General features: G+C 39.9%; 2 protein-coding genes, 1 non-coding gene and 1 pseudogene across 6 annotated transcripts; 2 read left to right on the top strand and 2 right to left on the bottom strand.

Annotated features, from left to right (window-relative positions):
* The first annotated feature begins 36,809 nt into the window (after positions 1 to 36,809).
* RAB6A (RAB6A, member RAS oncogene family) lies at positions 36,810 to 103,015 on the top strand. Of its 2 annotated transcripts, none has more exons than XM_037148640.2 (8): positions 36,810 to 37,308; positions 63,008 to 63,066; positions 74,914 to 74,967; positions 76,686 to 76,791; positions 78,690 to 78,801; positions 82,368 to 82,461; positions 100,005 to 100,071; positions 101,073 to 103,015. In XM_037148640.2, exons 1-8 carry the CDS (start codon positions 37,239 to 37,241, stop codon positions 101,135 to 101,137), a joined length of 627 nt encoding a protein of 208 aa, XP_037004535.1. In that variant the 5' UTR covers positions 36,810 to 37,238; the 3' UTR covers positions 101,138 to 103,015. The 2 variants fall into 2 exon arrangements, with proteins under 2 accessions (XP_037004535.1, XP_037004536.1); XM_037148641.2 differs by lacking the exon at positions 76,686 to 76,791 and adding an exon at positions 76,524 to 76,629.
* LOC119051761 (uncharacterized) lies at positions 45,977 to 46,073 on the top strand (annotated as a pseudogene).
* Positions 80,727 to 80,860, bottom strand: LOC119051757 (small nucleolar RNA SNORA22). Its single transcript, XR_005082985.2, has one exon. It is a non-coding gene; the product is annotated as a small nucleolar RNA SNORA22 (small nucleolar RNA).
* Positions 103,016 to 111,983: 8,968 nt separating the features above from the next.
* Positions 111,984 to 126,644, bottom strand: PLEKHB1 (pleckstrin homology domain containing B1). 3 transcript variants are annotated; one of them, XM_037148658.2, is made up of 9 exons: positions 126,431 to 126,644; positions 126,232 to 126,314; positions 123,695 to 123,770; positions 122,401 to 122,553; positions 121,721 to 121,823; positions 120,589 to 120,628; positions 117,675 to 117,779; positions 113,800 to 113,899; positions 111,984 to 113,302 (listed from the first exon to the last, which is right to left on the bottom strand). In XM_037148658.2, exons 2-9 carry the CDS (start codon positions 126,247 to 126,249, stop codon positions 113,166 to 113,168), a joined length of 732 nt encoding a protein of 243 aa, XP_037004553.1. In that variant the 5' UTR covers positions 126,250 to 126,314; positions 126,431 to 126,644; the 3' UTR covers positions 111,984 to 113,165. The 3 variants fall into 3 exon arrangements, with proteins under 3 accessions (XP_037004553.1, XP_037004555.1, XP_037004554.1); XM_037148660.2 differs by lacking the exon at positions 117,675 to 117,779 and having other exon boundaries at positions 126,431 to 126,638; XM_037148659.2 differs by lacking the exons at positions 126,232 to 126,314; positions 126,431 to 126,644 and adding an exon at positions 125,014 to 125,159.
* Between the last annotated feature and the right edge of the window lie 256 nt (positions 126,645 to 126,900).

Below are 126,900 nucleotides of genomic sequence, written 5' to 3'. Positions count from 1 at the left end.
CACTAATTTTTGTGAGCCACTTTTTAAACATATATACATTTAAGGTTTACAATATGATGATTTGATATACATACTGGAATTATTGCTTCAGTCAAGCTAGTTAAGATATCATCTCACAAAAAAGTTACCTTTTTTGTGATGCAAGCACCTAAAATCTACTCTCTCCACGTTTTCATTATTCAGTATGGTATTTTAAATTATAGACATCACATTGTACATTAGACTCTAAACTTATTCACCCTGGATAACTGGAACTTTGTACCCTTTGAACATCTCCCATTCTCCCCTTCCACACCTCCCACCCAAAACCCTGGTGACTACCATTCCATACTCTGCCACACTCTGTGAGTGTGACTATATTACGTTCTACACATAGGTGAGATCATGGAGTATTTATCTTTCTGTGCATGGCTTATTTCATTTAGCATAATGTCCTCAGGTTCATCTATGTTGTCCCAAATGACAGATTCTCCTTCTTTTTAAAGGCTGGTAAATCTACCATTATTTATATGTACTGTTTATACTGTTTTCCTTAATGGCTGTACTAATTTACATTCCCACCAATAGTGTGCAAGGGTTTCCTCCTTTCCCCACATGCTTGACAACATTTATAAATGTTACCTCTTCTATTTAGCCTCTTACACCCACCTTACAGGAATGGCGTAGTGCAGTCCTTCTACTGTTATCTGCACAGATCATTATTCATGCTCTTAACGCTGTGTCTTGTAACTATTTGTTTACATTAACTTGATGAAACTTTATCAAAAGATGGATGATGGGTATGTTTTCTCACTTTGTAGTTGAAGGAGAGATGATAGATGGCTTTGCTAAGCTTAAATGACTTGTACATGACCAGGCCAAGGGCAATAGATTTTTCACTCTAGAAGTCCCTTCTTATGGTCAACGATACCAAAAGCACTCTAGAAGCTTTGGTATCCTTCCAGTGCCAACTTTAAATCTCAAATCAGTGAATTGGCACTTACACAGCACACATGAATTTGGGCTACTAGCAATTTTACTGAGCAATTGACAATGAAATCAGCCTTTCCTAGATAAGAATGGAAACTTAATGCACCGAAGCACCAAATTCTTTTTCTTTTTCAAAATATATTTTATTGATCATGCCATTACTGTTGTTCTATTTCCCCCTTCATTCCCCTCCACCCTGCACACCCCCTCCCCCATCATTCCCCCCTTTAGTTCATGTCCATGTGTCATACGTTCTTTAGATTCTGTATTTCCCATACTATTCTTGTCCTCCCCCCTATCTATTTTCTACCTACTGTCAATGCTTCTTATTTTCTGTACTTTCTCCCCCTTCTCCTCCTCCCACTCCCCTGCTGCTAAATCTCCATGTGATCTTCATTTCTGTGGTTCTGCTCCTCATCTAGCTGTCCTCTTAGTTTGCTTTTGTTTTAGGTGTGGTTGTTAATAACTGTGAGGTTGCTGTCCTTTCACTGTTCATCTTTTTTATCTTCTTTTTCTTAGGTAAGTCCCTTTAACGTTTCATATAATAAGGGCTTGGTGATGATGAACTTCTTGAATTTGGTCTTATCTGAGAGGCACTTTATCTGCCCTTCCATTCTAAATGAAAGCTTTGGCCCTGGCTGGCATAGCTTAGTGGATTGAGCAGGGGCCTGCTAACCACACGATTGTGGTTTGATTCCCAGTCAGGGCAGATGCCTGAGTTGCAGGCCAGTTCCCAGCAGGGGACTCACGAGAGGCAACCACACATTGATGTTTCTCTCCTTCTCTCCTTCTCTTCCTCTCTAATAATAAATAAATAAATCTTTAAAAAAATAAATGAAAGCTTTGCTGGATAGATCAATCTTGGATGTAGGTCTTTGGATTTCATGACTTGGAATACCTCTTTCCAGCCCCTTCTTGCCTGTAAGGTCTCTTTTGAGAAATCAGCTGACAGTCTGATGGGAACTCCTTTGTAGGTGACTGTCCCCTTAGCTCTTGCTGCTTCTAGGATTCTCTCCTTCATTTTAATCTTGGGTAATATAATTATGATGTGCCTTGGTGTGTTCCTTCTTGGGTCCAACTTCTTTGGGACTCTCTGAGCTTCCTGGATTTCCTGGAAGTCTATTGCCTTTGCCAGATTGGGGAAGTTCTCCTATATTATTTGTTCAAATAAGTTTTCCACTTGTGGCTATTCCTCTTCCCCTTCTGGTACCCCTATAAGTTGGATGTTGGAACGTTTAAAGATGTCCTGGAGGTTCCTAAGCCTTTCCTCATTTTTTTGAATTCTTGTTTTTTCATATTTTTCTGTTTGGTCATTTTTTTCTACCTTCTGGTCCACTCCATTGATTTGAGTCCCAGTTTCCTTTCCATCACTATTGGTTTCCTGTGTATTTCCCTTCATTTCAATTAGTTTCGCCTTCATATGTTCCTCTAATTTGTGTCTAAAATCAACCAGTTCTGTGAGCATCCTGATCACCAGTGTTTTGAACTGTGCATCTGATAGGTTGGCTATTTCTTGGTTGCTTAGAGTTATGGGCTCTGGGGCTTTGAGTTCTTCTTGAGCCTTGTTTTGGTCTGTTTGTGCCTGTTACGTATGAGGAGCGGAGCCTTAAGTGTTCATCACCAGGGCGGGGCCACTCGGGTCGCTGGTTTGTGACGCTGTATGTGGGCGCATGGTCAAAGAGGGGCAATGGAGGTCCCCTCTGCTACTTCCCGCTGCTGGGGCCTGCGCAGTTTGTCTCACTGCTCGCTCCTTTGCTGGTTTATCTGCGTGCAAATGTATGAACGCGGTCAGACTGCCGCCTGTGCCCTCGCTGGGTCTGCCCATTGCTACCCTGCAATTGGGATCCACGAACAGTTGCTTGAGCACCTGGGTGGGGTCTTGTGGATCTGTCCTGCCCAACCTGCTCTGCTGCTGGCTCCACCCCTCTTACCAGTCTGGTTGAATAGTTTGTTGTTGTTGGACTCTTGTATAGTTCAATTTTCTGTGTTTTGGCTGCATTTTTATTACTAAAACTTTGTTGTCTTTAAACTTGTTTGTGTGAGGAGGTACAGTGTTCCCACCTACGCCTCCATCTTGGCTGGAAGTCTCTTTTTCAATCCTATAAATTTCTTCTCCATTTCCAGACAGCTATCTCCCAATCTTTGCTTATTTTAGACTTAGTCCTGGTAGCATATTCTTAAAGAAGTATTCTTCCCGTCCTCGCCCAGTAGATCAGTTGGTTAGAGCATCATCCCCATACGCTAAGGCTGCTGGTTCAGTCTCTGGCCAGGATACATACAAGAATCAATTAATAAATGCATAAATAAGTGGAACAAATCTCACGCTCTCTCCTCTCCCTCCCTTCTTCTTGCTAACATCAATAAATAAATTTTGAAAAAGGAGTATTCTTCCTTTTTCTATGTGTCCTCAGCATTTGGCACAGGTAATAGAACACAATGGGGCTTTAATAAACATTGAATGGGCCCTGGCCTGGTAGCTCAGCTGGTTAGAACATTGGCCCAATACGCCAAAGTTGCAGGTTCTATGTCTGGTCACAGGGCACACACAAGGAGTAACCAATGAATGCACATATAAGGGGAACAATAAATCAATGTTTCTATCTCTCTGCCTCCCTCTCTATCAAGTCAGTAAAAAATAAAATAACTAAATGTTGAACAAAATAATGAATAGTTAAAAGTTCTTAGATGTTATTACGGAATTTAGATTCTCCAAGATCTTGACCCACAGATAAAAGCATGGAGGAGCTCTGCCTTTCTGGCTTTATTTTGCAGGCCCATTTTCTTTAAAAAGATTTTTAAAAATCCTGTTTCAGTTTTCAGTACAACCACATCAGAGAAAGCTTTAGGAAACAAGGGAGAATAAAGGGAGGCCCTTTAGAAGAATATGTTTGATCCCAGTTAAACTTCCTTTAAAGTAATCCTTCTTTGGTACCTATTATATTATAAAAAGTTTCCCAAGGGTGACATAATAGCTCTACTTTATGACTTAAGTGAAAATATATGTGTTAAACTAACTCCAATTGAAAATTATTTTAGCTTCAGTAGGACATTTCTGCTTCTATATTTTGGTGTGGTTTTAGTACAAAGAAAACCATACTTTAAAAAAAATCAAGGCCATAGGTGCAAGAGATCTGGTTACCCAGGAAAAAACAGAAAGGTGCTGACTCCCCAGCCTGTAGTCTACTAGGAGTTTTTTGATTGTGCAGTTCTAGGCTGGGTGAGTGGGGATTACCTAACACCGGAGAGAGGTAGAAAGGATGATGAAAGAGGCTGCAAGAGGTAAGCTCAAGTGGTTGGTGAGATCACAGGAGCCTGTAGGAAGGGAGGGAGAAACTGTACAAAGAACCACTCACCAAGCAGCAGTGTGTGCAATTCTGCTGAGAATCTTTCTAGATTCAGATCTTGTGTTCAGGGTACTGGGAGAGCATCTGCTGCACAGAGCCCCTCCAGCATAGGGGTACTGGAGTAGTTGGACACCTTAGAGGCTACCTTCACCCTGTTCTGCCCATCCCTTTAAAAAAGTTTTTATTAATTTCAGAGAGACAGAAGAAGGGGGTGAGAGACACTGATTTGTTGTTCCACATGTTTATGCATTTATTAGCTGATCTCCTGCATGTGCCCTGACCAGGGATTGAACCCACAACCTTGGTATATCAGGACCATGCACTAACCAACTCTAATAGCTACTCAGTTAAGGCTGCATCCCTTCTATAGCTTACACCACCTTTTATAGCTTACACCATGACTTGACATAAGAAAAACTTTTCTGATAAACGAGGAAGAATTCTTTGTATTTGCTGCTATCCGAGCCCCAGATATCATATGGGTACTGAAAAAATAGAAACAGAAAACCCATAATTTCACTCTAAAAAACTAGTGGAGTTAACCTGCCTGGCAGTCTGAGATTAAAAGACACAGGTGCAAATTTTACAAAATCATGATGGGGAGACCAATTTTGAAATAAATTCCTTAGGAGTTGGTAATACCTTCCTGACCTACTGAAATAAGAGCTTCTAACCTTCGTCTCAACTATTCTCTCTGTCTCTATTTGAATGCCTCCTCCTCTTTACTTTCAAATCTACTTCTCAAGTCCACTTTCACTGCCTCTCACCCAAACTATTGTGCTAGCTGCTACTCGATCTACCAGCCTTCGGTCTCACCCACATTCCAGTTTATTTCCAAAGGCAGGCTTCCTGAAGCACATATCATGAAGGTCATGATTTCAAAAACAATTATTGACCAAAATAAAGCAAAACCTTCAATAGCTACTACATACAGCCCTCCAACTTAACAACACAGTCTTTACCTCAGCATTCATAGGTTTTATGATCCACCTCCAATTTACCATTCCAGCTACTACTATTCACATACCCCTGGCTTCTACTACACTGATAATGCTATTCAATAATTTTCCTATCCCTCCCTTCTGGAACTTATCATTTTTATTCTGGTTATTTGCAGATGTTTTTTTTTTTTCTGATCACCTGCCCATGCTCCTTGATTTTAGAGTCCTTGTGACTCAGCACTGTGTTTCTCTCAGCATCCCTACAGCATCCCTGCGCAAATGGCAGGCACCAGAGAGTGTCTGTGGACGAACATTGGAACTGCTGAAGAACACTAGCACTTTTGAGCCCAAGGATGGCAAATAAAAATACAAATGGTCTTCATGAGAAGCTACTCCTATTTGAGTTTCTCAGAGCCTTTCCTTAAAAAAAAAAAAAAAAAAAAAAAAAAAAGAGATGACCTGGCTGGCGTAGCACAATGGATTGAGTGCAGGCCTGGGAACCAAAGAATTGCGGCTCAATTCCCAGTCAGGGCACATGCCTGGGTTGCAGGCCAGCTCCCGGCAGGGGACGCATGAGAGGCAACCATACATTGATATTTCTCTGCCCGCTTATTCTCTTCCCCTCTAAAGATAAATAAATAAAAAATCTTAAAAGGAAAAGAGGAACATAGTATAAAATATGTAGAAAAGGCAGAAAAGTAAAGTAAAACAAAACAAAAAAATCTACACCCCCCCAAAGACAGCCAAGATATTAACATTTCATTATATTTCTCCATTTTCCATTTCTTTTAAAAATAGTTGCAATATAGTCTACATCCAATTTTAGAGGCATTTTTGTTTCTAGTATATTATGACAAACTATTCCCTAGTTTATTAAAACTCATGGCAAATATCATTTCTGCACAATATTGTGTTGTAAAGATGTATTATCGGATCCTAACTTTTTTACTTTCAGCATTACAGATTATACTAAATTTTAATGTTAATATTACTTTGTTATGATAGCTAGCATGAGAAGTAGAACTGGTTCTGTATAGATTAATTTTGAGACTGTTGATATATTTTGCCAATTGCAATAACTTTATTTCTATTTCTTGTTTTACCAAACCTTCATAATCATTGAATATTAATATATTTGAAAAATTTCCACATGTGGTAAATAAAAAATTGCATATCAAAAATCTTTGCAAATTTGTAGTTTATAAGTTAAGGAATTTTCATTTTCATTTTCTGTTGTTAATATGATTGAACCTTTCCCCATTTTTTGTTATCCAATTGTATTTCCTTTGTGAATTGCCTAATCATGCCCATTACCTATGTATACCTTTGGATCTTAATGCTTTTATCCCTAATAATTTCAGCCTTTTATATGCACTCTGATTGTGTTTTAAGAAGCAGCTTATATTCAGGGAAAGTACATCATACTGGGGTTTAAGAAATCTGGGCTCAAGTCCACCACTACCACTCTGTGACATGGATGACTTAGATAAAGTCACTTTTTCTCTTCAGACCTCAGCATGCAAATCTGTACACTTGGAGTGATGGACTGGGAGCTCTCAGATCAAGGGACAGGCCAAGTGGACCAGGCTATCATCCAGAACTTTTGCCTTCTGCTTTAATTATAATTTCTAAGGTCCTTTCATCTCTAATAATCTTGGATGCCACTATTCTGCCATCAACAGGCAGTAAACCCAATTAGCTAACATTTCTATTGTTGTTATTTCCATTTACAAATGGAGACTAAGGCTCAACACAAATAAACACACTATTCTTCAAGTCTGAGTAAGAGGAAGACAGACTTCCAATTCTGTTGTGGTCCAGAGCTCCTCCTTTTTTTTTTTCTTTTTTTCATCAATGTGTGGTTACCTCTCATGAGTCCCCTGCTGGGAACTGGCCTGCAACCCAGGCACGTGCCCTGACTGGGAATTGAACCGCGATTGTGTGGTTCGCAGGCCCGCACTCAATCCACTGAGCTATGCCAGCCAGGGATAGAGCTCCTTCTTGAACCCTAGACTACCTTCTCTTTTTTTGAGTCAGTCCTCTTGCTGAAACTGGACTGCTCAGCATTTCTGGTCTTCCAGTACATATAGCCCTAACAACATAATGCTCAACAAATCTCCACCCTAAATCATTTGAGGACTCTCTTCCCTCCAAGCCAAAGAGGCAAATTCTTCTGAGTAAAACAGAAGTTAGCTGAGTTGATAATGCTATCATGGATAAGAAGTGGTCATATAGGTCTAGGAAAGTTACTATACCACTTGACTTTTGCCAGATTTCCTTTCTCAATTATATAAATTATAATGATTCTTTAAAGGTTTCCAAACATTCTTTTGAAAAATTGTATGCCATCCAATAATAACAAAAGACAGCGCCTTCTTTTTTCTAAAACACATTGGTAAACATTTTCTCCATTGCTCTTCATGACAGTCTTTGAAGTAAACAAAGAAAGACTTAATTTCCTCATCTTATGATGAAGAAATTAAAGCTCAGAGGGTTAAAGTGTCTTGCTCAACATCACACTATTAGAAAGTGACCCAGGTTTTAGTCTCCTAGCCCAGTGCTCTTTTATCCAACTTCCACTCAACGCTACCTCCTTTGAGTACTGTTGTTGGACACACACATTTAGGCCAATTTTTCATTATTACAAAATCCCTGAGCAATCAGTCCCTCTCCTTCCATGGTCTCATGGAATGGACCAAAAGAGACCAAAATTTATTTCTCTTCTAGCAAATAAATAAGTGAATAAATCCATATAAAACTCACCCTTCCCTGTCCTGCTTATCTACTTAATTAGAAATGGTAGTGCCAGATACAAAGTACTTAGATATCTAGTTCCTAGTGAAAAAGAAGTTGGGGCTGGAAGTCCCAACTTATTTCTTTTCAGGTCTGTGAAGAATTGTTAGAGCCTTTTTGATACAGGAGAGAGATTGAGTACAGCTAGTAAGAGGTGATATTCTACGTTTAAAGTACTCAACTTTTGAAAAAGCTCTGATTGTTAGATACACCTACATTTGGTGAAAGTTTGGACTTGTTTCTTTAGAGGTCCCTACAACCCTCACAATATTATGATTATGAGTTTCTCAATATTATATGATTAGGGTTATACAGAACCCTAATACTGTAAAGTCTATAAAGGCTCTAAAATCTTGTAGTTCTTGTAGAACAACTTGAGAAAGGGAGGATGAAGTTGTGGACCAGCGAGTTCTTACCTGTCTCTCCTACTCTACCTACCCCACCCCCAATCAGCTATTCACTTAGCGTTCCAAGCGCTTAAACACCCATTGGTTGGGGGATGGGGAGGAAGAACAAAAAAGACCCATTGGGAAAATATGATATAATGTCACATTCATCTGTGGAATACTTTATACTATGCATATAATTAAAATAACAAGGAAAAATACTTAGTATATAACAAACGATACACGACTTTTTTACAGCGTTGTCCCAATTGTGTTAGAAGAAAAAAATAAAAATAACAACGATCAAAGGTTAGTTATCACCATTGCCTATGTTTGGCAAGATAAGCAATTTTTTATTTCATTTTAACATTAATGCTTTTCTCAATTTCCCAACCTTCTAAATTATGCATTTATTTTGTAATAAAAACAAGGTCAAACGTGTCAGGACAACCTGGCGCCGCCAGTTCACCTCCGAGCTGGGAGGTAGACAGTCATCTCAAAGGAGAGGGCGGGAAGAGCTGGGCTTTGACAGGGGCTTTGAAGGGTGCACTGGAAGCACTGGACAGGGTGGGGATTGACCTGCCCCGCCGGAGTTCACCCCGGAAGTGCTGACGGTGGCACCCCACGGGGCAAAATCCAGCCGCAAAAAATGGGAATTACGTGGCAGCTACCACAGTTTACAAGGCCTGCCTGGTCCAGGCCACCACCACGCCCTCTGGCTGAGGTCCCCTCTTCCAATAGTTTCCACCCCCTGCCTCTCCCCATTGGTCCGCGGAACCAAGCTTGGTTACTAGGGACCGCCCCCACTCTCCCAGGCCCAGAGGGGCGGGCTGGCCTCTGCCCCCTCTTTGATGGGCAGGCCCAGCTGTGCTCTGCTGGTGGTGAGAGGGTGGGGCCGTTTGCTCTCACCGCCTCCCTTGTACCTTTCCAGTGTTTCTCCTTACCCGCGGACTCTCAGGCTCAAATAGAGAACGGTTTGCCACTAGGAAGGTGGGCGTTTGTCTGAAGGGACTTCTGCTGCGCTGGCTCCAGTTCCCTGGAGGCCTAGTTTTCCAGAGGTGATGCAATCGCAAAACCTTTATTTGGTCCTAATGCCCGTGATTAAGGTCTCAGAACCATGGAAAATCAGAGATCCTTAAACATGGGGTGACCATGTAATTTATTGTTCAAACGAGGACAACTTTGAGAGTTTATAGGGATACAACTAATAATTACGATTGGTACAACAATCATAAATGAGGACTATTGTGGAACGCATAGCCACCCTACTTAGAAATCACCAGGTCCTGGTCCTAACTCAATTATACTTTTTTTAAGTTGTGGTAAAATGTATACAACATAAAAATTTCCAGTTTAATTATTTTAAGTGTACAATTCAGTGGCATTAACTACTTTCATAATATTGTGCGATCGTTACCATTATTATTTTCCAAAATTTTCTTTTCTTTTATTTTTTTAAAAAATTTTTATTGATTATGCTGTTACAGTTGTTCTACTCCCCCCTTCATTCCCCTCCACCCTACCCCCCCATCCCCACCATTACCCTCCCTTTAGTTTATAACCATGTGTCTCAAGTCCTTTAGATTCTATATTTCCCATGCTATTCTTGCCCCCCCCCATCTATTTTCTATCTACTGTCTGTGCTACTTATTTTCTGTACCTTCTCCCCCATCTCCTCCTCCCACTCCCCTGTTGCTAACCCTCCTTGAGATCTTCATTTCTATGTTTCCACTCCTGGTCTAGCTGTCCTTTTAGTTTGCTTTCGTTTTAGGTGTGGTTGTTAATAACTGTGGGTTTGCTGTCCTTTCACTGTTCATGTTTCTTTAACTTCTTTTTCTTAGATAAGTCCCTTTAACATTTCATATAATAAGGGCTTGGCGATGATGAACTCCTTGAATTTGATTTTATCTGAGAAGCACCTTATCTGTCCTTCCATTCTAAATGAAAGTTTTGCTGGATAGAGCAATCTTGGTTGTAGGTCTTTGGATTTCATGACTTGGAATACCTCTTTCCAGCCCCTTCTTGCCTGTAAGGTCTCTTTTGAGAAATCTGCTGACAGTCTGATGGGGACTCCTTTGTAGGTGACTGTCCCCTTAGCTCTTGCTGCTTCTAGGATTCTCTCCTTCATTTTAATTTTGGCTAATGTAATTATGATGTGCCTTGGTGTGTTCCTTCTTGGGTCCAACTTCTTTGGGACTCTCTGAGCTTCCTGGATTTCCTGGAAGTCTATTTCCTTTGCCAGATTGGGGAAATTCTCCTTTATTATTTGTTCAAATAAGTTTTCCACTGGTGGCTGTGCCTTTCCCCCTTCTGGTACCCCTATAATTCGGATGTTGGAACGTTTAAAGATGTCCTGGAGGTTCCTTAGACTCTCCTCATTTCTTTGAATTCTTGCTTCCTAACTCTTTTCTGTTTGGCCATTATTTGCTTTCTTCTGGTCCACTCCATTGATTTGAGTCCCAGTTTCCTTTTCATTGCTATTGGTGTCCTGTGCAATTCCATTCATTTCAATTAGTTTCGCCTTCATATATTTGTCTAATTTGTGGTTATAATCAACCAATTCTGTGAGGATCCTGATGACCAGTGTTTTAAACTGTGCGTCTGAGAGTTTTGCTATTTCTTCATCGCTTAGATCTATGGGCTCTGGGGCTTTGAGATATTCTTGCGACATTTTTGGTCTGTTCTGGCCCTTTAAGTGTGAGAAGCGGTGCCTTGGACTCCCAGGTTGCTGGGTTGTGACGCTGTATGTGGGGGCGTGGTGAGAGCGGGGAAATGGCGGCGCCCTCCATAGCCGCTGGCCGCGGGGACCCACCGGTCGCCCACTCCCTCGCCTGTCCGCTGGCGCACAAATGCGCGACCACAGTCAACACGCAGCACCGCTTCCCCGCTGTCTCCTCCGCGGTCCCTCGCCTGGTGGCTCGCTTGGTCGCTCACTAGGTCCAACCCTGCACCTGGATTCCGTGTGTCTGGATTCCCGCGTCTGAGTCCCTCTGACCGAGTCCTCCTGTGCAACCCCTCACCAGCAGCTGGTTTCGCTCCTTACCGGTCAGGCTGAAGAATTTGTTGTTAACGGACTTCCGAAAAGTTCAATTTTCCGTGTTCTGGCTGTGTTTTCTGTTGCTAATATTTAGTTGTCTCTAAACTTGGTTGTGTGAGAAGGCCCGGTACATCCACCTATGCCTCCATCTTGGCGGAAGTCCCTCCCAAAATTTTCATCATATCAAACCAAAACTATGCATGAAGCAGTAAGTCCCTTATTAACCCTCCTGCCAACCCCCTGATAAACTCTAGTCAACTTCTGTCTCTTTAATTCTGCCTATTCTAGATATCTCACGTAAGTGGAATCATTTAGTATTCATCCTTTTGTTTAATTTTACTTAGAACGTTTTTAAGATTCTTTCTTGTTGTAGCATGTATCAACCTCCAGAACCCTTCATTTTATTTTATGGCTGAATAATATTTCATTGTATGGATGTACCACAGTTTGTTTGTTTATTTATTCATTTGTTGATAGACACTTGGATTTTCTACCTCTTGGCTTTGTGAATAGTGCTACTATGAACATTCCTATATGAGTACAGGGTGGAGGCAAAAGTAGATTTACAGTGGTGAGTAGGTGAAACACAGTTTATTCTTGTATTATTATTTATTAATTACCATATTATTTTTCACATGAACAACCGTACATCTACTTTTGGCCCACCCTGTATTTGTCAGTCTCTGCTTTCAATTATTTTGAGTATATACTGAAGAGTGGAATTGCTGGGCCATGTAATTCTGTATTTTAACTTTTTGACTGTAGCTGCATCCTTTTACATTCCCACCAGCACTGGAACAAGGGTTCCAATTTCTTCACACCCTCACCAACACTTAATTTTCTGGTTTTTATTTTTATAGCCATCCTAGTAGATGAGAAGTGGTATCTCATAGTTTTGGTTTGTATTTCCCTTATGACTAATGATGGTGAGCATCTTTTCTTGTGCTTGCTGCCCATTTTTATAACTTCTCTGGAGAAACTTCTATTCAAGTCATTTGTCCATTTTTGAAATGTTGAGTTGTAGTAGTTCTTCACATATTCTGGATAGTAAACCCTTACATATATATGATAAGCCAATATTTTCTCTTATTCTGTGGATTGTGTCCTTTGATACACCAAGTTTTTAATTTTAGCCAAGTCCCATTTATCTATTATTTTTCTTTTGTTGCTTTTGGTTTTGGTATCATATTTAAGAAACCATTACCAAATCTGAAGTCATGTGGCCCATCTCATTTTACAGATGGAGAAACTGAAGACCGTAGGGGAGAAGCCTGAAGGCTCGAGGTCACTGGAAGTTAATGACATCTGGGACTAAAATCCAGAGCTCTATTTACAACCAGTGATTAGAAAATAATGATAATACACTTAAAAATTATCAAGTGGAATTTTATTTTTAAGAGTAAAAACAATATAGTAGAGTAAACCTTCAGAACAACTTTGCTCTTAGAATAAACAAAGAAGGTTATATAAATAGTTCAAATTATTGTTACAATACACAACTCTGATTGGGTAATGTTGGGGTTAGTTTTAAAGTAACAAAGAAACAACTGAAAGTTGGTGTCTTTGATAAAGAAACATACAGAAGAATCCTGCCTTACTCCAGACCATAAATTTATAGAATGGCCTTTTAATTCATGGCCTGGGATACTATAATTTTAGAAATCTGAATCTTTTCTAGCTGAGTTAGCTGAGCAGCTCCTTGTTGAAACCAAGAGCCCAAATATCAATTTAACTTGAATTTTTTCACCAGTGTACATTACTAGAAATCCTCTTGCAAAATTTGTTTTTCTAAAAAATAGAGCATACATATATAAAGTTTAAAATTATTTTAGTCAACAACTATTTACAGAGAACTTGAGTTTGTTAAGGTCTTTATTCTTTATACATTAATTTGTAAAGTAAATGTTAAGCATTTCTCTTTCTGTAAGATGACCATGATACACTCTGTTAGGTCCTGAACAAGGTTGGTCCTTGTATCAAGTATACAAGTCCAGATGAATGTGCCGTATAAATAATGCCACTGCTTCCCCGTCACATTTATTTCTGGACATTTGTATTCTCACTATTTTTAATATTAAAAAAAAATTTTATGGGTTGGCCAAAAAGTCTGTTTAGTCTTTTCTATAAAATAAAAGACACATTTTTAAATTGTCACCAATGACTTTGTTGATTTGGACATTTTGTGTATGTCGGCTATCTCCAGTATGGTAGAACGTTGATTGTTTTCCATTAGTGCCTTGATTCGATCATTATCAACTTCAATTAGTATGCCTGACTGTGGAGCATCATCCAGCAAGAAATCTCCAGGATGAAACTTCACAAACTACTTTTGACACGTTCAGTCAGTCACAGCATCTTCTCAATAAACTGCACAAATTTTTGTGTGTGTTTCAGTTGCATTTTTACCTTTCTCAAAATAATAAAGCATGAAATGCTGAATATGTTGCATATTTTCTTCCATCTTCAATATTATAATGGCTGCACAAAAATTCACCAATTTTGATAAGTTTTTTTAATTGCACGCTGGTGTGACAGCTGTCACAAGACAATCTAACAAAATTGTTTCAAACGAAGTGGAAGGCAACTAAGTGCTACTAGAGCCACCTTATGGAAAAAATCAAAAGAACTTTTTAGACAACCCAATAGTTTATTTGGGCCAAACCGATGACATATGGTAGGGAGCAAGATTTCAAATTCTCCTGGACGTTTTTAAATAGCATCATTTTTCCCCCTATAAAACTCTAAGGTTTCAGATAGAGAGCAATTAATTAGAAATCACAGGTTAAGAGGGAGGAGTTCTTAAGTCCTACCCTAACTGGAGTAGTTGGTAATGGCAGTGGGGTCATTAACATATTATGTTGTGTTTTTTAAAAGAATATGGAATCTTTTGCTTTTGGAAATTAAAAAAAGCATTTATCCAAAATAGAAACTGAAATTCACTAAACATTTAATTTTTTTAGTGCAGAAATTGCCAATTATTTCTCCCTCTTTCAAATCTTTCCACCAACTTGCCTGTCCCTTGAGCTAATCTCCTATTAGAACTGCCTTTTTTTAAAAAAATATTTTATTTATTTATCTTTAGAGGGGAAGGGAAGGAGAGAGGGAGAGAAACATCAATGTATGGTTGCCTTTCATGCGTCCCCTGCTGGGAACTGGCCTGCAAGGAACTGGTCTGCAACCCAGGCATGTGCCCTGACTGGGAATCAAACCGCAATTGTCTGGTTCGCAGGCCCGAGCTCAATCCACTGAGCTACACCAGCCAGGGCTAGAACTGCCTTTAAAAATAAACAAGCCTGGGGGGAAAAGTGTATATAAAGATTTTTGTATCTACAGAGCATATCTCTTCTCAGGAACACAAAAAGGCTTAACAAGTATCTTTTTTGCTCCTTCCCAAAATTTCTGCAAAGAATAATGAGTATTGTATTTTATCCTCCCTATAAAAATCAGACCATTCCAGATAACGTGTTTTCTAGCTGTGTCTCTTCTCTTTGCTGAGCATGTAGATCAGTTTATTCTAAAGTTGTTTTCAGATTCGGGTAGTCTCACTGCTAAGGAGAGAAACCCTTAGTCTGTGGAGCTGCAAGATATGATATTTACTAATGAAAGGTTACTTATAATTGGAGTTGCTAGATTTCACAAATAAAAATAAGGATGCTCAATTAAATTTTGAATACAAAATCTTAACAGTTTTAGTTGTGCACCCTGTACTTTATCTGGCAACCCAATTCATAACACACCAATATTATGCATTTGTTATGTCAATTTAACATGTATTAATTGAACACCATTAGAATAAAACATTGGGTTAGGCTTTGCAGGTCAAATTGAAGGTAAAAATTATGTCCTCAAGAAGTATGTGATTATTGGAAGCTATAAAGCAAGACACTGAACTTATATGTAAATAAATAAAAACTGCATATATAATATTACTACATAGAGCTGACTGCCAATCTCTATGTAGTTTGTTTCTTTGAATATTGAGTCTTGATCCCTTCCAGGAATCTGTATTTATTTATAAGAACAACAGAATCCTTCCTCTGTAGTAAAGCTCTGTCTTGGAATCCGTGTGGCTTTGCCCATTCATTACCACCAAAGCATAAACATATGGTATTAAACAAGACTGTCCAATAGTTAACTCTCTGCACCACAGGTGGCAAACATGCAGCCCGCAGGCTGAATCCGGCCCTTCACCTTGTTTTATCCTGCCCCGCACCTTATTTCTACTGGGAGGCAGTGCGGAGCTCTCACTTAACTGTTAAGGAGTAGTTACATTTACACAGTCCTAAAGTTACATTCAGCCCTTTGAAGGCCCCCAGTGAAAATGAGTTTGACACCCCTGCTCTGTACAATAAAGTGAAAAATTAGAAAACTGGACACTTAAATGGACTTATTACTTCATTATAATTTGAAACTTGCTTTATCTTGATTTGTAATTGATATTTAATGAACAGTGTTTGTTATACTTTTGGTTTTTACCTTCTGGTAAAATCTTAATGAAATTTGATGATCCCTATATAAACAGGAGGTGCTACTTAAAGGAACTCTGTGACATGTTTGCAACTAACAGATTGTTTTGCAAAGTGAGTAATTTTATTCTCTAACTTATGAATTTACAAGTAAAATTGTTTAGTAGTTCAGACACTAATGTTAAGTTTTCTATCAAATAATATAAAAGAAATAATATCCCAAGGGTGGTGGGAAGAACAACTGTACAGAAACTTTTAAAAAATATATTTTATTGATTATGGCATTAAAATTGTCCCATTTTCCCCCCTTCATTCCGCTCCACCCTGCACACCCCCTCCCCCACATTTCCCCCTTTAGTTCACGTCCACGTGTCATACGTTCTTTAGCTTCTACATTTCCCACACTATTCTTGCCCTCCCCCTATTTCCTACCTACCATCTATGCTACTTATTCTCTGTACATTTTCCCCCCTTTTCCTCCTCCCACTTCCCTGTTGCTAACCCTCCATGTGATCTCAATTTCTATGGTTCCACTCCTGATCTAGCTGTCCTCTTAGTTTGCTTTTGTTTTAGGTGTGGTTGTTAATAACTGTGAGGTTGCTGTCCTTTCACTGTTAATCTTTTTTATCTTCTTTTTCTTAGGTAAGTCCCTTTAACATTTCATATAATAAGAGCTTGGTGATGATGAACTCCTTGAACTTGACCTTATCTGAGAAGTGCTTTATCTGCTCTTCCATTCTAAATGAAAGTTTTGCTGGATAGAGCAATCTTGGTTGTAGGTCTTTGAATTTCATGACTTGGAATACTCCTTTCCAGTCCCTTCTTGCCTGTAAGGTCTCTTTTGAGAAATCAGCTGACAGTGTGATGGGAACTCCTTTGTAGGTGACTGTCCCCTTAGCTCTTGCTGCTTCTAGGATTCTCTTCTTCATTTTAATCTTGGGTAATGTAATTATGATGTGCCTTGGTGTGTTCCTTCTTGGGTCCAACTTCTTTGGGACTCTCTGAGTTTCCTGGATTTCCTGGAAGTCTACTTCCTTTGCCAGATTGGGGAAATTCTCCTTTATTATTTGTTCAAATAAGTTTTCCACTCGTGGCTATTCCTCTTCCCCTTCTGGTACCGCTATAATTCTGATTTTGGAACATTTAAAGATGTCCTGGAGGTTCCTAAGCCTCTCCTCATTTTTTTGAATTCTTGTGTCTTCATTCTTCTCTAATTACATATTTCTTTCTTCTGGTCCATTCCATTGATTCGAGTCCCAGTTTTCTTTCCATCACTATTGGTTTTCTGTGCATTTTCCTTCATTTCACTTACTGTGGCCTTCATTTTTTCACCTAATTTGCAACCCAAATCAACCAGTTGTGAGCATCTTGATCTCCAGTGTTTTGAACTGTGCATCTGGTAGGTTGGCTATTTCTTTGTCACTTCAAAGTATTGGCTCTGGGGCTTTGATTTGTTCTTCCGTTTGAGCCATTTTTTTTAGGGGGGGGTCTGGTTGTGCCTGTTATGTATGAGGGGGCGGAACCTTAGGTGTTCACCAGGACAGGTCAACCCAGTTGCTGGGTTGTGATGCTGTATGTGGGGGCGGGGTCAGAGAGGGAACAATGGTGCTTGTTCTGCTTTGTCTTGGATTTCTGTCCCCTCTGCCACTTCCCACAAGCAAATTGAGCCCTTCTGGTGCTGGTTCCCATGTGGGTGGGCTTGTGTACATTCTAGGACCCTGTGGGTCTCTCCAACCAACTCTCCTGTGAGGCTGGGAGTCTCTCCCGGCACCTCAACCCCCATGGGTGTTTTCAGTTGGTGATTTTAGGCCTTATTTTCCATTGCTGGGATCCTGGGTTACATGGTCTATCTCACTGTTTGTTTTTGCCTGGTTTATCTGTGTGCGAATGTGTGTCCGGGGTCAGCCAACTGCTTTGCGTGCCTCACTGGGTCTGCTCATTTTCTCCCCAAGCCCAGGATCTGCCAATCACCGCTTTTTTCTCCTGTGACCCCTCTCTGCTGGCTGCCGACTCTGCCCCTCTTACCAGTCTGGATGAATGGTTCTTTGTTGGCTTTTTGTACAGTTCAATTTTGTCTGTTCTGTTTGTGTTTTTGTTTCGAAATCTTTGTTGTCCTTAAATTTGGTTGTGGGAGGAGGCACCATTTTTCCACCTACGCCTCCATCTTGGCCGGAAGTCTGGGACACAATGTTTTAAGTAAAGCTTCCCTTGCCAAGCTCCATCTCTGTCTCTATACAGAAACTTTTTTATTTCATTTCTCTCCTTTCAATGATAGTGACTATTTCTTGAGTTCTTTTCTATGCAGGCATAGAAATGTGCTAAATGCTTTACGAACATCATTTAATTTAATAATTAAATGATTTTAATTTAATGATTTAATGATTTAATTTTTATGGGGAAACCAAGTTTGGAGAGGTTAGAGATGTGGTCCTATATTTTTAGAGGATTTCTGGTGACCTTATTAACACTAGTAATAGAAAACACAATATATGTAACAATTTTTTAAAAAGTTTTAAAGACTCAGTTATGAAATTGAGATAGAATATTTAGGAAAGCTTTGTGATATTGAAGAACTAGAACAGGAAGAGTGGAAAGATTTTCACTATACATACTGAAGAATCAGTTGATATTTATATGCCTAGCAGCTGGTAAAGATGAATAAGCCCTACAGATATTCTCTGAACTCATTAATTCCAGAAAAAGACATTTGCCTGGAGATCAAAAAGGGGATGTATATCTGCTGTGTGCTGCCTTTTCTAGCTTCAACCCCATTCTCACCTATTGTGGAAACTTGTACTAAGCAATCTGCTTCAATTTCTACTTCTAAAACAAAGAGTAATAATTATCTACCTCTGGGTATATGGATTCTTCAAACAGAATATGTTTAAAATTGAACTCACTGTCTTTCTCTCTTTCTTGACCTTACATAACTTTTTAGTTACTACATGTTTTCTTCTTTTCAGAACCAAATTCTTTGAATAAAAGAGTCTTCACTTCTTGCTTTCATTTAAAAAAAAAGATTTTATTTATTTATTTTTAAAGAGAGGGGGATGGAGAAAGAAAGAAAGAGAGAATCAATTGACTGATTTTAACGCATGCCCTAGACCAGGCATCAAATTTGCAACCCCAGCATGTGCCCAGACCTGAAATCAAACCTTTTGCTTTGCGGGACAACGCCCAACCCAGCCAACCACACTGGCCTTGCTTCCATTTCTTAATATCCTATTTCTTTCTAAAATCAAATCTGGCTTCTGTCCTCACTCCATTGAAACTTCTTTAACTCAGGCCACCAGTGACCCTTAAAAAAACAAACACACCTTAATAATATATAATTTACATATGATAAAAGTCACTCATTTGAAGTGCTTAATTTTATGATTTGAAGTAAATTTATAGAATTATACAACCACTGCCACAATCCAATTTTAGAACATTTTTATTGTCCTTTTGTAGTAACTCACTTTTTAAGAACATAATCAGTGAACAGTTTTCAGTTCACAACTTAATAACTGCTCTAACACATTTAGCACTGCTAACCACTCCTTTCTTTTGGAACTTTCTCCTCTGTTCTTTCTGGTCACAACTCTCTCCTGGCTTCCCTCCTAACTTTCTAGTATTTCTTCACAGGTTACTTTCTTTGCCTCAATTTAAATGTTGCTGTTCCAGTAGGTTCTGTCCTGACCTGTCAGCCTGTGCTCTGTTTAGGTAAATCACATCCATTCTCATGACTACAACTGCCACCTGTAAGCTGATGACTCCAAAGTCTCTTATTTCGAGCTCAGACTTGTGCTCTGGGCTCCAGACTGGTATAGTAGTGAAAATACTTACTATCAACAGTGGTTCTTCTCTTGAGTTCTGTCTATAATAAAATGCAAAAATAGAAAACTCACCAAATTAGGATATCAAAACCTGTTCTTCTTGAAGGAATTAAGATTTGCCTATATCTTATTAAATATCAAGTGGTGGATGATATCTGAAGTCTATAGGCCATAATATACTCTTCTTAGTAGATCTTATAAGTTAGTTTTAGTTTATTTGCATCTCTATTATTTACTTTATTCTAGTTTACTTAAAAAATTTTTTTTGGTCTCACTGGGAGATTGATGTAAACTCAAGACCAGGGACCGAATCTTTTCCTACTTTGTGTTTCTGTGGTGGGTAGTTAGGCAGATATGAGGAGAGCAAGGGCCATGGGCCAGGTACAGGAAGACACCAGGGTGGAAAGCCAAGGGTGCCTAGCAACAGGCAAAACTGGGCAAACAAGGACCTTGCCCCCAGGGTGACTTTTCCTCTCCGAGATATCACTGGTGGTGCAGTTTAAAACCTCCAACCTTTCATATCACTGGTCATGAGGTTCAGACCTTCCCCGACCTTTCCTCCTCTGGCATGTTGCTAATTGTGCAAGTTGGACCCCCTTAGAGGGAGAACAGATGAGGGAACAGAGAATAGCCCTTAGCATTAAGCCCCCAGGACAATGAGGTTCTGACCCACATTGAATACAAGTAGGCCTCAGTTGTGATCTATCGAGATACTTCCCTAGGACCTCCCTTAAAATCCCTTAGAACAGAGGACCCAGTGTCCTCCCCCTCTTCAAAGCACGCCTGCAGCTTTCCTGGCCCCCTTTTCCTGCCCTACCAGACTTGTTACTATCACCTTTCTCTCTCCCGAGTTCTAATGGCCCTTCTTTTGCCTCTGTAACTTATTTCTTGAGCCCATTTCTTCCACGTCTGTGACTTTCTAAATCAACTTTCTCTTATAGTTTGAGCCTTGGCTCTGAATTGTTTCTTAGCCAGAACTCAAGTAACAGGATTGCTGAACTAAGGTCCAGTCTGACCTCCCAGTGTAACGCCTGGTGCTGTTCTCGCTGCCAACATTTCCAGTAGGAAAGCACAGTGCTTGGTACACATTAGGTAGGCAAAAGTGCTTGTAAATGAATAAATAAACAAATGAATGCACTGGGTGGGAGCTTACGTGAAACTGAATTGGTGTTATTATAGTGAAAACTGATGGCGGGCTGCTATCATTTTTTATATTTTCCTCTTTATAACAAAATTAGAATTTTATTATAATGATCCATCTTCCTCCACACGGTGTTATGCTTTGTAACCCAGTGACAGGAATCCCATTTCTCTTGCCAGTGACAGATTTAGGATGAGTATGTGAAGAACTTCTGGCCAAAGAGGTGTCATGGGAAGCCTTTGGGAGGACGTTTTCCACTTATAAACAGAGATAGATACCTAAGAAGCATCTCTTTTTTTGGACTTTATAGTGTCTAGATGTGTCAACTTGAATCATGACAGCCATTCTGTGATTATTGAGGAAGGTGGTATCTAAGGACAAAGTCAGTACAAGGAGGAAAGCGGAGCAGAAAGGCAGAAGCACCTGGTGTGTGCAGACATTGCTGAGTGGAAGTGAGCCAACTGAAGCTGTCCCAGTTTGACTTCTTTATGTAGTTTGCCTATTGTTTAAACTATTTAGAGTTGGGTTTTATGTTTCTTTTTTTAAGGTGAAAAATTCCTAAGTGATAATGTCAGTAAGTGGATAGCACAGCAAACAACTTATGCCTTTGTTTTTTCCCCATCCGACGATGGTGGAGCTGGACGTAGGGCACATGTCAGCCCTGAGGTTTTTCCGTTGTGTGTGTTGGGCCACAGCTGCAGTGTAGATGTCCTTGCAAGCCTCCTCTGGAAGACCATTTGCATACACTAACCTTGGTAGTCTCACATCTGGGCAACAAAAACCAACAATTAGCATGTCAGGAAAAGCCAGAAAGACAGATTTTAAAGATCAATGATATAGAAACTAATTGCTTTTACTGATGAAATTAATGAGAATTTTCAGTCTGCCTCTACTACCCCAATGCTGACATTTCAACCCAAGCGGAGAGTCCTGCTAGTAATTTTCAGGAGACTTGAAGATATACAAGCAGAAGTAAGGCTGGCTTGAGTGTGGTTGGTAGGGTAATAATATGGGTATAATAATGTATAGTTTTAATTTGAATATTTCACCTAAAATGGCATATGGTGTGCTTGAGTGTGATATTGTTGTTATAGAATTATGTGCTTATGATTTTGTAATAAAAGATTTTGTAATAAAAAAGTGGGGTTACACATGCCAGGCCCTGTATGTTGACACCGATTCTTTGTAGTTATTACAATAGTCTATGCAAGTTTCAGTGTTTTTACCTTTTTCTCTGCCTCTTTCACCTGCTCACATTCTGCCAGTAAGCCAAGAAGCAGCTGAGGTTTCACCCTGGTCGTAACACAGCACATCATGAAGTAGCCTCTCCCTCCTGTAACTCTTCTTACGGCACTAATTATTTGACAATTGGTCATGCGGTGGTGCTTTGTGAAATCTCTATTTATTGTTTTGAAGTGTTGTTCAAATCTTTATTATTTAACTTTCGTGTTTTTCCTGTTCAACCACATCGTAAGCTCCTCTGTGGCAGAATATACACGAAGTACCAAAAAGTACCCCATTGATTGGAAACCAAACTGTCGATTTATTAAGTTATCCAATAAACAAATAATTGTTTGTTATACATTTTTAATGCATACTGTTAAGAGTGTTTAGAGGTAAGAAATTTAGCAAAGGAGTTAAATATCTCATTAGAAATTTTCTGACCAGAGGGGAGAGGGGAGGGAATTTAAGAGGAAAAAAGGGGAGGGATTTGGAGGAACAAGTATGAAGGACACAAGGACAACAACTAAGGGGGGTAGAAATGGGAGGGAGGTGAAGAGCACAGGGTGGGTTGGGCTGGGATGGGAAAAATAGACAGAAAACTGTACTTGAAAAATAAGTAAAAAAATTAAAAATAAATAAATAAAAAGAAATTTTCTTTGTATTTTGTTGCGGAGTTAAACAGATATTTGGGATTTCAAAAATATCCTTATTTTACTGCCTAAAGTATATAGGCATTCAATGGTTGTGGGTATGGGAACCAAATAAGACAGTATTTGTTTAAGTGTTTATATGAAGTTGAACCCCCATAGTTTATTTGTTCTCCCCCTTCCTTAAAACAAAGCACATTGCCTCATGTTTCATTTGTCCATAATAAATGTCGAAACATATTAACCAATGGATAGTCTTGGGAATAGGTTCATGCGTATTTGTTGTATTATTATTTTTTAACAGACTTTCTATTTTACAGCAGTTTTAAATTCATAGCAGTTTTAGGGAAGGTATAGAGATTTCCCACATCTCTTGCCCCAACACACGTATAGCCTCCCTCGTTATCAATATCCTCAGCCAGAGTGCACTAATTCTTGTTATTGCTGAACCTACACTGGCACCTTATTGTCACCCAAACACCATAGTTTACTCTTGATGTTGTACATTTTATGGATATGTGCAGATGTATAATGACATGTATCCACCATTAGTCCTAAAAATTACCTGTTCAGCCTTCCCTCCCTCTAAACTCTGGCAATATTGATCCTTCTTCTGTCTCCATAGTTTTGGCTTTTCTAGAAACATGAATATTCAACATAAACATCCAGTTAACATGAACATTAGAATCTCTTTTTCACCCTATCGGGATGAAAATAATAAACCATACCTGTGACAATGTACATAACATGATATGTTGGTAGTTATTTATTTTTACTTTTTAAAAATATTTTATTTATTTATTTTTAGATGAGGAGAGGGAAGGGAGAAAGAGAGGGAGAGAAACATCAATGTGTGGTTGCCTCTCACATGCCCCCCATTGGAGACGTGGCCCACAACCCAGGCATGTACCCAGACTAGGAATCCAACTAGCCACCCTTTGATTCACAGGCCAGCACTCAATCCACTGGGCCACACCAGCCAGGGCTACTTTTACTTTTTTTATTAGATATAGTTCATATACCATAAAATTCATCTTTTTAAAGTGTACAATTCAGTCAGTTTTATTATAGTCACAATGTTATGCAACTATTGTGCAACTATAATCACTATCTAATTCCAGATAATTTCATCACCCTCAAATGGAAGGACTAATATGTGACCTTTTGTGTCTGGCTTCTTAGCATAACGTTTTGAAGTTTCACCCATGTTATCTCATGTATCAGCACTTCATTCCTCTTTATGGTTGAATAATAGTCCATTGTATGGATATAGTGGGTTTGGTTACCCATTCATAAATTGAGAATATTTGGGTTGTTTCCATTTGTGGGCTATTAGGAATAAGGCTCCTGTGAACATTTCTGTACAAGGTTTTGTGTGGACATACATTTTCAGTTACCCTGGGCATATATCTAGAAGTAGAATTGCTGATAGCTGTATATTTAACATTGCAAGGATGTGTCAAACCAATTTCCAAAGACATTGCACCATTTTATATTCCCAACAGCAATGTCTGGTAGTCCAAAGTGCTCTACATCTATTTTGATACTTGTTTTTGTCTGTGTTTTTAATTATCAACCATCCTAGTGAGTTTGAAGTAGTATCTCATTGTGGTTTTGATTTGTGTTTTCCCAGTAACTAATTATGTTGAGCATCTTTTCATTTGGTTATTGGTCATTTAATGTCTTCTTTGGAGAAATATCTATTCAATCCTATTTCTGTTTTTAATTGGGTTGTTTTTCTTTTTATTGTTGAGTTGTAAAATTTCTTTATATATTCTGGCCATGACTGGGTTGCTCAGTGAGTTTGGTGTAGCTCCGCAAAGCAAAATGCCACCATTTGATATCAGGTCAGGGCATAAGCTTGTGTTGCAAGCTAGGTCTCCTGTTCAGATTGTGCAAGAGGCAACCAACTGATGTTTTTTTTTTTTGCACATTGATGTTTCTCTCCCTCTCTTTCTCCCTCTCTTCACCTCTCTCTGAAAAGTAAACAAATAAAATCTTTTTTAAAAAGTTGTTATATATTCTGGATACTAGACCCTTATCAGACTTACAATTTGTAAATATTTTTTCCCATTCTGCGTGTTGTCTTTTCATTTTCTTGATAATATGCTTTGGTGCATAAAAGTTTTAATAATGCAGTTTGATTTATCAGTTTTCTTCATTACTTATGTTTTTGTGTCATATCTAAGAGCTCTAATCTAAGGTCACAAAGACTTACACTTGTGTTTTCTTCTAAGAGTTTTATAATTTTAGCTCATATATATATATATATATATATATATATATATGCTGATTTTAGAGAAAGAGAAAGGAATAGACACAGAGAGAGAACCATCACTTCGTTTCACTCATTTATGCATTCATTACTTGTTTCTTGTATGTGCCCTGACTGAGGATCAAACTGCAACCTTGGTGTATTAGGACTAACTAATTGAGCTAGCTGGCCAGGGTGTCTCTGACCCATTTTGAGTCAATTTTTGTATATGATATGAGATAGAAGGTCAAGATAATTCTTTAGCAAGTGGACGTCAGTTGTCAAAGCACCAATTATTGAAAAAAACTATGCTCTTGCCCTGTAAATTGTCTTGGCACCATGTTGAAAATCGATTGACCATAGTGTATGGGTTTATTTTTGTAATGTCAGTTTTATTCCATTGATCTATATATGTGTCCTTATGGTGGTACTACACTGTTCATTGTTTGCACTATTCTGGGTTCTTTGAATTTCCATATGAATTGCAGGAGTAGCTTGAAAATTTCTGCAGCTGGTATTTGACTAAGGAATGTGTTGAATCTGTAGATCAATTTGGAGAATATTTCAATCTATTTTTATTTGTTTTTATATATGTTTAGATAGAGGGGAAGGGAGGGAGAGCCACATCAATGTGCAAGGTAAACATCTGTCGGTTGCCTTTTCCTCACCCCAACCTGGGGACCTGGCCCACAACCCAGACATGTGCCCTGACTGGGAATAAAACCAGTGACCCTTCGTTTCACAGGGCAACACTCAATCCACTGGGCCACACCAGCCAGAGCAGTCTTTCCATCTTAATATTAAGTCTACCAATCAGTGAATGAGGGATCTCTTTCCACTTGGTTAGGTTTTCTTTAATTTCTTTCTATGGTATTGTGTAGTTTTCAGCATAACTATCTTGTATTTCTTTCATTAAATTTATTTTAAATACTTTATTCTTTCTGATGTATTGTAAATACAACAGAGTTGTTTCCTAAATTTCAGATTCTATTGTTATTACTAGTGAATAGAAGATTTTTGTATGTTTTTTGTTTTCTGCAACCTCAATGAACTAATTTATTATCAGCTCTGAAAGATTGTGTGTGTGTGTGTGCATGTAAGAATTGCATATGTACAAGATCATGTCATCTGCAAATAAAGATGGTTATATTTTATATTTATTCCTTTCCGATCAGTATGCCTTTTATTTCTTTTCATTACTTAACTGGCATGACTAGAATTTTGACTATGAGGTTGAATACAAGTCGTCAGAGTGGTCATTCTTGTTCCTGATTTTGGATGGAAATCATTCTGTCTTTAAACTCTAAGTGTGATTTTAGCTTTGGGTTTTTCATAGACATGCTTTATGAGGTTGAGGAAATTCCCTCCTGTTACTAGTTTGTTGAGTATTTTTCTTATGAAAGGGTGTTGGATTTTGTCAAATGATTATTCTGTGTCTATTGAGATTATCCTGTATTTTTGTGCTTTATTCAACTCATATGGTATATGATATTCATTGATTTTTCATATTTCAACACAACAGACCTTGCCTTCCTGGGCTAAATCTTACTTGGTTGTGGTGCATACTTCTTTTTACATGCTGCTGGATTAGGTATGCTAGTGGCTTTTTTTGAGGAATGGGTGTCTATATTCATAATGAGTATTGTTCTATAGTTTTCTTTTCATTAGAAGTCTTCATGTAGTTTTAATATCAGGTTAATACTGGCCTCATAGAATGAGTTGAGAAGTGTTACCTCATCATCTACATTTTGGAGCAATCTGTGAAGGATTAGTACTAATTCAAATTTAAATGTTTGACAGAATTCATCAGTGCAGATACCTGGTTCTTGGAACATTTTTTATTATTAATTTTTATCTCTTTACTTGTTATAGCTGTATTCAGATTTCCTGTTTTGTCAGTTTTGGTAGTTGTGTATTTCTTGGAATTTGATCATCTCATCTAGGTGATCTAATTTTTTTTCAAATTTAAGAAAAAGTTTATTTAGAAAGTTGCAGAGGTAGTAGAAGTCAGCCAGCTGGGCTGAGCGGGCTCAGGAAAGAAGTTAGAGAAACAAAAGAGGGGCCTTTGGAGTTTAGGAGAAAGGCAAAATAAGGCACCTGGTGGGGGGGGTGGTAAGGAAAGGCGAGGGTGTGCTCCAGGGAGGGGACTTCATCTAGGTTATCTGCTTTGTATGATCATTTTTATTTCTATAGTTTTGGTAACAATGTCCCCTCTTTACTCCTGATTTTAGTAATTTGAGTCTTCTCCTTTTATTCTTGATTAGTCTAGCCAAAGGTTAATTTTGTTACTTTTCAAAGATTAACTTTTGACTTCATTGATTTTTCTGTATGGTTTTCTATTCTTATTTCACATATTTCTACTGTAATCAGTATTATATCCTTCTTTCTTATCCCTTGTGTGTTCTTCTTTTTTGTTTAGGTTTTTTTAAGATTTTATTTTTTAGAGAGGGGAAGGGAGAGAGGAAGGGAGGGAAAGAAATATCAATGTGTGGTTGCCTCTCATGTACCCCCTACCCCCTGGGGACCTGGCCCACAACCCAGGCACATGTCCTGAGTAGGAATCACACCAGTAACCTTTGATTTGCAGGCCAGCACTCAATCCACTGAGCCATACCAGCCAGGGCTTTTTTTAGTTTCTTAAGGTAGAAGGTTAAGCTATTGTTTTGAGGTCTGTCTTTTTAAAAATATAGGAATCTACAGCTGTAAATTTCTAAGTACTGCTTTTGCTGCATCCCATGAGTTTTGGTATGTTGTGTTTCCTTTTTCATTTGTCTTCATATATTTTCTAATTTGCCCTGTGCTTTCTTCTTTGACCTGTTCTTCATTTAAAAGTGTTGTACCCTGGCTGGTGTAGTTCAGTGGATTGAGTGTGGGCCTGTGAACCAAAGAATCCCAGTTCAATTCCAAGTCAGGGGTTGCAGGCCAGTTCCCAGCAGGGGACACATGAGAGGCAACCATACATTGATATTTCTCTCCCTAACCCTTCCCCTCTGAAGATAAATAAAGAAAATTAAAAAGAAAGTCTGGTGTTTAATTTTCACATTTGTGTGGGTTTCCCCAACTTCCTTCTGTTATTGATTTCTGATTTCGTTCCATTGTGATTAAGGAGCCTAGTTTGTGTGATTTCAGTTTTTTAAAATGCACTGTTCCTTGTTTTATTATCTAAGATATGGTCTATCCTGGAGAATATTTCATGTGCACTTGAGTTATTACACACACTTTGCTGTGATTGGATGTAGCATTCCACAGATGTCCGTAAGGGCTAGTTAACGTAGACCGTTGTTCAACTCTCTTTTTTAATGACTAAGCTTCCTGCCTTCTGACAGCACCTCACCCTAGTACTCTATTATACTTAGTTATCTGAGTCCAGAGCCTCTTGCACTCAATTCCTCCGCAGAGAGGGATTTTATAACTGCTGTTTGTATAGTCTTCGATACAATTCCCTTGTTTTCGAGCCCTGTCCTTAGCTCTGCCTTTTGTGGTACCTGGTGCCTCACACTCCCGAGCCTTTCTGGGGTTCTGCTTGGCTGATTTGGTTGCTTCTTTTTACTTTCCTCTTCCATAAGCATTTTCTGTGCTCCATTTAGTCAGTTACCACTGCTCTATCTTTGTCTCCCAACTTAAAATATTATGGTTCTGCATTACAGATGTCAAAGACAGAGTTTCCATTTTTATTTTTTACTTTTGTGTTGAAATAATTTCAGAAAAGGAAAGAGGCAGAAACATCTTTAATCTACCATTCTAAAACTTGAAGTTTGCTGAATTTTTCTGAGTAATGTGGTTTATTATCTCGCTGGATAATAAACTACAGAAATAATATTGATATCTTTTGATTTTTACATAGAATAAAGTTTGCATCACTTTATGCTATCCAAAAATCTGAAGAAACATTCACAAAAGGATGGTTTCTCTTGGCATCTTAGAAAATGAGCATTTGGCTGTATGGTCTGTTGGCATTTCAGGGCAAACAATATTGGTCTCACGTTTCTGTCCTAAGATGCGTTGTTCTTATACAAACAACAGTGAAAGCAATTGTTCTCTTCCACTCAGGGAGTGATATCTCCCAGTAGGAGGTGGAGTGATTCACTCTTCTGTACATCTTTGGGGAGACTTTATTATTTGTGGGGGAGAGAGTATGAGAGGAGAGCTCCAGCAATGTGTCAGGTATTACACACTCTAGACTAGTGTAAAAAGCAGCAACCTCTTCCCCCACTGCAGTTTCAAAGCTTGGAAGTAACACCCCACATCTGAGGCTCTGAGAAATCACATTATTCACAAAAAGGACCATGATTCACATGAACAGAACAAAATGGAATTATCAAAAAATAGATTCTGTAGATCAATCTGTAACAAAAATACCTTCCGACTTACCTTATAAATCGTCTATAATCAGAGGAAGGACCATTCCTTCTCCTGCTTAACTAAATGTACTTCTTTCATGTAGGTCCAAGTATTTGGAAAATGGGTTTTGTCATAAGGCCCTCCCTCTTTTTTCTTATAATCTTTCAAAAGTAAGAGTTGCTTAAACATACTGTAGTGCCCTTTTAATTGGTCACCTTGAATTATTGAGCATTTGTCATTTTTATGCTTTGTATATTGACCCACCATTATTTTTAGTAGCAATGATTATAATAACCAACATAGTGAGTTAGAAGGGCTTCACATTTGATGGGATTTGAATTCTTGCCAAAGCTATTTTTGTTTCCAATATGAGCAATATGATTTCAGTCCTTTTACCTGGATAGTTTTTCTCATTCTATTGATTTCTTGCCTCTCCAAGAATAATAAATCCTTTTTTTAAGGAGTAGTAAAAAAAGGGGGCAATTCTAGTTTGATAAAGTTTACTGTATTACACACACATACACAGTATCAAGTGCCTAATGTGCAAGGAACTGTCCAAAATGTTTTAAAGGATCAAAAGATGAGAATGTCAGATGCTTTCTGCTACAAATAACAATGACAAAGACATATTCTGAAGATGTTATTAAATATAAAGACATTTATTACTTTGCTAAAAAGTTCAGAAGAAGGCCAGTTTCAGGGGTGGTACAGTGGCTCACCAATGCCTTTAAAAAGTTGCTACTTACATATCAACAGTGGGTTGGCTTTTTCCTCCAGGAATACATATTAATGTTCAACAGATTTCTTAGCTCTCTCTATATAGCCCTATATAACCATATCCAATGGTAGAAAAATGGCGGTTTTTCCTCATGTATCCTTTTTCAACAGGGAAGAAAATTTATCTTAGAAGTCTCCAGAATACTTCCTTCATCTGCCAGTGGCTCAGGTCAAGTTAGGTGCCTGTAGCTTAGCTAAAGGGACCCTGAAGAGTATCTGTCATTTCCAGTACATATTGTGGAAGTACGTATGTGTGTATTGTTGGAGAGACAACCACTGTGTCTGCCACAGGAATACGATGAAATCTCAGTCCTCCTTCAAGAAGCTTTGTATCTCTTGGGGCAGAAAGAAAAGCTGTAACATTACAATTTCTGCATGGTAGCTCCTGGACACACTAATGGGCTTCAAATTAACAATCCACTTTAAATTGATAGAAGAAATATGCTCTGGTTACTTTCGATTTGGAGCTGCCAAAAGCTGTCCTCTCTCACTAGTGGTGGTAAATACACAATACTATATACAGATAATGTATTATATTGTGTGGACCAAAAAGTCCGTTCAGTTCCATAAAATAAAAGACGCTTTTCATTTTCACCAATAACTTCATTGATTTGGATATTTTGACCATGTTGGCTATATCTCATGTGGTACAACATTGATTGTTCTCAATTAATGTCTCAATTTGATCATTATGCACTTCAAATGGTCTACCCGACCGTGGAGCATCATCCAGCAAGAAATCTCCAGCATGAAACTTCACAAACTACTTTTGACATGTTTGAGCAGTTATAGCAACTTCTCCATAAACTGCACAAATCTTTTCTTGCCTTTCAGTTGTGTTTTTACCTTTCTCAAAATAATAAAGCATGATATGCCAAAAATATTGTGTATTTTCTTCCATCTTCAGTATTAAAGTGGCTACACAAAAATTCACCAATTTTGATGTTATTTTTTTAAATGCATGCTGATATGACAGCTGTCACAATACAAATGAACAAAATTGTTTAGAATGAAGTTAAAGAAAACAAAGTGCTACCAGACCATCTTACAGAAAAAAACAAATGAACTTTTCGGCCAACCCAATAGAATTGTATACCTGAAAGCTATATAATTTTATTAACCAATGTCATCCCAATATGTTCAATAAAAAAGTCAATAATAACAGCAACAAAACACTGTCCTCTCTCATGGATTTTAAGTGGTGTTGCTTTCTCCAAAGTGCCTTTGCCCTTCTATCTCCACGTACCCAAATTCTACTCAAACCTTTAAAGAAAGCTAAAAATAATCCCTTTCATTTATTTCATTTATTCAGGAAATATCTGTTGCATGCTTACTATGCAGCAAGCATTCTGAAGTGTTAGGGATACAGGACCTGAATTTTGACCTCATGGAGCTCACAGTCAGGTGGGGTAGACTGACAACTGATAATAATTAAGTGTTGGGGAACAATAGGTACAATGGGAGGACATGTAGAGGCACTTACACTATTGTTTGGGATAGGAGAAGAAAGAGAAGTCTTCTTGAAGACTTTTCAAAGATGATGTCTGCAAGATGAGTCAGAATTGGGGAATGGAAGGAAAGGGAAAAGAGAACAAACTATGGAAATACAGCTTCAGAAGAGAATGAGACTCTTTTGTGTCAATGTAAAATGTGTATGTGTCAATGTAAAATGTTACATTAAAACAAAAAAAATTCTCAGATAAGGTGGATTATACTACACTTCTCTTCAAAATAATGATAATATCATCTCTTGTCTAGGACTACAGAGACCAAAGCAGCAGAGACGAATTGATTCATAAAGTTCTGAAGGAAATACAATGTAATTATAATTTCAATCCTCATATGTTACTTCAAAAGTTATTTCAGAGCTTCTAACCAAGATGGAGGTGTAGGTAGATATGCTTTTCTCCCTCACACAACCAAAAGAAGGATAACAACCAATTTAAAAATAAGAAAACAACCAGAACTGCCTGAAAATCAAACTGTGTGGAAGTCTAACAACTAAGGAGTTAAAGAAGAAACGTTCATCCAGACTGGTAGGAGGGGTGGAGATGGGTGGGCAGCTGGGGTAGAGAGGATGCGCTGCAGGGCAATGGCTGGCAGACCAGGCAGTCCCACATTTGTGTGTGGATAAAGTGGGAGGAGCAACTGGGGAGCAAGAAACTGCTCAACTTAGGCGTCCAGCATGGGAAAATACAGCCTTAAAACATCTGGCTGTAAAAATCTGTGGGGGTTGTGGCATCGGGAGAATCTGCCATTCTCACAGGAGAGTCTGTTGGTGGGGCCCACATGGTCCTGGAATTCACACAAGCCCACCCACCTGGGAATCAGAACCAGAACAGCGCGTGAAAGGGCAGAATTCATCTGTGGGAAGTGGGGGAAGTGACTGAAAGGGGGGCAAGAGCCAAGCAAGCAGCATTTTTCCCTCTCTGACCCCTCCCTCACATATAGTGACACAACACAGCAAAGCGGGTTGCCCTGCCCTGGTGAATACCTAAGACTCTGCCCCTTACCATGTAATGTGTGTGCCAAGACAAAGTAAGATGGCCCAAATGAAAGAACAGATTAAAACTCCAGAAAGAGAACTAAGTGACAAGGAGATAGCCAACCTATCAAATGCAGAGTTCAAAACACTGGTAATCAGGACGCTCATAGAAACGACTGAGCATAGCCACAAAATAAAGGAAGAAGTGAAGGCTATAGCAAGTGAAATAAAGAAAAGTATACAGGGAACCAACAGTGATGGGAAGGAAACTGGGACTCAATGGTTTGGAGCAGAAGGAAGAAACAAACATTTAACCAGAACAGAATGAAGAAGCAAGACCTCAAAAAAAATGGGAAGAGGCTTAGGAATCTCTGGGACATCTTGAAACTTTCCAACATTTGAATCATAGGGTTGCCAGAAGGTGAAGAGGAAGAGCAACAAACTGAAAACTCATTTGAAAAAATATTGAAGGAGAAATTTCCCAATCTAGCAAAGGAAATAGACTTCCAGGAAGTCCAAGAAGCTCAGAGAGTCTCAAAGAAGTCGGACCCAAGGAGGAACACACCAAGGCACATCATAATTTTATTACCCAAAATTAAAAATAAGGAGAGAATCTTAGAAGCAGCAAGAGAAAAGGAGACAGTTACCTACAAAGGAGTTTCCATAAGACTATCAGATGATTTCTCAAAAAGAACCTTATAGGCAAGAAGGGGCCAGGAAGTAATATTCAAAGTCATGAAAAGCAAGGACCTACATCCAAGATTACTCTATCCAGTAAAGCTTTCATTTAGAATGGAAGGGCAGATAAAGTGCTTCCCAGATAAGGTCAAGTTAAAGGAGTTCATCATCACCAAGCCCTTATATGAAATGTTAAAGGGACTTATCTAAGAATAAGAAGAAAATCAAACCTGTAACAGTAAAATGATGACAAACTCACAACTATCAACAACCAAACCTATAAAAATAAAATAAAACAAAACAAAGCATACAAGTAGAACAGGAACAGAATTACAGAAATGAGGATCACAGGGAGGGTTGTCAGTGGGGAGAGGTACAGGGAATAAGAAGCATATATGGTAGGTAGAAAATAGACAGGGGGAGGTTAAGAATAGAATAGAAAATGGAGAAGCCAAAGAACTTATATGTACTACCATGGACATGAACTAAGATGGGGGGAATGCTGGAGGAAATAGGAACACCAGGCAGAGGAGAATAAAGGGGAGAAAAAATGGGACAACTGTAATAGCATAATCAATAAAATATACTTAAAAAGTTATTTAATCTCTGGTTGGTGTGCCTCATTGGATTGAACGCAGCCTAGGAAAGGTCGTGGATTCCATTCTTGGTCAGGCAGGGTACTTGCCTGGGTTTCAGGCCAGGTCCCCAGTTGCAGGTGTGTGGGAGGCAACCAATCAATATTTCTCTTCCTTTTTCCCCCTCCTTTCCCCTCCTTCCTCTCTCTCTAAACATAATAAATAGAATCTTTAAAAATTTTTTTCAGGAAACAAGGAAAACCTGGTACCCATCAGAGAAAAAAAAAACTATTATTGTTTGCAAGAGCTTTTCTTTGTAAATAGTCTCTTGGCATTTATTGTTCTTTGTGTGTGCCAGGCAGGGTTCTGGTTTATTGGTTGGGAAAGCCCTCCAAAACCTGACAAGCTACTTTTAAGAACAAATATAAAAAAATCCAGTGTTCACTTGCCATGGCTCGGCATCTCAGTTAGAGCATCGTCCTAATATGCCAAGGTTGTGGGTTGGATCCCCAGACAGGGAACATACAAGAATCAAGCAATGAATGAATCACTAAGTGGAACAACAAATCAATATTTTTCTCTCTCTCACTCCCCAATCAATAAATAGAAAAATAAATCAAATGTGTATAGCACAACTCAGATTTTTACCATTTTATTTTAGATGCATGTTCCAAATTCTTTCTGCCACTTAGCTGAGAGAAGATGGTTTGAGAAAATAACTGTTGTCTTGATAGCCCAGAATAGATGACATTTTATGAACTCTGTTCCTCCCTTTAATTGATTCTAGTTTAGCAATTTATTCTTAGTTTGAGAAGGCACTTATTTGATTCTGCCATTTCTATAGCTAAGTAAATAATAATCCCCGAGTAATGAGAAAATGTATATAAATGTACTTTGGATATGGTAACACGCTATCTACAAAAATAAGGAGTTTTTTTAATTCACTTGGAAAGTATTTTTGATACCTGTTTTTAAGTGTCCTCTTCAAGGGCAGAGATTACTTTTTTGGATGCTATCCCAGAGCATGGTGAGGTGTGGCTGAAGCATGGTGAAATGTGGATACAAAATTCTCTAATTCAGTGATTCTTAACCATTTATTTATTCTTTTTTATTAATAGGGTTTGTTTTTTAAAGTTTCAGATTTACAGAAAAATTGAGTAGATGTTACAGAAAGTTCCCATATACCTCTTCACCAGGTTCTTCTATTATCTTACATTAGTACATGTTACAGTTAATGAACCAATATTGTTAAATGGTTATCAGCTCAACAACTGACAACTGTTTTTTTTATTAGATTTCCTTTTTTATTCATATTTCCTTTTTTTCCCTAATGTTCTTCTTCTATTCCAGGATCCCACTCAACTTAAAACTTATGTTCAACAAATAAGCAAGCAAAATAAAAACAAAGACACTGCAATAGAGAACAAGAGGACAGCAACCAGAGGGGAGAGGGGAGGGAATTTAAGGGGAAAAAATGGGAGGGATTTAGAGGAACAAGTATAAAGAACACAGGGACAATAACTAAGGGGGGTGGATATGGGAAGGAGGTGGGGAGCAAGGGGCAGGGCGGGCTGGGATGGGAGAAATAGACAGAAAACTACTTGAAAAATAACTAAATTAAAAAAAAAACAACTTATGTTCAGTTGTCATGTTATATCCACATTTCACTTAGTTGTCATGTCTCCTTAGGCTCCTTTTGGCTGTGACACAAACCTTCATATTTTGGGTCATGAACTGGGTTGAAAATCTGCTGAAAACTATGGATTCTCTCCAAAGAAAAATGCATGTTTCAAATGTCTAATTTAAGGGAGGTCCACCTATAGCCAATTTAGAAGCCCTGCTTTAGGAGGAACAGGTGATCTTTAAAACATCCCCTTCCGTCATATTTGGGGTCAATCAGGCTCTACCTCTAATTTATTGCGTGACCTTTTTGCAAAGTTTCCCCTCCACCCCTCTATGTGTGCCTCCATTTCACCACCTGTGCAGTGAAAGCTTTGCTTTTAGTGATGGCAAAGGAGAAGGTGGGAGCCTCCTGGAGCTGTCAATATCTGAGGAACAAAGACTAATAACATAAAACCAAGTCAGGTCAAACCAGGGGAGTGATTCGCTTATAATAAAGAGGTTGCCGTTTCATTGGGGCGGGTGGCGGGTAGGGCAGACAAAACCTGGGCTCTACTTTGTCTCTGTGGCCTCTGTAAAGTCATTTCCTTCCTTTGAGCTTTAGTTTCCTCATCTGCAGAAGTGGGGAGGCCCCTGCTTCTGGCAGTTAAACTCCTGCGAGCAACAGCTGAGAATGTACCTAGCAAGTTATCCTGTGACGATTTATAAGAAAGAACAGGGAGAAGGTAGGTAGGTGCAAGGGTGAAGGGCAGATCTGAGAAATGTGAAGCAGGCTGAGATCCAGATAGAGGAACATAGTACACATATCAGCTCCCTGACCACATGTGTACCTTGCTGGGCAATTCCACTTCCATTCCCGCCCCGCCTTTGCCACACCTTCCTTCCCCTCCCTCAGGCTGTGACGCACCACGTTTCCCTTTGCAGACACCGTAGGCGGCCTTCCGGCGAGCGAGAGCCAGGCGCGCTCTCGCTCCGCCACCTCACTCCTGTTGCGTCCCGCCTCTTCTCTCTCCCGATTGGCTCATCACGTAAGTGACGTACTCGACCCCGTATTCCATTCCCTCCACACTTCTCCCGGGTTGCGCCCCGCCTCCTCTTAACCTCCACTGACGCAAGTCGAAAGCAAACAAGTCTTAGTCTCAGCTGCGCGGGAGAGCAGGGAGAGCAGGAAAAAGCAGGATGACGCTGGCTGCGACGCGCACGCGCACGCGCACGCACGCACGCCTGCACGCCAATGGCCGGCGGGGCGGCAGGCTCGCGCCCGGCTCGCCCAGTGCCGCGCCAGAGGCACGCGCACTCAGCAGATTGGGCTGCGGCGGTGGCGGCGGCGGCGGGTGCTGTGGGAGCTGAGGCGCTGCGTGTCAAAGGTCCCAGACGTCTGCGGCTCCAGCTCCGCCACCCTCAGCCTCTCACCTCAGTATCCGTGCCGGGTGCTGAAAACGAAACGGCGCTAGCCTTGGGAATCCAGAGCATACTGCTAGGCTTCTTCCGAAACCACGCTCCTTCCCTACCCAGCCGTGGGCCTCGCTCTGTGCTAGGCGACTCCGCGGGGAGGCGGCGGCGACAGTTGCTTGTCTGTGGAAAGCAGTCCTGCCCCCCAGCCTTGCTCCGCCGCCGGGCCCTGCAGGGGCCGAGAAAGCTCGGTGCCCGTCCTTCCTTGAGCCCTTTTCATCAGCCGGTTGGAGCAGTGTCGGTCCGGGAGGTCTCTGGGCTGAGGCGGCGGTAGCTCCTCCGGCTCCATCATGTCCGCGGGCGGAGACTTCGGGAATCCGCTGAGGAAATTCAAGCTGGTGTTCCTCGGAGAGCAGAGCGGTGAGTGAGTGGTTCCCCCACTCCTGGCAGCTGGCCTCAGCTTCCCCGCACCGCCCCCAGTGCGGCTGTTCTGTCCGCGGAGGCTCCTGCCGGCCTCGCCTTTGCTCTCGGTTCCATCTCCTACCCTTGCCCGGGTTTCCTTCGCCTTGATCGATCTTTTGGTCGGATTTTGACCTTTTCGTCCCGACTCCGGCGTCTCCTTTCCCCGCAGCTCGGCCCTTTTCCGTCGATCTGCCCTCCCCGGTCCCCACCCCGCCCAGCCTCTTGTCCATCCCTTTCTTCCTCCTGTCGCCTTGGTCTCCCCACCCCAGCCCCCTTCCTTGAGCCCCACCCTTGTTCCTTGCTCATATCCCAGTTTGTTAGCTCTTGGAGGCCCACCGCGGCCAGTCCCATTCCAGAGAACGGGGAACCAGCCCTCTTTCAACCTTGGGCAAGGAGGGGATCTGGGCGTTGTTTTCCCTGGAGGCTTGACCCTGAGAAGTGCGAATCTAATGGAGGTGGAGGTCGTATAAAATTCTTGAATGGTTTTCACCCGGGTGGGTATAGATCTGAATTGGAGGCGACTTGAGGATGGAGTGGTTGGGGGTGGGGGACGGGGGTAGCGGCGGCAGTGGCGATTTTTCCCCCTTGGTTTGGGCTCTGGCTTGTTGGAAAACCTCATTTTCTCCACTTCACTTTCAACCCTGACAATTCTTTTGGCGGTGTTGATGCTTTCCCGATCTCTGCCAGATGCTATGTCATGATCGTTTTACTTGGAATTTTTCACATCTCACCTCTCCTTTCAACATGAAGCAGTGTCTGATTCTCCTCATGGTGGTGCAGACAGGAATTACTGGGGAAATGTAAATTATTCCATTTCTTGAGTATTTTCCAATTGTATGTTTATGATTCCTGTGAGACAAGGCTTGAGAATAACGAACATCTTTGGAGTTAGAGAGTATTGGAGTAGAGTAGGAATCGATTCATCATCTAGTTTTCTAATTAGATTTAAATATGTAATACTGCTTCCGCTAAATGACTTTTATGGTTTATATTTCATAGTATCTGGTAAGTGAAATTGTTAGCTCATTGACCTGGTCAGGCTTCTGCAGTCGCCTATAGTTTGTATTAGATACAAGATCCTAATTTTGTGATGGCTGTCTCTAAAATTACTTCTTGTGGTAATTCCAATTTTATGCTGCATTATGCAAGACTTGATACTTGGCAATTTAGAGATTGTCATCCTTTGTTTTTCTCACACTTCACGACCATTTAAAAAATTGTCATTGAGAGGTTAGTCATCAAACGTTGAGTTAGGCACTATGTCTCAGGTTAAGTTATAGCAAAACGTTTGTTATCTTTTGATTGGAAAGAAGATAACTGATAAAGTTCAGAGTTCAGTATATTAGTACTTATATACTAATACTAACTAGGTTAATACTAGTTGCAAAATCACTTCCAGTTGGACCTGAGAAATTATTTTTCTCCTTTCATACATAATCTTTTCCCTCACCCCAACCAAGGAAAAAATGTAGTCTGCTCTTTGCTTATGAATTTTCCTGAACTAAGTATACGCTTGTTTCTTTAAGTAACTTGGTGAGACCTATGTAAGAGACCTACTTAATAGGTGAGACCTATTGATCTTTGTTGAGGTATTTCATGGCAATTTCAGGACGGTGCCATATGTAAAATATATCCTATTGATCATTATTGATAAATAGAATCTAAAGTGCATATTGTACACTCTAGGGATGTTATTGCCTGCCTCATGTTGCGATGCAGAGCTATTTAGTTTTCATGAAAAATCCATTAATATTTGTCCTAGAAAGATTTTAGTATGCATAGAGATTATACTAGTATCTGCAGGTTTGCTTTGAATTTCTTAAATATTTATGTTCTAATTCATATTACAGTGTTATGGCTTCTTATTTCTTTTTTTCTTTTTCTTTTTAAGTCTTTAAGTCCTCTCCTTCCCCATTCTTGGATTCACCTTAGATTTTTTTAAAAATAGACTTTATTTTATAGAACAGTTTTAGATTTATAGAAAAATTGAGATCATGCAGAGGGTTCCCATGTAGCCCCACCCAGTTTTCCATATTATTAATATTTTACATTAGTATGGCACATTTGTTACAATTAATGAACATTTCAGGATTACACATTACATTTAGTTGTCCTGTCTGTCTTCTTAGGCTCCTTTTAGAATTATTTTAGGATTGTTTACATGCTTTTTAACTCTGTGAAACTGTGAGGTTAAAATCTTTTTGAGGATACTATGTTGCTAAACAATGCCATCCAGTGGGTTTGACAATGAAAGGTTGATCTCTTTTTATGGGCAGTGTCTGTAGTTTTCTTGTATATTAGCAAAGGTCTGTAGAATCCATGCCATCTTGATGTAACTCTTCATGATTATTTATCTTCAGGTTTTAGGATTCCACATTCAGCTTCAAAGACTATTATGTTTCAAAGCCTTGTTTGTCTCCCAAATAGCATTTCCACATTTATAATTCTTATTTTTATGTGTTTGTTTTTGTCTGTTTTCCACAGCAGAATGCAAGTCCCATGAAAATTAAAAACTATTATTTTTTTGTTCATTGTATACCTAGTACCTAGTATAGTGCCAAGGTTGTAGTAGGTACTTAGAAATATTTGGGGAATGAATCATTGTTGAATCTAAAAGTAACCAAAGCTGGTTACTTTTATTAATCTTTAGTAGGCCGTATTAATCTCTTCTACAGAAAGGTCTACATTTTCTTCCTTATAAAGTTAATAGTTTAATAGTAACATTTTATGCTTACATTATTTGATTGTATGTAAGGATACTGCAGATACACAGGAGTGCAGGGAACTGAATAATTTATAGTCTTCAACATTTCGTTAAAAAAAAAAAAGGACTGGCCAAGATTTTGTACTTTTTTAGAGTTGAGCAAAATTAGTTTTATTTTGTTAAAGCTATTGCTAAATTATTTGTTACTAGGGTAGCACTGCATCATATGTCAAGTGATATATTAAAAGCATATTCTGGGAACTGATATGAAGTAGACTGTTTTATTTAGCTTAAAAATTTAAGGTTCGGCCCTGACTGGTGTGTTTCAGTTGGATCACAAAATGAAAGGTCACCTCAGTTGGATTCCTAGTTGGGACACAGGCCTGGGTTGTGCAGTTCCCCCAGTCTGTGCATGGGTGAAAAACAACCAATCGATATTTCTCTCCCTTTCTTTTTCCCTTCCCCTCTCTCTAAAAATAAATAAACAAAATCTTTAAAGAATTTAAGATTCTGTGTTTTAAAATTAAGATAAGTCGTTTTAGTACATGAAGCTTCAGATTGAATCAGTGACATCAGTCTTGTTAATCAATCTCCCTGTAAACTTACAGTTTCTTTATATTTCAGTAGTTTACATAGTTTAATAAAGGAATTGTGTTGAAATACACAATCTGAATCTGAACTTTCTTTGAGGAATCTCTCTCTTTTTTTTTTTTTTTTTTTTACTACCTGTCACTATCTTCTTGAAATGCAGGGGTATGTTTAAGAATGTCATTTTGGTTTACAGTAGGTTATTACTATAAACAAATGTTATCAGTTATAACCTAAGAACTGTTATCAGTGAGAAGCACATACCTGGCCTACTACTCTATCTAGTACTGCTTATTTTTCATGGTATATGACTTTTTTTTTTTTTAATTCCAGAGAGAGGAAGAGGGAGGGAGAGAGAAAGGGAGGGGTAGAGAGAAACATGCATGTGAGAGAAACTTAGATAAGTTGCCTCCCATATGTTCCCAGACCAGAGACTGACCAACAATCTCAGGCATGTGCCCTAAACCTGTGACCTTTTGGTTTAGGCAGTCATACTCCAACCATATGAGCCACACTGGCCAAGGATACATCTGTTCTTTTAACTCGACCTGGAGTAATGAACACTTTAGATTGGCTAGATCAGTGATCTTAAACTTTTTCTTAGGTGTTGGTTATGTGATAACATTGTTGAGGCCTCTGAAGAGCTTTGTTTATGTGACTTACATCAATATTTACTGTATTGAAAGTTAACTGAGAAAATTTTTAAATATTTCATTTACTTAAACGTAATAGTATTTAGCCTATTACTTATTAATCTGATCATTTTTAATGGAAGAAAACTTATTTCCAGACAAAATTAAGTGAGAGTAGCACTTTTTACATATTTGCAAATTTCTTTAATGTCTGACTTAGTAGGAGATACTTGGATTCTTAAAGTTGTTTCTGCATTCAGTCTGTTATAATATCACATGTCATGTAGACTCGGAAACTCCACTGTATATTCATGAAAGAATGAGAGTGGGAAAGCTAAATAATATCTTAATAATTATGAGAATTGTTTTGACCACCCAGGAGGGAGTGGATCCTCTGAAGGTGTCTTTGGGGTCAAAAATTCATACTTTGAGAATTACTGGGTTAGATATACCAAGCCATTTATATTGCTGTTTCATATTGCAAGTTAGGACAATCAAGGGGAATGTTTTCCATATTCTTTTGAAGACTTTTAACAGTGGAGCTAGTGATTAATAGCACAGAGTCTGGGTTTCATATTTTAGCACTGGCCACTGACCTTGGGCAAATTATTTGGCCTCTTTATGTTTCTACCTCTTTTTTAAAAAATTGTATTTATTGATTTGGGGGATGTGAGAGAGAGAGAGAGAAAAAAAAAAACATTGGTTTGTTCTACTTACTTTACACATTCATTGTTTGATTCTTATATATGCCCTGATGGGAGATGGAACCTGCAACCTTGGAGTAGAGGGATGGCTCTCTAACCAACTGAACTACCTGACCAGGGCCATGTTTCAGTTTCTTTATCTAAAAATAAAGATAATAGGGCCTATCATGTAAATTTTTTTTTAAGATTTTATTTATCTTTAGAGGGAAAGGGAAGGAGAGAGGGAGGGAAACATCAGTGTATGGTTGCCTTTTGTGCATCCCCTGCTGGGAACTGGCCTGCAGGGAACCAGCCTGCAACCCAGGCATGTGCCCTGACTGGGAATCGAACCACCATTGTCTGGTTCCTATCATGTAAATTTATTGTAAAGATTAAACTAGTTAGTAAGTATAAAACATTACAAGAGTGCTTGGCATATGAGAAGTACTCAGCATATATTTTAATTTAACAAATGTTAACCAAAAACTCTTCTTCTGTCAAGTTGTTTGGTAGAACCTACTCTAAAGAAATTTACATTTCATTGAGGGAAGAAATATAAAATACCTAATATAATATAGTGTGATGAGTACAGCTGCTTTGAAAAGTAGAATTATGAAAGACAAATACCATATGATCTCACCTTTAACAGGAACCTAAACAGCAAAACAAATAAGCAAGCAAAATATAACCAAAGACACTCAAATAGAGAACAGGCTGACAGAGACCAGAGGGGAGAGGGGAGGGAATTTCAGGGGAAAGGGGGAAGGGTTTACAGAAACTAGTATAAAGGACACATGGACAAAAACTAAGGGGCCACTAAGGTGGAAATGGGAGGGAGGTGGGGAACACTAGGGGGGAGGGCTGGGATGGGAGTAAAAGACAGAAAACTGTACTTGAACAACAATTATTAAATAAATTTTGAAAAAGAAAAGTAGAATTAAAAGGTACAGAGAAGTGACAGGAGAGCATGGAGTTTTACTGAAGGCACATTACAAATATGGCTAATACTTTGAGCACCTTTAGTTGAATTTCTTTCATTAGAATGTTCCATAGGTAGAAGAGACTTTGAGAAATCATCTAATCCATTTCTCATAAGGCTTTAAACTGGACTGCTTTTTTCCTCCTCAACTTTGTTTTTAATGGGTAATTCAATCATATATTTTACAAATTAAAATTATATAAAAAGATATACTCTGAGAAAATGTAGTATCACCCCTGTTCCTATGACCCCATTTCTCATCTACCCCCTCCCTTTGTGTATATTCTGGGATGTCTTGATGCAGACAAAAGCAAGTGTGAATGTAATTTCTTTTTCCCCTTACATAAGATGTATCAAACTTTATTCTGCACCTTGCTTTTTCCACTTAACAGTGTACCCTAATATTTAGGGTACACTGTTAATATTAGTACATAGAGAGCTTTCCCATTCTATTTGTTGAATAAAATTTTTGTTATAGAATAGTTTTAGACTTACAGACAAATTACAGAGGTAATAGAGTTTCCATAAACTCTACACCCAGTTTCTTCCATAGTTAACATCTCACATGTACATTTTTACAATTAATAAACCAATACCGATATATTATTATTAACCTAAGTTTATAATTTATATATTTAGCATGGAAGCAAGGTTTTATTAGTAATACATTCTCGGAGAAGAGAACAGGCCTGGCCGTGGTGGATGAGAAAGGATTAGGGGCTCAGTCTCTTGGTCGTATTTTATTTAGATTTAAACATTTTTATCTAATGTCTTTTTTCTGTTTTAAAATCCCATTTGGGATACTGTATTTCATTTACATGTTAGGTCTCCTTAGGCTGTTCTTGGCTGTGACAGTTAAATCGGACTACACTTAAATTTCTTCTAGGTCTAGAAGACTTAAAAGCTATACACATTTTGTAGTTTTTAATATCAAACACATTTGGTATTAAGTAAAACACATTTTATAGTTTTTAATATCAAACTTCCCTGTTTTGAAATTCTCAAATCTATTCCTATGCTATATAGTATGAAGCTTTTCTTTCTTGGGGAGGCAGTATATAGAAAGACAGCTCCAGAGACAATCAAATCAGGCTATGGTTCTAATCCTGACCCCAGTATTTACAGTGTGATCTTGGACAGTTTGTTTAACTGTTTTAAGCTTTTTTCATTTCTGATAGAATAATACTGACCTGGTATGTTATTTACCCCATCCTCTAAATATAGATTTTATACGTTTTGGTTAGATTGATATTTAATCTTTACATTATTGTTAGGTAAATGGTATTCACAGCTGAGCCATGTAGTGTACTGATTAACTTATATTCTTGCATAGTTTTTGTTTTCCTTAGTGTTATTATTTAACTTGCTTCTTTCCTTTGTTTAATTTATATGCATACCATTCATTCATTCCAAAATTCTACCAACACTGTAAATCGCCTTTCAGTGTAAGGAATGTATCAGGTTTTCCCTCAGTTTGATTTCCTTAGGACATCTCTGTTTCTGCCTGTCTTTCTTTCTCTCTCTCTCTCTTTCTCTCTCTCTTTAATTTTATTGATGTGAGAGAGAGGGAAGGAGGGAGGGAGAGAGAGAGGTAGAGAGAGAGATACCGATTTTTCATTCCACTTATTTATGCATTCATTGGTTGATTCTCAATTGTCGCCCTGACCAGGGATTGAACCCACAACCTTGTGGGATGATGCTCTAACCAACTGAGCTGCTCAGCTAAGGTTGACCTTTTCTATTTATATAAGTTATCCTCTATGATTGGTGTACACCTGTTAACTTGGGATCTACCTTTAACATCAGTTTGAAGATTTCCTTCTCTTTATGTTGGATGGCTTCCTTGTTTCTCAGATTACATTTTTTTTTCTTTGCTTACTTCCTCACTACATTGACTATATCCAGCAGTAGGTAGTTTCCTAATGAAAGGAAGACAGGAAGAAGGGTTGTGTGTGTTTGTGTGTGTGTGTCTGTTTAAGGATTTTATTTATTTATCTTTAGAGAGAAGAGAAGGGAAGGAGAAAGAGAGGGAGAGAAATATCAGTGTGTGGTTGTCTCTCAGGTACCCCCATCTGATGACTGGCCCACAACCCAGTCATGTGCCCTTACTGGGAGTTGAACGGGCGACCCTTTGATTTGCAGGCCCAAGCTCAATCTAAGGAGCTACCAGCCAGGGAAGGAGGAACTTTTTTGAGACTTCATGTACCTGAAAATGTATTTGTACAACCCTTACACTGGAAGTTTGGTAGAGTTTAGAATTAATGTATTGCCTTGTAGATTGTAGTAGTGCCATTATGACTCTTCTTCTTTTCATCTTTCATAATGATGTACCTGTTTTTATTTTATGTGATGAATAATAGGTATTTGTCCTTTCATACTGGAAACTAATATTCTTAAGTTTCAGGAAAGTTTCTTAACTAGAATGATATCCTCTTCTCCATTTTCGGTTCTCTCAGAAATTTGTATTAGACTTCCTGGATTGATCCTCTAATTTTATCTTTTATGTTGCCTCTTTTTTTATTTCTTTATTTTTCTGATTTAATTCTCAAAAGATTTCTCACCCTGACTGGTGTGGCTCAGTGAGTTGGCGTTATTCTGCAGACTAAAAGGTAGCTGGTTCGATTCTTGGTCAGTGCGCAAGCCTGGGTTTCAACTCAGGTCCCTGGTTGAGGGAGTGCAAAAGGAAACAGATTGATGTTTCTCTCCCTCTCTTTCTTGTTCCCTTCTACTCTCTCTAAAAATAAATAAAATATTTAAAAAATTATTTTCTTAACTTTCTTCCATCCTGTCAAGTTTTATTTCTGCTATCATTTTTATTTCAAAGAGCTCCATGTTTTCTCATTGTTCCTTGTCTGTAGCATCGTTTTTTTTCCAGCTTCGTGTTATTTGAGAATATTAATGAGATATATGACTTTCTTTTCAGTACATTTTTGGTAAACTGCTTTATGTCTCTATTTTAGTTTCTCTATTTCTTGTTTGATATGGTCCTCAAAAAACTAGTAGTTCTTGGTTATCAGCTTCTATTTAAAAATTGAGCATTGTGCTCACTTTGGCAGAACATACACTAAAATTGGAACAATACAGAGATTAGTAGGGCCCCCGTGCAAGAAAACAAAAGAGTTGAGCACTAAAACTTTGATTTTAAGCTCTTGTGTGGATTTATGGGACTTTTGTGTGGGTTTATGGGACTTCTCTGTAGGACAGTGTATCTGAGTTCTTTTTTGAGGCAGTCTCTAATGTAAGGTCTTTTATGTCTTTTTACTGGTCAGATTTCCTGCTGGAGAATATAAGCATAGTTGCCAGCTTTCTAGGAGCTGAATGGAGAGGCGGTTGGAAGGTAATATAGAGTAAATAGATTAATTTCCTTGTTTTTAGTACCGTTTTTACTCTAGCCCCTGTACCTTATATTTATCCCCCAGTCCAGAAACCCTCTGTTTTCCTTTTTTCATAGCATAATTCTCCAATATTTTGATGCGGATGGAGAGGGATCTGGCTGTGTGGAATAGAAGGGGATGTAGCAGAGTGTCATTTACATTTTAAAACAAATTTTCATCCAGTCCTTCTGTTTTCAGTACTTTCTTTACCCTTTTTTCTAGATGCCCTTGGTGCCAAGAGTTTCTGAGCCATTTGAGGGGTCTCTGGCCTGAATCAGATTATATCTTAGCTTTTCCTCTTGTTAGTTTAAAACTGATTTTTATAGAATCTGTTGGGTCAATTACCATGTTTTCATTTGCTGTCTAGCTTCTAAACTTAGATGATTTAGAGTTTCTGAGAACCAACACTTGCATTTCAGACATTTAGAATTGCTTAGGGTTTTCGGTTTCCTTCTTTTTGAAAAGTACATTTTATAAAATTAAAACTTGGTATACCCATATTTATAGCAGCATTTTTCACAGTAACCCAAGGGGAGAAGCAACCCAAGTGTTCATCAGTGGGTGTATGGATAAGCAGAATGTAATATATATGTAGTTTGTATAGTGGAATATTACTTAGCCATAAAAAGATTGAAACCTTGCCATTCGTGACAACATGGATGGACCTAGAGGGTATTATACTAAGTGAAATAAGTCAGACAGAGGAAGATAAATATTGTATGCTTTCACTATGTGGTGAAAAAGCAAAACAAATGAACAAACGAAACAAATAGACTGAGGTCCTGGCCAGTGATTCAGTTGGTTGGGTGTCATCCTGCCAACCAAAAGGTCATGGGTTTGATTCCCAGTCAGGGCACATACGTACATTGCAGGTTCAATCCCCAGTCAGGTTGCATACAGGAGGCAGCTGATTATTATTTCTTTCTCTGTGTGTCCACCTCCACCCCACCCCCAAATCAGTAAGCATATCCTCAGGTAAGGATTTAAAAAGGAATGAAATTCTGACACATGCTACAACATCGATGAACCTTGACGTTATCCTAAGTGCAATAATCCCATCACAAAAGGCAAATATAGTATGATTTTTAAAAAGATTTTATATATTTATCTTTAGAGGGAAGGAGAGGGGGGAAGAAACGTCAATGTATGGTTGCCTCTAGTGCACCCCCCCCCCACCCGGGAACTGGCCTGCAGGGAACTGGCCTGCAACCCAGGCATTTGCCCTGACTGGGAATCAAACCAGGATCCTCTGGTTCACCGGCCTGTGCTCAATCGACTGAGCTACACCAACCAGGGCTGATTTTCTAATTAAGTGATAATAAGCATCACTGGTATCCTATCCTGGTATTGTGAGATTTCATAAAACCTTGCCCAGACACCCCATATAGACTTCATTAAGGTGTTACATGCTATACAAAACACATGTTTTTGCTTTTTAAAGCTTCCATTCTAAGAATTGTAGAATTTTATAGGTCATTTATTCATTTAACAGATGCCCATCATGTACCAGGGATAGAGCTATATCCCTGGTGATAGGGCTGTTAACAAATGAGATATAATGAAATATAATCTTTGTTCTCTTGCTTATAGTCTAGCAGGGAACAATAAATCCTCTTGGATCTCTCCTCCCCCAAATCCATTCTCTACATGATGTCAGAGTGAATTTTATAAAAATGTAAATCAGAGTTACTTCCTTAACAAAACATTGTGAATGTACGTAATTCCATGGCATTTATACTTAAAATTGTTGAAAAGGTAAATTTTATGTTATATGCAATTTAAATTTTCTTTAAAACTCAAAAAACTCTTACATTTGTATTTTTTTATTATTCTTTGAATGAACTCTTAAAATCTCTCTTGATGATCTGTTGGGTAGGTCTAAGAGTTCATTTGGTTTTTTCCATAAGATGGCTCTATTAGCACTTCATTTTCTTTCACTTAGTTTGAAACAATTTTGTTAGATTGTGTTGTGACAGCTGTCATATCAGCGTGAATTTTTAAATCAAAATTGGTGAATTTTTGTGTAGCCATTGTAATACTGAAGATGGAAGAAAATATGCAACATTTTCAGCATATTGTCTATTATTTCCAGAAATGTAAAAACATAACTGAAATGCACAAAAAGATTTGTACACCTTCTGGTGCTGTGACTGATAGAACATGTCAAAAGTAGTTTGCGAGAGAAGCAACTGTTTGGGAAAACATATTTGCCAATGATACCTCAGACAAAGGTTTAATCTCCAAAATATACAAAGAACTTACACAACTCCACTCTAAGAAGACAAGCAAACCAATTAAAAAATGGGCAAAGGACTTGAACAGACACTTCTCCAAGGAGGACATACAGAGGATTCAGTGACACAGGAAAAGATGCTCAATATCGCTAGCTATCAGAGAGATGCAAATTAAAACCACAGTGAGGTACCACTTTACACCGGTCAGAATGGCCATCATAAACAAAGCAACAAACAACAAATGTTGGAGAGATTGTGGGGAAAAGGGATCCCTAGTTCATTGTTGGTGGGATTGCAGACTGGTACAACCACTATGGAAAACAGTATGGAATTTTCTAAGAAAACTAAAAATGAACATGCCTTTTGACCGAGCAATTCCACTGCTAGGATTATATCCTAAGAACCCTGAAACACCAATTCAAAAGAACTTATGCACCCCAATGTTCATAGCAGCACAATTTACAATAGCCAAGAGTTGAAAGCAACCTAGATGCCCATCAGTGAATGAATGGATCAAAAAACTATGGTACATTTACAAAATGGAATTCTATGCAACAGAAAGAAGCTACTACCCTTTGCAACAGCATGGATGGAACTGGAAAGCATTATGCTGAGTGAAATAAGCCAGGCGGTGAAAGACAAATACCATATGATCTCACCTTCAACAGGAGCCTAAACAACAAAACAAACAAGCAAGCAAAATGTGACTAAAGACACTGAAATACAGAACAGGCTGACAGGGACCAGAGGGGAGAGGGGAGAGAATCACAGGGGAAAGGGGGAAGGATTCACAGGAACAAGTATAAAGGACACATGGACAAAAACTAAGGTGGGGGGGGGGGAACACTGGGGGTGGGCAGGGTTGGGACTACAAGACAGAAAACTGTACTTGAACAATAATTAAATAAATCTTAAAGAAAAATCTTTTTTAAGTAGTTTGCGAAGTTTCATGCTGGAGATTTCTTGCTGGGTGATGCTCCACAGTCAGGTAGACCCATTGCAGTGCATAGCAATCAAATTGAGACATTAATTGAGAACAATGAACGTTCTACCATGTGAGAGATAGCTGACATACTCAGAATATCCAAATCAATAAAGTTATTGGTAAAAATGAAAAATGGGACTTTTATTTTACAGAAAAACCTAATGGACTTTTTGGCCAACCCAGTATATGGTCCACACTGTGTAATACGGCTCCTCTTGCCCATTCTTACCTTGAACACATCTCCCACCATCTCTTTTTCAGCCATAGTGGCCATTTTCCCCCATTTTTTTTAGCTCTTCACTAATCTCCATCTTGTTATATACTCCCTCTCCCCCTCTGCCTGGTTAACTCCAGTTTATCCTTTAGACTTCAGTTTCAAGTCATTTCTTCAAAGAAGCCTTTGCTGAGTTCCTCAGAGTAGTTTAGGTTCCCAGAATTCTTTGTGTTCTCAGCACTGTGTACTTCTTGCTGCCTTTAATACAGTTGTAATTTGTCTATTAAAATTTTTGTTTCCCATTTGATCTGTAAGTTCTACAAGGGTTGTGTTCATGAGTTTGTTCATTGCTGTATTTTAAGCACATTGCACAGTGATTGTTTTTGAATAAGTAAATGTTCACTAAATGTTTTTGAATAAGTAAATGATATATTATTTTTTTACCCTACTTAGTTTCAGAAAGGTCTTGAGGTTTCCCACAATAATAAATACACACAAAAGAGGATAATTAAAGGAAAAACAGAATAAAAGAAAATGAAAAGCGTAGGAGGAAAAAGGTTTGATATGCTAAGTACTGGGCTCAAGTTGAGGAAACTGATGCATCAGAAAAGGTCATTGGATTTATCCGGAACTAATCAATAATTTTTTTAAATGGTTTCAGTAGAGTTTCAGAGTCAAGAAAGATTCAAAAGGCCCTGGCCAAGTAGCTTAGTTGGTTAGAACATTGTCCTGATACGCCGAGGTTGCAGGTTCCATTCCTGGTCAGGACACCTACAAGAAGCAACCAATAAATGCATGAATGGGTGAAACAGGAAATCGATGTTTCTCTTTTCCCCATGCCCTCTAATTCCCTTTCACTCTCATATCAATAATTTCTTTAAAAGACTGAGAAGTAGGCAATAAGTATAAATGGCATATTTAAAAGTGAATTTGTGGTTTAACTAAATATGCTTCTGGGTTCTTAAAATACTATTTTAACCTCTTTATTATGGGAAATTTTAAGCATATAAGGAAGTACAGAGGATAGCATCATGAAACCCCATAAACTGTTACTCAGCTTCAACAATTACCAGCCTACAACAGGTTGCATCTTTTGCACATAATTTTACTCCCCACACTCTCCACCACCACCACCACCAAAGTGGTTTGAAGCAATCCCAAATATACTGTTGCTGCAAGTATTTTGGTATGACTGCTAAAAGATGAGGACCTTCTTATTGGTATATTTTTGACATTTATTTATATAGTTACCCACAGAGGCCTTTATTTTGAGGATACTTTTCATTGTGCAGTTTTGAGATTTAGTATTTCAGGATCTATAGATCATTGTTATTCAACTGAATTTTTTGTAGTGGTGGAACTGTCCTATATTTGTGCCGTTTGATATGTTGATGACTAGGGTAACCGACGAACTGATTTATAAATTTTATTTCATTTTAATGCATTTTAATTTCAGTAGTCTCATGTGGCTAGTTAGCCCTTTATCTGGCCTTAACCATTGTCTTAAAACTGAAGACTGTCTCTCAGAAATGTATGCATGGATACCTTAATTATTTACATAATGAAGGTGAATTAAGTTGATTTTAATAGGGAAATAGAGAGTGTGATACCTCACAGATTTAGACGGATTTTAGGCCACCTCTGGACTATAGATATTTTGATGTGTAGTATATAGCCTGCACAAAATCTGCTCTTAGGTCTTTTAGATCTCTGTGTTGGTGTCTAGCATAATATCCCTCATATAGGTGACCACAAGTGTTAACTGTTCAGTCTTTAGAAAGCTGGATAATGGTCTTTCTTCTTTAGGAAAGTAACAGAAGCATCATCATGTTGATATTAAATAAATAGGCAAAAACTAGATGACTACTGAAACTATTTATTTTTATATTTATCCTTGTTTAATATGGAACATTCCTTTAGTCAGGAAAACTGAACTGTGGTCTTTGTGCTGCCACCTTATAAATTGTGTACCCTTTAAGACTTCACTTTAACCTCTCTGTGCCTTAGTTTCTTCCTGTGTAAAATAAGACTCTTTTCTCCCCCTTATAGTAATGGCCTGCATAGATGGTCCTCTGCAGGCTCCACCAAGTGACTGTCAGCACCCTCTCATATTTTCCTACCTATTTAATGTTCACAAAACTCCTAGGAATTCCAAGTAGTTCTTTACAAAGTGACTGAATACATTTAGATTTAAATCCAACATTCCTTTGTATTCTCAAAATTCTTTAGTTGAACTTTGCTCTTCAAAATATTGTACATTTGTTTTCAAAATCTCTGATATTACAATAATTATAGTCTTGCCTGTAAAACAACCTACTTATTTCAATCTCAATTGTGATTGATATTCTAAATACTGATAATTATTTTTATTTTTCAGGAGTTTTACATCTGTGCTTTGTTATATGTTGAGTTATATTCTCCTCAACTTCATATTTTGAAGTTTAACCTCTAGTACCTCATATGAAGTTAAGATAAGGTCATATGGAGTAGGATGGGCCTCTATACAGTATGGCTAGTGGGTGTCCTTATAAAAGGGGAAGTTTGGACACAGGTATAAACAGAAAATGCCAGGTGAAAATGAAGGCAAAGATGAGGGTGATGTTTCTGCACACCCAGGAATGTCAGAAGCTAAGGAAGAGGCTTGGGACAGTTTTTCCTCACAGCCCTTAGAAGGAACTAATTGCCAACCCCTTGATTTTGGATCTGTAGCCTCCAGAACTGTGAGACAATACATTTCTATTGTTTTAACCCTTCGGTTCGTAGTACTTTATGGTAGCACCCCTAGTAAACAAATACAGTGCTTAATACCCTTTTGCAACCAAACACAAAACTCGGTACACTTCTGATAACTTTAATGGACAATGTGTATTTTCTGTTTCAACTGAATTTTTTGAATAGACTATCATAATTTTGTGAGTAAATCCATTTTTGTGGCTTTCTGACATTAGTGTATTTGTTTGAATACATAATGATAGTATCATTGATTGACATTTGATTATTAGTACTTACTACTTAACAGGTCTTGTACGTACTTTACAGTCTTAACTAGTTTAATCCTTATAACAGCTCTGTGAGCTCCTTGGAGAAGTGGTTGATTTCAGGGGTGGGATAGGGAAAATACAAAATGAGCATGGAGTGTTCTGGTGCTAGAAAGTAAGGAAATATTTAAGAGAGGATGATGGCATGTTGAAAGGGCACAGGAGCCAGTGGGAAAGAGCTTTCATTGGGGAAGGTTAGAATAATTTGAGCAACAAAATAAATAATGATGATATTGGAAAACCCACAGAATTAGGATACCCATGAATCCATACTTAAGTAGGTAGGTAGTTAGATAGGACTGTTCTTCATTACAGAAGAATTTACATTGGAATACCGCAGTAATAATCACTGCATGCCTGCCCTATCTAGTCTGGCTCAGTGGATTGACTGCCCAGGTGTGTACCACGGGTCCCTGATTCAATTCCCAGTCTAGGGCACATGCCTGGGTTACTGGTCAAGTCCCCAGTAGGGGGTGCGTGAGAAGCAACCACACACTGATGTCTCTCTCCATCTCTTTCTCCCTCTCTTCCCCTCTCTCTAAAAATAAGTAAATAAAATTTTTTAAAAAATAATTAGTACAGGCAAGATCCCTTTTGGCAAATGCTAAATTTAGTGGGCAAAAGTTTGAGAGGATATATAACATTTGTATAGTCTCAAAGTATCTCCCCAAGGCATTTGTTATTTACAAAGTAAATAATAAATAATAAAACAGTAAACTTACAGTAGAGAAACAGTAGAGATTATAACCAAATAAAGAAGGTTAATATCACTAGGATTAAGACATAAATAGGATATCATGGTCTCCCTGTGCACCCGAGAGAGACACTTTAGTCCTGTGGTAGTCTTGCCAAAAATGCATGACCTGAATCTAATGAGAAAAATGACAAACCTAAATTGAGAAACATTATACAAAACAACTGACCTGTATTCTTTAAGCATCAAGGCCATGAAAACAAGGAAAGACAGGAAGTGTTACATAGAGAGGAGACTAAGGAAGCATGACAACTAAATGCATTGTGGAATCCTGATTTGGATTTTGGGACAGAAAAAGGGAATTTTTCACCAGTAGAAAAACTGGTGAAACCCAAATGAGTTCTGTAGTTCAGTTAATAACATTGCATCACTTTTAATTTTATAAGTTTGATAATTGTGCTGTTGTTTTATAAGATGTCATCATTTCCAAGTAAAAGGTCAAAACAGTTCCTTAAAATAGGTACTGCTGTTATTTCCATTTTACCGGGAACAAATTAAGGTGTAAAGAGGTTAACTTGTCCCAGCTGGGTATGCTTAGTAAGTGGTCAGGCTGGGCTTTCAGCTCAGCCTTCTGGTTCTAGAGCTCCAGTGCTAAAGCACTAAACTTCACAACCTTTCCTTGATAAATTTTGTGTAGGTGGAATATGTGTGGAAAGTATGGATTCTTAGGTGTTCCTCAGACCATAAGAATGACAAAACCAATCACCTATGGGAAGTTGAGGTATATCAACTATAACTGTAAGATAAGGTTGTTTGTCATGTATTTTGACGTTCTGGACTTTTGTAATTTATATGACAGAATTCTCAGTACATGTAACTTACATTTAACAGAATAAGATGAGAAACAGTTTTTAGTAAACATCAGTGACTTTGGTAATATTTATTAATGATTGTGGTACTGACTGATACTGAATTGTCAGAATTATTTCAAGATGTTGTTTATACACAAGGAAAATCAGGTTTATTTTATCGTGTACTTAAAATGTGATATCCAAACATCCGGCCAAGATGGAGGCCTAGGTGGAAACACTGTGTCTCCTCGCAAAACCAAAATTAAGGACAACAAAGATTTAGAAACAAAAACACAACCAGAACAGACAGAAAATTGAACTGTATGGAATTCTGACAACCATTTATCCAGACAGGTAAGAGGGGCGGAATCAGTGGCTGGCAGAGAGGGATCAAGGCAGGAAAAGGCAGTGGCAGCCAGACCCGGGAGTGCAGGTGGACCGGGGCTGACTGCAGTCACACATTCGCACACAGACAAACTAGGCAAAACGGGCATCAAGACAGACCCCATAACCCAGGGCCCTAGCAACAGGAAATAAAACCTAAAGGCACCGAATGAAAAGGTGCTGGCATGTGGGAAGTGGTAGAGGGTACTGAAATTTGAGAGTATGGAACAAGCGCCATTGCTCCCTCTCTGACCCTACCCCCACATACACTGTCATAACCCAGCAACTGGGTTGCCCTACCCTGGTGAACACCTAAGGCTCTGCCCCTCATACATAACAGGTGCATCCAGACCAAAAAAAAAAAAAAAAGGCCCAAGTAAAGAACAGATCAAAGCTCCAGAAAAATACAACTAAGCAATAAAGAGATAACCAACCTATCAGATGCACAGTTCAAAGCACTGGTGATCAAGATGCTCACAGAACTGGTTGATTTTGGTCACAAATTAGATGAAAAAATGAAGGCTATGCTAAGTGAAATAAAGGAAAATGTATAGGGAACCAATAGTGATGGGAAGGAAACTGGGACTCAAATCAATGGAATGGACCAGAAGGAAGAAAGAAACAACCAAACAGAAAAGAATGAAGAAACAAGAATTCAGAAAAAAAGAGGAGAGGCTTAGGAACCTCCAGGACATCTTTAAATGTTCCAACATCCAACTTATAGGGGTACCAGAAGGGGAAGAGGAACAGTCACAAGTGGAAAACTTATTTGAACAAATAATAAAGGAGAACTTCCCCAAACTGGCAAAGGAAATAGACTTCCAGGAAATCCAGGAAGCTCAGAGAGTCCCAAAGAAGTTGGACCCAAGAAGGAACACACCAAGGAACATCATACTTACATTAGCCAAGATTAAAATGAAGAAGAGAATTCTAGAAGCAGCAAGAGCTAAGGGGACATTCACCTACAAGGGAGTTCCCATCAGACTGTCAGCAGATTTCTCAAAAGAGACCTTATAGGCAAGAAGGGGCTGGAAAGAAGTATTCCAAGTCATGAAATCCAAAGACCTACATCCAAGATTGCTCTATCCAGCAAAGCTTTCATTTAGAATAGAAGGGCAGATAAAGCCCTTCTCAGGTAAGGTCAAGTTCAAGGAGTTCATCATCACAAAACCATTACTTTGTGAAATGTTAAAGAGACTTATCTAAGAGAAAGAAGATAAAAAATATGAACAATGAATGGACAGCAAGCTCACAGTTAATAACAACCACACTAAAATAAAAGCAAACTAAGCAAACAACTAGAACAGGAACAGAACCATAGAAATGGAGATCATATGGAAAGTTAGCAACAGGGGAGTGGGAGGAGGAGAAGGGGAGAGAAGGTACAGAGAATAAGTAGCATAGACGGTGAGGAGAAAACAGACAGGGGGAGGGGAAGTGTAGGGTAGGAAATATAGAAGCTAAAGAACTTATGACACATGGACATGAACTAAAGGGGGTTTGGGAGGGGTTTTGCAGGGTGGAGGGGAATGAAGGGGGGAATGGGACAGCTGTAATGGCATAATCAATAAGATATATTAAATAAAAATAAAATGTGATACTCAAATGGGAATTGTTCAGTCTCATCTAGAAGGCAAAAGTACAACTGAAAAAAGTCTTTAGATTTGTAACAATATCTTACAGAAAAGGTAACAGTTACTTTGCAGTTCTAAGATCTGAACAAGAATACAAAGGCTTATGCTAAAATATGAAGGTTTATGCTGAAATATGAAACAGTGGATTGGAGTCAGATATATGGAAGAATTTCATGATTGAAAAGGTTGTAGAAATATTAAAGTAAGTTATGAAATCACTTGGAGAATATTTCCTTTTTCAAATAGAGAACTGATTTCTTGGAAGATTTAGTAGTGCTCAGGTAGAACCAGGAGTATAGCTACAGTACTCAACAGATTCATTTTTGGGTTCTGTAGAGTCATATTTATTGATAATTACATATTCTTGTTTGCTAGTTTTAGGTGTCCTTACTTGCTTCAATATAAGCTTCCTTTTATTGGAACTTGATGGATTTTATTTATTCTGTATTATATAAATAAATTTATTATATGGCATAGGTAAACGTAAGCTGTATGAGGCTGCTGCTGGTGTAACACAGCATTACTGTTTTATAACAAATATTTTTAAAAATAAGTATAAAAAGTACAGTTCTAAGGTAACAATAAAATTATAGTATAATAAATATATAAACCAGTAACCTAGTTGTTTATTATCATTATCAGGTATCATGTACCATGCATAATTGTATGTGCGCTTTTCGGTGGGTTTGTTTACACCAGCATTATCACAAATACATGAGTAATATAGCCTACCCTAAGGAGGCTATAATGTTATAAAGTGATAGGAATTTTTTAGCTCCATTACAGTAATGGCCATCTGACCAAAATATGTTATATAACATACAACCATATTTGGACTTCAGATAAATCTGTCGTCTTAATATGCTTTCTTGTGTCATAGATATTTCTTTCTATGTTATTTGAATTTTTAGTGTTTTAAAAATTATTCCATAATTATTATTAATGGGGAAGATACACATTTTTTCTTTTATTTAGTGATTACCCTAGAAGTTATGGCACATAGCCATGACATGTAAAAGTCTGTGATTACCCTGACTGGTGTGGCTCAGTTGGTTGGGCATTTTCCTGTAGAGCAAAAGGTCACAGGTTAAATTCCCAGTCAAGGCACATGCCTAGGCTGCAGGTTTGGTCCCTAGTCAAGGTGCATACAAGAGGCAACCAATCAGTGTTTCTCTCTCCTTCCCTAAAAAAAAAAAAGACAATTTTAAGGTTTAAAAAAAGTCTAATATTAATTGATTTCTTTACTCTTTCAGACAATGCAAGGGCCTTAGAACTCTACCTGTACTTACCACTCCTTCTGACTTTATGTGCTGTGTGTGTGTGTGTGTGTGTGTGTGTGTAAAACCCTATAAGATGTTACTGTTTGGCACAATGATTATTTCAATTTTTTTATGAGGAAAACTTTTTTTTAAAGATTCTATTCATTTTTAGAGAGATAGGAAAGGAGGGAGAGAGAGAGAGAAACATTGATGTGTGCGAGAAACAGTAGTCAGTTGCCTCTCCCATGCCCCCAACTGGGGGGACCTGGCATATCCAGACTTGTGCCCTGACCAGGAATTGAACCTGTGACCTTTCTATTCAACAGTTGGTGCTCCATCTACTAGCCACCAGCTAGGGCAGGAAAACTTTTTACTGAAATATAACTTGATAGAAAAGCATACAAGTCATAAGTGTGCAACTTGAATGAGAAAATTTCCTAGTCATATTTCTATCCTTATGAAAGTTATTTATTACTAGAAATTGGCAAATTTGGCTTTCTGGTTTTAAAACCTCAACTTCCTCAGCTTTGTTGTATGTATGTTCCTATGAACTGTATCTACCTTCATTTTTCCAAGAATGCAAGGCAGTTTCAGGCTGTTTTCTTCTAGACTCTGGGCTACCCTTCTAGACTATTCAATTACTATCGCTAGTAATAAAAGCTGTCTAGTCGGTGAAGTTTCTTGTCATTGATTAATTTATTCAGTGCCAGGCAGGGACCAAAAGTGTTAGTATAGCCATGAACAAGATAGGTGAGGTTCATGTTCTGTATCTTACCCTTTGTAAGAAACAAAGGGTATCTAGTTGGGGAGGTAAAGTAGTAAAAAAAAATGCACCAAGATAATTTGAGATAAGTGTTATATTGCCAATTTTTCTTACATTTCCCCATAAGAAAAAGTGGATTGTGCTTTTCCTTATATTACATTTCTACACTTAGATGTAAAGTTTTTGAGTAAAGTTAATGATGGTAAAGTAAGTCTCATGCTAGTACTTATTTTGAACTTGCCACTGGACTGTTCTTTGAGGGTAAAGATTATTTACAACTCATCTTTTTATCCTTGAGATACATTTCTAGATGGATGTTGACTTTGTTGTAGGAATAAATAAAAACCTTGCTGCTATCTAAAATACTGGTAGAAATATAATCTTAGGTTGACAGTAGTTTTGAAAGGCAACTTACTTTTTCTTTCCTTCAGGGGTAGCCATATCTGATATTGAATTTACGAGTTCATAATGTAATCAGGAAAGAAAAGTTCCACAAAATTAGGTTACATGAGCAAAATCTCAGAGGCTTCAAAGTACATGTTATGCTTGAATAACTAATAGCCTTCCATAAGTGTCAGGTGAAGTTTATGTTTGGCCTCGGATAGGAGACGAGACTAAAAGGCTAGGCTTAAATTTGATCATAAAGTCCTCGAATGCCTGCTAAGGATTTTAAATTTTATCTTATAGATACTAGGGAGCCTTAAAGTGTTTTGTATGTTAAGGAAGGATACATCTCTGACAGTATAGAAGCTGGACGTTTTACTTAGTTCTTTCTTCTCATGTTTATTCTTGTACATGTATATGTTTGTCTCTTTCAGTGTATTGTAAATTCTGGTGGTCACGGCCTTCCTTAGTCGTAGTTGGTTTTCATAATCATCCCCCAAACCTCCAATGATCTTTAGCATATAATAGTGTTTGATTTTGGTGGTTTTTTTTGGTTTTGTTTTTTAAAGATTTTATTTCTTTTCAGAGAGAGGGGAAGGGAAGGAGAAAGGGAGAAAAACATCAGTGTGTTACAGAAACATTGATGGGTTACCTCTTGCATGCCCAAAATGGGGATTTAGCCTGCAACCCAGGCATGTGCCCTGATCAGGAATAGAACCTATGACCTTTCTGTTTTCAGCATGATGCCCAACCCACTGATCCACATTGAATAGGGCCCTTAGCACTGAGTTTTGGAATGAAGTGAGAAATAGTAGCCATTCAAGCATTAAAATATTTGTTTACTTGTTATTTATCTTTGTTAAGAGTAACCAGTGTATCTTTATGTATCTTTCTGTCTTTATCACACATGTATATAAATATTTTTTATTTTACCTTGGATGTCTCATTTCATCATTCTGGAAATTTATAGTACTTCAGGTCAAATGCCTTTAACATAAATATTGGAATGAAGCACCTTTATTAAAAAGAACTGTAGAGCCATAGATGTGAAATTACTTATTTTAACAAATATTCTATGTAACCAAACTCATTCTCCCCATTTTTTAATATGACAGTACAAGTGTACTCATAGTTTTTTCTTTTTAAACTTTAGGAGAAGCAAAATCTTTATTCAATTTAGGTCATTAGAAAAAGGCTACTAGATTTATTGAATTTTAGTGTTCCCGACCAGGTTAGCTACATTGAAGTAGCATTAGCCTGGTTTAATTGATCCTGTTTTGCTGTGGAATTGCATCATCCAGGTGAGACATCCTGGACAATGATATTGCAAGAATATGATATTGCAGTAACTTTTGCTTACATCTGAGCTTTTCTGCTGTAGTCCTTAGGTACCTTTTTCAGCTTCCTCATTACTATGATGGAGTCGTGACCACAGATTGGGTTTGGTTTTGTTTTTTCCTTAACTCTGTTACTAAAATCATAGCATCTGATTTGAGCTACTATTATTATCACAGCATATTAATCTTACATACTGGCTTATTTTGTGGGAAAATGTAAATATGTAGTTTGTCTGTTTTAGTATTATCTGCCCAGTATAACTGACCAAGAATTATGAAGCAATTGAGACTTTTTGTATATAAACACTAGTCTTAATATTCTTTGAATAATAAGTACATTATATGAGAAATTACCCCTTATAGAAATATCTCCTAAATTAATCTTCTAGAGGCACAATAATTAGTCTCTCTAACCTTTAATAATCAGCCCTTATTTTTAGCATTCATTTTAGTTATCTTTGGTGTTCTAATATTAGATTTAAAAAAAATCTTCCATGTCCCTGGCTGGTATGGCTCAGTGGATTGAGCAATGGACTGCAAAAGCAAAAGATCGCCAGTTTGATTTCCAGTTGGGGCACATGCCTAGGTTGCAGGCCAGGTCCCCCATAGGGGGCACCTGAGGCAACCACACATTAATGTTTCTCTCCCTTTCTTTTTCCCTTCCTTTCCCTCTCTAAAAATAAATAAATAAATAAAATGTAAAAAATGCATAGTTTTCTGGTAGTGAGAGTTTTTTTAATGTGATAAAACATACATAATGGAATTTACCATTTTAACTACTTCTAAGTGTACAGTTCAGTAGCATTAAGTACATGCATATTATACAACCATCACCACCATAAATTTTTAGTAATGCTACATATATTGAGATAAAATTATATATAATACAAGTCACCCATTTAAAGTATACAAGCCAGTATACTGTTTTTAGTATAGTTAGAGTTGTGCAGCCATCACTAGACAGTTTTAGGATATTTTCTTTTTTTTTCTTTTTTTTTTAGTAGATTTTAAATTTTTAAATTTATTTTTTTAATTTAATTATTGTTCAAGTACAGTTTTCTGTCTTTTTAAAAAAATATTTTATTTATTTATCTTTAGAGGGGAAGGGAAGGAGAGAGGGAGAGAAACCATCAATGTATGGTTGCCTCTCATGAGTCCCCTGCTGGGAACTGGCCTACAACCCAGGCGGCATGTGCCCTGACTGGGAATCGAACTGTGATCATGTGGTTCGCAGGTCCGCACTCAATCCACTGAGCTACACCAGCCAGGAGTTTTCTGTCTTTTACTCCCATCCCAGCACCCCCCCCCCACCAGCGTTCCTCACCTCCCTCCTATTTCTACCCCCCTTAGTTTTTGTCCATGTGTCCTTTATACTAGTTCCTGTAAATCCTTCCCCCTTCCCCCTGAAATTCCCTCCCCTCTCTCCTCTGGTTACTGTCAGCCTGTTCTCTAGTTGAGTGTCTTTGGTTACATTTTGCTTGCTTATTTGTTTTGTTGTTTAGGTTCCTGTTAAAGGTGAGAGCATATGGTATTTGTCTTTCACTGCCTGGCTTATTTCACTCAGCATAATGCTTTCCAGTGGATATTTTCATCATCGCCAAAAGAATCCCTACATCGCTTAACCATCACAACCCAATTCCTTTATCTTCCCCCATCCTTAAGCAACCACTAACCTACTCTCTGTCTTTATATATGTGCCTAAACACTCCATATAAATGGAATTATATGTGGTCTTTTTCTACTGACCTCTTTTACTTAGTGTGGTTTTTTTAAGACATCTTTATTGTGGCATATATCAGTATGTCATTCCTTTTTATGGCTAATTAGTATTGCATTGTATGGATATAATACATTTTGTTTATGCATTACTAAGTTGAAGAGCTGATCCCGAAATGAGTTTTGTGTGTGTGTGTTTTTGTTTTTTTTTAAGATTTTTATTTTCTAGCTCTGGCTGGTGTAGCTCAGTGAATTGAGCACGGGCCTGCGAACCAAAAGATTGCAGTTCGATTCCCCGTCAGGTCACGTGCCTGGGTTGCAGGCTAGTTCCCAGCAGGGGCCAGTTCCCAGCAGGGGATGCACCAGAAGCAACCATCCATTGATATTTCTCTCCTTCCCTTCCCTTCTAAAGATAAATAAATTTTTTAAAAAAAGATTTTTATTTTCTTTTTAGAGAGAGGAGAAAAGGGAGGGAGAAAGAGAAACATCAGTGTATGAGAGAAACATTGTGCAAGAGAAACATTGATTGATTGCCTCTTGCATGTCTCTAAGTGGGGACCTGGCCTGCAATCCAGGCCTGTGCCCCAATTGGGAATCAAACCAGTGACCTTTCAGTTTGCAGGCTGGTGCTCAATCCATTGAGCCACATCAGCCAAGGCCTGAGATCAGCTTTAAAACAGTTTCCCATGTCACTTCTTTCTCACTCATAAACAGTCTAGTTCTTGGAGCCCTCTTAGCTTTCCTAGGACTCTAGTCTTTATATTCCCAGGGATTACGCTTTGATTCATTGACTTAAGTAGAGCTGAACCTCACTTTCCCCAGGTTACTGCCCAGGAAGTTAACTATAATTTTTCGTGATCTAATTCTTCTTTTTGTTAGGACCCAAGTAAATATCTGCTTTGTCTTTTTGTAAATTAGAGGTATCAACATAATTGTTTTCCTCCATCTTATCCCTCATATTCCTGAACTCCTAGCTAAAATACTCTTTACTCGTGCTTCGAATTTAAGAAATTGTTGTCTATTTAAAGAAAGGCATTTCAACAAACTTAAGGCTCAGTGTTTTGTTTTGGTTTTTTTCATTATTGTTAGTGGAACTTTTACTGATATTTTCCATTGAATTAAATTGCAGTTTTTTGTGAAAGAATGCTTCAAGAACCCAATGTAATGTGTTAACTGAGTGAATTTCTTTTTCTTTTCATTTCAGTTGGGAAGACATCCTTGATTACCAGATTCATGTATGACAGTTTTGATAACACCTATCAGGTATTTTGTTTTTACCAACTTACTAGTTGTATCTATTTTGTGTTATAAGTAATATTCAAGGTCTTTTTTTTTAATTCACTTATTTATATGCAGTCATAGATATAAAAGCACTTTCTGTAATTTGTAAAAAACCTATATAAATACAAAGTGTAACTGATTTTGCTCATAGTCCTCAACTTCATTTGATTCTGTATCTTCCAAAGTCTTTTGCACAATTATCATTGATACGATCTGGGCAAGAAGTAGGAATGATTGTAAATATTGTCTTATAGAGATTTTTGTCCAAGTCTAGGATTCTATGACATTCTCATCTATACTTGAAGTCAAGAATAAGGGCATTTGGGAAGTTCACAAATATGTACAAATTAAACAATGTATTCCTAAATAACCAGTGGGTCAGTGACAAAATCACAAGGGAAATAGAAAATACTTTGAGCCAAATGAAAAGGAAAACACAGTATACCAAAACTTATGGGACTCAGCTGAAGCAGTGCTATAAGGAAAAGAAATACATGAAATCAATAGTTTAACCTTCTACTTTAATGTATATGCTATATATATTTCATATATACCAATAATGAGCAAGTAGAATTTGAGATTGCAACATCCATTTACATTAGCACCCCCCAAAGTGAAATTCTTAGGTATAAATGTAACAAAATATATACAAGATCTATATGAGAAAAACTGAAAACTTTGATGAAAGATATCAAGAAAGAATTAAATGGAGAATTAGTCTGTGTACATAGACAGAAGACTCATATTGTCAGTGTGTCCATTGCTTCCAGTTTATCTCTCGATTCAATTCATTCCCAATTAAAATCCCAGCAAGTAATTTTGTAAGTATTGACAAACTTATTCTAAAGTTTATATGGAAAGGCAGAAGACCCAGAATAGCTAAAACAATATTGAAGGAGTAGAGCAAAGTCAAAGGGTTGATGCTTCTTGACTTAAGGATCCTTTTCCATAAAGCTATAGTAATCAAGGCATTGTTGTTATTGGCAAAAGAAGAAACAAAAAGGTCAATGGAACAGGGTTTGAAAAAACCTCATTTCCCAAACCTGTGTTCCTCCTTTACTGTCGATACTCTGACCACACTTACAGCACTTCTGATACCGGGTGTGTGGAGGTTTTTCCCACACAAGCAACTCTATGATACCAGCTGGGTATCCTGCAATTTAACTCAGTTCTGACACTGTCTACAAATATGGTGATAGCGTCAGATCCCACAGATTAAGGCTCAATCCCATGAGACTGCCCCCACACTTCATTTTCTTTAATTTTTAAAAAATTTTCGTTCTGGCTGGTGTAGCTCAGTGGATTGAGCACAGACTGCAAACCAAGGGGTCGCTAGTTCGATTCCCAGTCAGGGCACATGCCTGGGTTGCAAGCCAGGTCCCCAGTGGGGGCCATGTGATCTTTTATTTATTTATTTTTAGAGAGAAGGGAAGGGAGGAGAAGAGAGGGTGAGAAACATCGATGTGTGAGAAAAACATTGATTGGCCACCTCTTGCATGGCCCAAACCAGGGACCCAGCCGGCAACCCAGGCATGTGCCCTGTTTTGAAATGGAACCTGTAACCTGTTGGTCTGCAGGATGATGTCCAACCCACTGAGCCACACCACTCAGGGCCTGTCCCCTACTTCGGATGTTAGTCATAAGTAGTTGGTCCCCAAGTTATCTACAACTTTTGTCCTATGTACTACAAATCAGGTTCCCATGACCTTCTCCCCTTCAAGTTTGTGATTTGCTAGAACAGCTCACAGAACTGAAGGAAACAGTTATGTTTATTGGTTTATTGAAGGATATAAAGGCAACAGATGAACAGCCTGATGAAGAGATACATATAGTGAGGTCTGGGAGTGCCCCAAGTGAAAGAGTATTTGTCCCTGTGTTGTTGGGGATGCATTACCCTCCTGGTTTATTGATGCGACCACGAATCTGGAAGTTCTCCAAACCCTGCGCTTTTGAATTTTTATGAAAATTTCATCTTGTAGATGTGTTCAGTCATTAACTCCATTTCCAGTCCTCTCTCCTCTTTGGAGAGTGGAGGATGAGGCTGAAAATTCCAAACTTCTAATCATGTCTTAGTCTTTGTGGTGATTAGCTCCTTCCTCTTTCTCCCCAACCTAGGAGACACCCAGAGTTACCTCATTAGAACAAAAGATGTTCTTATTAAGAATTTACAAGGGTTTTAGGGGCCCTAGGAACTGGGGTCAAAGACCAAGTATAGAATAAGAGATGCTCCTAGTGCTTTTACCACTTAGGAATTTACAAAGATTTTAGGAGCCCTGTGTCAGGAACTAGGGTCAGAGACCAGTATATGTCATTCTTAGTGTTTCACAAACAGAGTTCAGAAATAGACTCACATGAATATAACCAACTAACCATTGACAAAGGAGCAAAGACAGCAATACAGTGGAGCCAAGATAGTCTCTTCAACAAATGGTGCTGGAACAACTGGGCATCTACACACAAAGAAATGAGTCATGATGCAGAGGTTACATACACCCTTCACAAAGATTAACTCAACATGGATCACAGACAGATGTAAAACACAAAACTTAAAACCCCTAGAATATAACATTGAAGAAAACCTAAATAACTGTGGATATAGCAGTTGTGTTTTAGATATAGCACCAAAGGTACAATCTGTAAAAGAAATAATTGACAAAGCTGGACTTTATTAAAATTAAATATCTCTCTTCTGTGAAAGACATTGTTGAGAGAATGAGAAGACAAATCACAGACCGGGATAAAAATATTTGAAAAAGAAACATAAGGCAAAGGACTGTTATCCAGAAATATACAAAGGGCTCTTAAAAATCAATGTATACCTGTGAAACTACCACCACCACCACCAAGATTAAGAATATTCTCATAATCCCAAGTGGAATTTGTTTTTAATTAATAAGCCTTTTATTAAACACCACAAAGATCATAGAAATGAAATAATAAATCTGACATTTAAGGAAGGTCACTTCTTAAAAAGCAAATGAATATGTACTGGATATATTTTATTATCATTCTTTTGAGTATTTCAGAAATGGCTTAGCCACCTCTGAAGACATGAAAAGAGCAAGTTTAGAAATGAAAGTCAGTAAGCAGTGAATGAAAGCAGTGAGTGAAGCAGTAAGCAGAAATGAAAGTCAGTAACCGAAGCAGTAAGACTGCTTCGGTTTCTTCTGGACCTCTTTAGATAGATACCCCCAATTTTCTAGATCTCTGCAACTATAGCTTATAGCCTCCATCAGCTGACTTTCTCTTGTATGTGGGTGATATTTTTATTCTGAGCAGTGCTCTGACCTCAGCATAGAAGCTACAAATACCGGTCTTAGGGACTGAAAGAGTACTGATGCCATTGAGCCATATGTGGAAAATTCCTGAGAATATAAGGGCACATCTTTGGAAGTAAAATCTAATACCACAGACTAAAAATTATGAATTGTGCTTAAAGTCATAGGCTAAAGAATTATGAGCTAAAGTCTGTATTTAGAGTTCTCTGGGTGTTTCAAAAGTATTTTTTTCTTTTTTAAATATATTTTGTTGATTATTCCATTACAGTTGTCCCGTTTCACCCCCATCATTCTCCTCCACTCTGCACACCCCCTCCCACCCACATTCCCCCCTTTAGTTCATGTCCATGTGTCATAAGTTCTTTAGCTTCTATATTTCCTACCCTACACTTCCCCTCCCCTTGTCTGTTTTCTCCCCACCGTCTATGCTACTTATTCTCTGTACCTTCTCTCCCCTTCTCCTCCTCCCACTCCCCTGTTGCTAGCTTTCCATATGATCTCCATTTCTATGGTTCTGTTCCTGTTCTAGTTGTTCGCTTAGTTTGCTTTTGTTTTAGTGTGGTTGTTATTAACTGTGAGCTTGCTGTCCATTCACTGTTCATATTTTTTATCTTCTTTTTCTTAGATAAGTCTCTTTAACATTTCACAAAGTAATGGTTTTGTGATGATGAACTCCTTGAACTTGACCTTACCTGAGAAGGGCTTTATCTGCCCTTCTATTCTAAATGAAAGCTTTGCTGGATAGAGCAATCTTGGATGTAGGTCTTTGGATTTCATGACTTGGAATACCTCTTTCCAGCCCCTTCTTGCCTGTAAGATCTCTTTTGAGAAATCCACTGACAGTCTGATGGGAACTCCTTTGTAGGTGACTGTCCCCTTATCTTTTGCTGCTTCTAGGATTCTCTTCTTCATTTTAATCTTGGGTAATGTAATTATGATGTGCCTTGGTGTGTTCCTTCTTGGGTCCAACTTCTTTGGGACTCTCTGAGCTTCCTGGATTTCCTGGAAATCTATTTCCTTTGCCAGTTTGGGGAAGTTCTTTATTATTTGTTCAAATAAGTTTTCCACTTGTGACTATTCCTCTTCCCCTTCTGGTACCCCTATAAGTTGGATGTTGGAACATTTAAAGATGTCCTGGAGGTTCCTAAGCCTCTCCTCTTTTTTCTGAATTCTTGTTTCTTCATTCTTTTCTGTTTGGTTGTTTCTTTCTTCCTTCTGGTCCACTCCATTGATTTGAGTCCCAGTTTCCTTCCCATTGCTATTGGTTCCCTGTGCATTTTCCTTCATGTCACTTAGTGTAGCCTTCATTTTTTTAAAATCTAATTTGCAACCAGAATCAACCAGTTCTGTGAGCATCTTGACCACCGGTGCTTTGAACTGTGCATCTGATAAATTGGCTGTCTCTTTGTTGTTTACTTGTGTTTGCTGTGGAGCTTTGATCTGTTCTTCTGTTTGGGCCATATATATATGGAATTTACAAGGGTTTATAAATATATATATACACACATATATATACATATCTATCTATCTGTATATTTTTTTGTGTTGTCACTTCAGTTATGTATGAGGGGTGGAGCCTTAGGTGTTCACCAGGGCAGGGCAACCCAGTCTCTGGGTTGTGACGCTGTATGTGGGAAGGGGTCCTAGAGAGAACAATGGCGCTTGCTCTGCTCTATGCTACTAGATTTCAGTCCCTTCTGCTGCTTCCCCCAAGCAAACTGGAACTTTCTGGTGCTGATTCCCGAGTGGGTGGGCTTGTGTACATTCTAGAACCCTGTGGGTCTCTCCAACGAACTCTCCTGTGAGGCTGGGAGTCTTTCCCGGCACCTCAACCCCCACAAGTGTTTTCAGGTGGTGCTTTTTGGCATTATTTCCTGGTGCTGGGGTTCTGGGTTGCACTGTCTGTCTTGCTGCCTGTTTTTGCCTGGTTTGCACATGAATGTGTGTCCATGGTTAGCCAGCCGCCTTGTGCTCCTCACTGGGTCTGCTCATTGCCACCCCAAGCCTGGGGTCTGCCAACTGCCACCTGTGTGCCCAGGTGCCAGCCACCGCTTTTTCTTGCCTGGAACCCTCTCCACCAGTCACTGACTCCGCCCCTCTTACCAGTCTGGATGAATGGTTATCAGACTTCTGTACAGTTCAGTTTTCTGTCAGTTCTGGTTGTTGTTTTGTCTCTAAATTTTTGTTGTCCTTAATTTTGGTTGTGCAAGGAGGCACAGTGTGTCTACCTACGCCTCCATCTTGGCCAGAAGTCCAGAAAGTATTTTCTTATGCCCAAGTTTCCTGTGAAATTAAGGAGATCTTTCAGTTGTACCTGAAAGTGCCATTGCTATTTTTTCATGTGCTAAAACTATTGCTACTGTTAAGTCATACATATGTAAGAACAGTGGTGTTGATGGGGTGAGGTTATAGAAAACTTTACAGTAAGGAAAGATTTTGACTCTTTATTAAAAAGTTGTTTGTAATGAAGCCAAAATACTATTGTACTTAGGAGATAATAATTAACAATTAACTTAGGAGATAACAATTAAGCTACAAGTTTTTTGTAAGAATTGTACAGTCCTAGATACTATGTTAGCTTTAACAAGAAAAGTTGGCTTATATAGCTGTATCCTTACTTAGAGAAATAATGTGTATGCTTGATAGTATATCAGGTATTGTCTTTGAATATGAAAACTTGACCGTATGTGATTAGCTGCCAACTTACTTATCAGGTAAAGAGTTCTTTGGCAAATCATTTCAAGATTCCCTAACCCTATGCTTACCACACACACAACAGAAGAACTTTTTTCCAGATTTTATTTATTTTTAGAGATGGAAAGTGAGGGAGAAAGAGAGGAAGAGAAACATTGAGATGATAGAGAAACATTGATTCATTGCTTCTCGTACATGCCCCAGCTGGGGACCAAACCCGCAACCCAGGCATGTGTCCTGACCAGGGATCGAACTGGCAACCTTTCCCTTTGCAGAATGGCACCCAAGCAACTGAGCCACACCAGTCAGGGCCAGGAACACTTCTTAAATGAATAATTAAAAAGATAGTCTCATTGCTAGAAATTTATTACTGGCCTTATGTAAGATATATCTGAAATTTAGTTTAAGTGAAGTTCTTTTTCACAAAAAACATACATTTTATGTAATTAATAATGCACGCTCTTGGGAAAGAGAGGAAGAGATACATCGGTAAGTTGCCTCTCACACACCTACAACTGAGGACCTGTTCTCTAATCCAGGCATGTGCCTTCATTGGGAATCCAACTGGCAGCCTTTCAGTTTGCAGGCCAGCACTCAGTCTGCTGAGCCATACCAGCCAGGCCACATTGTTTTTCTGATTCAGTTTTTGATTTCTTATTTTTAAATTTTCTTTCATTTTTCATACTTTTTTTTTTCACACCCTGGCTGGTATGGCTCAGTGAATTGAGTGTTGGCCTAGGAACAAAAGCGTCACTGGTTCAATTCCCAGTCAGGGCATATGCCTGGGTTGTGGGACAGGTCCCCAGTAGGCAGCATGTGAGAGGCAACCACACATTGATGTTTCTCTCCCTCTTTCTTCCTCCCTTCCCCTCTTTCTGAAAATAAATAAATAAAATTTAAAAAATTAGTTTTTTGTTGTTTTAGCTCCTCTCAGATATATTGTTGTTTTATTGGGGGGAGGGTTAATTGTGCTAAGACCTTAACATCAGATTTTTAAGTGTAAACCATATAGTATTGTTATTTATATGCACAGTGTTACGCAATAGATCTTTAGAAAACTCTTTCATCTTGCATAACTAAAATTTTGTGCCTGTATAATGGGTCATTTTTTAAATCCACAGACTACTACATAGTCTGTCCTCAATTATGTGGCACAAGGATATCTAGAGGAAAAATGTGTATTTTTCACACTTATACCTATATATAAACACATTTATTAATGGAATGGTTATCCTTCTGAAATGGAATCTGTATTACCATCTCTTCCTAAAGTTCTTTGCCTTTATTTAATTTTAGACTTTTTTTAAACTTTTACACTCATTTCTTCCTTTATTCTAGTCTTTGCCTTTTTGACTTTTATTTGTCTATTTTCTATCACTAGAGAAAGCAGCAACCAGACAACAGAATTTTACATGTGTTGGGACCACAAAAGGAAGCTGATTACCATTGCTTGGTACAGAGGGAAACTGGCTTTCCCTACCTAATCACTTCTATATTGGAAAAATTATGTCCCTTTTGGAAAATTGTAATGTTTTGGGGTCTTTGGCTCTCAGTGGCATGAAAATAGGTGACAAACCATTATTTAGGAAGTACGGCAGAATAGTAGTTTATAGAGGCGTAGTTTGTAGAGGCATGGTTTTATAAAACTTTTTTTGAGGTAAGTAAGTACATTCTGAGTAGAAAGCATCCAAATAAAAATATCTAAAGTTATCATTATCGTGACACTGATATGATATATTTGGATAAGCCATTGTTTAATCTTGAATTTTGAGCTCCCGTGGTAAAAGTACTCAGTTTAATTTGCTTTTTACAAAGTAGACCTCTGTCCACAAACCAATGAATTAATTACCACTTAAATAATTTGAAAGTACATGGGAGAGTTCTTTAACCTTTGATTTTTTTCTACTATTGTCTTTTCCATTTCCATGGAGGAGATGAACATGAGGCACCACTAATGTCTCATCTGTCTTTTATCAAAATAAAGGTGTGAATTAGTTCCATGTCAGTAGCATTCAAGATGCTAGAATAGGTGGTAATGTTTATTTTCCCTGGAATTTTTCCTGTGCTTTCTGCTGTTGGCAGATTGACTTCTTTGTTGTAATAGCTCTGCTTTGACTGAAAAGAAAAGCAGCAACAAGTTTGTTTTTCAGGTTAATTTTGATCTTTATGAGTTCAGTGACGTGAATGATGTTCCCAAACAAGGATGATGTAGTGGAAGGAGGGACGGTTGTACATTAAGTCTGGCTTTGTACTAATTTTTATTAATTTGAAAAATGTGTCTGCTGTGAAATCTGAAAGTGACAATTTGTTTATAGCCATTAAAATTATTTTTTTGCTATTTTTAACAAGCGCAGTAACATTAATAAGTTACCAGAGAATTTTTTTGAAGTGAAAAAGCATTTTTTAGTGAAGTAACAGGACAGAGAGAAGGCTAATCTACAGGCAGAGCAGCTGAGAATTCGTGTAAAAGAATTCTAGGCGTAGGGTAGTTCAGTGGTTGTGTGGCAGCTCCATGGGCAGCTGGGACCAAGAATAAACAGACCTAATATATGACTTCCATATGGTTACTGAATGGTTCTCAGAGTTCCAATATCCATAGTCCAGACAGGAAGGAGAAAAAGGGCAGAACCAAGGGTGCCCCTCCCAACTCAGACAGCCCCATTTATTTAAAACTCATGGCTAGAAAATTTTTAATGTAGTAAATATGGACTTTAAAAATGTTTGTGTTATAAGGAAGGAGGAGGAGATGGATATTTGTGCAGGCAATTAGCTGCTTCTATCACAGTGAGTGAATGAGTTTCTGCTGATGAGATTTCTTAAATGTAGTCATATATCATTGCTGTACATTCCTCAGATTTGTCAGGTAGATGCTCTTGCACAGTGATTCAAGTTTATCCTACCCTACATAACATTCTCAGGCGTAATGTCATAAAATGAAACTAGTACTTCAGTTATATGTACTTAAGCCCTAAATTGAGAAACATAATTGAAATATGAGGTCTGTCTAGAAGGTATCCAGCCATGTAATATGAAAAATAGACATTTATTGAAGATGATACAAGAAACATTGTACATAGGACAATGACGCTTCAGTCCTCTTCAAAGTAGGCGCCTTGGGACCTCACACAGTTCTCCCAGCCACCATCACTTGCCCCATTCTATTTTCCTGAATCTTACTGAGGGTCTGAAATCTCTTCCCTTTCAAAGGTGATTTTAGTTTTGGGGAAAAGCCAGAAGTCATAGGGTGCCAAGTCTGGGCTGTAAGGGGGTTGAGTTACCTGGGTGATTTGCTGTTTCACCAAAAAACTGCCCAAGATGTAGTGCATTAGCAGGTGTGTTGTTGTGATTGAAGCTGCCAATCACCAGTTGCCATAGCTGCAGCCTTCTGAATCATGTGAACAGTTTCCATGGAGGAATGTTCAAGTTTAATGCAAAATTTGGGGCAGATTTATTGCTCTACTTGCTCAGTCATTTTGAATGCCACTGCTGCACAGTACATATGCTCACTCAGTGGCACCTACCCACACACACACTAGTACCGTAAAGTTGTCATTGTTCACACATACACATTCCAGTGCACACTTCTTCGTTGCCAGGTTAGATGTTGCACAGACCATTCTTGTTATATTAACAATGGCCAGACTTTTCCTGGAAAGAAACATAGTCACATAGTTGGAGGTAAAGGGGGAAGCTACTTTCTTTGTTTTTACTTTTTAAATAAAAGTCTCTTTGTAACATCTAGAAAACCCTGCTCAAAATATTGAAGATCTAAATAAATGAAGGGACATCCCATGTAAATGGGTTTGAAGACTTAGTAGTGTTAAGATGTTGGTAGTAATTACCCAAAGCAATCTACAGATTCAGTGCAATTCCCGTCAAAATTTTTGCCACCATTTTTGTATAAATGAAAGAGCCAGTCCTAATTTGCAGAAGCCAGATAACCTTGAAAAGGAAAAATAAAGTGGGAGAACTTATACTTTAAAATTTTAAAACTTAACACAAAGCTACAGCAATCAGCCCTGGCTGGTGTGGCTCAGTGGATTGAGCATGGGCCTGCGAACCAAAGGATCGTGGTTCAATTCCCAGTCAGGGCATATTCCTGGGTTGCAGGCCAGTTCCCAGCAGGGGACCCACGAAAGGCAACCATACATTGATATTTCTCTCCCTGTCTCCTTCCCTTCCCCCAAAGATAAATAAGTAAAATCTTTAAAAAAAAGCTACAGTAATCAAATGTGTGGCACAAGGACAGACATATTGACCAATGGAATAGAATTCCATGTATCTGTTGACAGTGGATTTTTAATAAAGGTGTACCAGGCCCAACCTATAGAATGTGTGGAAATACTTGACAGTTTTGTGTCTAATAAGTATTTGATATCCAGAATACTATAAATAAAGAATTCCTACAAGTCATAACAAAAATAACAAACTCAATTTAAATGGACAAAGGACTTGAATTGACATTTTTTCCAGAGAAGATGTATGGAAAGCCAATAAGCACATGGGAAGATGCTCACATCAATAGTTATTAGAGAACTGCAAGTCAAAACCATAGTAAGATTCCACTTTACACCTACTAAGACAGAATTTAAAATGGTGCAGCCACTGTAGAAAAGTCTGGCATTTCCTCACAAAGTTAAATACGATTACCATGTAGCCCAGCAGTGTCATTCCTAGATATAGACCAAGAATAATTGAAAACAGGAACTCACTGTAGAAACAGAGTAGAAAACAAAAAAGTAGAAACAACCCAAGTGTACATCGGTAGATGAATAGATAAATCAATCATGGTATATCCATAAATTATAATATGTTATTATTTAATGGGTACAGAGTTTCTGTTTTGGCGTGATGGAAAGATTTGGAAATAGTGTTTACAGTTGTATATCATTGTGAATGTAATTAATGCCATTGAATGGTATACTTAAAAAGTGGTTAATATGTCAAATTTTATGATACATATATTTTGCCACCATCTATCTAAAGATAAAACCTATATTAAAAAATCACTATGAATGTAGGTTCATCAGTTATAACAAAGGTACCACTCTGGCAGGGGAGCGTCGATGATAGGAGATGCTGTGCTTGTGTGGGGGTAAGAGACAGATGGGAAATCTCTGTATCTTCCTCTCAGTTTTGCTGTGAACCTAAAAATACTCTTAAAAATGTCTTCTTAAAGAATGATTAAGACATATACCAATAAGTGTATATTGGAAAGAGTTTTACTCCCAACTCCACAGCAGAAACTTTTTGTGTCCTTAGATAGTAATTTAATTTCTCTAAATTCCAAGTATTGTTATCTATACAATGACAAAAATGGGACTGCCTTGGCTGGTGTGGCTCAGTCCAAAAATGGATTGAGCACCAGCCTGTGAACCAAAGGTGATCTGTCACCAAATCAATTCCCAGTCGGGGCACACGCCCAGGTTGCATGCCAGGTTGGGGGTGTGCAAGAGGCAACCAGTTGATGTATATCTCTTGCACATTGATGTCTCCCTCTATTTCCCTCCTTCCCCTCTCTCTAAAAATAAATAAATAAAACCTTTTTTAAAAAGGGAGGGAGGAGAGGAAGGAAGGAGGGAAGGAAAAAATAGGGCTGATAATAGCTACCTTGCAGATGAATGAGGATTAGATGATCATGGGAAGGGCCTAAAAGAATCCCCAATATCACCAATACACAGCAAGTGCTCAATTAATGGAATCCATTATCACTGAAAATTTTGTTCATTTTTACTTGACTTTGATGTGTTTCTGTATATTCATTATTTCTCTCACAACCATAATTCTCATTTGAACCCTAAACTGCCAACCACCATTAAACTATTACTATTTAACTTTGTTTTGTTTTGGTTTACAGGCAACAATTGGTATTGACTTTTTATCAAAAACAATGTACTTGGAGGATCGAACAGTGAGTAATGCTTTCTGTGTGTTATTTTCTTCAACACTCCAGGATAAAAAATTATGATCAAAGATGTAATCAATTAGTGTCACCATAAGAAATATATAGCAAACTTGCCAGAGTTAATTTGCTGACCTTGAGAAAAACTTACTACATAATGATTAAGTCCTTAGCACTTTGATTTCTTAACCCCAAGTGAAATCCAAAAAGGAGAGAAAGCCAATTTATTTATAAAATCCTGAAGGCCCTAGGCCAGAGGTGTCAAACTCATTTTCACTGGGGCCACAACGGCCTCACACTTGCCTTCAAAGGGCTGAGTGTAATTTTAGGATTGTATAAATGTAACTTCTCCTTAACTAGGTGCCGGGCGGATAAAACAAGGTGGAGGGCTGGATTTGGCCAGTGGGCCTTGTGATTGCCACCTGTGCCCCTAGGCTTTGTTAAATAAAATTTGTCATCTTCATTAGCAAAAGTAACAAATATAGCATTGAGATCATTAAAGCTGCTTAAGGCCTTTTGAATGTCACTCTTGAGGTATTCAGAGAGATTTCATTTGAATTTGACTCAATTTGCAAACTTCCAGGTTTTAAATGTCAGAATATGATATACCAAAGTGAGTATGATTAGAAAGAATGTGTCTTTATTTGCTGTATTTTTGTCTTCCATATTTAGGAATGTTCCTTTAAGTGCAATGTAAAGTGTGTATTCTAGTCCATTATCCCTTGAAGAGATTTCTATCATCTAGACAGTGACTATCTTAAGTGCAGTATTTTGAGACCTATACCTCCAAATATTTTATATCTAATGCTGTTTCTTATAAGTGTGTGTTTCCTTTTGAGGTTCTCTTTTATGTTTTAATATATAGAATGCCATTTCTTAAAATTTGAAAGCTTAGAAACAGCTTTATAATGGTAAAAGAACCTAATGCTTGTTTTCAGGCTTTTCTTCCTCAAATGTGAAAAAGTAAGAAAGTAAAATCTTAAGGTTACAAGAAGATATTCTTACTTTTTTGTTAGATTATTATATACAGTGTTCTGGGAAGAATTGTGTGGGAGAAATATAAGTGCAGAAGTCAAAGACCCAATTTCAAAGGTTTCTGGGCCCCATGGAAAAGACACATTTTAGCTTCAGAGAAGGTTTCAGAGAAGCATTAATTCCTTTACTCTGATAGCCTGGGCTGCTCATTGACTTTTACCTTTCTTTTTCCTTTTATGCTTTATTTGAACATCAACAAAGTCTCCTTTTTGCTATCCAGAAGGCATAGGATTCAGAGAGTGGTTATAGAGAGGAAAATGGAAGCTGTGTTTCTGATTCTGTGAAATCTTCCCCATTGCCATTTTTAAGTCATGTACCTTCAGGGCAAGCAAATTTTTATATTACTCCCTTTTGAAAAAGTAAAGTTTTGTGTGTTTATTCCTCATATCCCTGCAGCCTTTTGCATGAGTCTCCTTTTTACCTGCTTCCTATCTTCCCCCTTTAAAAAATATTATTTCCTTTTTCTTTTCAGTATGAGTTTGGTTTTTTTTGTTTTTGTTTTTTTTTATTCATTTTTTCCCATCCCACAGATCAGGCTGCAGTTGTGGGATACTGCGGGTCAGGAACGTTTCCGCAGCCTCATTCCCAGTTACATCCGTGATTCTGCTGCAGCCGTAGTAGTTTACGATATCACAAGTAGGTATTTTGCAACAGGTTGACCTTCTTGCTTGTTTGACTGATTTTGTTGTTAGGTACGATTGCAATTATGGGACACAGCAGGTCAAGAGCGGTTCAGGAGCTTGATTCCTAGCTACATTCGTGACTCCACTGTGGCAGTTGTTGTTTATGATATCACAAGTGAGTGGGGGGAATTATGCATTTCTAATCTTCTTTTCGACCTTTAGCTTAGCTGCATGCATGTTTTTGTCTTGTGCTTGTTTTCCATACTGGCATGTAAAAATTAGTTTTATCATAGCAAACACAGACTGACTGGGTCAGAAATACTTGCTTTGGTGTTTGTACCAATGTACTTTATTTCTACTGTGCCAGGTTTTTTGCCCTGGAAATTTTCCTTCAGGTTCAGTTTTGAACCCTCTCCAGGGCTTTCTTAGTACATATCCTGTTATCCCTAAGCCACATCATAATTATGGTTGGAAGAACATCTCCTTTTTAGTTTAATTTGATCTCAAATTTCTCTAAAATAAAATAATCTGCATTTAAGCCCCTTGCCAAGTTTTCCAAATACTCCAAGGCATCTGTTTAGGTTATTAAAAACTTCTAGCCAACTTTTCTTTGCTTTCCTTTTCTAGCCATTCTCTGTAGAGGAAGGCAGAGAAAACACGGTGTGCAGTCTTCTATTAATCATTTTCATTTGAATCACATCTGGATTCTGTGACTGACTGACTGACTGACTGACTGACTGACTGACTTGCTTTGTTGCTAACAAATTACACTTTCATTTCTCTCCAGGAAAAAAAATTTAAATGGGAGACTAAAGTAATGGTCTTCCTTTTTCTTTTCCTTAGAGACTGAATAATGCCTTTGACATTCTGAGTGACTTGAAATTTTCCATGGAGCATTGACTGACAGGGAAATGCTCTCTGATTAAAATTGTCTTTATAAATTGGTTTATGATATATATGTTGGTTAGTATTAAGCATCATTCCGTCTTGTGGCCCATAATTTATAGAAAGACCAGAATAGTACTGCCTCTTAGACTTCTTCAAAAGCATATCAACAAACTATTAGATTGAGCAAGTAGTATTATTATTACACATTTCTGCATATCTGCTCAACCAGAAGTCATATCTACTTAACAATAATTCAGTAATTGCAGTAGCAGAAATATGAGTTACAAGTTTGTATTCAGAGACCTTTTTTTGGTTAGGTGCTATATGCCATCTTTTCTTGAAGCTTTACTTTGGGTTGCTACTTGTTTAAAACAATGTATGTTCTTTCTTGTGCAGTGACAAGTTTTGCAGCTTTAAAATGTTTGTGCTTACTTTAACCAAATCAAGTAAAACCTGGTGTATTTTTCTTCAAAAGTTGTACACATGTGGTTAAAATATTAGTATACTGGGTTTTTTTAGCTGCTATAATAATAGTAAAGTATTGTGCATAGAATCTAGTGCTAGAAAAGATGGATTTTTTTTTACAAGTGATTCTGGTAAACTAATGAACTTCAAGTTAAAGTGATCACAAACTGAATAAGCAATGCAAATGGAGAGTGATGTGGAAAGCTGTTTAAAGGCTTTCTAAATTTTCTGGATGTGTTGGGTTGTGTGGGCTGGCATACTTTTGGAGATGCTTTCTTTGTCATGTTTGGTATTTGTAAGTAATCAAAAAAATACTATGGCAATGTAACACCATATTATCTGCCATAGCTGTCTTTACATTAAAATAAAATATTTTTCCAATTACATATATGATGTCGCTCTTGTTTGGTTGTATCCAAAAATTTTAAACCACTATAAAATAAACCTTAAGGATTTTATTCTTAAGGTTTAGGATAAAACCTTAAGGTTTAGGATAAAACCTTAAGAATAAAGGTTTTGATTTTAGACCACTGACAGTTATACTCAGATAAAATGGAGTTATATTATAGGCACATTAAAAGTGGGTTCTAATGTGCCAACCCCCTTCCAATTTCCAGGGCTTTTTCTTTCTTTTCTTTTCTTTCTCTTTTTTCTTTTGGTTCATCATGTGGGGAGGCATTTGCAATAACACTGATCTCTCTGTTCACCCTTCTCTACCAGATGTTAACTCATTCCAGCAAACTACAAAATGGATTGATGATGTTAGAACAGAAAGAGGAAGTGATGTCATCATCATGCTAGTAGGAAATAAAACAGATCTTGCTGATAAGCGGTATGGAGTGATTTTTTGTATGTGTATGTGTGAAATGTTTGGTTGTTAAGCAGCCTGTCCTTTTTAATGCTACTGAAGAATTGTTTTTGAAAATAGACATGTTAAATCTTTAAGTATTTACTCACCTTTTCTTTAGTATGCGAACCTGAAATATAAAACATTAACCTCTGTCCTTAAATAAAAATGAGGGTTTTTTTGTTTTGTGTAAGCCCATTAATAAATAACTCTTGTGCAAGATTGTTTACACCAAAGGTAAATTTTTGCATTTTTTTAGGATTCATAAACATGAGCAGTGTTCTTTTAAAGAACAGAATTTTTTTTTTAAAAAACAAGTGCTGTCTTTACGAATTATTCATAATGATTAAATACACCTTTGGTAGTCTTATAAATATTCATTATAATTCAGTGGTGTGGTTTTTTCTTTTCTCCTTTTTTTCTTTTTTAAATTGTATGGTTGAGCCAGACTGTGTAGTTGGACTGAATAGCTTGATTGTGATACCTTAGTCAAATGAGGAAAGCCATATTCAAGTCACAGGATGCAAAATGTATTAACATTCACTGTAGAACCCATGGCATCAATATCTGCCTTTAGCATTCCTAACTGATCTACTGCAGTCTTTCTGTTTTAAATAGTCTTCACCATTTTACTTAGTAGTAGAAGCTTTTACTATTTCTTATTTGTTCATGACTTGGATATTGAAATTCAGGTAATAAACTTGTGCTATTTAAAATTTTGCCAAGAAATTCACTATGTTGAAAGGCTTGTGGAAATCTTAAGCCCATTTCTGTCCATGGTACCTCATTTAGAATTGGCAACAATGACTAAAAGTCTTAATTAATTTTAAAGTAAATTCACTTTTCACAAAAATAGTGCCAAAAACAAGGAAGAAGGCCTCTGCCTTTCCCAAAATTGAAGCCAAAGCGAAGGCTTTGGAAGGCAAAAAAAGCAGTGCTGAAAGGCATCCACAGCTACACAAAAATGACCTGTATGTTACCTACCTTATGAGGGCCCAAAACACCTCAACTCAGAAGGCAGCCCAAATACCCTCAGGAGAATACCTCCAGAAGAAACTAGTTTGACTGCTATGCCATCATCATGTTCCCTCCGACTACCAAGTTAGCCATGAAGAAGATAGAATACAACAGTACACTTGTGTTCATTGTGGATTCAAGGCCAACAAGCACCAGGTCAAACTTCTTTGTGAAAAAGCTCTTTGACATTGACATGGCCAAGGTCAACAACCTGATCAGGCCTGATCGAGACAAGAAGGCATATGTTATAATGTCTTCTGTGATGCTTTAGATGTTGCCAACAGAATTGGAATCACCTAAACTGAGTCTAGCTGGATAATTCTAAATATAAAAATTTTACAGTGTAGCTCTGGCTGATGTGGCTCAGTGGATTGAGTGCCAGCCTGCGAACCAAAGGATCGCTTGTTTGATTCCTAGTTGGGACACATGCCTGGGTTTTAGGCCAGGTCCCCAGTGGGGGCCATGTGAGAGGCAGCCACACATTGATGTTTCTCTTTCTCTCCCTCCCTCCCTTCCCTTTTGTCTAAAATAAATAATTAAAAATCCTTCAAAAAATTCTACAGTGTAAAAATTTTGATTTCAAGTATGATTTCATCTTTTCTTTATGAAAATTATTTTTTGACATCAATTACCATCATATAAATTTTCAATGTTTTATTTCTTTCCAATATGAGAATTTGAAGATCGCGTAGGTATATATAGTCTTCTAGTACAGAGTCTCTTAAGTACCTTCATTTTTAAATTTAAAAATTGTATGTCTGAATTATTTTCAGTTATAGCCAGAGTTATCTAAAAGGATATTTATAAGCCTGTGTTGTTTTATTGGGAAGTAGTTTAATTGAATACACAAATGCTGCACTGTCTTATTATATTTACTATATATATATTATTTACAATGTGCTGACTTTCTGAATACATTTAAAAGGATAAATAGTCCTTTCAATGCAGAGGAAAAGGACAGACATTTCTCTAGCATAGAGTCAAATCCAAGGGAACTATAAAGCATACTTGGATGTTCACTGTGCCATACAATAATTTTTCTTTAAGGTAATATTCATCCATTACTTTGGATTACCATCTTTCTCAGTAATTTTTGCTAGACTGTCACCCTTCAGCTAGTCACATTTAAAAGAATTAGAGCCTTGTTCATTTCACTAAAATAATTTTAAAATGAGTAAAAGATTTAAGTGCTTTTTAAAAAAAAAAAAAAAACATTAAAAGAAATTCTTTTGGCCCTGTCAGGTGTAGCACAGTGGATTGAGTGCTGGTCGCTGGTTTGATTCCCAGTCAGGGCACATGCCTGGGTTGCAGGCCAGGTCCCCAGTAGCTAGTGCATGAGAGGCAACCACACATTAATGTTTCCCTCCCTCTCTTCCTCTTTCTCCTCAGTCTAAAAATAAAATGAAAAAGGAAAGGTGAAAACACAACTGTAATGCAAAAAAAACATGTGCAGAGTATGGAGAAGGTGCTATAACTGATCGAATGTGTCAAAAGTGGCTTGCTAAGTTTCTTGGTACTGTTGACATTTTGGCCAAATAATTCTTTGCTGTGGGGCTGTCTTCTGCGATGAAAAACAGTTAGCAGCGTCGCTGGCCTCTACCCACTAGAAGCCAATAGCAGGAGATAGCCAACATACTCAAAAGATCCAAATCAATAAAATTATTGGTAAAAATGAAAAATCAGTCTTTTATGAAAAAAAAAAACTAAACAGACTTTTAAAAAGGCCAACCCAGTGCATTACAAAATGCCTCTAAAATAAGTATTAAAATATACTCTGTACCAAAAGACTCAGTTTTTTACTTATAGAAATTGACAAAATCCAACATAAGGAAATGATTCACAGTGCACAAAATATTAAGCACAAAGATGTTTATATAGCATCATTTTTTTTACATTAGTGTAGAATTTGAAAACAACTTATATTTCAAATACTTTGGGAATGGTTACATAAGTTACAGCAGCAAATTGACAAATTGTCTAGCCATAAAAAATTACATAGTTTTTAATCACAAGATTAAATACTTATGATCTAATATAAATGGAAAATTTATACTAAGGCTATTTTTCAAAATGAAAAAGTTACAGGATGATCTCAGCAAAGCAAATAATTTTTAAGAACTTTAGTTGTGTATAGAACGTACATACAAATGCACAAATTGTAAGCGTACTGCAACTTGAATTTTTAAAGTAGTCTTGTCTGTGTAACCAGCACTTATATCAAGAAAAGTTATTTTCAGAACTTTGTTTAAAATGTTTTAAAAATATTTCATTTATCTATTTACTTATTTATTTTCAGAGAGAAGAGAAGGGAGGGAGAGACATAGAGGGAGAGAAAGAAATATTGATGGGTTGCCTCTCTCATGCCCCTAGATAGGGATCTGACCAGCAACCCAGGCATGTGCCCAGACTGGGAATCGAACCCGTGACCTTTCAGTTCACAGGCCATTGCTCAACTCACTGAACCATACCAGCCAGGTTTGTCTATAATCTTTATAATACATTTTTCAAAAAGAAAAAACTTCTTTTTTCTACAGGCAAGTGTCAATTGAGGAGGGAGAGAGGAAAGCCAAAGAGCTGAATGTTATGTTTATCGAAACTAGTGCAAAAGCAGGATACAATGTAAAACAGGTAAGTGTTCTTTGAATATAGGTTGATGTTATCCGATTGCAAAAACATGAAATAGTTGTCTGAGTACACTATTTTCTAGTATAAGATTTTCTTCCACTTAGCAGCATGATGCCTCATGAACTAGTGTATTAAACAGTGAAAAAATATAATTGTGGCATAGTTTTTGGAAAAAGAGGAAAGACTTGCCAAACTTTTCAGATTGTGTACAGTATAAGTACTTCATTGTGATTGCAAGTGTGTGATTGCAAGATCGTAAACTCACCATACTCTGCTTCCCTGCTGCATTGTTTTATGGTGACATTTCTTATTTTAGAGTTTGATGGTAAGATTATAATAAAAGAAAGCAAAGATTGCTATCAGGAATGGTATTTTGCTTGTTGTGGTGGAAGTACATTCCAGTTAATTTATCCTTAACTGCTGGTGTGTTAACAGTGATTATAAAAGGAGTGTTTCAGGGAAGGGATGGAAAAGTATGTAGAGACCTCACATTATCAAACTTTTCTAAAAGATGAAGTAGCCAAAAACTCACTTGCTTAATTCTTCAGAGCTACATATTATTTAGAGTAGTAGTCCCAGATTTATAATATTTACAGACCAATAAATTACTATTTTTTACTCTCGATGATGAATAGACTATTAGAGTAAATCCTTTAAAATGAATCAGAGCTTTATTTTAAAAATCTCTAAATCGTTTCCATTTTTGGCATTTTATTTCCCAGATTTCCTTGCTTTAAAACGTGTAATACTGAATTATCGCTAATTACCTCTTCATAGCACACTATTTCATGGCTCCCTATCTTTGTTTATGTTGTTACTCTCTTAGAATACTCGTTTCCTTCTTCATGACTGATACCTACTCATCCTTTTAAGTTGCAGTGTAGGTGTCAACTCTTCAGAGACATTTTCTACGAAATTATCCACCATACCTCCAAGCTATTTTAGTGATGAATGATTCTCTTCTGTGTTTTTACAGATGCCTAAACCTTATGAAACCACTGTCACAGTACTTACCACATTATATTGAAATTATCTTTCATCAAAATTATATATCTAGAACCTACCAATGTGTACGGAATTTTATACATGATAAATATCTGAACCTGTAAGAGCTGTAGACAGTTCAGTAATTTGAGTAATAGAAGTTATCACAATACGTCACTATTCTAGGACAGAGCAGTGGGTAGCTTCATCTAGCTTTTTCTGTTATAGACATTTTAATAAGGATGTGAGCTACTTGTATGTCAAAGTATAGCCTTCCTATGGAAGATACATTGGTCTGGGTTAATGTGTAAAGCAAGGGTTACTGCATCCTCTTAGTCCTGACCCTAAGTAGTCTCATAGTTTGGAAACTCTAAAACAGCAGTTCCAACCTTTTGGCACCAGAGACCGGTTTTGTGGAAGATAATTTTTCCACAGAACAGAGTGGGAGGGATGGTTTTGGGATGGTTCAGGTGGTGCATTACATTCAAACTCACCTCCTGCTGTGCAACCCTGTGCATAACAGGCATAGACCAGTACCAGTGTGAGGCCTGGAGGTGGGTACCCCTGCTCTAAAATCATCAGCATACAGTAGGCACTAGTGATAGCTAGTATCTTAATGACATTTAATTCCTTCCAAATTGAGATGATTCCTACAATGTTGAGAAGATGGGATATATCATTCATTTGCTATTTTATAAACACAATTTTTAACAGCTCTATTTAATTATAATTTTACCTTCCATATAATTGACTTGTTTTAAATGTATTTTTAGTGAATTTATAGTATTGTGCAACCATCAGCACAATTTGATTTTAGAACATTTTTATCACTAGGTGCATGATTTTTTCCAGTAGCCTGACACATACAGACAAGAGAGACTTCTTTTACATCTTTTACAAAACAGTCTTTTTTTTTAAATTTAATTTTATTTTAATTGTTGTTCAAGTACAGTTTTCTGCGTTTTACCTCCATCCCAGCCCATCCCACACACCCCCACCTCCCTCCCATTTCCACCCTGCCTTGTTATTGTCCATGCGTCCTTTATACTTGTTCCTATAAACCCTTCCCCTTTTCCCCTGCAATTCCCTCCACTCTGCCTTCAGGCCACTGTAAACCTGTTCTCTACTTCAGTGTGTTGGGTTATATTTTGCTTGTGTGCTTGTTTTGTTGTTTAGGTTCCTGTTAAAGGTGAGATCATATGGTATTTGTCTTTCACCGCCTGGCTTATTTCACTTAGCATAATGTTCTCCAGTTCCATCCATGCTGTTGCAAAGGGTAGGGACTTCTTTCTTTCTGCTGCATAGAATTCCATTATGTAAATGTACCATAGTTTTTTGATCCACTCATTTACTGATGGGCACCTAGGTTGCTTCCAGCACTTGGCTGTTGTAAGTTGTGCTGCTATGAACATTGGGGTGCATAGGTTCTTTTGGATTGGTGTTTCGGGGTTCTTAGGGTATAATCCTAGCAGTGGAATTGCTGGGTCAAAAGGCATGTTCATTTTTAGTTTTCTTAGAAAATTCCATACTGTTTTCCATAGTAGTTGTACCAGTCTGCAGTCCCAGCAACAGTGCACTAGGGTTCCCTTTTCTCCACAACCTCTCCACATTTGTTGTTTGTTGCTTTGTTTATGATGGCCATTCTGACCAGTGTGAAGTGGTATCTCATTGTGGTTTTAATTTGCATCTCTCTGATAACTAGCGATATTGAGCATCTTTTCCTGTGTCACTGAATCCTCTGTATGTCCTCCGTGGAGAAGTGTCTGTTCAAGTCCTTTTCCCATTTTTTAATTGGTTTGCTTGTCTTCTTAAGAGTGGAGTCATGTGAGTTCTTTATATATTTTGGAGATTAAACCCTTGTCTGAGGTATCATTGGCAAATATGTTACAAAACAATCCTATACTGAATTCAAAACCCATTTGCTACTTTATTATTTCTCCTTATTTAGATGCTATATCTGAATTTGTGATTTTGCTGAAGTTCCTGATTCTTTGGGGACTTGACTTTATCTTTTAAATATAATTATAACCTAATTTACTGTATACAAATTTTAATTTTTTGTAGCTTCCTTCTTAACTAAAAATATTATTACTTTTCATTTTATATCACAATATATTAGAATTTTATTTCAATATTTAGAGACCCATGCTTTGTCAGTTCATATAATTTAGTTAAGGAAGAAAAAATTCAAGACCTCCAACTTCCAAATGAGAGAATGAAACAAAATGAATAAATCAAAGCTTATGTTAATAAGCATGTTTAAATAATAGGTTAAAATCTTTCCCCTTTAACTTTAGTGATTAATCATATAAAATATATTTCTGTCATACATTGAAATTACTAGTTGATTTTAAGTATTAGCTAAGAAATACATCACCTGGTTTTTTATGGGTTGTCTATTGCTTGAATTAGTTTCTATAATGGAGCTTAAGAATGAATCAGCCCTGGTGGGGATAGCTCAGTTGGTTAGAGCATTGTCCCAATTTGCCAAGGTTGGGGGTTCGATCTCTAGTCAGGGCATATACAAGAACCAACCAATGAATGCATAAATAAATGGAACAACAAATCAGTCTCTCTCTTTCTCTCTCCTTTCCATGCTTTCTAAAATCAGTAAATTAAAAAATTAAAAACATTTTTAAAATAATCAAATAACAGGGTATCATTAAAATCTTTGTCTTTTTCTTATATATTACAAATTACCCCAATGTTTAAAAAAAAAACAAGCATAGCGCACTTGATACCACTTGATATATTAGCTATGTAGACCAATTCAAATTTTCCTAAGTGAAATCTAAATCACATCTGCCAAATATCCACTGTCCAGTTTCTGACTTTGGACCACATTCACCTTGTGCGGTTGATTGAAGTTCAGTACTTATTCTTGCAAATCTAATGGTCACCATGCTGTTGGGTACTTGGGCAATAGAAAAAAAGCGAGTGACAGAAGTTTTCTCTAAGACAAAGTATTGAAACCCATACAGTTTACCAGTGAGGCCAGCCATGTATTTTTCCTCTGCCCTGGTATACCTGATAATCAATCAAAGGTAAGAGGGAACAGAGGTTGTAGAATAGCAAATTGTCCCTAGGAAGCTATCCTTGGATTAGAGAATTCTTTAATGGTTTTAAACTTTAATACTCACTACTGGGTTCACATCTAGGTTTTGATTCAGTGAGTCCATGGTAATATACTAAAATTTATATTTTTAACAAGAATCCCAGGAGATTTCTCATGGAAACTATATTTTGTGAAAAGTTGTATAAAGCCATAGAAATGGTTCAGCAAGTATGTCAGATCTCTTCAGTGTGGAAATTTTTTGAGCAAGCATTAATTCCCCGCCTGTGCTATATACAGAAGAGGAGCTTTCTACACTCAACAGCTTAGGCTTTTGTGGAAACCAAATTGATTCATAAGGAATTAAATATTATGTATCCAAGGGCCATTAAGTAGGTCTTCATGAAGTAGGAGAATAAATCTAGTGAAACCTAGAGGGTCTTTTGACTAATTTGTATTCGTACCGGTTATTTCAATACCTAGTATTGTTCATTCTACTTTTCCCACTGCAGTATTAAGGCCCTCACTGTTGAAGCTGTTTCAACCTTTTTCATCGCATGGCACACATAAACTAATTAGTGAAATTCTGCAGCACATCAAAAAAATATTTTTTGCCAATTTGACAAAAAAATATAGGTATAATTTTGATTCATTCACACTGAATGATTATTGTTGAGTTTGGCTGTCACATTTTTTATTTGACAGTCTAATGGAGAAGAAGTCAGTGCCCCTGACTAATTGGGTATTTCTTGTTTTAAAAAGTCTTGTGGTTACTGGTTGAAAATAGCAGTCTGTTGCCTTGCCTGCTACCATAGCTTATTAGCTGATGTCTGCTCCCAGCCTTGCTCCACATACATCTGTGAATTTCATCCTGAATTTTAAGCAGATTCCTTAGTATGCAGTGTTCTGAAGTTCCAAATCTTTGAGGTGGCCTCTGCATATAACACTGTACTGACCTCTGGGCACTGTGTACCCATGTGACCCTGCTTAAAATGCCCCAAGTTTACCTTGTTTTCATAGTTCTGTTGTAAGTTATTGCCCCACTTCCTAAAATAGTTTCCTGTCTGTTACTTGTATTTAAAAACTCAGTTCAAAAAACAAATTTCAAATATCTTTCCTAATTATTGCAGTAACACCCCTTCTTACTTTTAATAAAGAAGTTTTTTTGTCAATTTTGCCTCCTACTAGCCCGAATTTAATAAATGTTCATTGAATGAAGGACTGATATGCTGTATTTTTTTTTAGCAGGTACTGAGAGTTGCTGTGTTTTACCATAAGAATAAAATTAATTTATTGAGTTCAACTCTGTCTTAATTTTCTAAGCTACACTGAAGAAGCTTAGAGAAGCCAGGGTCATGTGGGGAATTGTACTTTGTTCAGTATTTCGATTCAGACTTAGATGTAGATAGTCATATATCTTGAGTTTCTTTGAATTCAGGTGAACCAACATTTCACTTTTTTGCAAAAACAGTTTTCAGTAGTAGGATTATGGATGAATTGCCTCCCCCTTTTTGGTAAATATATTTTATATAATCTTAATTACTTTTATTTTTTAATTTTTTGTTTTTTAAGATTTTATTTATTTTTAGAGTGGGAGGGGAGGAGAAATAGAGGGGGAGAAACATCAATGTGTGGTTGCCTTTCAGCCTCCCTTCTACTGGGGGCCTGGCCCGCAACCCAGGCATGTGCCCTGATTGGGAATCGAACCCAGTGACCCTGTGGTTTGCAGGCCTGTGCTCAATCCACTGAGCTATGCCAACCAGGGCTAATCTTAATTACTTTTAATAATTTAATAAATAATTTAATGGCCCTTGTTGGTATGGCTCCTTTGGAGTGTCACTCCTTCTGTACACCAAAAGGTTGGTGGTTCAGTCCCCAGTCAGAGCACATCCCCAGGTTGTAGGTTTAATCCCTGGTCCTGGTGCATATGGGAGACAACCAGTCGATGTCTGTCTGTCTTTCTGCCTATCTTCCTCTCTCTCTAAAATCAGTAAACATTAATTTTTAAAAAGTCAGTGGAATGCAATAAAAATAAAAGCAAGAGTATATAAGTGCCAGTGGGACTTGTACAAAAGAAGAAACTATGGAAATAATACACCCATATATCCTCTGTAACACTCTTTGCTTTTCATTTGAAGGAGATCTTAATATGCCACCCCCAAGTACGTCACTTTGGCATAAGGATAATTTTCAGCTGAAGGAAACTAAGAATCAACAGGCACAGAAGTGTTCTCTTGCACTTCCATTTACAGTTAGGTGAATTTTTACATACGATTTTATTTATTTTTATAGAGAGGGAAAGGGAGGGAGAAAGAGGGAGAGAAATACTGATTTGAGAGAAATATCCATCAGTTGCCTCTTTCCTGCACCCAGATCAGGGACTGAACCCTCAACCCACGTGCTCCAATCAGGAATCAAACAGGTGACTCTTTGCTTTTGTAGGATGACGCCCAACCAAACTGAGCCATACTGGTCAGGGCTAATTAGATGAATTTTGATAAATGTACATAAATTTGTTTTATAGCCTAGCATATGGCCTTTCTCAGTTGTATGTGCACTGGAAAAGAGTATTATTTTAGATCAAGACACTTGATACATTGTTCAAATCTTATGTAGTATTACTAATTTTTTTGTTGAGAAGGGAGTATTAATATCTGCAACAATGTGTGTATTTTCCTGTGTCATCATTTAGTTCTGTTAGCTTTTACTTCATGTATTTTGAAGTTTTGTTTTCAGGTGCATACTTATTTAGGATAGCTATGGTCTTTCTAATGTATTGACTTTAATGTTAAGAAATGTCCCTCTTTATCTCTAATACACCTTGTCTCCATCTTTAGCTCATGTTAGCTGTAGTCACACCAGCTGACTTACTGCTTATGATTTGTTTGGTATATCTTTTCCTTTGTAAAGCAAATTTCTTGCAGATGGTATAGTGTCAGATCTCACTTTTTTTGTAATTCAGTGTGAAAACCTGTGCCTTTTGAGTTTTAATTTTATTTAGATTGAATGAAATCATTAATGTAGTTAGTTTTGGGCTGCCATTTGCTGTTTGTTTTCTACCTGTCCCTCTGCCATTTTTGGTTTAATCAAATATCTCTGTTTTAATTTCTCTTGATGTGAAATTAATCAAGAGGAGCTTAATTTTTGTAGCTTAATTTTTTCGTAACTCTTTTAGTGGTGCTCTAGATATTAAACTAGCTAATATTACTGTGTATCATTTCTTTTTTATTCTTTATCATTTTATGTGGAATTATGTGCTCATCCTTTGTGTTATTATTGTCACATATATTTACATACATTAAAACCCCATAGTAAATGCTTCAACCTTTCCTTTAAACAGTAATTAAGAGCCTTGACTGGTGTTGCTCAATGTGTTGGGCATCGTTCAGCAAACTGAAAGGTTACCAGTTCAATTCCTGGTCAGGGGAAATGCCTGGGTTGCAGGCCAAGTCCCCACTTGGGGGCACACAAGAGGCAACTACACATTGATGTTTCTCCCTTTCTTCTCTCTCTATATATAAATTAAAATAAAATCTTTAAAAAATATATTTTATTCCTACCCAGTACGACTGTTTTTCTTCTTATTTAAAAATATTCTGTGCTTAACCCTTCATCTGGTTTATGCACTTAACTCTAAAGCCCTGTTTCTGTTTTAAAGAATATTTTTGTAGTTTTTAAATTAAAACTATCAGAGCTAGAACTAGAATAAATAATATCTAACATGGTTATTTGTGTTATATAAGATATTTAAATAGTGTTATTTATTACCTTCAGTATTTTATAAAAACAGCCCAAGAAAAATATTTACCCATTATTTTTCTAATTCCGTTTTTTAAAATGTAGTAATATTGCCCTTTTTAAAAAAGTATTATGGTATTTGAATTGCTGGAGAAAATGGTAATGGTAAGGTGATTATTTAAGGCTCTAATTGACTTTTCATCTGAGAATTACCATATTTTTCAGACCATAAGACACACCTAGGTTTTAGAGGAGGGAAATAGGAAAAAATTTTTTGAAGCAAAAAAATGTGGTAGAATATTTAATAACAAATAACAGTTTTTCACCAATGTAAATGTAAACAGAACTCAACAGCAGCATTAACAACCATTATTCCTCCCAAATTTGGGGAGGGTGTCTTATGATCTGTAAAATACGATAGTATATTCTTTTAATAAAGTGTTAACTATATGGGTGTCACCTTTCTTACTATGGTTTCTAATTTTACATTACTGAAAAATGGAAAAGGAACAGATATACTCCTTCATCTTTAACTTTTTAAACTATCACTGCTTGTCAGAAGAAAAAGATTTATGTCAAAGAAATGGGAGACCTTTGTGAGAAATTAGTGATAGCTAATGGGCATTAGTGCTAATAGGTCAGTGAATGCTTGTGTACATATTCAAAGTGGAGTTGCGTGTGTGTGTGAGAAAATTATAACTGTTGAGATAGCATATGTACTTTAAGTATTGATGGTGATGGTGTCTTTTCCACAGCACCCTTTCCCATATCTACCACAGTTCTTGACTCTGGCAGGTCTTAATCTGGTACTTCTATTGTGTACCTTAATCCACGGGTATCAGGTAGCTTCAATAAGCAAGACTACTCTAGGTTCTTTGAAGAAAATCTCTAAAGAACCTAGAGTGGTCTTGCATATATTGATAGAAATTGCAAGTGATAGAAATTGAGGATAGTTTTAGGGGATGGAAGTCTAACTTAGTCCATGTAGGCTGTAGTAAGGATTTTCTGAGTGAGGTAGGAAGCTGTCTAAAGTTTTTAATCAGAGGTTCGACATGAGATTTAGTATTTAAAAGAAATCACTGGCTGTTCTGTAAAAAATAGACTATAGAGGATAAGGGTAGAAGCAAGAAGACATGTTAAAATTGAAAAACAAAAGTATTAAAATAATCCTTCATTTAAGAAATGATAGGCTAGCTAAACTAAAATAGAGATCTAGCAGAAATTCAAAGTCAGCTAACACTGAGCACATAATTCTCATATAATGAGAATTAACTAACAATGGCATATAAAATACTCTGTACTCTCACAACTTTTATTTTCATAATGGAAATTTTTCTGTAAGTTGATGGAACTGATTAGCTTAGCTTGCTCTTTGAAGGATGGAATGGAATTTCTTATTGCTCATAAAATACACTACCTCAGTACTTGTCATTAATTCATTCCGGAACTCATAACAAGTGCCGAAACCGCTGAGCACCAAATGATGAAGCGGTTTTCTCTTTGCAAAGCAGCACCCTGACTCATACAAGTTCTAGCAAGTGAGACAAGTCCTGAGCGAGTGCTGAGTGCTGAAACATTTTTTCTAGTCAAAATGTGATGAGTACAGGGTTTCACGAATTCTGAAGCTAGCAAGTACCAAGCAATGACTGCACTTGATTAAGCCCCATCCAGGTGGGTAGCCCAGTTGGTTAGAGTGTTGTCCCAATACACCACGGTTGGAGGTTCAGTCAGCAGTCAGGGCACTTATAACATTCAACCAATGGATGCTTAAATAATTGGTACAACAAAAATTGATCTCTCTCCCCCCCTTCTTTCTCTAAAATCAGTAAGTAAAAAAAAATTAATCATAAATAAATAAAATAGCCCTGGCTGGTGTAGCTCAGTGGATTGAGTTCGGGCCTGCGAACCACACGATTGCAATTCAATTCCCAGTCGGGGCACATGCCTGGGTTGCAGGCCAGTTCCCAGTAGGGGACACACGAGAGGCAACCATACATTGATATTTCTCTCCCTCTCTCCTCTCCTTCCCCTCTAAAGATTAAAAAAATAAAATAAACAAATAAATAAAATACGTTAATTTTATAGTAAAGATAAAAACTGGTGGCAACAGTGATTTTACTTTGATATTTCCTTCTCCAATTTATTCCTTTAAATCAAATATCTAAAATTATAGCCCAAAGTACTCAACTTGAAAAATTTTATAGAAAGCTATATTCAGCTTGTCATCATCTCCAGAGCTAATTCCCATAGTCGTCACTGCAATTTTTTAAAGGTTTTATTTATGTGTTTTTAGAGAGAGGGAGAGAAACATTGATCTGCTGCCTCTTGCATGTGCCCCAACCAGGGACCAGCCTGCAGCCCAGTGGGCGTGTGCCCTGACCAGGACTCAAGCTAGGGATCTTTCACTGTGCAGGACAATACCCAGTCAGCCGAGCCACAGCTGTCAGGGCTGTCGCTGCAATATAAATATGCCTATTTCCCTCAAGAAATAACAAGTAAAGTACCATACAGCAAAAGGTCAGGGTGGAATTAATACCCTTTTTCCAGAAAAGAAAATATTCTGAGAAGCATGCTGGCAACGATGCCTTAGAATGGATATAGATTTTTTTTAACTACTAATTGTACTGACTCCATATTTTGTCATTTGTGATTCCTAATACAGCAGAAGCCTCTGTTAGCGTGTCATTGGCATTTAAGAAATGCATTTTCCTTTAAAGATTATTTAAAACAACTTAAATCCCTAGAGTATTTTCTTTCCTATCACATTTTTGTAAGGATAGAACTTGGCTTTTGTAAAGCATTTTCTTGGCTCATTTTGGGATGTTCTGAGTTGAGTACAGGTGAGTGATATTGATTCTTTTTATTTTTTTATTTTTTATAAGAATAAATGTTTATTTTTATGTATAAGAACCAAATATACAAAACTAGTAGTAAATTGTCTATAAAGAATTATTAAAAAATTAAATGCGTATCTTAAAAAAGCAAAACCCCAAAATTGTTCATGATGATATGACATTTTTACAATATTCATAAACATTATTATTTTATATATTATTTAGTTATACTATTAATAATCCAGTATATTCATGATAATTCAGATATGTCATGTTACAAATTATTCCCTGAAATGTAATTACAAATCTAGTGGGTTACTGAATGATTCTTTTAAATTAATTGAAATATTTTGAAACAGCACCAAGTTTTAGAAGTACATTGGTTAACACTATAGATAAAATGTTTAGTCATAGAAAATGGATTAAGTTTTTGTGTTTATGATTTGTGTGTAGTGGTATGTCACAAATCAAATTATTCTTACTCAGGATTTTAAGCTATTCACACACCCCTTTTCACAGTGCTTTTTATATAGAAAGATCTTCCATTTATACTAGGTAGCATGAATAGTAAAAAGAATGTGAACTTTGGAATCTTACCTCTGCTACTTCTTTGGTGTATGGCAAATATGTCATTACCTCCCATTATTATTTGCATGTTTTAATTGAATCCTTTTGTGTTTGATTGAAGATATTCGAAACAGCATTTGTTTTTCATCAGAGTTTTCTTGTAAGTTTATCAGAGTTTTCCTTCACTGTCACTCTCTACATATAAATTTAAAATCCCTTTTATACTTCCTTTTTCTGCAAGGAACCACGAAGTAAATTGATTTCTTTTGTTGTCTGTTTTGAGGGAAGGAGTCAGGAGAATTCAGTGGGCATTTTACTTGATTAAAAAACAGCCTTTCTCAGATCTGTGATCATCTGCTAAATAGTATTATGGATAGTCATTCTTAAGGAATTAAATGATAATTCAGATGCAAGTGAACCCAATGAAAGCCATTGGCTAAAGGCACTAATCAACTATATGTACTGCACTCTGTGTTTTCTAATGTTTTCACACCCATTAGTCATTCTTGCAACTAACATTTTTAAAAAATACCTACTACCTGTAAGATACTAGAATAACAAAGAGATGAAATATGAGCTTTTCCCTCCAGAAGCTTAAAATTTAGAGGGAAAGACAGGGAGATAAATAGGCCATTACCATTAGTGTAGTAAAAGCTCCAAAAGAAGAAAAAGAGGGTGCTATCAGGGTATGTAAAAATATATTATTAGATAGGAGAATGATGGAGTTGGAGGAATCGGTGAATGAGTTATGGAAGTTTTCTAAAGAATTGCCAGGGATTCTGAAAGATGAGTGTCAGCTAGACAGATTGGGCTGGGAGCAGCAAGGAGACTGTTCCAAGGAACAGCATCATTGTGTCCTTTGTACCTCACAGTTATGTCCCTCTTTTTATTAGAAGAAATCTTAAAGAAGAATTAGAGAAATTAATTCTCCTTGAAGTAAAAAAGCTATTATTAATAATGGGGGTATTTATCTTGGACAAATAAGTAGTTTAATAAGTATTTCATGTCATTAACAAACTATGAGAGCTTGGAAAGATTTCTAGATATTTCTAAGTAAGAACATTTCAGTTCTGCTCTAGTATTTTCAGAAGATCTCTCCCAACCTCCATACCTTTTCCAAAAGTTTTACATTATTTCTTAAAGCAGAAGTTTGTCCCTGTTGGTGTTTTGTTGTAGTACTGGAATCCACTGCAGAATATCATAACATTTGGAAAATGTAGCCTATGGGACCATGAGTTATTGTGACTAGTCTCTGGTAGAAATACAGGCACTGTTTATTAAGGACTTTGTAAATAACAGATCAATCCTAAGCAGTTAGCATAACATAATATGATTTCCCTTGAGCTTCACAGTAATGTACTTAGTTAAGTGTATTAGTACTTTAAATCCACTTTACAGATGAGAAAACTGGGGGACAGAACAAAGACCTATCACCTGAGTGGCCTACACAGAATGTTAAATACACTTTCAATTTTAGTTTTTAGCTTTCTGCCATCTCACCTACTATCTTTTGCTTTCAGTATGTAATACATATGTTTTTGTAGCCATAGTAAGACACTGGAATCAATGATAGGGGTCCTCATGCAAACCCCTTTTTTAGTGTCTTCTCTTTGTCCTCAGAACAAAGTCTATATTCTTTCCAGGTCTGTCTTAGTCTGTCCTTCAATATACAGTTTCACCATAATTCTTTTATGTAGTCTGTGCTCTAGCCAATTGGGAGTACCTAACTATTCTTGAATATGCCCTGTTATTTTTCTACCTCTCAACATTTTATTCAGGCAGTTCCTGCCTCTAAAAATTTTCAAACTTCTTTTCCCTTGCCCTCATCTCTACTTAAATTAGAAATGTGCTGCTCTGGCTGGTGTAGTTCAGTGGATTGAGCACAGGCCTGTGAAGCAAAGGGTCGCCTGTTCAATTCCCAGTCAGCAGGGCACATGCCTGGATTGCAGGCCAGGTCCCCAGTAGGGGACACATGAGAGGCAGCCACACATTTATGTTTCTCTCCCACTCTTCTTCCCTTCCCCTCTCTCTAAAAACAAACAAACAAATAAACAAATAAATAAAAAGAAATGTGCTGACTCTGCATTTGGCTAATGAGCAAGCATTATAATCATTGAGACCAAGACTGAATATCATCATTAAAGAATGAATTTCAGGGATACAAGTTTTGATCTGTTAGCTGCTAGATTATTTCTGTAGTCACTATACTTATTGCCTGTTTGCAGTACTAAATAGATGGTGATTTTCAGCTGATGGTCATGGGGGAATAAATTTCTTTAGACTTTTTTTTTTTTTTTTTTAAGATTTTATTTATTTATCTTTAGAGGGGAAGGGAAGGAGAGAGGGAGAGAAACATCAATGTATGGTTGCCTTTCATGCATCCCCTGCTGGGAACTGGCCTGCAGGGAACCAGCCTGCAACCCTGGTATGTGCCCTGACTGGGAATCGAACCTCAATTGTCTGGTTCGCAGGCCCGCGCTGCACCAGACATCCACTGAGCTACACCAGCCAGGGCTAGACTTTTTTTATCTCTGTAAAATATCTTTTACTGCATACTCTATATTTTCATCTAGATGAAAGGTGACTCTTTAATGATGTTAGGCTTTTTCTTTTTTTTTTAATTCAACAGATATTGTTTTATTATTTTTTTTAATTTTATTGATTATGCTGTTACAGTTCTATTCCCCCTTTCATTCCCCTCCACCCTACCCCCCCATCCCCACCATTACCCCCCCTTTAGTTTATGACCAAGTGTCTCAAGTCTTGTAGATTCTATATTTCCCCTACTGTTCTTGCCCCCCCTTCTATTTTCTATCTACTGTCTATGCTACTTATTTTCTGTACCTTCTCCCTCTTTGTCCTCCTCCCACTCCCCTGTTGCTAACCCTCCTTGAGATCTTCATTTCTATGTTTCCACTCCTGATCTAGCTGTCCTTAACTTCTTTTTCTTAGATAAGTCCCTTTAACATTTCATATAATAAGGGCTTGGTGATGATGAATTCCTTGAATTTGATCTTATCTGAGAAGCACTTTTTCTGCCCTTCCATTCTAAATGAAAGCTTTGCTGGATAGAGCAATTTTGGATGTAGGTCTTTGGATTTCATGACTTGGAATACCTCTTTCCAGCCCCTTTCTGCCTATAAGGTGTCTTTTGAGAAATGAGCTGACAGTCTGATGGGAACTCCTTTGTAGGTGACTGTCCCCTTATCTCTTGCTGCTTCTAGGATTCTCTCCTTCATTTGAATCTTGGGTAATGTAATTATGATGTGCCTTGGTGTGTTCCTTCTTCTTTGGGACTCTCTGAGCTTCCTGGATTTCCTGGAAGTCTATTTCCTTTGCCAGATTGGGGAAATTCTCCTTTATTATTTGTTCAAATAAGTTTTCCACTGGTGGCTGTGCCTTTCCCCCTTCTGGTACCCCTATAATTCGGATGTTGGAGCACTTAAAGATGTCCTGGAGGTTCCTAAGACTCTCCTCATTTCTTTGAATTCTTGCTTCTTGACTCTTTTCTGTTTGGCCATTATTTGCTTTCTTCTGGTCCACTCCATTGATTTGAGTCCCAGTTTCCTTTTCATTGCTATTGGTGTCCTGTGCAATTCCATTCATTTCCATTAGTTTTGCCTTCATATATTTGTCTAATTTGTGGCTATAATCAACCAGTTCTGTGAGGATCCTGATGACCAGTGTTTTAAACTGTGCGTCTGAGAGGTTTGCTATTTCTTCGTTGCTTAGATCTATGGGCTCTGGGGCTTTGAGATCTTCTTGCGACATTTTTGGTCTGTTCGCGCCCTTTAAGTGTGAAAAGTGGTGCCTTGGACTCCCAGGTCACTGGGTTGTGATGCTGTATGTGGGGGCGTGGTCAGAGCGGGGAAATGGCGACCCCCTCTGCTGTTTCTCACAGCTGGGTGAGGAGCAGCGCCTTAGGTGGTTCACCTGGGCCGGGCCACTCAGAGTCGCTGGGTTATGACGCTATATGTGGAGGTGGGGTCAGAGCAGGGAAATGGCGGTGCCCTCCACTGCCGCTTGCCGCGGGGGCCCGCCGGCCAGGTCCAACCGCCCACTCCCTTGCCTGTCCACCTGCGCACAAATGTGAGACCACATTCAACATGCAGCACCGCTCCCCCGCTGTCTCTCCCGCGGTCGCTCGCCTGGTCGCTGGCTCGGTCGCTCACTAGGTACAACCCTGCGCCTGGATTCCGCGCGTCTGGATTCCGAGCCCCTGAGTCCATCTGACCGAGTCCTCCTGTGCCGCCCCGATTCACCAGCCGCTGGTTTCGCCCCTTACCGGTCAGGCTGAAGAATTTGTTGTTAACGGACTTCCGAAAAGTTCAATTTTCCGTGTTCTGGCTGTGTTTTCTGTTGCTAATATTTAGTTGTCTCTAAACTTGGTTGTATGAGAAGGCCCGGCACATCCCCCTATGCCTCCATCTTGGCAGAAGTCCTCTCCAGACTTTTTCTTGATCATGAAATTTTGAGCTGGCAGTTGTCATTCTTTCAGTTCATCATCTAATGCTAATATATAAAAACTTCAAAAGGATTAGAATTTTTGTCTAACTTTGCATTAATTAAATTTTTACAAATCCTTGCTGGGTTTAAAGCAGCATAATATTCTTTCTAAAGTTAATCTAATTTATTTTATCAATCTAGTTCTGCATTTATTTCAGTTTTATGAATTTTAAGTTAATTTTCTTAATAAAATTAATGGCTTTCAGTCATTAATTATTACTATATAGTACAAGCATTTAATCTTGTATCTAGAATGTTGATCTGTATTTGAGACTGAGTATATATGAATCCAAATGGACCCGCCCTATATAATTAATGTCATATTGATTTGATTGGCAATCTACATAACCACATAATCTGTGATTATGCACAGTTTCTGGAATACCAGAAGATGTTAAAGTAAGCATTCTACAGTTTTGTGGCTAATAGCTGATTTGGGTTGAATATTGAGGCTAATGCCTAACTTTGGTATGATTTCTAAAGTACTACTAAGTCATATAGAACCAGGACGGTTATACTTTTTCTCAGGTTTTCTCTAATCCTATCCCATTGAGAGATTGCCTACAAATAAAAATCTGCTATTTTCTCTACTTCTTTCCCCAAGAAGATTACAGCCTCATTCTTTAATCTCTGGACTTTGTTTCCAAAGTCCAGAGATTGTTCTTTCTGTTTCCTTCTCATTTTAATTCAGCAACACTTATGGAGCACTTAAATTCGGAATACTTAAGCTCTGAGCACTTTACACAGTGTGTTTTTCAGCCAGGCGAAATTTTAAAACTACCTTTAAATCCCAACTCACATGTTACCATCTAAAGGTTTTTACCCATCTCCCAGAAGGGCTTTCTTTCATCTATATTTCTATATTTTGTATTTCCTTGGTTTATAGGATTTATTACATTATAACTTAAGGAACTGTTTGAATCTGTCTCCTTTGCTAGACTGTGAACTCTTTGAATTAAAAAAATTACATCTTGTTCATTTCTGCGTCTCTGGAGAACTTGAGACAGTACCTCAAGTAAGCAGATGCTTAGTACGAGGGAGTTGTATCACCTGTGAATTTAATTTATAGGAATTTTACACTGCACGCCTAACAAAGACATGGCTGAAATAATCCAGCAGTTTTATGTGCCATTCTACCCAATGAGCATATGCCTTAGGATTGGGGACAACATAATAGGTGTGAATCTGCTGTTTTTTCTGTCATTAGTACTTTCTGCTCCCACTTGCCTCTAGTGACATCTCACCAGGCTTGAGCATGATTCTACTTCTGAAGATATTTTTCATTACATCATACCTCAAACACAAGACAACTATTTCCAATGGTGCTCTTTCCAATGATAGAGGAAAAGCCAGCTGTGTTTAGCTTAAGAGGTAGTATGCTGGTCTCTAACATAGTGTTTTCTTAAAGAATAATCAAGGGTACTTTTGACTAGAGTGTCTTTCAGTATATATACACCAACTTTAGAACCTCACCCTTTATAAAAGATAGGAATGCCACTACACATTTTTACTAAATGAACAATCTGTCCTTACTCTGAGTTTCTGTGGTACTTAGTTTTTATGACTCGAATGACATTTTTGCTGCTTATTTCTATCCTATTTGTTCATGTCTAGTATCACCAGTTGGAAAGTAAGGACCATATCTTCATACCTTTTTGTACTTGGCATGCTGCTTTTCATACAGTATTCTATTAGAATGCACAGAATAAATACACATTTTAAGATGCTTTCATTATGGTAAGGTCTAAATAAGGAATAACCTAGAAACTATATCCTTGAACACAGCATGCAGTGGTCATCCACCTTTACTTGATACCATTTGCTAAATTTTCTTCCCCCATTATCCCGTCTCTCTCTCCTCACAGCTCTTCCGACGTGTTGCAGCAGCTTTGCCTGGAATGGAAAGCACACAGGACAGAAGCAGAGAAGACAGTATCCTTTCTGTTTCACTGGAAAATGTTATCACTAGTCTTTAGAGCCCCACTTGGTTGACTAAGGAATATTATGTCATTACCTTTTGCAGTCAGGAATTGATGGTTTAGGAGCATAGAAGCTCCAAGGTTTTTCTATAACAAGCGAGATGTGATCATCCAAGGGCACACTCTGTACCCTGCTGCTCACTATAATCAATCAGTGAGAGAATTCATGTTTTGTTTGCTTGCTTGATTTTTAATGAGCAGGAAACTCTTAGAATCCCCATCTTCTTAATTTTGAATTCTGTTGGCTCTATACATTTTCCCTACAATACGTATCATGTTTTCTTCCTCCACTTTTTCTAATATTCAAGATTTACTTGGCATAGGAAGGAAATAACTCAGTCTGGAGCTTTATCATGGCTTCTGCTGACAGAACGGAACAGAATGAAGCACATCTAATATTAATTATTTCATTGGATTTTGAATGTTTATATTTTCAATGTATATTTGTCTTCTACTGTTTTCCCATATGCAGGCATTTTTATTAAGCCACAGAATTTATAGCACTTTATATTCAGCTCTTCCCATTTCTAAATGTTTTACGTTTTCTAAGCCTTTATTTTAATAGTATAATGTGTTCTACAGAGTTGAGTCCCATCATTTATTAAATTCTCTCCCTGTTCTTAGAACTCTTATGGGCTATTTTCAGATTTTTATTGTAGATAACTCCATAATTATCTATAATAAAAGGAACACCATCTTTATATGGTTTCTTGCTTCTGTAGAATAACTTCCTTAGGATAGATTCCCATGAATAAAGAGGTTAACCTTATTCTGATCATGCTGCATGTAGTAGATACAAGCAAGTTTATTCCACTCAAGCACCTTGTTGTATGGCGAGCTAGCTATATAGAGAATAGTAGCTCTTAATAGGAATGGGAGGAGCTTGCCAGAGATGTCAGTGTTCAGAATTGGAATTGTACTTTCCCATTTATAGCTCCTTAACTTTTGTTTCAGTGATTGACATAAAACTGGAAAAGCCTCAGGAGCAACCAGTCAATGAAGGAGGCTGTTCCTGCTAATCCCTCTTGGCATCTTCAGCTTTTCTCCAAAAGCTCATTGCTTTGGCCCCCTTACTCTTTCATTGACTGCAGTGTGAATATTGGCTTGAACCTTTTCCCTTCGGTAATAACGTATTGCAATTCATCATTGCTGCCTGTCTCGTGGAGATGATCTATTAGCTTCACAAGCACAAAAAAGTCAGTGTCTTTATTATTTATATTTTACAAAAAGTCAAATGATTCCAGCATATTCCAGTGATAACTTTAAAAATTAGATACATTTTCTTAACTTTTTTTTCTTTTTAATGTTATGATAATGTACTTCAAATGATGGAATTCTCAACAGTATGTGGCTTGGTTAAGGAACAGTTGCTCATGGCAGCACTTGCCTACCTCCTTGACCTCTCCCTGCTTCTCTCACCTCACCCTTACCCCAGCCCGTATTCTCGTCACTCTCCCTCCCTTAGAGCAAACAAGAGGTGGCAAAGCAACAGTCAGACCAAGCGCGTTGGAATTACCCTTCAGTTTTAGTGATACTTGCTCTAGGCCTTGAGTCAAGATGTCCAAAACTATTCTTGAGCACTGATATAAATTACGTAGACCTTATTTGAGGCCAAAACTCCACTATCATGGTAGGCAGTGCTTGAAGTGTTCTAGTGCATCTTTAAAATGAGTCCTAATGAACATAATACTTTCAAGTGATGAACAAAAATGTATTTTTGACCAAAACAAATGACCCTTTCACATGTTCGTCTCTGGGAGAGAAAAGTGAAAGTGCTCCAGAACAGGTTTTTAATATTCAGTTCTTTTAATGAACCTTCTCTCCCAAGATTTTAAGAGTTATTCTGTTTGGGGTTTTTGTTTTTTTTTTACTTTATAAGCAATAGATTTCTCCTGGTTTTTTGTTTTGTTTTTTAAAGCTCTGCAGGCAAGGCACTGTAGAAATCAAATTCCTTTAAGAAGAACCAGTGGAAGAATTTAAATTTGCCACTTTGATCAAAACTACTATATCCATCGGAAACAAGGATATCTAAAGCTTACCAACAAAAGAAACCTCAACAAAATAGCAAGTACTTTGCTCAGGATATTTGAGATCAGAATGAAAACAGCAAGTTTTCCTATAAGCCTGTAGAGGTAGATCTGAAAATGCATACATAGAAAAGGGTAAGGAGGGAATGGAAATAAAACTCAACATTATGCAGATTTATGCCTTATTTTTTAGCTTTTTTTAAATGTTGGGTCTTTCAGGCTGGTTTTGCTTTTTATTAGATCTGTATAGTTTGGTTAATTAACTAGTTAATTAGTTTTATATTTAAAGAGCTACAGTTAATCTTTTTTCTTTGGTGGTATTTATTTCTTTGCCTTTTAAAAACTACTTTTAATTTTTAGGTGTTTTGTTTAATCTATTTAGAGCTTCATCACCATGGCAATATGTATTTTCCTTAAAACACTGCAAACAAATATACTAGGAGTACACCATTTTAATCTTTACTAGTTATTGTGAGATTGCTGTGTAAGTTAATAAACACATTTGTAAATACATTATTTGCAGGAAGAAATTTTCTGAGTTATAGCTCAGGAAAAGCCTGCTGAATTTATGTTGTAAGCGTTACTTAACACAGTATAAAGATGAAAAGATGACAAAAATATCTTCATACTTCTTCATTCCCTCACTGCAACAAAACCCTTAACTGGGAGAACCTTATTCCCCTCTCTTTCCTCTTTCTCCTCCACTTCCCATTAATTATCACCTTCTAATATTCAGTGAGCACTTGGATAATGGGACTGAATAGTGAAATGTTTTAAGATAATCATTAGCCCACATACCAGTAACTTAAACTCAAAGATGGAGTGGAGTTATAAAGTGCTTTTATAATACAATATTATTGTTAAAGGCAAGGGTTGACTCTTTTGTTTTATTTTGACATGGCATGTCCTAAAATAAATATCAATTCAATATGGCAAATGGGTCATATTCTTTATTTGGAAAAAGTTGTGATTTCTGACAAGGGGGTGATTGACTTCTTACACTGCTAGCATTTGATTTTATTTTTTTTATGTATCTTTAAGACAGTAGTAACCAGTTATGCTGCTTTTAATATTGGTATTTTTTTTAGCTTGGGGTTCTTTAACTGAAGCAGTGAAGTGTCTTCACAGACCAGATTTTCTTAGTAAACAAAATTTTGCTGCTAAAAAATACAAATAAAACACAAAAGAAAACAATTATGGAATTGATTTCCCATTCCTACCAAAGTGGTAAATTAGCCTGTGCTCCTTACTTCCTCAAGACCTATACAGGAGAACACAGATTCCTCAAAAATGGAACAACTAAAAAAATGAGAAACCCCTGGGGAGTCAGAATACTTTTCAGCTGTTAAAAGTGAAGGAGAATGGCTGCAGCTTAAAAAACAAGGCTCCTGGTGGAGGCAATAATAGGATGTATTAAGAAAAGTAGTTTTGAGGACTTCCGCCAAGATGGAGGCATAGGTGAAAACACTTTGCTTCCTCATACAACCAAATCTAAAAACAACAAAGTTTTAACAATAAATGCAACCAAACCACAGAAAATCGAACAATATGGAGTTGGAAACCAACGAACCACTCAGCTAAACTGGTGAGAGGGGCGAAGCCAGCAGTGGAGCGGAGCGGGCAAAAAAGATCCCCGACCCGGGCGGCGTGCAGGCAGCCGAGGGCTCGGATCCCAGGTGCGGAGTAGCTACATGTGGACCCAAGGAAGGCACAGTGTGGCTGGCTGTCTGCGGTTGCGCATTTGCACGCAGATAAACCAGTGAAGAGACGTGCATGGAGACAGACGGAGCAGGCACAGGCGGCGAGCTCGCACATTTGTGATCAGATAAACAGGCAGGGGTGAGCAGCGAGACAGACCAGGCGAGCGGAGAGGACCGCCATTGCTTCCTCTCTGACCCTGCCCCCACATACAGTGTCACAAACCAGCAACCTGGGTGGCCCTACCCAGGTGAACACCTAAGGCGCCTCTCCTCATACGTAACAGGCACAAACAGATCAAAACATGGCTCAAGAACAACTCAGAGCCCCAGAGCCAATAAATCTAAGTGATGAAGAAATAGCCAAACTTTCAGATGCACAGTTCAAAACACTGGTGATCAGGATGCTCACAGAACTGGTTGATTTTAGTCACAAATTAGAGGAACATATGAAGGCGAAACTAATTGAAATGAATGGAAATGCACAGGAAACCAATAGAGATGGAAAGAAAACTGGGACTGAAATCAAGGGAGCAGACCAGAAGCAAGGAAAAAATGACCACACAGAAAAATATGAAGAAACATGAATTTAAAAAAAGGAGGAGAGGCTTAGGAACCTCCAGGACATCTTTAAACACTCCAACATCCGAATTATAGGGGTATTAGAAAGGGAAGAGGAACAGTCACTAGTGGAAATCTTATTTGAACATATAATAAAGGAGAATTTCCCCATTCTGGCAAAGGCAATAGACTTCCAGGAAGCTCAGAGAGTCCCAAAGAAGTTGGACCCAAGAAGGAACACACCAAGGCACATCATCATTACATTAGCCAAGATTCAAATGAAGGAGAGAATCCTAGTAGCAGCAAGAGCTAAGGGGACAGTCACCTACAAAGGAGTTCCCATCAGACTGTCAGCGGACTTCTCAAAAGAGACCTTATGGGCAAGAAGGGGCTGGAAAGAAGTATTCCAGGTAATGAAAACCAAAGACCTACAGCCAGGATTGCTCTGTCCATCAAAGCTTTCATTTAGAATGGAAGGGCAGCTAAAGTGTTTCTCAGATAAGATCAAATTCAAGGAGTTCATCATCACCAAATCCTTATTATATGAAATGTTAAAGGGACTTACCTAAGAAAAAGAAGATAAAAAAGATTAACAGTGAAAGGACAGCAAACTCACAGTTATTAACAACCACACCTAAAACAAAAGCAAACTAAGAGGACAGCTAGATCAGGAGCAGAACCATAGAAATGAAGATCACATGGAGGGTTAGCAACAGGGGAGTAGGAGAATGAGAAGGGGGGAGAAGGTACAGAAAATAAGTAGCATAGACAGTAGATAGAAAATAGATAAGGGGGAGGGTGAGAATAGTAGGGGAAATACAGAATCTAAAGAACTTGAGACATGTTTATGAACTAAAGGGGGGAATGGTAGGGGAGGGGTGTGCAGGGTGGAGGGGAATGAAGGGGGAAATAGAACAATAGTAATGGCATAATCAATAAAATTAAAAATATATTAAAAAAAGAAAAAGTAGTTTTATGGGCCAGGTCCTCAGCTGGGGGCTTGCAAGAGGCAGGCAGTCCGTGATTCTCTTGCACATCAAAGTTTCTCTCCCTCTCTTTCTCAGTTCCCCTCTTTCTAAAAAATAAATAAATAAAGTCTTTTTTAAAAAAAAAAGAAAAGTAGTTTAGGTCCTGACCTATGTGGCTCAGTTGGTTGGAGTGTTGCAATGACGAAAGGGTTGCGCATTCAGTCTCTGTTCAGGGTACATGCCTAGGTTGTAGGTTTGATCCTCAGTCCAGGCGTGTATCGGCGGCAACCAGTGCTTCTTTTTCACATCGATGTTTCTCTGTCTCCCTCCCTCTCTCCCCTACTCACTCACTGTCTCTCTCTCTAAGAGCAGTGGAAAAAATGTCCTTAGGAGAGAACTAAAAAGTAGTTTAAATTGTGCTTTTGCCTCCTCACTTCTAACCTCATCTGTGCCTTGGGTCAACGACAGTAAATTACTGCCCTTTCACCAAATCCAAATCCAGCCTGCTACCTGGTTTTTAATTTTAATTTTTTTGGCCCTGGCCAGGTGGCTCAGTTGGTTGGAGCATTGTCCCATACATCAAAAAGATTGTAGGTTTGATTCCCAGTGAGGGCGCATACCTAGGCTGTGAGTTCAGTCCCTGGTTGGGACGTGTATAGGAAGCAACCAATCATTGTTTCTCACATCGATGTTTCTCACATTGATGATTTTCTCTTTCTAAAATCAACAAAAACATGTTTTTGGGTGAGGGTTAAAAATTAAGTTTTATTGGAACTCAGCCATACTTTCTCACTACAAAGGCAAAGTAGAATAGTTGTGACAGACCTTACAAGCCAAAAAGCTAAAAAATATTTACTCTCTGGCCTTTTACAGAAAAAGGGCTGAGCCCTGCCTTGCTACAAACCATAGCTGTCCTCTTTACTGTAGAAAACTGAAGCCATGGGCCAGACTACTGGTGCAGGCATCCACAGCAGTAATATTAGGGCAGCGTAAAATCCCCCCTAACAGAGAAGTTGATGAAATGACCTGCTTGCCTTTGACCTTTTAGTATCCTCTACCTTTCCCCTTTTAAAATATCAGTTAGTGGACTGTAATCTAGGGAGGGTGCCTCCTGTAAGAACTGCTTCTTCCTAAACCAGATTTAAAGGCTTCTTTCTCTAAGCATAATGTTTTTAGTGTTTATCCACATTGTACTGTGTACCAGAATTTCACTCCTTTTTATGGCTGAACAATACTCCCTTGTATGTGTGTGTCACATTTTGTTTATCCATTCATCTGTTGATGGACACTGAAGCTTTTACCTTTTGGCTGCTTTAAGTAATGCTGCTCTGAACATTGGTGTACAAGTGTCTGCTTGAGTTACTGGTTTCAGTTCTTTTTTAGTATATATGTGGGAGTGGAATTGCTGAATTATATGATAATTCTATGTTTAACTGTGTTAAACTTTTGAAGACATGCCAAATCAGGGTAGCTATACCATCTTTACATTCCTACCAGCAGTGTCTGAAGGTTCCTGTTTCTCCTCATTGATACTTTTTATGTTCTGATTTTTTTTATAATAGCCTTCCTTATGCAAGAGTAGTGGTATCTGTCTCATTGTGGTTTTGATTTTTGCATTTCCTTAATGATTGTTGATGTTGAACCTCTTGCTTACTGGCCATTTGTGTATCTTCTTTGAAGAAATGTCTGATCAAGTCCTTAACCTGTTTTTAAGTTGGGCTTTTTACTTTTTTAAAGATTTTATTAATTTATTTTTAGACAGGGGAAGGGAGGCCGAGAGGGAAGCATCAGTGTGTGGTTGCCTCTTGAGCACCCCCTATTGGGGACCTTGTCTGCAACCCAGGCATGTGCCCTGACCAGAAATTGAACTGGTGACCCCTCGGTTCACAGGCCAGTGCTCAGTCCACTGAGCCACACCAGCCGGGCTTAAGTTGAGTTGTTTGTTATTATCGTTGTTGAGTTACAGCTCTTTACATATTTTAGATATTAATCCCGTGATAGATATGTGGATTTACAAATATTCCCTCCCATTCTGTGGGTTGTCTTTTCACTCTCTTAACAGTGTCCATTAATTTATGAAAATTTTAAGTTTTGCCTGGCTGGTGTAGCTCAGTGGATTGATTGCGCGCAGGCCTGCGAACCAAAGCATCACCAGTTTGATTCCCAGTCAGGGCATATGCCTGGGTTGCGGGCCATATCCCCAGCATGGGGTGTGCCAGAGGCAATCATACATTGATGTTTTACTTCCTCTCTTTCCCATCCCTTACCATCTCTCTAAAAATAAATAAATAAAATCTTTTTTAAAAAGTTTTAAGTTTTGATCAAACCAAATTTTTCCACCTCTGCTTTTGATGTCATATCCAAGAAATCATTGCCAAATCCAGTGCCATCAACATTTTCTCCTCTGTTCTATTCTAAGAATTTTATAATTTTAGCTTATAAGTTTAGGTCTTTGATTCATTTTTAGTTAATTTCGTATCTAGTATAAGGTAAGATAAGAGTCCAGCTTCATTCCTTTGCATGTGGGTATTTTGTTTTCCCCAGCAACATTTATTGAAAAGACTGTTCTTTCCCTATTGAATTATCTTGGCATACTTGTTGAAAATCTGTTGATGGCCATATATGTGAGGGTTCATTTCTGGGTTGTCTGTTCATTCATTTGGTCTGTATATCTGTTATGCCAGTACCACAGTTTTTATTGCTATAGTTTTATAGAGGCAAGCCTGGTTTCATTACACATCACAGACACTGGTTTTACAAATTGAAGGTTTTTGGCAACCCTGAATCGAGCACCGATTTTTCAGCCCCATTTTTCCAACAGTATTTGCTCATTTTTTATCTCTGGGTCATATTTTGGTGATACTTCAAATTTTCTATTATGTTTCTTATGGTGATCTATAATCAGTGATCTTTAATATTACTATTTTAATTGTTGGGGGAGCACCACAAACCATGCTCATATAACCTGGCAAAGGTAATTGATAAATGGTGTGTGTGTGTGTGTTCAGACTACTGCACCGACTGACCATTAATCACCCTATCTCTCTCCCTCTTCTGGGGCCTCCCTGCCTGAGACAACAGTATTGAAATTAGGCCAGTTAAACCCTGCAGTGGAATCTTAAGTGTTCAAGTGAAAGGAAGAGTCGCATCTCTCTCACTTTGAATCGAATGTAAGGTTAAACTTAGAAAGGAAAGCACATCGAAAGCAGAAATAGGACACAAGCTAGGTCTCTTATGCCAATTAATTGAGTTGTGAATGCAAAGGAAAAAGTTCCTGAAGGAAATTAAAAGTGCTACTCGAGTGAACACACAAATGACAAGAAAATGAAACAGCCTTATCGCTGCTGGAGAAAGTTTTCATGGTTTGGATACCAGCCATGACATTACCCTAAGACACCGCCTGATCCATAGTCCTACCGCTGTTCAGTCCCATGAAGGCTGAGTGAGGTGGGGAGGCTGCAAGAGAAAAGTCCGAAGCTAGCAGGAGTTGGTCCACGAGGTTTAATGGAAAAAACTGTCTCCATAACATAAAAGTGCAAGATGAAGAGGCAAGTGCTGATGTATAGAAACTACAACAAATTATCCAGAAGATCTAAGGTAAATAATGAAGGTGGCTACACTAAACAGACTTTCAGTGTAGTCAAAACAGTATTCTTTTGAAAGAAGATGCCTTCAAGGACTTTTGCAGCTGGAGATGAGAAGTCAACACCTGGCATCAAGGGACAGACTAACTCTTGTTAGTGACTTGAAGTAGAAGCCAATGCTCATTTTCAATCTGAAACTCCTAGGGTCCTTAAGAATCTACTCCTTAGAGTAGATTTATAGCTATAAATATCTCGTAGCACTGCTACTATCTTACTGATATATCAACTGACCCTTTAGGAAAGGCCCCTTTTTATTTCTGATAATTTTTGTCTTGATGTGTGTTTTGCCTGATACTAAATTAGCTGCACCAGCCCTGGCTGGTGTGGTTCCGTGGATTGAGCATGCTAATCGAGAGGTAATCTGGTTTGATTCCCAGTCAGGGCACGTGTTGTCTGGGTTGTGGGTCCGATGCCTCGTTGGGGGCACGTGCAAGGCAACTTTCTCATTCTCACACGATGTTTCTCTCCCTCTCTGTCTCCTCCCCTTCCCCTCTCTTTAAAAATAAATAAATATATATTTTTTAAATGAAGAAGAAGCTACTCCAGCCCTGGCCATTGTGTCTCAGTTGGTTGGAACATCATCCTGTACACCAAAAGCTGGGGGTTTGTTTCTAAGTAAAGGCACATGCCTGGGTCATGGGTTGTCATGCCCTGTCCAGGTACGTATGGGGGGCAACCATTTGATGTCTCTCACATCAGCGTTTCTCCCTCTCTTCCTTCCTGTCTTTCTAAAAGCAATGAGAAAAAAATGTCTTAGGCCCTGGCTGCTGTAGTTCAGTGGATTGAGCATGGGCCTGTGAAGCAAAGGGTTGCCTGTTCAATTCCCAGTCAGCAGGGCACATTGCCTGGGTTGCAGGCCAGGTCCCCTATAGGGGACAAATGAGAGGCAGCCAGACACTGATGTTTCTCTCCCACTCTTTCCCCTCCCCTTCCCCTCTCTCTAAAAACAAATAAAATACTTTTTTAAATGTCAAGGTGCAGATAAAAACATTTTTATTGAGGTATAACCAACATTAAACATATTTAAAATTTTTTAAATAGCTATTCCAGCTTTTTTACTACTTATATGGTATATTTTGTTCTATGAACCTCCTTTTTTATTTTAAAAGAATGTCTTTTGTACACAGCATATAGTTGGGTCTTGTTGTTCATTCATCCCTATAGTCTGTCTTAGTTTGTGCTTTTCATTCACTTACATTTAATGTAATTATTAATATATTTGGATTTATGTCTGCCATTTTAGTGTTTGTTTTCTATTTGCCACATTCATTTTTAAATTCCTCTATTGGCTTTTTAAGCTTAACCTCTTTGCATTCAGTTTTCAGTTGATTGCGTTAGGGATTCCACTGTGCATCTTTGACTTACCAGCATATGCTTAAGTTAATGTACTACTTTAAATAAGGTCCACGAAACTTGCCTTGGTACAACTCTGTTGTCCTGCCTTCCCCTAACTCCCTTATCTTCTCTTATTTTCTTGCTTTACCCATAATTCTGCTTATACATATGGATAATTCTCTTTGAATATATTCATTTTGTGAATGGGATATGTCAATGGATCTATTCTAGAATTTGAGTTTTTCCAGTGCTTCTGTGACACTTGTACCTTTTGCGTGTGTATGAGCATATTGTATACATTTCTGTTGGGTGTACCCTAGGAGTAGAATTGATGGATTATCAGGTATGCCTGTGTTTGGCTATACTGACCAGTTTCCAAAGCAATTATACCAGTTTATACAGGAGATTTCCAGCTCCGGATCATGACTTAATGTTGTCTTTTTCACCTCTTGTCATTTTGGTGGGTGTGTAGTGGTATCAGATTTTAATTCAAAACTTTGTCAAAACTCTGCTGACCAAGCAAATGTGAGCTAGATGTGTTCCATAGGGTACCTCCAGATTAGACTGTTGTCTGTGAGGGTAAATGTTTCTTTTCAACTGTGTGTGTAACTATTACAGCTGTCTGATGGACAGCTGGAAGATTAAAATGTATGCTGCAGTATTATTAGTGGAGAGATTTTGAAGCATACTGCATTTGGAGCATTCATCTGCATCCCTCTTGCCCTGTTCAGTGGGGTGAGTTAAAAGAACCATGGTGTTATCGGGACCTGGCAAATGGTAGCCCTGAAGCTGTAGAGGCATGAAGCAAAAAGCCCTTAACCCAGCTATGGGAGGTTCTTTATAACCTGGCCCCATTCACTGCCCCTTCTCACCACAGGACCTGCTGTGACATCAGACTGTTTTCTGAGCTTGATAGTGCTCTAGAGGCCAAAGTGTTCTAAGGCCTTTGCTCAGGCCATTTGTTCTGTGTGAAAAGCTCTCCCTCCCTTACTCCTACTCATCCTCCATGGTTCACCCGGAGTTTCCACTTCCCCTCCCAAAGCTTTCCCCAGTTCCCTCTGCAGGGTTGGATACTTCCTCAGAGGCACCATGTACCTCTCTTACCGCATTGAATTACTGCTGTTTGTTTGTGTCGCCCTTTAAGTTGGTGTCTCTGGAATATGGCCGAGGTGGATACCTAAATTTTCTTCTGGGCACGGCCCCATCTCTGCTCAAAGCCCTGTTCTAGAACATCTTTCCCAGATCACCCACAGCCTCAAAGGCCCAAGGCAAGGTAGATGTGTTTCTTTCCTTGACCAGCTCCCTGATTCACCTGTAGAAGAATGGAACGTGCTGGGACATCACAGAACTCTCAGACGGCAGACTCACCCATTACTTAGCTCAAGTGACAGAGACCCTAATAGGCTCTCTTGCCGAGCCCTCAGGGATGGCCAACTTCAACCTGCTACCTTATGGGTGGGGGGAAGCAAGATGCAGAGAGGTTAAGTGATTTGTTCCAAAAACCTCAGCTAACATGCTGTCACCATTTCTATCTGGCCCCAGAATCCACACACTTCTCACTATAGTAGGAGCTGAATCACAGCGATAGCCTAGGGAGAGAGGGCCCAGAGAACAAACAAAGCCAAAGGAAGGGTTAAAGCCAACCACGCCTTTATTAGTCTCTGCAGCAGGGCCACTGGAGCCCCTATAATACACAGGGGTACTTTAGCAGGCTACTCTAGCTACAGGGCAGGGATATTAGCATTTCTGTGGTAATTGGGACAGGCTGGGGGAGGAGACTCCTGGGACACCTGCAGGGAGGCACATGGCAGGCCTTTGGGGCTGAGACAGAGGTGGATCAGGCCCCAGAACCCAATACTGCCGTCTGCCCCTGAAGGAAGAGATACAACGCCTAAGATGGGGACAGGCGCAGTTACGGGCATATTTCTGGGGAGCAGAAATACATTTCCTGACGAGGCACCGTCCTGTGGTGGAGGTCCCAAACACTCCTCTCCTGCCCCTCCCCCACAGAAGCAAGGGAACCCTTGGTTCAGCTCAGTTGCTGCCCCAGGCACCCTGACATGGGAAGCAGGTGCTTTCTGAGCACTGAAGGAGCAGGTGACCCAGTAAGCAGGTAGTGGGGAGGATGGGGCCAAATGTAGTGTTGTGGGTTTGGGTATGTGTCTGTTAACAAAATAGGCAATATATTCATTATAAAACCTCACTCCCCAAAAGCTCCTATCTGCCTCTTTGCCAAGTTTCTTAACCTGGAGACGCAGAACAATCTGACCCCTGCCCCAACCCCAGCCCAATTAAACGTCCCTATAATTTCTTTGACATGCCATGGTTGTTACAGAGGGCTCTGCACTCTTGCTGCTTCTAGCTTACCTTCCTCTCTCCCTCTCCCTTCATCTCCCCTCGTGCTGTCAAAGGACTGACAACTGCCTCATCAGATGTTTACTCCTGTTTTTCCCAAGCCTGGAGCCACGTGAGGGCAGAACCTGACTCCTGTGTCTCCAGTTCTTGGGGAACCTTGAAGCCACATGAGTTGTTGTGTCCTGATGTGTTTGGGGCAAACATATCCATATGTGTCTATAATGGATTTCTGGAGTGTCTAGCAGTAGATACAAGACTTTTGAGTAAACATTTGTGCCTGGGATGATAACTTCTTTGGATGTTGAGGATGAGGGTGGGGAGTGGGAGGGTATGAGCCAAGCTCTGAATGGCTTACAGAGAGGAGGCAAAAGTTGGGCAGGGCTTGGGGTGGAGAGCGCGGTCAAGGTGGAAAAGAAGTCGGTCGTTTCATGCGCAGGGTCTGCACGCTGAGTCTCGGGGCTCAGAACCAACAGGGCGACCACATGAGTGAGCCGAGAGCTGCACCAGTGGCGGCCCCCGCGAGCATGCCCATGGCCAGTGGGGCGCCGGCACTGTAGCAGGGGTCCTCCCGCACTACCACATGCGTTACGCCGGGGCCTGCGGAGAGAGTAGGAGAGAGCCAGAGAATTTAAAGGACGGAGCAGAGCCATCTTTGCTCTTCTCCTGCTAGACTCCAGCCCAACCCAAAGTAAGGTGCTGGGCCCACTATCCTATTCCCCGGTTGGAGACTGAGGTCTTAACGCGGGAAGTTCGCCCATCCCGAAGGCTTCCAGGACTTGGGTCTGCCATGGGCTAGGGTGGACAGGCGGGGAGACTCAGGGATCTCTAAGAACCTCCAGACCACGCTGGAGTGGGAGGTGGCAGCTGTACCCACATTGGCCACCAGGGGTCACTACCAGCTCAGGAGAAGGAGAACGGGAGAGGTGAGGTCAGCTCTGGAATGGAGAGGGGCTCTCGGTCAAGAGCTATATAGAGTCTTGGAAAGGGGAGGGCCTAGTGGAGAATCCTGCCTGGGAAAATCCATGGTCACTAAAACGGTGAAGCCCTCTGGGGACCGAAGGACCATGGGCGAGGTCTGGCTCTGGGAAACTTACCTGCATAGGGCGGTCCGTAGTAGCTGCGAACATAAGTGGCCTCGTGCGCGTTGGGGGACACCACCTCATAGTAGTCCTGGTACGGGCTGTAGACACGCACCTGGGGAGCCCGGCCGGGTTAGCTGCCTGGAAACTCCCTGGCCTGGGTTTGGTCCCCTGCCCACTACATCCAGCTCATGCTCCTCTGGGCCCAGAGATGCCTCCCCAAGTTTCTAATGGGTCCCCAGGCACCAGCAACCTCCTGAAGAAAAGCCCTTGCCTACCCACGAGGTCCACAGTCCTTGTGGTCTAAAGCTCAGCTACTGTAAACAGCTCTCAGTGATGCCATTTTCCTGCCCTGGCCTCCTACCTAGCCCGCCCCTAACCAAAAATTCTCCAAGGTGAGCAGCAACATGGCCAGGGAGGGTCTGTACATAACAAAAGACACTATAAATTATGAAGACTATTTCGATTCTCAAGCAGGGTTTGAAATTATGATATAAGTTTCACAACTTCAAAATGTTCACTCCAATAGAAATAATAAAACCCTTAAAAAAAATCTCCATGGCTTCAATGTTTTTTGTAGTCTAATGTTTGCTGGCAGCTGTCCAGTGGCTTCATTTAGAGAAACCCAATGCATTTCTCTACTCTCCTAGTCACTGCAAGGGGGACCTGGCCAAGCCCCAGGCCAAGGAAGTAACAGGAGGGAAGGGGGTTGATCTGGGAGAGAAAGGAAGTAACTAAAGTGTTACCGAACATCCACCAATGTGGAGGGTATCCACATTGCTACCCTCTCCACTCCTTACCACAGGCATTAGGATCTCCACATTACCTGGGAGCTGGAGAGGGAGGTGCAAAGAACCTCTCTAGGTGTTCTCTCTAGGAGGAAGGGGTGCACTTGCTGCCCTTTTCCCTCCCCATTAGATTTTTACTGACCCCTCAAAGACTACCTCAAAATCCACCCACTTCAGGAAACCCTCCCTACACTGTGCCTGTTGTTCCTCCCCTTTCCTGCCTGAACCCCAAATATGAGCTACTTGGACGCAATGACTGATTCATTTGTGTCACCCACAGGGTCTAGCGAATAACAGCAATAAATATATGCTGAATTAAGTGGGAGCTCCTAATCCAAGCCCCCCATTTTACCTGCAGGGGAGCAGACCTGGAGAGGGGCAGGATCCCCTTCTCTCCTAGCTCCTTCTTAGCCCCCTTCCACCTTATATCTAACAGCTTTACACATGAATGGTCTGACTCCCCTTTGAAGTCCAGGGGTCTTAAAGTGACTTCACCATCCTGCCATCCCCTCAAACCTGCTCTTCTAAATGCCACCACCATTCACTCATGCCAAGACGTGTTGGCACCCTTGTCTTCACACACTCATCTTCCACATCAGAGCCATCAGGTCTCACGACTTTTCTAACTATGCTCTTCTGTCTACCCTCTTCGCCAGTGCCAAGAGAAGAAGCCATTGGTTTTAGCAACTTGGAAGCTGTGGGTGACCTTGGAACAACACTTCTCAGAGGAGTGATGGGGAACAGTGGCAGACTACGGGGGTAAGGAATGGTTGAGGGCTGAGGGATGGACCCCACATGTCATGACATCTCTTTCCAGAAGTCTGGCCGCACAGGGAGTTCTCACACACACCTGTGACTGCAGATCTCCACGCCGCTTCCCTTTGGTGGCGACGCCTTTTCCACCTTTTCTTATCCAACTACCTAACTTGTCTTTCGGGGTCAACTCAAGTATGACTCTCCCTGACCCTCAGGTTCTGCTGGAGTCCAACCTGGGCACCCACTGCCCTTAGGCTTTCCTCACCATAGCAAAGCACCGGTCCCCCTGCAGTGTCACAGTCTGTGTCCCTGTGGGAGTGTCCCTTTCTCAGCAGACTTAGAAACGCCCCCATCATCGTGGCCACCACCAAAGTGCAGGGCCTGGGTCTAACCAGGCCTCATTGGAATGTGGTAGGTACCTAACATATTGAGTTTATCTCAAGTGACTCAAATACAGGGCCAGACTGGAACTAAGGTCACCCAACTTTAAGTCCAGTTTCAAGTTAGGGACCATGACCAGGATGTAATGCAGGATGTTCAGACAAACAAAGCTCAGTCTCAGGTGACTTCCCTCACTGAGCTCCTTCCACAAGCGTGGGACCATAGGGATTTCTGGTGGGGGTGGCCGGCTCTATGCCCAGGAGGGGCTAGAGAGATCTAAGCATGGATCCCCAACTTTACCGGCAGGGAAGCTGAGGTCCAGAGCACACACACAGCATGTACAGAGCATACACACCCCTGCAGCTGCACAGGGAGCCCATGGCCCTGGCAGGCCCTGAAGAGAATGCAAAACACCACCTCATGTCCCTGCGGGGCACCTGCGTCTACCCTGCAGATCTGGGAGGCTCAGAGGTAAAGTCATGTGGGTCACCTGGCAACAGGGCAGGGGATCCCCAAGAGACCTCAGGAAAAGAACCGAAGACTTGACTCCTAATCTCTCTCACCACAGGCCCAGCCCCTTTTGTGAGTGGGGACAGGGTCATGTGACTCAGGAGGTCACATCCAAATAGATCCCTTCCCTCTGAAAAGGTGTTCTGTCCTTATAACATTTTAAAAGTTTATCGCCTTTCAACTCCTGTTTTTAGGAGTTCCCACTATAAATCAACTTGAGTCATAGTTTGGGCATGGGGTATGATGCCCCATGATACTGGGCTGGAAGTCCCAGACCTGCTCCTGATGAATTAAGTGACCTGGTCCAGTTATGGCCTCTCAGAGCTTCAGTTTTCTTATCTGTAAAGAGGCACAATCTTTCCTCCACCGCCCATGCCTGAGGCACAGGGAGAAGCCAGCAGAGCCATGTCTGAGGGACTGGGTGGTCCTAGTACTTCTGGGCTCAGTGGTTCTTGAACATCAGAATCACCAGGAGAAGTTTTCTAAATCACAGATTTCCAAAGCCAACACTATGACATTAGAGCATCCAGAGGTAGGATCTGAACATTTGCATTTTTTTAAGTCTGTAAGCAATTCTAATGCTCGACCACACCGAGCACCACTGAGCTAGCAAAGGTGCGCACAGTTGACCCTAAGACCGCAGGTTCTCTAAGGCTGAGCACTGGGGCCAGAGAGGGGATTCATCCCCAAATCCGGAAACTGCCTTGCTTTCCAGAAACACTGAGGGGTAGGCAGGCAGGGAGACAGGGAGTAAATTTTAATAAGCAATAGTGATACTAGACGTGTTCCACTTCCTCCTTCCTCCCTTTTTATCCATTCACTTTTTCGCTCATTCAGTGAATATTGCCTGAGGCCTACTCGTCCCTGACCCTCAAGCACCAGGAATAAGGAGGGTGGAGCTAGACTGTCCCCATCACTAAGTTGTCATTGACCTCCTTCTGCAGGCCCAGCACTGAGCCAGGCCTCACAAGGGGCAGAGCCCATCAGACCTGGGCCTTGCCTTGGAGGAAGCTCCAGGTCTCCCGGGAGAACAGAGACAGAAATAAACAGATGTGAAACCAGGCAGAATGCAGACAGCACCAAGGATTAGTGCAGTGGGAGGGCGTGACCCTGCCAGAGTCTGGGTAGTCCTCCCCGAGGTGGTGTGTCAGGTGAATATGGAAACGGATTTTGCAGCTGAGAGAACAGCACATGTAAAGGCTGGGAAGAGGGAACAGGCCTAGAGCAGCTGGGACAGAGGGTACAGCAAAGCAGCTGGAGCACAGTGCGTAAGGGGCCTGTGGCCAGCGAGACTGGCCCAGGCCAGATCCTGAGGGCAGGGTTGTGGCTGGTGTCGCATGGGTGATGGGGAGCTATGGAGTGTTGGTGAGCAGGGAAGGGAAGTGACCAGGCCCAATTTGGGAGGCATATCCTGGCAGCCAGGATGGAGGCCGGGAGGGCTAAGTCAGCACTTACCCAGATTCGCCTTTCAAACTTACAGGGGCTCCACGAGCTGGTCACACACCTGACCTTGGGGAAAAGCCGGCGGCTTCTGGGAGGGACGGTGGCTCCAGCTGGGGCCTGCTCAAGCCATAGAAACCCAAGAAGGGGGAGGGAGGGGGGCAGGTGTCAGCGGCCCTCTACATCTGGAGGGACTCAGAGCTCTTAATAGGCCCTACCAGAGCCAGCTGGGCTGGGGCTGGGGGTGTCTCCTTCCTCCTCAGCCCATGGTGATGGGGCTCAGAGGGGGTGGTGATTTTGCCGAAGTTACTCAGAGAAGGATCAGTAGCATCTCTCCAGAATTAACCCACCTTCACCTGTTTCAGGCTGCTGAGGCTCCCAGTCTCCAGGGAGGACAGAACAGCTCTGATCTGGCCTCCCAGCCACCTGCCCCCTCACTGAGCCCCCAGTCTTGCCCCTGGCTGAGCCCCAGCCCTGTGTTCCCTGAAATAGCTGGGGTCAGGCTTTTCTGGGAGCCTCCACCCAGAGTCGGGCATAAACCTGCAGGATGTGAAGGCACAAAGTGCAGGTCGCCCCTACATAGGTATAAGTCAGAGAGAAGCGCACCGGCTTGACCACTAGGACATGAACACTCAGAGGCAGGCAGTCACCAGTACCCAGAGGCCCAAACTCACCCGCTGGAGCAAGCCCTGGGACAGGAGGGGTGTGTGCGGAGCAGCGGGAGGTGGAGTAGAGGGTCAGAGCGGAGAGATGTGGAGAGCAGAGCGGCAGGAAGGCGGACAGGGAGAGGAGGGACAGGCAGCTTCATAGAGTCACAGAGTGCAGAACGGTCAGCCCTCGCCTCCTTCGATTCTGCCCCTCCTGGGCAGGCCTGACTGGGCCTGCACTGGGGGATTTGGAGCTCTGAGCCAGTTTAGCCCAGCCGGGGTCCGCCCTGCTGACCACTGCCCCAGCCTCCTCACTCTTCGCTTCCTCCAATCCAGGCTCCACCCAGAAGCCTCAGTCTGCTCCCCAAAGTCTGGCCACGGCCTTTCCTGCTTAATGACCTCTACTGTTCCCCAAAACCCTCGGATACAGTTCCGGCCCTTTGGGAGGTAGCTCCTCAGAGGTCATCTTTTCCGTCTCCTTCCTCCCACGCATTACCCTCCAGCCAGGCCAGGCTCCTGGCCCTGACACACACCTGTGCGTACACGCGCACACCGGTCACCTCCCCGCCTCTGCTCGGGCAGTTCCCCTCCAAGTCTCACACTGACCTGGATTCCAACACAGGCTTTTTCACTGACTAAAAACTATGAGACTTTGGGTAAATCACCTCTCCTCTGAACCTCAGGTCCTCTATCTGTAAAATGGGACTAAAAACACCAACCGCTGCTGGAGTTGTTGGAAGATTAAGTGACATAACCGATGACAGGTGCTCATCACCATGCCTGGCCCTCAGGTGGATGCCTGAGGGGGTTTCTAAAAGCATCCCGGTTTTCCCTGCTACTTCCCAACAGACTTTCTAGATGAGTAGGGCTGCAGCGTGCCAGAGACAGAAGGAGCAAGCATGGAATCTGGACACAGGCAGATGGGGTCAAGGCCAGGTTCAGCCACCGTTGAGCCGGGGGCTTTCGGCAGCTCCTCAAGCCCACACCTCCATCGGTCACTGAGCTCTGCTGGCTCTACCTCCTAAACATGGCTTATCCTCATCAGCTTGTTTCCGCCAGCGAGGCCTTCATCCCAGCCTCCAGCCGTTCACCTGGACACTGTCTCAGCATCCACTTTTACCCTCTGTAAAACTACCTATTGGCCAGACTCTCTTTTTAAAAACACAAATCTGAGTCCTGGCTGGGTAGCTTAGTTGGGTAGAATGTCATCCCAATATGCCAAGGTCATGGGTTCGACCTCAGGTCAAATCACATACAGAAGTCAACTAACAAATGCATGGATGGATGGAACAGCAAATCAATTCTCCCGATCCCATTCTGTCTTTCTAAAAACAATTAAAAAAATAAAAAATAAAAATCTGGTCTGAACTGTTCATGCCATCCCTCTGCTTAAAAAATTTCAGTGACCTCCTGGTGCTCCTAAGATAAACCAGCATCCTTCACACAGCTCATCATGCCAGCCCCCTCCCCCCACCCCGCCCACCATGGCCCTCTCACTCACGGAGCTCCAACCCCCCATCCCCAGCCTTCCCTTTGTTCAATTTGCCAAAGACTTAACCCCTCTCAGGGCCTTTGCACATGCGGTAGCCTCTGCCTGGAAAGCTGTTCCATTCACCCCACCCCACCCCTTTTACCAGGTCTATCCTTTTATCCTTCAGGCCTTGTCTGAACTCCCACCTGAATCAGGCCATGACGGGGTCACCCAGTGGACACACTGCATGTCTCTGTCAGAGTAGTTACCACCATAGCAATGGAATAAAAACTGTGTAATTAGTTGCTTTACGTCTGGCTTTCCACTAGGCTGAGTCCAGGAGGGCAGGGCCCACATCTCCTTCATTCAGCTCTGATCCCTGGCCCTTGGCACAAGCCTGGCATGTAGTAGAAAGTCAGCGAATATCTGTGTGTGCATGAATGAAGCTCAGTCTCATCATCTGCAGAGAGGGAACAGTAATCCTAACCTCACAGGACTGTCCTGAGGAACAGCTAGAATCGCACCTGGACCACACCTGGCATGTACAAGCTGCTTGATAAAAGGTAGTTCCTTTCCCCCCAGCTCATATGCCACCCCCCTCCTGGAGGCCTCTCTCTTTCTCCTCCAAGAACCAGTGGGCTGTCTTCTGTCCTTTTCTATTTGGGACTCAGGGCAGCTGAGTCTGCGCAAGTCTATTCATCCACTTATGTGGAAACTGAGAACTCCAGGCAGGTGGAGACCGAGTCTGAGTCACCCATGATTCCATGGCAGGTAGGGGTGGGAAGGAGAGAGGGAGGAAATGGGGACTCACCGGGGTGGAATTCGCCTCCAGCAGCGCCGTCTTCCATGCTCTGCAAAGCAAACCCCGCCAGACCATGAAGGGCTAGATTGGAAGACGGGCCCCTACAGTTTAGATTTAACTCCCTCACCCAGCCTCCAACCCCAGGCTCTTGCAAAGAGGGAAGTCTTTTGAGCATAAAAAGGTGACCCCTTCCCTGGCCCAGTCACATGGATGGAGCCCTCAGTTGACCTGGAACCACGTAATTCATGTAGTTCATAGTTTTTACCCTCCAGGGAGGTCCTGTTTCCCCACCTAGACAATAGGCAGCTGGGCCTGGGGAGTCCCTTTGGCCTTCAGATTTGGACAGGCCTGGGCTGGTTCTCTAGCTGCAGTGCCCCCCCACCATGACACACACACCCCATCCAAAACCTACAAACAGTTCCCCAACACTCTGACCCCAGAGCCCTGGAAAGGCCCAGCAGACGCTGGACAATTGGGCTTTTGTTGGTTGCCATGGCACCTGTCTGGGGTGGACAAGGCGGCTCTGTGCTTTGTCTACCAGAGCTCAGCTTCCCCCCACTCCCACACACACCATCTCAATCCCTCTCCACAACGCCAAGGCCAACTGACCCTCTCTGCCCGAGGGTAGGAAGGGAAAGAATGTGAGTGAGCAGCTGGCCCCTGAGAAAGACACACCGGCCCCTCGTGTGGATCTGAGCACCCCCGTGACCAGGCGGGCTGCCTCGGTGAGGCATGTCAGGGTCTACCCCTCACTCAGCTCAGCTCCCCACCAGGATGTCTTCTCAGAAGAGGGTCCTTTGAGGATGCCCCAGGGCTCTCTGTTCCTCTATATCACCCCTAAGTGGGGGCTCCCCTCAGAGGCTGCTAAATACTTGACTGACTGACTGACTGACTGACTGGGGGCCACGCCCGAGGCCATGTGCACGCTCCTCCCGGCGAGCGTGGTGCAGACCACGGGTGGGGGGGGTTACTGCGTACCTCACTGACCACCCTGAGCCATCGACTCCACTCTCAGCCTCTACCAACCTGACGGGTCTCTCTGGCCCTTTCTTAACCCCAGGGAAGCAAAGACCCAATGAGGAGGAGGCTTCTGATCGTATTTCCCGAGATACCATCCCATCCGCTCCTAGGAGCGACTCACATGGCGTCATCCTGGGTGTCCGCACACAGGTGCAGGCGGGAGCCCTCCCGAAAACTCACAGTGAGCAGGCCATCTCGGCTCCGGCCCTCCGGGGGCTGCACATCTAAAGGCAGACACACAGGGTTTCCATGGGGCACAGGCCCAGAGCCCCCCAGTAAACTCGGAATAAGAACGGGAACCGACTGCTCTGGGTTCTGTTTACTGGCCATTGCTGACCTCCTCTGATCCCACACGCTTTCTTCAGGATCCTGTTCTAGAGCCTTCCAACCCTTCCACATTGCCTGCTCTCTAGTTGGTGATGTCCAGCTCTCAGTAATCCTGTTGTAACTGTGGCCTGAGTCTTGTTGAGAAGATCTGCAGTGTGACTCCAGGCCAGTCACTTAACTTCTCTGAGCCTCCTTTATTTCCCTTCGTCTTCACCCAGTTCCTAGCACCTAGACGACAGGAACTGAGACTTACCTCTGAGAGCCCAGCATAGGCTGGGCCCAGCACAGGCTGGGAACTCACTAGGGATCTAATTTCTTACTTTATACCCATGAATTGGAGTTGATAGAGGCCTAGAAGCAATGTCTGTAGAAGCTCTCTGAAAGCTGCAAAGAGCCTCCCAGGGCAGGTGTTCTGGGACAGACGTGTGGGAAGTCAGGCCCACAGCCACAGTGCCGGGGGAAGGGGCTTCGCACCGTGGCACTCTTGGCCGATCTTTATATTGCGAACATTGAAGCGGATGAGCACACGGTCCTCCTCGTCCTGCGCATTCTCGTCGTGGTAGTAGCCCAGGGTCCCATCCATCCACAGGGCAAACCAGTTTCGTTTCCAGCGACGAAGGAAAGAGCCTGTGAGACATTTCAGACCCGCCAGGCAGACTGATCGGAGAGCCTACTGGGTGGGGAGGGGGCTCCTCCCAGAGTCCCCCCCCAACCCGCACCCCCGTCCCCCAGTGTAGGAACCACCTCTTCTTGTCTGTCCCCTGAAATGACAGCAGGTGCTCTTTCTGTCTTGCTCACCCATTGCCTCCCATCTGGCCTAACACATAGCAGGGGCTCCATAAATGTTGTGAAGGGTAAATGAATGACCGATTCCTCCCCGGAGGGCTTCCTAGGCCAAGCCCCAGGTCTCTTCAAGGGAAAAGACGTCTCCCTACCCTGAGCCTCCATCTTAGCTCTTATTTCTGACTTGTGTGACTGTTACATTTATGTAGTGTCTGCCTCTTCCACCAGATGGGGGGTCCACAGCAGGACCTAGGCTCCGTGTTTCCTGGACTGAATGAACTGAGCATAGGTCATGGGGGTTTGGGGGCTTCTGGCCCAGGAGACCTCTGGGTAAGATCATGACTCCGGTCAGAGCGAGGGTCTGGAGGCCCAGCCCTGGCTTCAGATATTTTGTGACTAGAAATCTTGACAGGGCAAAGACATGCGAGAGCTTCTTAGAGCCTTATGGATTCCAAAGCACAGAGGCATTTTTCATTCTGTTCTGAGCCTTGCTGTACGGCCAGCCCTGGGCTGGGGTGGTGTGGACCCAGAGGACCAAAGCCAGCGTCAGCCCTTGAAGAGCTCCAGTCCGGGGCCTGCGTGCGGGTAGGGGGTGAGACCCACAGCAAAGGCAGTTGTAGGGAGGTCGATGGTGTAACAGGAGAGTGGGTGAGGCATGGGGATCAGAGAAGTGAGCCCCCAACCCAGGGGGGTGTTCCGGCAGGTGCTGGGGTGGGGGTTGGAGGAACAGTTAGAGGAGGCTCCTGTCACAGGGGACATCTGAGCTGGGTCTTGAAGAAAAGTGGAAGTTCACTGAGCAGTCGGGGCTAGGGGGATAGGAAGGACGTCCCAGGCACCGGGAGAGGTGTGGACAAAGGAGGGGAGGATAAAAAGGGCCTGGTTTCTGGGGAGAAGGGTTTGCTGAGGCAGGCCCCCAAGCCACTTCCCTCCCTCCTTCCCTGGGTGAGGTACAGGTCAGACACGGGCTTGGCCCAGGGCCACTCACTCTGTCTCCACAGCCAGCCACCCCTCACCAGGGCCATTTCTTCAAAAGGAGTTTCCAGGATGGAGTCAGGCGGGACCTGTCAGAGAAGCCACAGGACACACAGGCCTCATGGGAGGTCCCAGAGCAGCTCTGGGGAGAGAAGCCCCCAGCCCGTCCTGTCCTCCCCATGGGAGCCACAGAGGAAAGCTTAAGGGAGTATAATATAAGTAAACAAACAAGGCAAGCCTGCCACCTCCTCCCCACTCTCCTGGCAGATAATGGCAACACTGTCCTGTGGGGTCGGCAGGGCAGCCACCACTGTGCTGCCGTGGGGGTGAGGTCAGGAGCCTAGATTCCCATCTCAGTCACATAACCCAGGCCACGTCCCTTATTCCTGGCCTATCCTTCTAGATCTGCAGAAGTATGTCCTTGAGGCAGGTGGGGGCTGGAGTGAGGAAATCATAAAATGTTAGAAACCCTGGAGTTCCGAAATGCTGGCAGCACAGAATAGTAGAATTTCAACAATAAATGTGGGACTTTCATGATCGGAAAAGCCCCCCTCACATTTGAACTCCACCTGAGCCATTTATAAAATGCATAAAATACAAAATTAATTAATTAATTAAAATGCATAGAATAATGCAACAGCAGCCACCACTGATGGGACTGTGCCAGGGACACTTCTCAACACTCCCCTCTCTTAGCTCCTCGAAGCTTCACCACAATCCCGCTGCTCCCAGGAAACTGCACCTGGAGAGGTCCAGTCGTTGGTGCAGATCCACTTAACTCGTAAGCAGCGGAGCCCCAGGGTTCACACCCAGCAGTCCTAGTTTCTACCCATTATACCAGCAGGAGCTTTTGAAACTTCTGATACCCAGGTCATACTCTATTAAAAAGTAAATCAGAATGTCTGGGGGTGCGAACGAAGCATCGATAGTTCTTAAAGATCTCCAGCTGATTCAATAAGCGGCGAAGTTGGGGAACCACTGCCCGTACTACACTATCTTACCACGTCCCCACTGTAACTCGTTAGATCGGTAGGATATTTACTATTTTAGAGATGCACGAACTGAGGGATACAGACATTGAGTTGTCCATGTATGTGATGGAGGTTGGACTGGAATCTAGGAGCACTCTGTTCCTGAGGGCGACCTACCTGGAAGCAGGTGCCTCTGCCCCTCCCCCACCTGCTGCGTAGCAAGGGCTGGCACACCTGGGCTAAAAGGCCCAGCCTTGTCCCCGCTTCTCCTGCCGCTCCCTTCAACGTCCAAGCCCTGACACAGGTATGACAAGAAGGCCAGGTGCAAACTCCCTCTCCAACCTCCCCTTGATGCACCCACCTGTCTACACCTGTTGCAGGATGCTGCTGTTGCGACTGCTGCTGCTGCCAAAAACGGCCGCTACTTGATGCTGCTGCCACCCAACCCGCTACGCCTGCGCTTTGTGAGCCCCAGAGCGCCTGGGGCATTTCACTCCCTGGACTGGGCCGGAGACTTGCAGCTCCTGGGCCCCGCCCTCCTGCCCCGCCTCACCCCTTGGGAGGGGGCGGGGGCGGGGCGGGGAGAGATGCGCTGTCACAAGGCCCCCTGGGACTTGTAGTCTGCAGCTCTAGAACCTGATAGAACGCAAACCGCCGGTGGGTGGTAGACATGTCCTGACCCTGACCCGGAGCACAGGTGAGAGGCCACACCTGCAATTTTACTTTGCTGTTAAGACGTATGTTCACTAATTTATCATGAAATACTTTTTTTCTAAGAATTTTGAATTAATTTTCTAGAAGAAAGTAAAGTTGCAAGGAGAAGCCGGACTCCTGGTTTGACCACTTTTTCTGAATTCTCAGTTTGTACCTGGCCTACTCTGGGCGACAGTGGAGGGCACAAAGAAGCCTCCCACAAGGCCTCCCTCTCCTCCCCCAGCTTCCAGTCTGGTTGGGGAGACAGCGTGAACACACGATTGGGGCATAGGGTGTGATTTTACAACCGGAAAGAAGAGTCTAACTTTGCCCAAGAGGTTCAGGAAGGCTTCCCAGGGGAGGCCAAAAAAAGGTCTTGAAGGATACATAAGAAAGGTAAGAGATTTGTACGCACACTGATAGGGAACTTCAAAAGGATGTCCAGAATTTCAGTGTGTTCGGAAAGCAGGGTGCAGGGGTGGGGAGGGCCTCGGAGGGCAGCCGCAGGGCTGCGAGGATGTAACACGAAGGCATTGGATGATGGGCCCAAGAGCTCGGATGTTGTGACCTAGTGAATGCTGCGTGGGGTTGGAGTTTCCAGATGAGGAGGCAGGTGGTCGGATTTGTGGGTTGGAAGGGCGCCCCTCTGAAGGGACAGTAACTAGAGAAAGAAGGCTGTTTCTCTATTTACCACCTCAGTCTGCCCTCCCAGGGTCATTTTCTCGAGTAGCTCAGCCACAAACCCTCACCTACAAGCAAAACCAGGATGTCATTCAGAGAACAGGGCCTGTCACCGCCTGAAAGGCTCCTGGTCCAACCCCCTGCTTGAAAAGGGCACCCTCCCGCCCCAAGGACCTTCCTCCTACCCCGGAGAGCACCTCCTTACCGGGGCTGCAGGGCTCATGGTTCCTGGGCCTCCGGGGCTGCATTTCCCAGGAGCCTCCCGCAGGTGGGCACGTCTCTGAGCGCCTTAAAGATAAGGGGATCAGGAAGGTGCTACCAAGTAGGAGCCACAGGGGGAGGCGAGAAAGGGGGGCAGAGACTGTCATGTCTCCTCAGTCCCTTTCCCCACCTCCCCGACTGACCTCGGCTTCAGAGTCAGTTCGCTGCATATCAGAGAAGTCATCCGTGATTTCGAGGTGGCCTTGGTCTAGCATCGCTAAAATTCCCAAGGCGGAGAGCTGGGGTTGAGGGGCGCGACCGGTCCTCCCCCCTCAGTGGGGGGAGGGTGGGAGTAGGGGGCGGGCAGGGCTAAGTTTTCTTTCTCCAGCGGGCCAGGACAGTGCCATCACTCCAGTCCTGGTTGCCGCCTGGCCCTTTAAGCTGCCTTCTCTCGCGCCGGGGTGTCTGTAATCCTGACCTCGAGCTACCCTGGCGCTTCGGCCCTTCGTGCAGTGCGTGCCCTACTGGAGGATTCGCCTCGGCTGATCCTATTAGCCACCGAGTTCACTCGCTCTGTGCAGCCCCGGTTACCAGCTCTCCCAAACCATGCTGTTCTCCACCCTTGTGCCTTTCTGTCCCTGGACCGTCCGACATTCTCCAAGCTAAAATTTCT

This window comes from Artibeus jamaicensis, unplaced genomic scaffold (genome assembly GCF_021234435.1).
Source record: "Artibeus jamaicensis isolate MK-2021 breed Jamaican fruit bat unplaced genomic scaffold, CSHL_Jam_final contig_64, whole genome shotgun sequence".
Lineage (NCBI taxonomy): Eukaryota > Metazoa > Chordata > Mammalia > Chiroptera > Phyllostomidae > Artibeus > Artibeus jamaicensis.
Note: the sequence above shows the minus strand (reverse complement) of the source record. Positions and strands in the feature narration are given on the sequence as shown.

Bases quoted from the DNA above. Each gene is read 5' to 3' on its own strand.
- RAB6A (XM_037148640.2), top strand. From the start codon at position 37,239: ATGTCCGCGGGCGGAGACTTCGGGAATCCGCTGAGGAAATTCAAGCTG. The intron at 37,309-63,007 runs GTGAGTGAGTGG...TTTTCATTTCAG, and splicing joins GTTCCTCGGAGAGCAGAGCG to TTGGGAAGACATCCTTGATT. The intron at 78,802-82,367 runs GTATGGAGTGAT...TTTTTTCTACAG, and splicing joins ACAGATCTTGCTGATAAGCG to GCAAGTGTCAATTGAGGAGG.
- PLEKHB1 (XM_037148658.2), bottom strand. The intron at 120,629-121,720 runs GTGAGTCGCTCC...TTTGCTTTGCAG, and splicing joins GACACCCAGGATGACGCCAT to AGCATGGAAGACGGCGCTGC. The intron at 113,303-113,799 runs GTAAGTTTCCCA...CTCTCTCCGCAG, and splicing joins CTACGGACCGCCCTATGCAG to GCCCCGGCGTAACGCATGTG.